General features: G+C 41.8%; 1 protein-coding gene and 1 pseudogene across 2 annotated transcripts; one reads left to right on the top strand and one right to left on the bottom strand.

The window, feature by feature from the left end:
• Positions 1–1,783: 1,783 nt before the first annotated feature.
• XPO4 (exportin 4) lies at positions 1,784–105,998 on the top strand. Of its 2 annotated transcripts, XM_059995599.1 has the most exons (23): positions 1,784–1,872; positions 16,467–16,572; positions 21,724–21,865; positions 26,040–26,178; positions 36,145–36,261; positions 36,969–37,122; positions 53,438–53,550; positions 57,800–57,957; positions 58,187–58,361; positions 79,922–80,098; positions 80,575–80,717; positions 81,221–81,366; positions 82,215–82,392; positions 85,731–85,890; positions 86,410–86,579; positions 87,356–87,530; positions 90,642–90,935; positions 91,852–92,035; positions 95,175–95,293; positions 96,659–96,790; positions 97,301–97,417; positions 97,827–97,919; positions 100,457–105,998. In XM_059995599.1, the coding sequence occupies exons 1-23, from the start codon at positions 1,804–1,806 to the stop codon at positions 100,652–100,654; spliced, it is 3,459 nt and encodes a 1,152-aa protein (XP_059851582.1). In that variant the 5' UTR covers positions 1,784–1,803; the 3' UTR covers positions 100,655–105,998. The 2 variants fall into 2 exon arrangements, 1 of the variants encoding a protein (XP_059851582.1); XR_009516759.1 differs by lacking the exon at positions 100,457–105,998 and having other exon boundaries at positions 96,659–96,865; positions 97,300–97,417.
• On the bottom strand, positions 73,096–74,331 carry LOC132413873 (small ribosomal subunit protein uS19 pseudogene; annotated as a pseudogene).
• Positions 105,999–106,315: the final 317 nt, after the last annotated feature.

Genomic DNA, 106,315 nt, shown 5'->3' with positions numbered 1-106,315 from the left:
TCTACAACTCTGCCCTAAAATTCATGGCTCCATTATGGGAGATGTAACTTCAAAATGCTAATTTGATAGGAAGCATACTCATTCTCACATTTAATACTTTTCCTTCTTCCTCTTTCTTAAAGAGTGTCTAGATGTAAAGTTCTTATGTAATTGCACAAAACAAATGCTTTGGAACACAGGGCCCAATCTGAAGCATCATAAGCCTCAAACATTTAATGTCACAAATACTCATTTGTCTACACTTTTGCAGATATATCATGGAACTGCCGTAATTACTATTTGTAGTGGGTAGAGACATTTTGTAATCTTTTGTAGGTTGCTTTATAAAGATCTTCCTTGACTTAGGATGGGATTATGTCCCAATAAACCCATCGTAAGTTGAAAACATCCTAAGGTGAAAATGCTTTTAATACATCGAACCTACCAAACATCACAGCTTAGCCTCCCCTGCCTTAAACGTGGTTAGAACACTTAATATTAGCCTACAGTTGGGCAAAATCATCTGACACAGAGCCTGTTTTAGAATAAAGTGTTGACTGTCTCATGTAGTTTGTTGAACACCGTACTGAAAGTAAAAACCAGAATGGTCTTAACGGTACCAGTGGTTCACCCTCGTGATTGTGCGGCTGACTGGGCTCTGTGCCCCACGAGGGTATATCGGACAGCGCATCGGGACCGCACATCGCAGCCCCGGAAGAGATCAAAAATCGAAGCACGGCTTCCAATGAATATGTAACGCTTTCACACCATCAAGAAGTCGAAAAATCGTTAAGTCCAGACGTCTGTACTTAGTGAAGTATTTATTGAATGCCTACTACATGTTAACCACCTAGTTTCACACAATTCTTAAAGTAAAAAAGGCCATTCACTGCACTCTGCCCTTTTGTAACGAAATAAAAGGTACTTCGTTTCTCAAGCAATAAAAGCCTTGTTAATTCACTTCCTCAACTTCAAGTTGTAGAGATGCCCAATATAAGAAACCCGTTTTTCAATGGAGCTAATAATGCAATTCTGTTGCAGGGACATAAAAAAGGGAAAACCCCAAAGTATGGCTTATTTACCACTGAAAGAAGAGATAAAGGAAGACGTTAACAGAGGAAACTTAACGAACACTGAAATGAACGTGACTTTCTGTGCAGCCCCAAGAAGCAGAACAGCACCAAGAGCTAGAAACCTACGCGTAAGTAGGTGTCAGCTCAGGACAGAACAAGGTTTCCAGCAGTTGGAGCTGGTGTGGGCGCTGAAACAGTGAGGGGAGGAAGGGTGGGTTCCGAGGTCCCCTAACGGACCTTCCCTCCAGGCTCCACACCGAACATCGCTGCTGCGAGGTCCCCACACGGCACAGCGGGGGCGGCGCGCTCCACCGACTCCGGAAGCTAGGCTGCCCGCCGAGGGGGCTCCGGCCTCGTCCCCGTCCGGTGCCCGCAGCTCGGGGCTGTGTGTGTGGGGGGGGGGGACGCGAGCGGGGAGGACGCGCGCTCCGCGGGGTCGCAGGCACTTCTAGTCCCGCAGGTCGCCCTGCCCCGGATGGAACGCGGCCGCAGAGGACACGTTCGGGCCGGAGGCGCCCCGGGTCGGGCGGCGGGCGGCGGGCGGGCAAGCGGGCAAGCGGGCAGGCGGGGACCGGCCCCGTGCAGGGGAGCACCCCGTCGCGCGCCCGCAGCCCTAACCCCGCGACCCCGCGTCGACGTCGGCGGCGGCGACGGCTCCGGCGGGAGCGCGCGAGCCCGGGACGCCGCGCGATTGGCCGGCCGGGCGCCCGCTCCCAGAATGCAGCGCATGGCGCGTCATTGAAGAGAGACCATGATGGCGGCGGCGCTGGGGCCCCCAGAAGTGATCGCTCAGCTGGAGAACGCGGCCAAAGTTCTGATGGTGAGTGGCCGCGTCCCCGCGCCCCGCGTCTGCTGCCTCCGGCGGCCCTGCTGCGCTCGGCCTTGGCGCCCGCCGGGCTGGCGGCCGGCCGCGGCCTCCCGGGAGCCCGGGGCTGGAGGGGGCGGCTGGCGTGGCGCAGGACTCTCCCTCCGGCTGTGCGCCTGCCTCCGTGCCCCTGGCCGGACTGTCCCTTCCCTGGGTGTCCGGCGCCCCCGCCGCGCAGCGGAGTGGTGAGCCGAAGGAAAAGGGCTTCTTGCGCCCCAGCCCTCCCGCGCGGGGTCGGGGAGAGGCGGGCGCGAGGTCGGGGGCTTGTGCGCGCCGCTGGGGGGTGGGTGCTGGCCGAGGGCTGGCCCGGCCCCGGTGCTGTTAGCAGCGTTCGTTCCCCTCGTGCCTTCGGGTCCGCGAGTGCTTTCTCCGGCCTGCAGCCACGGCTGGGCAACCGCAGTCGGCCGCACGTGGAAGGACCGGCGGGCGGGCGGGCGGGAGGGAGGGGAATCTTAGGGACCAAGGTCATTGGGGCAAAACTTTGTCTAGTACTGAGCTCTGTGCGGGTCGCGCGTTGAGAAGAGTTGGGTCTACGGTCCTCGTTGACTTCTTTCTTCCCCTTACAGTACAGTGAACAGAGCAATTTAGTGAGTAGGTTATTTACCTACTCGAGGAGTTGAAGCCTTCCACGCAGGGAGTAGAAGTAAGGATAAACCATATTTAGTTACTCAGTAAACTGTATTTGCTGGCTCAGTTTTGTTTTTTGTAAATCATGACTTCCGTGCTTGTAGATCTCTTTGGAAGCTAGAGGCTTATTTGATTTCTTGAATTGACACAGCCTTTCTAAGAATTGAATGTAGCCAACTTCGTTACCTTTTTGCACCTTTTTTCCCCTTTTGGTTCGGTGTTTGGGTTATGTGTTCAAGCATCATAGTTTAAAATATTTGAACTAATTCTAGCATAGTTTGTAGTTCCTTTTCTCAAGTTTTGTTTTCACACACAACACCAGGTAGCTCATGAAATTTAGCTCATGAAACTGAGAAGCCTAATTAAAAGCAGGATTTACTTGCTGCATTATGAGCGAAGTTAGGTGCATCGTTTTGTCACAAAAACTGACTTAGAGAACGTTTTCAGACTCTTCCAAGTTAAGTCCAGAAAAAACTAGCTACTATTCCCCCTAAATACAAAGTTCTTAAAATCTCTGACTTACAGCGTTTCCTGAAATATCTGAAAAATTTCTAGGAGCTAGAGGCCCCATTTTCATTAGACTTTGGAAGGAGTATGTGACCCCCAAAACACTGCTTTAGTTCTAAGGTCGATAAGGTAAAAATGTGCCCTTCATCACTGGCCTGAGTATTTTTTTTTTTTTTTTTTGCGGTACGCGGGCCTCACTGTTGTGGCCTCTCCCGTTGCTGAGAACAGGCTCCGGACGCGCGGGCTCAGCGGCCATGGCTCACGGGCCCAGCCGCTCCGCGGCATGTGGGATCTTCCCGGACCGGGGCACGAACCCGCGTCCCCTGCGTCGGCAGGTGGACCCTCAACCACTGCGCCACCAGGGAAGCCCCCTGGCCTGAGTGTTAATTAGCATTTGTGCTTGCTAGGACCTTCTGTCTTCCCTGGCAAAGCTAGTTTTATCACCTATAAGGGAGTAGCTGAGAAGAATCGGAATAAATACTGTTAATTGAGTGCACATTGCCTGCCAGATGCTGTGCTTGATGCTTTACACACTTTGTTAATCCTTGCAGCCGCCTTACAAGGTTGAGAGAGAGCTTAAGGTGGCCCAGGTTATGTAATTACTAAGTGGCTGAATTAGGTCTAGAACTCGCATCTGTCTGGCTCTAATACTCGCTCTCTTTCTACTCTACCTTACCACTTCTCATATGTGTTGTATAGGTATCCATTTACGTACTTTTAAATCTTTCCATAAGAGTATTGAAAAAAATGTTATTAAAAATTGGAAATTCCTGGGAATTCCCTGGCGGTCCATTGGTTAGGACTCCATGCTTCCACTGCAGGGGGCCCGAGTTCCATCCCTGGTCAGGGAACTAGGATCCCACAAGCCTGGAAGCACGGCTGGAAAAAAAAAAAAAAAAGGAAATTCCTTTTTGGAAGTGTCCACTTACTATTTAAAAATGTGGAAGAGTAGCGCTTACTGCATGATTTCTCAGTATGAAAGCTGCATTCCATTTTATTATAATTAACAATAATAGCTCACATTTTATTGGGTGCTTACCGTGTGTGAGGCACTATGCAAGCACTTTGCATATATTACCGTATTTAATCATCAGTGACTCTGGTAGTTATTACTTTCATTTCCATTTTCTGGACTAAGGGACTGAAACGTGTAGATGCTAAGTAATTTACCTGGATTTTCAAGGCAAGTAGCAGAGTGGGGACTCCAGCTCAGCTTTGTCTGTTATCAGCCTGTGGTTCTTGGCCTGTGGGGTAGTGGGACTAGAAAGCAGGTAGATTCATTAATTTGAGGATAGCTAAGATTGTCAAATCTCCTTCAGTTACTTAGCATTAGAAGATTAAAAAAAAAAAACAGGTGATCGTAGCATTTATCGGGTCTGTGGGTCGGATGGATATCCCTCTAAGGAAATTTTTTTTTTCTTTTTTTTTTTTTGGCCACGCCACGCGGCTTGTGAGACCCTAGTTCCCCGGCCAGGGATCAAACCCGTGCCCCCTGCAGTGGAAGCGTGGAATCCTAACCACTGGACCGCCAGGGAAGTCCTTGAGGAAATCTTGTTTGTATAAAACTGCTGTGTATTTTAGCTGTTAATATGTTTTGGGATTCAAAGTAATTAGTGATGTCTTTCACAATTATGTTTGCTTAATTTTTCCATTTGGTAGTCCATATATTTCTTTCATGAAAATCAGCTTGGAGTTTTAGTGTGTAAAACAATCTCAGGAGATCTTTTCATGCAGAGGTCTTAGGGAGTTCACGATGGGTATTAGAAGGAAATTGTAAGTAAGTTTTTGGGTGCAGACATAACATTTTTGGTAATAGGGTTTATAGCTTTTATCAGCCTCTCTCAGGAAATAGAGACCCTGAAAAAAAAATCTAGTTTAAGTGTTTTGCCTTCCATTCTACGGATGGGGAAACTGAGGTTCAAAGATGTAGAAGTGACTTGCCAAAGGTAGGTCACAGAACAAATTTGTGATAAGAGTGATCCAGAACCTAGATCACCAGACTCCCATTTCAGAACTCTTTTAAAATTTACTTACTCAACCATGTTACTTCTCAAAGTCATATTATAATACTATAAATGTTAAATTTTATTGCTTGATGGGAAATTTCAAAATGTGTTTTTGGTTATTGCAGTTGCTTCACTGTGAACACCTATATTCTTTCCTCTTTAGGTTATTGGATAAGCTGCCAATAAAGTAGTATATTAGACCTTCAGAGTAAAAAAGATGTTTATGGGATTTAGAGATGTAGGTCTCAACATAAAGCCTGATTCCCCGCCCCCCACCCCCAAAGTAGTAATAGGGAGTATTTTCTGTACATGTTTGTGAATACTGCTTAGTCTTCTGATTCAAGACAGTGAGGTTACTTGCTGGAAAATAAATTTGAAGGTGAACAAACTAGAATGAGGAAGGGCTTTTGTAAATTAGTAACAGTATGCACGTGACGCCATCTATTCTGAAAACAGTGTGCAAATGGAGCGTTGTTTAAATAGGTCTTGAAATTTTCTGTTCCAAAAAGATTCCAGTTGTTGGCTTCTGCTTAAGATACCTAACCATGCGTTTTTGAGAGGATATTAAATACATACAGAGTAAGTAAAGTGGACCACACTTCTGTGCTGACATTCTCAGCAGTGAGAGTGACTGTAAGAACTTATAGCAGGTTACAGTTACAGACCTGAGAATTTGGTGTTGCTGATACATTTTATGTCATTTACAAATTATGACAGTAATACTGGAACATGTTATTTTAAAGTACATCAACAACGCACAATGTACAGAATAACAAGTGTTCCCTCCTTTCCCCACTCTCAGTCCCCTTTCCTAAGCAATCTGTATTAAGTTTGAATATACTGTGACCTTATTTCCTATGCTTTTACAATATACATTATGTAGTGCTTTCTGTATAAATGATACACTGTAAATATTATCCTTGATTTAAAAAAATCTTATCAGTGCCTTTCTGAATAGTAAGAAATTCAAGCTGTGCAGAAAGGTATATGGGGAAAGTAAAGGCTCCCTAAGCCCCCATCTCCTCTCTTCAGAGGTCACTGTTCCTTGGGTATCCATCTTGAAGATCTCTGAGCATATAAGAGCACACATATGTTCTTTTTTAAAATAATCAATCAATTTATTTATTTTTGGCTGCATTGGGTCCTCATTGCTGTGCGCAGGCTTTTCTCTAGTTGGGGCGAGCAGGGGCTACTCTTCCTTGCGGTGTGAGAGCTTCTCATTGCGGCGGCTTCTCTTGTTGTGGAGCATGGGCTTTAGGCGCGCGGGCTTCAGTAGTTGTGGTACACGGGCTCAGTAGTTGTGGCTTGCGGGCTCTAGAGCGCAGGCTCAGTAGTTGTGGTGCACGGGCTTAGTTGCTCTGTGGCATGTGGGATCTTCCCAGACCAGGACTCGAACAGGTGTCCCCTGCAGTGGCAGGCGGATTCTTAACCACTGCGCCACCAGGGAAGTCCCTAATGTATTTTTTTACATAAATGAGGTGGTGTGATCCATATCTTCCTGCACTTTTCTTTGTTGACTTCATTGTGGATGAATTTTAAAGAAGTTTATTTCCATTTTCTCCTTTATGTGAATAGATATAAAATAAAGGATGTGTTAGGATTTTACAGACACCATAATGGAGAAACCTAGTATTCTTTTGTTATTAATATTGCATTTGTTTGAACCATAAATCCAAAGAGTGATTTATTTATTGTCTTAAATTTCCTTGGTTTTGCTCCCCTGGCTCCCTTGGATAAAGGGTTGTCCATAACAAGTGTGTGCAGGGACAATATAAAATAATGCAGAGCACATATGTTAATTGATACTTTATAGGAAAGTAATTTCATGTATTTGTTTTAAAGCTGGAATGGATTTTAATAAATCTAAATGCAGCTTCGATGAGAGAGATTCATGATTGGTTTTCATGGCTTTTATTTTGGAATTTGGTTAACATTTTAAAAGCATCTGCAAAAATGTGCTGTAGAGCAATCCCTACCATCTTGTTTGATTTACGTATTCTGCAGCATTTCTGCAGTACACGTGTGCTGGGCACGATGCTGTGTATGCTGAGGAGACAGGAGAAACAGGCCTTGTTTTCAAGGAGAACAAAAGTCTAATGGGGAAGAAAGGCAAAACTATTAGCGAGTATTAGGTGATGTTATAATAGGAGTATATGCTGCTGCTCTGTGAGAGTACAGAGGAGGGACGTCTATCTGAGGCTGAGATGGGACCTAGAGAGGGCTTCTCAAAACCTAGGTGATCCTTAAGCGGAGACATGAAGGACAAATTGGAGTTCTCCAGTTGGATAGGGGTGTCCCAGGTAGAGGGATATATTTGTGTGAAGGCCTGAGAGAACCAAGTGCAGTGTGTTTGGGGACTAGTTGAGCATTTATTTTGTGTTTCCTGAGCCCTTTCTATGTATAAGGTATAATGCTTTTTGTATGTGTGTGTGCGCGTGCGATCAATAGTGCACGTCATAAAATTAATAATTTTGCTTATAGAGTTTACTTTTCGTATTGAAAAGATTGATTGTATCGTGTAAGCATTTTATTTATTTCAACCTTGTCTTTTCATCTCTGCTGTGGCGCTAGATATTAGACTGGCACTAACAGTTCTTTTTCTCAAAAAACTAGGTAACGGGAAATTTTTATTTAAAATTCAGTTTAATTAAATTTGTATTTTGCAGTTGAATTTGTGTCAAACTCAGCTACCTGGACTATAACCAGTGATCCAAAAAAGAAAGACATTTGAAATCATCCATAGATAACCTAAAAGGCAGCTGATAAAATTTAACAGCATTTTATGATTAAAAATTCAATAAATTAGGAAATGATAAACATATGATAAAAATAATTATTTGAAACCACCAGTAAATGGAGATAGTCTTACGAGTAAAAGAGGGAGTTCTAATAAAACTATTATTCAACACTTTCTGAAGGGGAGGGCCTAGCTGATACAGTAAGATAAGAAAAAGAAATAAGGGACTTCCCTGGTGGTCCAGTGGCTAAGACTCCGTGCTCCCAATGCAGGGGCCCGGGGTTCGATCCCTCTTCAGGGAACTAGATCCCACATGTTGCAACTAAGAGTTCACACGCCGTAACTAAAGATCCTGCATGCTGCAACTACAAAAAAGAAAAAAAAAGATTCTGCCTACCGCAACTAAAGATCTGCATGCTGCAACGAAGACCCAGTGCAGCCAAATAAGTAAATATCGGAAAGAAAAGTAAAAAGATCATAATTTGCAGGTGATATTCAGGAAGAAGAAATCCAAGGAAATTAACTAAAAGACTATTACTAGAACCAATAGTTGTTTGGTAAGGTGGCCAGATATAAGGCAAATAAACCAATTGTAAGATTTCCTTTATACCAACAATGGTCAGCCTAAAAATGGAAAAAAATCTCATTCTGTTAAGAATAAAAACTGGAGGAATAAACTGTAGGACACTATTTAATAAGAAACATACAACATTTTTGTGACAAAAACTAGACAGCTTATTTGAAGAATGTAAAAGAAGATCTGAATTAAATGAAGGTTGTGTTCCTCAATTCAAAGAGTTAATCTGGTTAAGGTGGCAGTTCCTTCCTCATTAGGCTATATACTGAATGTAATATTAGTAAAAATCCCTCTTCCCTCCTCACCCTTTTTTGAGGTGGGAGAAAATCTTGACTGATTAATTAGAAAATATATATTATCTGGAAGAATATTGCATGACAGTAACAAAAAACGTTAAGAAAAAGAAGAAAGGAGGGTTTGGGGGAGTTTGTACCCGTTATTGAAATGTATTCAGAAGCTACAGTAATTGCAGGGTTGTGGTGCTGGCGTGGAAAAAGAATGGGAAGTTGGAATAGAATAGTGCAGAAACAGACCTGTGATTGAGACGATATTTCAGGCTGTGGATGTATGGAGATGGACAGCGTGTGTGGACGCATAGCAGGCTGCACGTTTGGGAGATGGTCTGGAGGTGTGTTACAGGAGCCTTGAAAGTCTGCATGCCCTCTGACCCAGCTGTTCCACTTCTGCCCCTTCACTCAGCCTCCCGAAATACTTGCATATGGGAAAAGCACTTACTGTAGTGTCTATATACCTTGCTGTAGCAAAGAACTGAAACAGTGTGCATGTCTACTTGGAAGAAATTGTGGTAAATAAAACGTGGTACTCTGTATAGTGGAATATTATGGAACTTTCAAGAAATGTGGGTCTAATATGTGATAGTTTTTTTTGTTTGTTTTTTAATTTTTTGGCTGTGCCGCATGGCATGCGGGGTCTTAGTTCCCTGACCAGGGATCAGACCTGTGCCCCCTGCAGTGGAAGTGTGGAATCTTAACCACTGGACCTCGAGGGAAGTCCCAAATTTAAGTTTTGCTTTTTGGAACTTTCTGGAATTTTTTCCCCAAATATTTTCCATCTGTAGTTGGTTGAATCCTCAGATGTGGAACCTGTGGATTCAGAGGGAAGATGATAATTATTTACAAGTGTAAATTGTAGTACATTTACAGCTCATGATTCTTGCAGAACATTTTTTCTAAAAAGATTGAACTCTTCACATAAATCAGTTTCATGTGAGTTTGAATTTAATTTTAGGTGTAAATTTATGAATATTTTAATGTTCCTGTGACAGTTATTGTTACTTGCAGAGGTTATACAAGAAACCACAAGTAGCTTAATGATTTGTATGTAATTAAAAACGCCCATTTATGTATCCTGTGGTTGTATCTTCAATTGTAGGAAAAAAGTAAAATTGTCTTCCTCATTAATAAATGGTTCATACAGAGCTTTATGTTAAAATAGCATTCTTCTCCATTGAGTGTGACAATCTCTGAATTTAATTTCTATTTCTAAACCTGTAGATGTTTGCTTTGCTGTAGCAGTTTGAAAATCAGAGATTCTTTTTAAAAAATATTTGTTTATTATTTGGTTGCGCTGGGTCTTAGTTGCGGCAGGTGGGCTCCTTAGTTGCATCTTGCCAGCTCCTTAGTTGTGGCATGTGGGATCTAGTTCCCTGACTAGGGGTTGAACCCGGGCCCCCTGAATTGGGAGCACAGAGTCTTAACCACTGCGCCACTAGGGAAGTCTCCAGAGAGAAGAATCAAACTTTTTGAAAAATTCTGATAACTCCCTGAAATGCTTTATTGTGGTGTCCGTGTGTACATTTTTGTTTTGTAGTTTACTGAGAAAGTTTACTGACTTCCTGTCACAGTGCTCAGGCTGGAGAGTTAATGTCTGTGCAGGTGCCTCAGGGATGGGCTCTGGGGAGGGAGATGCAAGCTGGCCTCGCCATGGGTCCGGGTGCTGCTGCCTGCTTGGGCCCAGCTCCCACCCTAGCCACCTTGACCCGGTGCCCCAGGCTGCCTCGAGACACGTGCACGTGTGCCTGGCCACCATCCTGTCCTCACTACTCCCATGCACGCTCCATTGTCCCATTGGGCTTCGCTTACAAAACACAGGTTCAGAGATAAAATGATTAAGAATTTCAGGATGGCGAGCGCAGAGTATTGCATTAAGCATGGGGCCCTGCGGAGAGTTGGGCCCCATGCTACTGCCCCGGTCACACACTGAGGAAGCTGGCCTTGGGCTGCGCAGACTGGGCATCCGTCCACACGTTGGATCTGCTCTCTCCTTCCTGAACCTTACACGCATGGATTCCCTCGGCTTAGAACACCCTTCTCCCTCTTTTGCCTAGTTGACATTTAATTGTTCAGATCTCAGTGTAGGTGTTTGCTTTGACAGGAAAGTCTGACCGCTCTGAACTAGGTTAAATTCTCTTCCCATGGCGCCATTTGCTTTAGTAACATTGATGGCATCCACAGTTTTCTGCTGCTTATTTGATTATATGATTGACTTCTCTGCTGGATTGTAAGCTCCTTGGGAACATGGATTCTGTTTGTTTTTGTTTATCAGTGACTCACTGTTGTGTCTGAAGCATCTAGCACATTGCCTGGCACATAGTGGACATTTGTTCGTAATTTGTGCATGGAAATATGCTGTAAGGGAAGGGTTCCAGAGACAGATTACCCAGGTTTGAACTGAAGTTTTATTACTGCTTTCCCTTTGTGAGGCTTTGGATAAGTTTTTATCTTTCCAGCTTCTTCCTTTTTTTTTTTAAATTTATTTTATTTATTTATTTTTGGCTGTGTTGGGTCTTTGCTGCTGTGCGCGGGTTTTCTCCAGTTGCGGCGAGCGGGGGCTACTCTTCGTTGCAGCGCGCGGGCTTCTCATTGTGGTGGCTTCTCTTGTTGCAGGGCACGGGCTCTAGGAGTGCGGGCTCAGTAGTTGTGGCTTGAGGGCTCTAGAGCGCAGGCTCAGTAGTTGTGGCACACGGGCTTAGTTGCTCCGTGGCATGTGGGATCTTCCCGGAGCAGGGATGGAACCTGTGACCCCTGCATTGGCAGGCGGATTCTCAACCACTGCGCCACCAGGGAAGCCCATATTTCCAGCTTCTGAGGACCCTTCTCCCATCTTTTTTTCTGCATCAGCCACACTAGTTCTTTCTCCATCCTTCCCTCTCCTGTCCTTGGTCCTGTCACAGAACCTTTCATACACTGTTCCCTCTGCCTAAAACGCTCTTCCTCTCTCTCACCTGATCCTTCAGGTCTCCCCATAGTTGCTTTCTCAGGAAAGCCTGCCTTAGCTTCTCAGAAAGGTGAGACTCACCTGTCCTATACTTAGATAACACCTGCCCCATCTGGAATTTTACATTTATTTGTGTGGTTAATTAATGCATGTTGGTCTCCCTAGCTAGATGCTAATATGTGTTAGTTTAGGGACCTTGTTTGCACATAGTAGTTGCTTGGTAATATTTGTTGAATGAAAGAAATGAATAAAGGGGGAAGGGAGATGAGCCTAGAGAAATAGGCAGGGGCTGGGCTATGTAAGGTCTTATTTGCACAATAATTAGCTTGGACTCACCCTGTAGTGTGACATGTCAGTTCTGTGGTTTCACTCTGACAGCAGTGTGAAAATCTCATCTGAGGGAAGCAATTTGTGAGGTGGAAGACCAGTTAGGAGGCTGTTAAGTTGTTCTGCAAAGAGATGATGAGACTCTGAACAAAGCCAGGGTGGAAGGGAATATATTAATATTCTTAAAATTTGTTTTACTGCTAAGGTGACTCTTATGGTAAAAAGAGAGTGAATATATATTTGGCGGGAGCTAGGGAGTACACCAAAACAGCTTGTATAAGCTAAAATTTCTCAATTTTTATCTTAAAAAGTTAATAGAGGGACTTCACTGGTGGTCCAGTGGTTAATAAGACACCACGCTCCCAATGCAGGGGGCCCGGGTTCGATCCATAGTCAGGGAACTAGATCCCGCGTGCCGCAACTATGCAACTAAGACCTGGCACAGCCAAATAAATAAAATATTTCAGAAAAGGTTAATAGAAATTTTATTCTAGTCCATAATATATCCATGTTTTAATATAAAATTATTTGACCCCAATCTTGCTGGTCTATCTATATTTTGTGGATTTGTGGCAGGAATTAGAGAACTAATTAGAAAACAACAGTAGTATGATAGTGACCTAATCAGATAAGATGTTAGAAAAATCACCCTATTGCTAGACTAGGCAGCACACATGGAGCAGTGTTGACATTTAGGAATTGAGCAGCAGTAGAACATAGAGAGTCTGGAGCCAGACTGTTTGCATTCCTCTTGACTCCACCCCGTGACTAGCTGTGTGACATTTGGCAAGTCACTTAACCTCTATGCGTCTGTTTCTTCTTCTCTAAACTAGGAAAATAATTATTTCCAGGGAGTTAATGTGTAGATTAAATGATTTCATTTACATTAAAAGGAAAGTGTTTAGAATAGTGCCTCATACATAATAAGTGCTCTATAAGTGATAGCAGTTATTTTGTACATTAATCTATCACATAACATCGCATCAAATCATATGAATCTAGGTAACCTTATAGTAAGCACTCTGTAAATATTTGTTGAATTAATTAAATTTCTTCAAGAGTAGCGTCTTCTATATCTGCACTCTCCAGTGTGGTGGCCAGTAGCCACATGTAGGTGTTGAGCTCTTGAAACGTGCCTTGTGTAGAGGAGGAACTGAATTTTTTACTTTAATTAATTTACATAGTCAGTGGGGGTAGGGACTGCCATATTGGGCTGCGCGAGTCTGGAGTGTGACTGTATCTCTTTGCGTTCATCTTCTGCTCTGTAAATATTGAGTCCAGGTTTCAAATACTCTTCATGGGTCCTGTCTCTACTCCTGGTTGTTACATTCTCACCCTCAAAATGCAGTACTGATTCTAGACATCAGATGAATCTTTAATACATTTTCGCTTATTATTCTGATTCTTTTTCCTGCTTTAGAATCATCAAAACAATACTTTTGAAAACATTGATGGCATTTAATATTTTATTTATGTACGTATGTATGTCTGTGTTGGGTCTTCGTTGCTGCGCGCGGGCTTTCTCTAGTTGCAGCAAGTGGGGGCTACTCTTTGTTGCGGTGCGCGGGCTTCTCATTGCAGTGCCTTCTCTTGTTGGGGAGCACGGGCTCTAGGCGCGTGGGCTCAGTAGTTGTGGCACGTGGGCTCAGTAGTTGTGGCTCGCGGGCTCTAGAGCGTAGGCTGAGTAGTTGTGGTGCACAGGCTCAGTTGCTCCGTGGCATGTGGGATCTTCCCGGACCAGGGCTCGAACCCATGTTCCCTGCATTGGTAGGCGGATTCTTAACCACTGCGCCACCAGGGAGGTCCCAATGGCATATAATATTGATGAACAGAAGATGACCATATTTTTTGCTTCCTAATTGTGAGTCATTTTTATTTTTAGATTTATAGACACCAGTTAGAATGAGCAAGACAATTACTTTTTTTAATTATCTTTGTATACACACCTGCCTTTAGCATTTATCCTTTAATGAACTGTATCAAGCAAACTTTTTACACAGATATCGTAAGAGAGTAAAAAATACTGTCATATCCTTTTAGCAAAACAAGTTGGTTCCAGTTATTGTCACAGAATATTGGGTAATAAAGTAATTCTAGCGTAATGACTGACTGGATGAGAATAGCATGTTTCCTTTTTGTCCTTGGAAGTATATTGTTCATTCACTGATTCTTGAGCTTGAGAAAATTCACCTGGGGCAGGGTTTCTCAGCTTTGTCACTGTTGGTGTTTTGGGCTGGGTTGTGCATTGTAGGATGTTTAGCAGTGTCCCTGCCCTTTATACGCTAGTTGCCAATAGCACTCCCCAGTGTGGCAACCAGAAATGTCTCCAGACATTGCTAGATGTCCCGTGTGGGACAAAGTTGCCTCAGTTGAGAACCACTGATCTAGAATATCAGTATCTCAAGACTCAAGTTCTGAGGTTACACTTATATGATTAGTTTTATCATCGTTAATGGAGTTTGTCTGTTAAAACTTTCTGCAGTGATAGGAATGTTCTGAATCTGTGTTGTCCAGTGTGGTAGCCACCAGACACGAGTGCTATTAAGCACTTGAAATGTGGCCAGTGCAGCCAAGGAACTGAATTTTTTTTTGTTTAATTTAATTTTAACAAATGTGGCTAGTGGCTGCTGTTTCGGACAGTGCAGGTTTAGTGTGCTGCTGTATGTCTTTTTGCATTCAGCTTCTGACTTATCTCTTAATTGTGAAATGCCTTTCCTTATCAGTTTTTTTCTCTTTGTCATTATGGGTAGAAAATTCTCAATTCCCAACACTCTTCAATGAAACCTTAAAAAAAAAAAGACTACAAAGATGGTGTTCCCAGATTTCATTTATACCTTGTTGAAAGATCATGTTATACTCTGAGCAACGTAGTAAAAAAGTTGAGGATAATGTAATAGTGCTGATTTATTTTTATTTTGTTATTGTATTACTTTTCTAGGTGATTTTATCATTTCTTATTTATCTTTTTAATAAATTATTTATTTTATTTAATTTTGGCTGCATTGGGTCTTCGTTGCTGCTCGCGGGCTTTCTCTAGTTGCAGCGAGCGGGGGCTACTCTTTGTTGTAGTGCGCGGGCTTCTCATTGCGGTGTGGCTTCTCTTGTTGCAGAGCACGGGCTCTAGGCGCGCAGGCTTCAGTGGTTGTGACACATGGGCTTAGTTGCTTCGCGGCATGTGGGATCTTTCCGGACCAGGGATCAAACCTGTGTCCCCTGCATTGGCAGGTGGATTCTTAACCACTGCACCAGCAGGGAAGCCCCCATACTCAGTATTTTTGTAGATTATATTCCATTATAGGTTATTACAAGATAATGGCCGTAATTCCCTGTGCTGTACAGTGAATCCTTGTTATCTATTTAACGTAGTTCTTTAATGGAAATATTTTCATTTTTATCTAGAGAGCTGTAGAGGGTGCTATATCATTAGGAATAGTAGTCTGAACTGGCTTTAGCTAATTATAAGAATTCCTTTAGGCAAGAGAATCAAAGTTAATTTTTCTTGGATTTACTTCTTTTTTTTCTATTTTAACTGAAAGTAGAGTAACTAATGTTGCATAATTGATATAGTTTGTAATGAATATTAATCTAATATACCTGGTTATGTTTTTCATCTTCCAGAGTCTTTGAATACAGTTGAAATGATGATTTCCCCACTTTATATTGGTTACAATAACAAAGGTTTATTTTCCTGCCAACTCCCCTCACCCTCCCCTCCCCTCCCAAATTGAGAAATCTGATATTTTGATCTGTATGCTGTATAAGCAATCTCTTCTCCTTCTCTTCAGATGGGTCTCAGTAAGGTCAAAGATAACCTTTGAAAGTATATTTTAGTAATGTATATTTTAGGTAGCGCTGTTCAGAAGAGTATTATCTTTGGAAGAAAGACTGTTAGAACAAAATGGAATTTAAAAACCTGAGCAGACTTTTAGGAGCTGTTTTTGTTGAGAGAGAAGGCTGGCTTTTCTGGCTGATTAATTGATTATTCAGAAAGGAGTTTGGTAAACTCCAAACTTCGCTGTTCCTAATTTTTCTGGTTTAATAGTGATTTTAGAAAACTAGAGGTAGAATTATCTGATAATATTTCTATCTTAAAGGATTGTTTTTAGAAGTTCAATTTTTAGTAATTTTGGATTCATTTTCACCAGGGCTGAAGAATAGAAATTATTTGAACTTGGTCAGTTTAGATGGAGTGGTATATTTCGGAATAAAAGGCAGTGAGTAGGCTATGTTTTTTTAAAAAATTACAAAAAGATGTTAAATAAATATATCTTTCTTAAATGTAGGCAACTTGAAAGGATTCTGATCCAAACCTTGTCAGGAATTTGTTTCTTTTCCCTGAAACTGTATTTTAAATATTTATCATGAAGTTAAATACTATAGTTACTTAAGAAAAATTAAGCAAGAATTTGTACTCCCGTAGTCCCCTGAAAGTGAAAGTATTTCTCTTGTTGTGGGTAAAAGGATTGCTATTGTTCAAGCTTCCTTATTAAACAAGTGTGCTCTGTGTTTGTGTTTGTTTTTAAATCTCAAGGCACCACCTTCCATGGTTAACACTGAGCAGCGCCAGCATGCTGAGCATATATTCTTATCATTTAGGAAATCAAAATCACCATTTGCAGTTTGCAAGCATATTTTGGGTAAGTGTTTACTTTAAAAATACCTAGTTTTTCTATCTTGAACTTTAGATATTTTAAATTCCTTTAAAAATAAGCAGGTTTGTACAGTTATAATTTTCCATTAATAATCATTCCACTGAAGTGGCTTTAAAGATATTCCATAAAGCCAGAGAGAAAACTCTGATTTTGCTTTGCATTTTTCTTCCTTAAATAAAACATTCAATAAGTTGTTTTATTATTGACCGTAATATCAAGGCTGTTAATGGTGGGAGGAAAATCTAATGTTTTTTCTGTTGTTTTCAAGTATGATATCACTTACAGGAAATGTACTATAACGTATTCCAGTGTTTTAAAATTAAGATTATTTTGGGGGGTTTCTACAGTTTCTTTTAGTTGTTTTTTCATCATTTTTTAAAAACCATGTAGTTTGTACTCAGCTCGCTTAGTGAATATTGGTTAGTTATGTGTAGGATCTTCATCGTATGTCCTAAAATGAAGCATTGATTTTTAAGTCTTGTAAAAAATGTTTTGTGAGTACCTTATGTCTGACATATGTATGGAAGTGATCTCTTTCCTTTAAAAATTATCACAGAAGTCATAACTTATTCAGAGATGGCATTTTCTCTGCCTCTTAGGTATTTTTCAATAATAGTTAAGAGAGATTTCATTGGTTATTGTTATTTTATAATCTGATAATTGTTGGCTGTTTTTCTTAATTGGAGCCACTTTTTTTGTAACCCATATTGAAGGCTTAGAAAAGGAGGCTATTTGAGTTGTCCATGACCACAGAATTGGTTAGTTGAGTGTTAGAAACTAAACTATCTGACCTTTTATCCTTGTGCTTTTAGGAAGACTAATCCGTAGCCACCAGCACTCTGGTTTCTGGATGGAAACAGCCTGCCATTCCAGCTCTGTGTGCAGAGTGCTCTCCAGCTCAGGGCTGGGGCGAGGACTGTGGGGCTCAGTGGGCAGGGCCGGGCACCAGGGTGCCTGCGGCCTGGAAGCAGCTTGAGGAAGTCACTTCACCTCTCAGGCCCTTTTTTCATCTGTGAAATGGGCATAATGATGTCGTTTGCCTTAAATGGACTTGACTGTCTTAAAGTCGTAGTGAGGTGCAGATGTAGTAACATATGAAAGCACTTTGTGAACAGTCATGTAAATGTCATTGCCCTGTTACTTCATTTCAGATGGCCTTTGAAAAATGCTCTGTCCTCTGCACGGAGCTAGCATCGGCGGTAAAGGCGGCCTTGTCTCCTTCAGGAGTTAGGTCTTACATTAGAGAAGCAGTTTAATAACCACCTTTAATTCTAAATGAGGCGGGGATTTTTGTTTTTCGGGTTTTTTTGAGTAGTCTGTTTTTATACTCGGTTGAATTTGCTTCTGGCACTAAGGAAATTTGTTATCTTGTGGAGAATAACTCAGTGTTAAATTAAAAGAAGCAAAACTAAACATCATTAAGAATTTAAGGGAGCCTTACTTCATCCTTACTGCCTTGAAACTGCTGAGCATTAATAGATGTAGAAACCTCAGATGATCTGAGTCTGGCTCTTGTGGCTGTGCCCTCGCTGCATAAACAGGGTCCCAGCGGTGTTTCATCTGACTTCCGACTGACTGTGACTCAGTTGTCCTTCTGTGCTAGCTGGAAATACCCGATCTAAGTGATAAGTATGTTATTAGAGTGTATTTGTTTATACCACTCTTTCCTTTTTAGAGTATGTATATTTTATGAAGAACTATTGCTTTGTTATGATGTGAGCTTGTTTTAGAATACTTTTGTTTTCCTGATAAAAATTTCTAAAGAATAGTATTGCTAGTTCCAGCCGCGCTATTGGAAGCAGTTTGGGTTTTGAGACATTAACTGTTTAAAAGGTTGGGTGCATGTGTAATAAGCATAATCATTAATGTACTGCAGAGCCTTGTGTTACATTAATGTTTACATCTAAACTTCACAGAAAATCTTAACTCCTTACTCAGTTGCCACCAGCCCAGAAAGGTTAATTCCTCTAAGAAGACTTCTCATGCACGTGGCAGTCGATCGCAATCCAGAATTTTCACATTCTTATTTCGGGATTATAAGTCATTTTTATAGAATGTCTGGGTGATAGATTCTAATGAAGGGGAGACTTTCTCTTGGATGCTTCCCTTTTCTGGCCTCTTAAAATTCTTCCTTCCCACTTCTAACTTAAGTTTTATTATGTTTCTCATTTTATCTCATTTCTTTCTCGTCTTATTCTTTTGTTTTCACTGTAGTTTTAATTTCTTTGCTCTTTTCTGTGTGTTTGTGTGCGTGCGTGCGTGTGCATGTTGCATGCTTGTGCGTTTTGTTAGAAGAGCACTTTCAGACCTCTTGGCCTCAGAAGTCTTTGGCACTTAGGAATTTACCAGTTTTATAGGGTCAGGTGTTCCTTCAAAAAACCTGTGAATTCTGCTCTTGTTAAAGAAATACCCCCAGACCTTGAGGGGTCGGTCCAGCACTTCTGGAGCTAACTTAGCAGCTTCCTTTTGCCCTTTTCTCAGGGAGAAAAGGATTTCTTTCGTTTCTTATCTTGGAGGTAGCCGAGACAAAACAGAACGAGCCTGAGACTTATTCCATTACTGTTGGTGTGCTTGTGTGTGTCACTGTGCAGCTTACGTTGCCTCTGCTTTGGACAGGAGCCCCAGGGCCGGAGAGGGGAGCGTAGTTGCCGGAAGCCAGAACGCAGTGCTCTTCCTCTTGGCCCTTACTTTCACTCTCGCTTTAGTCTTCCTGGCTCGAATTCAGATGGCCGACAAGATGTGTGTGAATTTTATTTACGTAATTATTATTAAAGAGTTACTGTGGTAGGAAGTGAAAGCTTCCTGCTAAAGTGGCTTAAACTAAACTGTCGTCTAAACAGTGTCCTAGTCAGTGGGAAATCATCCCTAAGAGTATTAGAATTCTAGATGAACTGTGAGTTCTGCACAAGGACCTTGCAATTTGGAGCATCTTTCCAGCAGGAAGCAAGAATAAGGCTCCTGTGTGTGTCAAGTCCTCATCCTCCACTGGCAGGCTTCCGGAGCTCCGGCGAGCATCTTCTGCACATTTCTGTTGTGTTTAAGTGCAGTCTATGAAGGCCAATGGCAGTTTTTATGAGGAAGTGTAATTTATTAGGTTAGGAAAACTTTTAATTTTGGAATCTGGCTTCTTTTTTTCAGATTCCTCCATTCTTAGAGACAGTTTCTTATAGGAATAGTAATTTAGAGATCTTCATTGATACCAGACAGAGAAATCTAAGGAAAAGAGGTATCTTGAAAACTTCTGAATGTGATTTACTTTCTGTAATTGTACCCCTACTGACCCTTGCAAAAAAGGGGAGGGGGCAGAAAAAAGCTAGGCTGTAAGCACAGGGAGTTAGACAGGAGCGTGTTTCCTTGCTCACGAGAAGCAGGAGTATGTGCTGGGCCTTGTCTAGTTGGCACCTGCGCTTAGGGCAAGGCGCGTGTCACCAGAGGACACCACCCAGCCACGCGGGCTGCAGTTTCCTCTCACAGTCAAGTGCAGGGATCGGATTAGATGATCTTCGGAGTTCTATTTCTAAAATTCTATGAGTCCCTACAATTTTGCTTCCTTGTTAAAATCCATGGTTAAGAATTTCAGGTCCTTAAAATGTTTACGATTTCAGTAGAAAGTACAGATAGGCAAACAACCATCATTTTCTTTCAAGAAGAGGTTTATAATAAGAGATGATTTGAATTACCTTTATGAGGCAGTACCATATTTCTCCTTAGTGAGCAAAATAGATAGAACTGGTTTCTGTTTCCAGTCCTCTTTGAATAAAACACTTTTTGTTTTTCTCCTGGAACTTTAAACACATCTTTTTATAATAGGTTTACATTTTTGGAAGCTGTTGCTTTATTTATTCATTATATTTTAAGGTTTCTAAATTTTTGTGAGTTCTGATTACCATCTCAATTAGAATTCATGTTAAGATGGCATGGACTAATCAAACTTAAAAAAAAATAAAGGTCCAGATTGGTTCCTCTTACTAGTTTTAATATGTTCAAAACTCCCGTGCTGCAGTCTAGTGTGATAGGAATCGATGTAGGCATACCTTTTCTCGCACGTTTTTATAGAAAATTGTGTCAAGATCACTTGTAATATTTTTAAATGATCTGTGCTTGAAATGGAGAGAAAATGATGTGCCTGCCTGTATCTTCATACTCTTCTGAGAAGTTCTTGAAGGTGTTATTCTGTGCCTAGAGGTATTTCTCGGGCTTCCAGGCACTCCTGTCTAGTGATCTTGGCAAATACCCAGGAGTTGAATCAGACTCTGCATGGGTTTCGCATGATGGTTATTTTGTAGAGCTTCAAAAAATTTCTGCTTTTTCTTGACTTCATTTTGACTGTTTCTCCCTTTTGATAATGCTATTTGGAAACTGATTGTAGTGGTATTGCTGAATTAAAGAAAAAATAGAAAATTAATGTAAAATATTTCTTCAGTATGTTAATTTTCTATTTTTTTCCCCTCCTGATTCAGTTCTTAGTTCGGATACTGTAACTTGCTAGTTAAAGCTGGATCTTTCTGAGTGTAGCTTTGGGATTTTACTCAGTTTGATCAGTATTGCAATCAGAAAATGCACAAGAACTTCTCACCTTGTGTAAATGTGATCCCCCCCCCCTTTTTTTTTAACATTTTGAGAAAATGAACATGATTGTGTTTATTTCTGAACTTGCTATTGGAGATGGGCCATCCTGCTGAAAGCTTAATTAATTACTGAACAAACATATTTTGACAGCATGGCTCCTCGCAGATAGTAATGTTCAAAGACTAGTTTATTAGATACTTTTCTGATACAAAGTTCTGTTTTGCACAGGGTGAGAATCTCTTAGGAAATTTTCTGATTGCTTTATATTTTTATTTTATTTTTTTTAAAGCTGTGTTATTTTTTAGTTCTTCATGCTTTGGAAGTAACAGTTGAAGAGAGGTGAGGAAAGTTTGTGAAAATTGTGATCGGTGATTAGCTGCCACCTGCCTGAGGTGTCTTCTGAGAGGAACTAACCTCTTTGTGGTGCTAGAGCAAAGGTCACTGGATAAAAAAGGAACAGGTAACCATCTCATTCCTTGTCTGAAAGTTCTCTTTAAAATTAAGAAATGCAGAATGTTCAGGGGAAGGTGAGCTGCTGTTTGAAGAAAGTGTCTGTTTCCTCCTTAGAAACGAGTAAGGTAGACTACGTCCTCTTTCAAGCTGCCACAGCCGTCATGGAGGCCGTTGTCCGCGAGTGGATCCTCCTGGAGAGAGGGAGCGTCGAGTCACTGCGCACATTCCTCTTAACCTACGTCTTACAGAGGCCTCAGTAAGTGCGCAGGGGAGGCGCCGCCAGACGCTTCCCTGAGCCATCCTTTGGGATGCTTTTTCCTTTACTTTTTAATGATTGACATTTATGGTTAAGCTCTTTGTGGGCTTGTATTTTAAAAACCCACACACGATTGTAGGTTGTTTGGGGACTTAATGAAAGAATACTTTTTAATTTAAGCTTGTGTCACTGGGTTTTTTTTTTTTGAAGAGATTGTGCTTCGATGTTAGGGTTTTTTGTTGTTGTTTAGTTCCGGGATTTTGGTTATAAATAAAAGTTAATCTTTGACTCTGTCGAAAATCCTTTATACTTAACTTGATCTTCTTTTGGTTCTTGGTATGTATTATAAGACGTAAGTGAGTAGCCAGGAGGGTGAGCGGAGATCAGGCACCATTATCAAACCAAACGTTACATGTATATATATGTGTCGATACATAGAAACGTGCATTGAAAAGGTTGTAGAAGAAAAAGTACCAGATTCTTTAATGATTTTTTTTGGATAGGGGATCAGATTTGAGGAATGGGATGAAAGTGAATTTTCTTTTTATATTATACACGTATTGTTTAAAAAATTTACAAGATTGTATGTATTCATTGCTTGTATGATTTAAAAACAAATGAGGAAAACTATTAGCCGTACAACTTTGGGAGAAATTCATTTACTCTGTATCTTTTTTTTTAAAGTCCCCTTAATTCCAAGTTGTCTTCTAAGACGAGGCAGCGTACATTGTATGTATGCAGTTTGTGCCGTTGAATACTTTTTTCATAGATACTTAGTTTCACACTCAGTGAAGAAAATGTTACATAATCAGAAATGCTGGCAATTCGGAATGTTGATTGACGGCAATAAAGATGCATAAAACTTTCGAGCGTGCTGTCATACCTTTGTTCCTGCTGACTTCACTGACAGCCTCTGAGTTCATAATATTTAATAATAATTACTGGCATGACTTTTGCACTCAGTACTAAGTGCTAATAAGTGCTTCACATATCGAAAAATGTATGAGAGGAAAAAACCAAGTGTTACTTAGCCTATTAGCATTACAGGTTTAATGGACAGCGTGTTCCAGGGATGAGCAGGTATACATATCTCTGAGTGAGGGTGTGGCTTATTTTTTCTGATTTTAACAGAATAAGGAAAACTTGCCCCCATTTCAAACCTTTCTCTTCTCCTTCATGCTGGTTTTCTTCCTTTATTTACATTTTAATCCGTTGTTTAATGAACCCTTTTGGGTGGATACCAACTTGCCCTGGAGCTGCTGATTTATCACAGCCCCACCTCCACCCCCCACTGAGCTCGGCCGGTTTCAGCTGTGTTTATGCATGTCATCTCTTGTGTCATCCAGAATCATCTCACTGTAATAATTTTGATTCAGGAGTTATTTTAGAGTTGATTGTAGGGTTCCACATTGAAATAGTTCACTTATATATTGTCTCCCAAACTCTTTCTTTTTTTTGCTGTGCAGCTTGTGGGATCTCAGTTCCCCCACTAGGGACTGAACCTGGGCCATGGTACTGAAAGCCCAGAATCCTAACTACTAGGCCACAGAGAACTCCCCCAAACTCTTATTTTGGAAAAAAGAAAAAAAAAGTTTTCAGCCAAGTTGAAAGAGTAGTACTGGGAATAGTACTGGGAACACTCACGTGCCCTCTCCCTAGTAGAGGCTCAGCCAGCATTCAGTGATACTACATCCCTGAAGACTGCAGCATGTCTCTTCTAAGAGATCATCTCAATACTCCTGATATAATTGCTATATTTATATTATTTAATATAATTCTGACCTCATATTTTGATATTCCCAATGTTCTGGAAAATGCTGTTTATATCCTTTTCCTCCTTTATAGGTTACTTTTTTGATCCAGGGTTTAGCCTCAGATTACATGTTGTATTTAGTTGTTGTGTCTCCTTTTTTTTTTTTTTTTTTTTTTTTTTTTTTTTTTTTTTTGCGGTACGCGGGCCTCTCACTGCTGTGGCCTCTCCCATGGCTCACGGGCCCAGCCGCTCCGCGGCATGTGGGATCTTCCCAGACCGGGGCACGAACCCGTGTCCCCTGCATCGGCAGGCGGACTCTGAACCACTGGGCCACCAGGGAAGCCCTGTGTCTCTTTTAATCTAGAATAATTCTGCCTTTTTTTTGTCTTTCATGACACAGACATTTTAATCTTGTAGAATGTCCGATGAATGGATTAGAGTCAAGTTAAAACTTTTGGTGCTCTGCATGGGTAGAATGCTACAATACTGTAGAATACAGTATTCTATACTGTAGAATACTAAGTACGTAATGTTCTCTACTTCCCATTGCATGCATGGAAGTTTTCCTTTTCTATTTTTCCCTCCTAATTGTGATTAAAATTTGCACAGAGTGAAATGCAGGGTACACTTTTTAATTTTTATTTATTTTATTTTTTGGCCACACTGCATGACATGTGGAATCTAGTTTCCTGACCAGGGATCAAACCCACACCCCCTGCATTGGAAGTGCAGAGTCTTAACCACTGGGCCACCAGGGCACACTTTTTTAAAGGCAGTATGGCATAGTGGTTGAGAAAGGGGCTGTGAGTCCCCCTCTGCCACTTAACTCCATGACCGTGGGCAAATTATTTAACCTCTCTGTGCATTAATTTTCTGATTATTAAATGGAGTGAATAACAGTACTGATAGTACTTTACTAAAAAGATTGTGAGGATTAAGTGTACTAATTTTTGTGAAGTTAGTTTATATAAAGACAGGTCATAGGCACTCAATAAATGTTGGGTATTATTATTTATTTTCCTAGTAATTTATAATTTTTGCCAGTAACAATGTTTAAAGCTAGCTTTATGTACATTTCTAGTAGCAGTCAGTGTGTTTGAAACTATCGTGTCCCCTCAAAAGTACGAATATTCCCTTTGGTCAAGTCACACTCTTGCACACAGTAGGATCTTTGCTTTTATTCACTTAGTGAATGCTTCAAGTCTGTTTTGAAGGAATACTTTTCGTTCTTGACAGAGCGAGACACGTTCGTTCGTTTGTATGAATGTCTGGTGAGTGCATGTTATGCAGCAGGCGGCGTGCTTCTCTGTGGGACTACAGCAGCATGCTCGGCGCGGCGCGCTTCGTGTTGTGTGAAGTGTGAGGGAGCCCTTCTGTGTACTGACCAGCCACGCGCAGAGAGTGGCATTTACAGGCCAGGAACTGAAAGAGGTTTGGTGTAGCTGTGGTCATGAGAGTGCGTGGAGGGGCTGCGATGAGAGGGGAGCAGATCCCTGGCCATGAAGGGCCCTAATTAGAAGTGGGTGGCCATATCGTTTATGTCCAAATGGGGACACCTTTCAGAGTAAAAGAAAGCACTATTCATCATTGTTCTGGACAGCGGGTAAATTGGGAGTACCCCAGGAAGGCTGGGATGGGACCCACTGCTTATAAGCCGTGTTAGGGAATTTGGGTTTTATCCCAAGGGCATGTGGTGGTTGTATCTGTACGGCATTCTAGAGGCTGGATTATAGTTTAGGATTATGTTTTCTGAGCCTTCTTTTTAAGAAACCGTTGTGAAAAGGCAGTTAAATCCGTGTGCCCTTGTGGCCCAATGGCCCTTTGTAGGATGTCTCCATCTGAGGTGGGTGCTTCTGCCACCAGACTGAGGGACAGATATGAACATTAGATATGAACATTTACAAAGGTTTAGAAGAGCGTGTATGTTTCCATAATGTTGTATCTTGGCTAGCTAGCATGTTGCCTTTCCATGTTAAAGGGAATGGATCTAAGATGATACTGCTGGTTGGAGATGGAGATTAGGTCCGAATGTGGCTCTTAACTGGTAGAATGTTCATCTGGCTTAGTGAACTGATAACACCACCCGGAGCTGCTGACACTCACGTAGCGCTTAGTGTGCACGGGGTGCAGTGTTAAGAATATGTAATTCTTGTGACAGCCCTGTTACTGTTATCCCCATTTGACATGTGAGAAAACTGAGGCTCTGAGTGTGAACGGTCTTGCCCAGGGTCACATAGCCAGTAATAACTGGAGTGTGGATTGGAACCCAGGTCTCTGGCTGTGGAGTCAGCGCATAACCAGGAGCACGCTACCTCAGATGTGAGCCGTGCTGTCAGCAGCTGCAGGCACAGTGAGAAATTGGGGAGTATTTTTATATTGGATTTGTGTAAAAGTTTTCACAATGATTTTTATGTTTTACAGCCTCCAAAAGTATGTTCGGGAACAGATTCTATTAGCAGTAGCAGTAATTGTAAAACGAGGATCATTAGATAAATCAATTGACTGCAAAAGCATTTTTCATGAAGTCAGCCAGTTGATAAGTAGTGGCAACCCCACTGTGGTAAGTGTGCTAACTATTCGTAAATACTTAAAAGTTTTATTTTGTATTACGCAAATACCGTTATAGCAACAGTAATGGATATCTACATAAAAGAAAAAAGGCACAGTCTAAGAAATCAAGCAATTTCCATTTGTTCATGTTTTCCTCTAGTCCGTTTTTTACATGTGTACGTACTGTAGATACAGTATACTTTGCTTTTTCATTTCATTGTTTTTATGTTGCCAGTGTTCATAGTCATCATAAGTTCATAAACCTCGTATGGTTTTCGTAATCCTGTTTAATGGTGTCAAATATTACAAGCTAATGTACCATAATATTCTTAACCATTTCCCTTCTGTTGAACATTTCCCCCTATTTTTAATAAACCTTTGACAAGTACTAGTGATAATGGAAATGTGAATAAAATATAAAATGATATCTGACATAAAAATTCTTAAATGTTGCAATACTAATAGGCCAAGGTATGCCATGACTACCAGGTGTGACTGTCAGCTTCCTGAGTTTTCTGGGAAGCCTGGTTGGTTTTTCCCCTCTCCATCTCCTGTCTGCCTGTGAGAACCGGTCAGCTGGGAGGGGGACGGGTTGTGGCCGCCCCGTCAGAGGCCAGAGGAGCTGGAGCTGGTGTTACTGATCAGCTGTGGTTGTTGGCTGGAGCCATTGACTTCTATCAGCTGGGTGAGATGTAACTCGTGTTGAGTTGGGGTTGGCAATACCTAGCTCTTCTTTTTTTTTTTTTTCTTTTTTCATTGAATTACAGTTGATTTACAGTGTTGTGCCAGTCTTGGCTCTTCTGATTCTCAGGTATTAAATCTTTAAATATTTTGGGTAGTCTATTCACTTTCCCAGTTTCTTTAATCATTTGAAAGATATCTGTGAGGCTGTACCCCTTACGATTCTGTATGGTTGGTGTCTTCAGTGGGCCCTCGGCGTGTGGTGTGATTTTAGGTTGTTTGTGGTGTGAGTTAGGGTGCTGTGGTCATTTTAGGAGGACCGCGCGCACCGTCCCTTCCCTTTCACAGTGTCTGGGTCTCTCCTCGCCACACAGACGTGTGCTCACCTTCCCGCTCCTGCTGTCTGCCCTCCACTCTGCTGGGAGTGACCCAGCAGGGTCTCCACCGAAGGAATAAATGAGCAAGTTGTCAGGATTTCCTGTATCTACCCTAGGTATTTTTTGTTTTTCCTTTGGAATTTTCCTTATCAACTTTATTGAGGAGTAATTTACATACATTACTGCGTCCATTGAAAATATACACTTCAGTGAGTTGTGACAGTTCTGTGTACCAGTGAACAGTCACACAATCAAGATACAGAATGTTTCTATCTGTGTTTTCATTATTGATTGTGTAGATATTGTGTTCTATGTCATTTTTGTGGCAGGTTTCTTCCGAGAGTAGTGCTGTCCAGTAGAACCTTCTGTGTTGATGCAGTTTTCAGTATCTTTCCTCTCCAATGTGTGGGACCGCACTAGCCATATGCTGATTTTGAGTGTTTAAAATGTGACTTGTGTGACCAAGGAACTGAATTTTTAATTTTATATAATCTTAATTAAATTTTATTTGAATTCAGATAGCCACATGTCGCTAATGGCAACCATATTGGACCATGTAGTCTAGAGACTTTAATATCTAAAGGTCTAATTTTATGTTCTTAACACTTAATCTTAGTATTCTAAAATTTAATTGTTTATCTAAAACTAACAACTTCGAAGATGTGCATGTTTGAATCATTACTTTTTTTTTTTTTTTTTTTGCGGTACACGGGCCTCTCACTGCTGTGGCCTCTCCTGTTAAGGAGCATAGGCTCCGGACGCGCAGGCTCAGCGGCCATGGCTCACGGGCCCAGCTGCTCCGCGGCATGTGGGATCTTCCCAGACCGTGGCACGAACCCGTGTCCCCTGCATTGGCAGGCGGACTCTCAACCACTGCGCCACCAGGGAAGCCCAATCATTACGTTTTATGAGTTATTTTGGCTTTGTTTTATATAGCGAGGAGCTCTGTTGAAAATAGTCCCCAGATAAGATTCCATTTACAATGTTTTGAGGTGAAAATGATTGGGAAGCTACTTTTTACTAATAATAACCTATATGCTCTCAAAATTCTCTCTATTGGTAGACATAGTCTCCCATTTCTGATGAAGAGCTTTGCTCTCGAGATACTGATGCTTCAGGGCTGCCCACATTCATTGTGTCAGTACATCCGTAGTCTTACATTTCCGTGGATTTCTGTTAGCATTTCCTGCCTAACTAATGGCCGTGTGTGCAGTCCAACGGGGACGTCACTGTTGGTCAAGGGAAAATCAAGTGGTGGTCTGACTAGCCAGAACTCGTAGGGAAAAGGCTTGGAACGGAGGCTGCTACTCGGAAATATTATCCCAGCCCCTACTGCTCTAAATCAAGTTACTCTTCATCATTTTGGCTCTCTTCGTAATGTGTCAGGTGACACATTGTTTCACTTGACAATCTGCAGTGAAGGAGTCCAGCTCATTGGATTGACCAGGATTTAAACTTTAGGAACTTAAGCAGCAACTCTGGGATCTCTGCTTTTATGATTGTAGTTGGGTGATCATGTTGACTGGGGTTTCAGTATTAAGGTAGGATTTCTACAGTCTGTTCTCACCCCCACGAGTAGCTTCTTGGCAGCCGGATGCCGAAGGATCCGGAGCCCTGGCCCCTCAGGAATGAGCACACACTCGGGAATTGTGTTCTCCGCTTCCTCTCCCCTGGGTAATTTGACCCACCATAAAAAGTAGGCCCACTGCAACCTGGCAATTGGTTTTTTTGAGCCACTGAAATAACTGATGTTCTGAGAATGATTGGAACAGATGTAGCTGTCTAGTTAGAGAGGATTTTGCTCTGTTCACAGTACATACACTTTGAGGGGAGTGGATAAATTTAATATCCTCGTGAAATATTCCAAAGCAGGAAGAGTTTTTTAAAGTTGAATTTCTGCTAACAGGGTTGAGAACTTCTGTAGCGGTAAGAAGTCAGTAGCGGGGGGTAGAATTTAATTTCAAGATTGCTGGATGAATTTATTTTGGTGACCACACTGAAAACACAACTCAGAAAGCATTCCTGCGTTTATATGGCAAGTTCAGAATTCCTGCCTGGAGCCATTCCTGCTCATTCAGCAGGTCTAAAAAATGAGGTTAGAGGTTACAGACCAGTAAAACATTTTAATCTATCTTCCTCTCTGTCTTCTTCTCAGACTGTTAAGAATTTGTGGGAGCGCTTCAAGAATTTACTTAAGATTTTCTTAGTCTCAGAGACATGAATAGCAGTGGGAGAGAGGTTTAAAACTTTGATAAGAAAGTAAAATGGTAAAATCAGAATATTGATACAATGTTGGCTAGAAACTTTCTTTATAAAGGTGATTTTAAGAGATATTTGAAAGGAAGAGATAACTGACTCTGGTTTTTTTTTGGATGAAAGAAAGGGTTGACCTCATGAATTATTAAGTTAGGTGACTAACTTTACCCTTGCACATCTTCTAGAATGATGCTTCCAATCAACCCTAATTGACTGGGAACTGTATGTAGTCTGGCTTTCCTGCTTGCTTTCTAAGAGTGTATTTTTTGGTCCAGCATCATGCTAGTCAAGTATGCATGTTTAAATGAGTTTAGGGGCAGGATAACATGATACAACACAGATTTTGATTTTGGATTTACACTTAGGTTCAAATCCTAGCTCTGCCATTTACTACCTACTTAACTTGAAAAATTGTTTAACTTCTCTAGGTGGTGATTTACTAATATGTGGAATAAATGTGGTAATATCCAGGCCCAGAAGAGGAAAGACAATATTAAGTGCATTTAGTAAGCATTCAGTGAATGTTTGTTTTATGTCCCTAGTTAGTGGTTTCACAGCCCTTTGTTTATAGAATCTTAGGACATGAACTGTCATCTCTTTCTATCAAATAATATTTCAAGTGTTGAAAATCAGAAGAAAGTATTTATACTATTATCCATGGACGGAAACTAATTGAGTATTTAAAAAATATATAACCAACGTATTAGCTTTCCTTTAAATGCTCTGAGAAGTATCTTATGGTCTTTGTTCTCTGTAGATATTTATGAGTTAAACGATTTCCTGTGGAGATTGTATTTTGTAGCCCCATTCAGTTTTCTGTGTATCGTGATGTCCTCTCAGAGGGACAGTGCTCGTGCGGCTCTTACGTTCTGTGCTGTCTGCTCCAGTTTGTGCACAGGCTGTCCTCCCTCTGTGGCTGCTTCACCTTGCTTTGCAGTGGTGTTAGACCTCAGAGGGATACATACAGAGGCTTCACTTCCCAAAGAAAGTGGTCAAATTTTTAATTTTAATTAGCATTTAAGCTAAATTTTTAACCTATTGCATGTTTGTTTTAGTTCCTTTGAAAGAAGTAGGCCTATTTAAGTCACTTTTAAAGCTGTTGAACGCATCATTTAAGTCTCCTTTCTTCCTCTTTGCCATGCTAGAGAGAAGAGGGTGAGAAATTCCCCGTGTGCTGCAGTGCTGCCCCGGACGTGATAGCAACTTAATCTCTCTTATCACAAGTCTCATTGATGTTTGCTTAGAGGAGCAGCTGGAAGTCTGCTTTATGTATGGCAACCTTTCATAAAGTTTATTCTTGGTAATAAAGCTCCTGGGGTAAGAGCCAGGCTATTATAAGAGACAGTCCTCTCTCTGAACAAGAGTATTTTATTTTGTCAGCTGGAGTTAGTGTTTGAGTATCTTGTTCTTGTGACAGTAGGCTGGAGAGTAAGGCAAACTGTCTCTGAAGGGTGTTTTTCCACTGTCATGAAATTAGTGTCTTTTACTGGAAATGAGAATTCTGCTGAAAGATTTTTAATGCGAAGACAGCAGTTACTTCAGTTGTTAGCCAGTGAATTAACTTGTGATTTTTTAGTACTTCAGTGAAAGAAAACATATTAGACTCTTTCATAACCTCGAGACCTCATTGAATTTCTTCTACTTGTTTTACATATTTAACTTTTCTCTTTGAAATTCATCAGTAGGGAAAAAAAATAGGGAGCACATCATTTATTCATTTTCTGCCTTCCCTTGTGTTAATGTCGTGTCAGGCACAGAGGCAAACATTGGTTTATTAATCCAGGTGATGTTTAGTGAGTATGCACTCTATTGCTCTAGTGATGCTTTAGTTTAGTATATATTTTTTTTAATGGATAACTTATTTTGTGATTTTAATTTGGTGGATTGCAGATAACAGTCAAGAAGAACTAAGACGCCAAAACAGGTTTTTTCTGTGTTTTTTTTTTTTGCGGTACGCGGGCCTCTCACTGTTGTGGCCTCTCCCTCTGCGGAGCGCAGGCTCAGTGGCCATGGCTCAGGGGCCCAGCCTCTCCGCGGCACGTGGGATCTTCCCGGACCCGGCCACGAACCCGTGTCCCCTGCATTGGCAGGCGGACTCTCAACCACTGCGCCACCAGGGAAGCCCCCGAAATAGGTTATTTTTTATGATAAGGATGAGAATACTGTTGCCGCTTCACCTTATATCTTATCAGAACCTGCTACATTTACATAGTACTTTTTGTTGCGTTATCTGATTTGAAGGTTAGGACAATCGTGTGAATTCTGCAGTGTGCAGGGTAATAGCCCTTTTCATAGATAAGAAAATCGAGGCTCAGGTAGATGAAGTGGTTTGCTCTCAGTTACTTGAAGTGGTAAATCTTGGACTCTCAGAGCGCAGATTTTCTGACTTCTTTTTCTGCACTATTGAAAGAGACTGCAGAGTGTTGTTACTCAGAATTTATTGGGAGATAGTTGTGATAACGATTATTGTTTGGTTTCTGACTTACTGAAAATGAAAGCTGTCACTTTGGGACTGCTTGTTAGTGCTGGTCCAGTGGCCAGCAGCAGCGAGTGACAGGCACAGACAGAGTGATTGGGCAGAGCGGTGGGCAGACGCGCATCGGGGCTTGGGGCTCTGCCCCCAAGTGTCGTAGGCTGGGAGCCCTGCCCTGTGTGTTTCAGCAGAGTCCAGGTGCTCTCCTTGTCACCACGTCATGTAATCATTGCCTTAGAAATGATTCTCTTGGAAAATTTTACATGAAGGAAGTTTCATTAAAAGTGTTTGCTTGCTACATTTGGAAAATTAAGATACTACCTGAATTCTTCATGATCCTGGAGAAGCATTGCCACGTGAGCCGCTTGGAAGTCTAAGATTTGTACTAATGGTACTCTATACTGGCTTCATCCCTGTTAACTTCAGTGTTACAACCCCATATATGCTGCTTACTAGTCAGTCCGTCACCTTTCAGCTGGTTTCATTGAGACTCACCTCTCTGCAGTACCCACCACAGGTTTTGTCTCCGACCCTCTGAAGTATTGGCATCACCATCTCTAGTACAGAAATAAGATCCAGCCCTGCCTGAGGCAGAGGCAGCCCTGGAGGCACTGGTCCGTCGGGGGAGGGAGGGGGGTCAAGAGGTAACACACTCGGGGTGACCCCTGACACCTAGAGTGTGAAGCAGGCAGACGGAACGTCCACAAGGGTAAGGACGACAAGAACTTGTGGGTGCCTTTCCCCCGCTTCCTTCCTCCGTTTCTCTGTCCCGAGAAGGAGCTTCCCTAGCTGTCTCAGTGCCCCTGCTCCGCAAGTCACTTTATGTTAGTGAGATTTAATTGATAAATGGTTGTGGAAACGAATAAACGTATCGGGTAATGCGTCTTAGACACACGGTGTGTGCTTGATTCCTCTGTGAATAGGGAGAAGTGCTTTGCTGATCTGTGCAGAGTGCTTTGCTCTTTTAATGTACAATCAGTGCTTCCTATTCATCATTCTCCAGGAATTTCTTAATTAGCACCTCTGAGCCACAGTAGTATAATCTTTTTTTTTTTTTTTTTTTGGCCACACCATGCGGCATGTGGGATCCTAGTTCCCCCACCAGGGATCGAACCCGGGCCCTGACAGTGAAAGTGCCAAGTCCTAACCATTGGGCCGCCAGGGATTTCCCTATAATTAATGTTTATGATGCTAATCTCAAATCCTTTCAGGGCTTCCAGGTTAAGGAGCAATTAAACTGTTTGGTTGTCTTTTAATGATGAAAATATCTTACTGAATTTTAGTTCTTATAAAGCTGGTAATTTTAGGTGGGTCAAGGCCAGGACATTTGACTTCTGGCATTACCACAAACCATGCTGCATAATTTATTTTTATGTATTTCTTAAGTCTTTGAGTGGTAAATTTGGTAAGGAGACACTTGTTTTGGAAAATTTGTCCTTTTATTTCATAAGTGGAAAGTGGAAAAAGTAGAATACAAAACAGTACATTGGGTTAATAGTAATGGTATTGTAATAAATAATGTATAACTGCATTTCAAAATTGGAAAGCTGTAAACAAATATTACAGTAGTAACCTATGGATGGTTATTTTTGTAGGAAGAAAAAGTTATTTAAAAACAAAATATTCTTATGTTCAACAAGCTAATTCCACAATAAGAATGTGTTTTGTTCATACTTATGCACTAAGAACACACTTTCTTTTATGGGTGAATTTGTACTTCATTGTCGTGAAGTTTGTAGCTGTGGTGGGATGTCTTTATTGCTACATCTCAAAAGCAGTCCCATCCCACCGAGGGCTCCTTGTTTGTCTGCTGAGGCTTTTACTTTTAAAAACTCTTCCTTTTCCTAAGTAGTAACCTCAAAAAGCTTGTCCCTTTTCACTGCTCCTGCCCTTTTCTGCGCTCACTGACCACAAACATATGCTTGTAATCCTAGGAAGTGTTTATTTCACAGAAAAATAAAGCTTTATTGTGAGTACATGTTGGCTTCAATCATTAATTAGAGTTGTGTTACTAAAAATTTAAATATGGTCATAGTCTAAAAATATGTTGTTTTGTGGTGAATATAGTTTGGCACTAAAAAACAATTTGTGGCTAAATTACTTGTGCAAAACTACTATAGATAATTTATTGGTAAGAACGATAAGTTTGTGTTTGATGGTGCTTCTGGGTTCTTTTCAGCTTGCATGTTTTTGTATAAGTTGTGCATGAATTCTGTTTTCAGTAGATTGATTATCTCACCTGAGATTCCAAAATTAGTTTCCTTTTTTTAGTAAGACGCATTTTCTTAAACATTTAGGTATCTGTTCATAGTGTCCTGTTCACTGAAGTCTTATTTAGAAAGGGTAGGAGAAGAGCAAAAAATATGGGGAAAGATTGTTTTCAGGATCATATGGTCTTGTAATCCATCATGGTAGATCCTTGTAAGTTAACTTTTCCTTTTGAATTTCATTAATTTGGATTTAATACTACCCACTTTCCCCACCAAAGCCTAGCTGTATTTAAAAACTGTTCATGGTTGATCCCAACGGTATTTAAATGTATCTGAACTTTTGATTGCTGGCACTTTGGTCATTAATCACCATTTTAAAAGAAAGCCATTTTTTAAAATACAATTTTGTTAACTAAAAAAGTGAACGATTGTACTTGATGTGTTTCTAAGGTCTCTTTCAACTGTAAGATGAAGTATGTGATAAACTGTTTCTCTGTAAGAGGCTCTTCAATGCTTGGTTTCTTCCTCCTTGTGCCTGGGTCCATGCAAAGGCAGTTGAACTTACACACTTTTCTTGAAAATTGGGTAAAAGGGGACATTGTAATGTTAAAACAGATGTATCAATATATATATATTTTTTATCAATATATTTTGAAGTACAATTACAGAGAGAGATGGGGGGAGAGAGAGAGAGAGAGAGAGAGAGAGAGAGAGAGAGAGAGAGTGTTTAAGCTAAAGGAGCTATATAGTCAGAGGACTTACTGTTGAACACAGCCCTGTCTGTATACCCCCGGATTCCCAAGGGTATTTGCACGTATTGTGTGTTGTTAGGGCTTCTTGGTGTGGAAAAGTCTGAGAAACTGCTTGAGTCTCTGGGCTAGTGTGCCATCATAATTGCTAATTATACATCATACTTACCCTAGTTAAGACTGAGGCAAATAGGAATTTAATTCTTTTTTACATTTTCTTAGAGGAAAGTTTTAGACATATACACAAATATACAGATATACTACAAATAGTCTGTTGGTCACCTATGTAACCATCATTCATCTTCAACAAATATCAACTCATGCTAATCTTTAGGAATTTAATTTTATGTATATTTGCTAAGATTTGCCAAGATAAGCATCTGTAAGGTCAAGGTACTGACATCAGAAGCATTTCTGAGCAAAGATGTTGCAGTTGGTGGGCGGGTAGGACCGTGCTCAGCTGTCGTATAAGCTGCATAAATAGTATCATCTTGACTTTAATCTCTCGGTTGTTCAGAGGTAGTGTGCATATTTCTCTGTAACCCTTGGAAACTTGCCAGAATAATTTGTATCAGCCCCATCATGGCACCTTGACTCTGAATAGTCCATGAATAAAAGCAGCGAGTTGAGAGTAGACGCTTGTTGGATACAGCCATTGAGAAGGAAAATCGTCATTTTCAATTTTAAAAACTTGGGAGTACTACGTGGTTAATGTTTTGGAGACCATAAAATCCGTTTCACTTTTCATCTATTTGGAAATACGTTGTACAGACTTCAGAACGTAGAGTCAGACAGACCTGGGTTCAAATCTCAGCTGGCCCGAATTACCTGCCCTTTGAATCTCACTTCTTTCAAATGTAAAATGGGGATAGGGATTGTTGTGTGAATTCAATGAAATGATATGTTAAATACTGATCATCTTAAAATATCATTTACACTCTGTAGTTGAGTACTAGTAGGAGTACTCAGGAGTGTGTCCTGAGTTCAGGTCTCAGATAGGTTTGTGTAACTGGAGTGAGGAGGAATACTAAACAGTCCCAAGGCCACTGGGAAAGGAGAGCTAATCTTTATCTTGTCATATCTGACTTTCTGGCTGGTAGGTATAAGATCTCAAGATACCATGGAAGATCTAAAGATAAAAATGTTTCATTATGTTTGAACAAATATTGTATTGAAACAAAGCATCGGGAAAATAATGCCTCACAATGATTTGTTATCAAATAATTACAGCAAACTCTGGCCTGTTCTATTCTAACTGCACTATTGAGTGAATTCTCAAGTTCAAGTAAAACTAGCAACATTGGACTGAGTATGGAGTTCCACGGCAACTGCAAAAGAGTTTTTCAGGTACCAGTATTTTTGTTCTTGTGTTTTAATTATTAGATCACTCACTTTTCACTCAATTTGTTGCTAATGGAGTGAGGACATTGCTTTTATCTAGTTGAACAATAGCCTATACTTGAAGGTTTGCGTTGTGATTTCACAGGATATAGTAAAGCGATAGGTATGGTGAACATCGTTGACGGTTTAAGATTATTTAATTCTAGTCTTAAAAAGGAAATGCTACTATTAAGACCCTTAGCTTATTAATTTTGTTCTTATTGTGTTTAGATAGAACTAATTCAATTGGTGGGACTCCGCTGGCCTTAAAAATAGGCCTGGCTATATGCCAGAGAGGGCTGTGTATTTCAGTGTTATTGCAGATGGTGTGGGCTCTTTGTTTCGTGTGTATTGTTTGGCTCTGAAGTAAAGTTGTGTGAAGGCACTGGTTTCAATCCGAGGGCTCCCACTGAAGCTGCTGAGCCCTCAGCTCTGTCGGGCTCGTCAAGACCTGCTTCTCTAGGGAGTGGCATTTATGTGACGGTAAATGTATTCAGACCGGCATCACTGTAACGTAAAAGCAGGCCTAAAAATGGAAGATGTCCTTGAAGAAGCGATATTTTCTGTTGGAAGCTTTAAGGTTTTTATTTGTTTGTTTTGTTTTATGGTTCTAAAAGGGAACATATCTTGAATAAGCTTTAGATACAAAAACACGTGTGGTTAATTTACGGCAGGAAGAAGACCTCCGTCAGATCTTCCTGCTGACGGTGGAAGTCCTGCAGGAATTCAGCAGGCGGGAGCACCTCAGCGCCCAGATGTCATCCGTGTTCCAGCGCTACCTGGCCCTCGCCAACCAAGTCCTGAGCTGGAACTTCCTTCCTCCAAACTATATCCTTTCAACAACCGAACGGTTTATGTGTGGTCACTTTCGTAGATTGAATTAATTATGGCTAAAAGTACTTTATCTCTGCAGATTTATGAAACATGTTGTTTGAAAGAAAATAAGAATCTTTTAGAAATGGAATTTTACTTTATTTTATAATACCACAATGCAGTAGAGTACTTAGAAAATTTTCAATTTCATTCATAACTTTGTAGAAGAGGGTTGAATAAATGGAAACATTTGGTGGGTCATTGGGCTGTTGCTAACCAAGGGATAGGAGTATGCCTTAGGAAGGGAAGGGAAAAAGGTGGGAAGTGCATTTTACCAAGAAACGGAATCATTTTCTCCTGTAACATGTAAATTCCATTCAGATTTTGACTGACTTTCCTTAAGGCGGGCTTGGAGTTCTCTATTTGATCTTTGTGGATTACAGTTGCTCAAGTGTAGATAATAAGGTAGTAACATGTTTACCCTTCGGAGAGTGTTCCCAGTATTAAACTTAATACAAATTAAGTTTAAATAGGTTATATTATAGATACAAAGTGTCTACCTTTTTATCATTTACTAAAGTGGAGAAATTTGTGTTAGAAATGGAATTCTAGTTCAGAGTTTATGATTTGCTTTTCTAGAACATTGCTACCTTGATAGATTAAAAGCAGTCATGTGCGGTGGGCTGCCCGTGTGTATCATAGTTGAGTCACACAGATCCAGGCTCAAGGTTCAGCCAGTCGCAGGCAGGTTACTTAACGTCTCTGAGTCTCAGTTTCTCCAAATGTAAAATGAGGATATGGATTGTTGAGTGAATTGAAGGAAACAATACATTTAAAATACACTCAGGAGTTAGCTCCTGTTTATTGAGCTCTTGGTAGCCTCCTTGAAGTCTCCTCCTCAGCTTGCTGTGCTGTGCTGTTTCTTCTTGATCTGGTATACTGCTTATGGTATAGGAAATTACGGGAAGTTTACTTTAACCTGTTCTAGGTATTGTTAATAGGAGGACAGCGGTGGGGGTCTATTTAGGAGAAAAGGGCAGATGATAAGCAAATAGGACATAGATATCCAGCCACTTGAGAGATGAGGATGAGCCGGGAGCCCTGCACTCACCGACACATATCTGAGCTAATTACCTGGGCTGTAAACTATGAGGTTTTTAAGGGGGCACGAGCGGGGTGTAACTCTTTCTTCTGTTTTCAAGCTAATAATTCATGTAATAGAAAATGAGTTGTAAGATGCCATGTAGGGTGCGAGGTCTCTGACGGGAGCCCCGAGTTCTCAGTTCTTTCTCAGAGGCGGTCGTGGTGAGTGGCTGCCTTGCAGGGCAGAGCTCACAGGGAGGCTAGTCATGCCCCCTTCTACCCTAGTCGCTAATCCTCCTTCTGCTAATAGTCAATTTTATATCTTCAGTATATTCCTTTTGGCTGGTAAGAGGCACATATTTTCTTAGGTTTGCTTTTAAAAAATTTTCCCCTTTGTGTTTTGCTATCTAATTTTTGCTCTAGTTTTTGTTAGGGAAAAAAAAGATGTTGAAAAACTTTGAGACAGATTTAAAAAGTAACAGGCCATATGGAGCTATCAAAACATTAATTATATATGGGAAAATCAAGGAAAGTTACACTGCATATATTGTAGCCAATTTTAAAGTCTCTGTTTTAGGGGAAAATTCAGTTGGCTGAAAAGTGACTGTTTTGTAAAGGGAAACAGTGCTCTGGGAGTTTGGAAACAAAGTTTGTCTAAAGATACACACATAAAATATTTTTATAAAGCATGTAGATAAAGCTTTGGAAAACTTGTCATCTAAAAATGATAGGCAGGACTACAGTGTTGCTGAAGGAAAGAATTCATCGTTTAAAGAAAAGTAGATCTTGCTCTTGATGTACAATGTTCTGTTTCATGGCTTACAAGTGAGCTTCTTTGTGCCTATATGTGTTCCTACCGCAGCCATTTGTTGGGTAACAGCTACAGTTAAGCATTCCTTCCTTTAAGTGGATTAGCTTAAGTGTAGGACAAGAATATGGCAATGGAATTAAATGAAGCTGCGTTGTCAGTGCTAACAAAGAAAACTAGTTTCAGGGAACCCAATTCTGCCATAATTTCTAATTTTGGCGATTACTTGCTGATCTGCTGTTCAATAAGCTGGGAAGGAGTTCAATAATTATTTAGTTTTTTAAATTAATTAATTAATTAATTTTTGGCTGCGTTGGGTCTCCGTTGCTGCGCGCGGCTTTCTCTAGTTGCAGCGAGTGGGGGCTACTCTCCATTGTGGTGCACGGGCTTCTCATTGTCGTGGCTTCTCTTATTGCAGAGCACCGACTCTAGGCACGCGGGCTTCAGTAGTTGTGGCATGCGGGCTCAGTAGTTGTAGCTTGCGGGCTCTAGAACGCAGACTCATTAGTTGTGGCGTATGGGCTTAGTTGCTCCATAGTATGTGGGTTCTTGCTGGACCAGGGATCGAACCCTTGTCCCCTGAAGTGCAAGGCGGATTTTTAACCACTGCACCACCAGGGAAGTCCCAATTATTTAGTTTTATACCTTGAAAAAGGTCTAATGATCATATTTAACTTAATTAATATATTGAGTTGATGTCTTTTTAAAATACGATTTGTCTTTTAGGATAGACAGAATAGCAGGTAGACCTTGTAAAAAATACGTTGTGTGCTTTGTATCACATCTATTTGATCATTTAGAATAGTATGTTAAATGAGTCTGTGTTAAATTACCAGTATCAGTTCCTATTCATAATTTTTGTAATCTGCTATCTTTTTTGTATCTTTTTATTTTGAAGTAATTTTAAGCATGCAGGAAATACTACAAGGGTAGTTGAGAGAATTGCCGTATGCCCTTTACCAAGATTCACCCGCTGTTAACATTTTGTCCCATTTCTTACTCTTCCTGTCTCTGTCTCTCATTACACACACACACACACACACACACACACACACACACGTGTACGTGCGTTTGTATGACAGTATGTGTATATTTAAACACATTTCTTCTGAATCATTTGAGAGCACTTGCAGACATTATACCCATATACCTCTGAGTACTTCACTGTTTGTTTTCTTGTGATCAAGAATTTTCAAATTGCACTGCGGTTCTTATAGGAGAATGTCTTACAAAACTCTAGTATGATTTTCAAAACCAAGAATTTAATGTTGACACATTGTTATTATCTAATCTGCAGTCCATATTCAAATATTGTCAGTTGTCTCACTAATACCTTTTGTAACTGTTTTCAGTACTTTGTATTTAGTTGTCCTAAGTCATCTTTGATCTGGAAAGCTCCTCAGCTTTTCTTTGTCTTTCATGAATTTGACATATTTGATGTGTATAGATCAATTACTTTAAAAAAATACCCCTCAGTTTGGGTCTGTTGGATGTTCCCTCCTGATAGTTCTGGGTTATTCATTTTCGTAGGACTACTGAGTAGTGGTTCCTTTATGTCAGGAGGAGTGTGATCCAGTTTGTCCCATTTGCGGGGAGCGGGGCGGTTTCTCTTTGATCTTTTGGTTAAGGTGGTGTGTGCCAGGTTTTTCCATTGTAAAGTTGCTGTTTCTTTTTGTAATTAATAAATGATTTGTGGTGTTATACTTTATATAAATATCCTGTTCCTCCTAAACTTTCAACCATTAGTTCTAGCATCCCTTGGTACTCCTGGCCTGAAACAGCTGGTGCGGTCGTTGCACATTGGTGATTTTTCTGATCCCATCATCTCCTTTTGTGCTTATTTGCAGATTTCTGCCATAAAGAAGAGGTTTCCTTTCGTCATTGATTTATTCATTTATATCAGTATTGACTCAGGGATTCTTCTTCTTCAGAATGGATTGTGGTCTGTTGCTGTCATTGTGTATTTTGCTGCCCACGTTGTGCCGGGTCTGGCCCTTGTCAGCTGCCTTCTGTGTCCTTTTGGTTTGTCCCACTGTTCTAAGTTTTAACTGAAACAACCTGGGTTTAAATTTTTAGGAATGAATGACTTATTTTAGATGTTCTATGAAGAGTTCACTCTAATTATTTAAAAGTTTTCTTTTAAATGTTAAGAAATTTAAACACTGAGCTCCCTTAAACAAAATATCTGCATTGGACCCACTTTGTCTGTGCCTGTGCTCAGGTAGTGTCCGTTGCAGTGATAATTGGTTATTTTGTAGGACAGCTTTATTGAGATGTATTTCACATACCAAACCATCTGCCCATTTAAAGGATACAATTCAGTGGTTCTTTGTGCGATCATAGACTTGTACAGCACGACTGTCGTTAACATTAGAACATTTTCATGACCCCAAAAAAGAAGCCCTTGTATCTGTTAGTGGTCATTCCCTGTTTCCCCCAAATTCACCAGCCCATGTCACTCACTCATCTCCTTTCTGTCTCTATGCTGGACATTTCATGTAAATCGAGTCATATAATATATGGTCTTTTGTGACTGGCTTTCATTTAGCCTGATGTTTTCAGGATTCATTCATATTGTAGCATGCATCAGCACTTCATTCCTTTTTATTGCCACATAATATTCTGTTGTAAGGATAGGCCATATTTTTATTTATTCATTGATTAGTTGATTGACAGTTGGATTGTTTCAACTTTTTGGCTATTATGAATAATGCTGCTATGAACATTCCTGTGTAGTACAAGTTTTTGTGTGGACTTAATATTTTCATTCCTCTTGGGTATACCTAGGAGTGGAATTGCTGGATCATAAGGAAACTCATTGTTTAACCTTTTGAGGAACTGCCAAGCTGTTTTCCAAGGTGGCTGTACCATTTTACAGTCCCAGTAGCATTATATGAGGGTTCCAATTTCTCCACATCCTGGTCAACACTTGTTATCTGTTTTTTGTTTATAACTGTCTTATTTCGTATGGAGTGGTATCTCATTGTGATTTTGATTTGCATTACCCTCGTGGTTAATGTATCAAACATCTTTTTTGTGGTCATGGGCCATTCGTGTATCTTCTTTGAGGAAATGTTTATTCATATCCTTTGTCCATTTTTAAATTGGGTTATTTGTCTCTTTAAAATTGAGTTGTAACAATTTTTTATATCTTCGGATAAAAGTCCCTTAGCAGATAAATGATTTTCAAATATGTCCTCCCTTTCTGTGAGTTGTATTTTTACCTTGTTTTTTTAAACATTCATTCATTCATTCATTCATTTATTCATTTATGGATGGCTGCATTGGGTCTTCGTTGCGATGTGCAGGCTTCTCATTGCAGTGGCTTCTCTTGTTGCGGAGCATGGGCTCCAGGTGCCAGGCTTTAGTAGTTGCGGCACGCCGGCTCAGTAGTTGTGGCTCAGGGGCTCTAGAGCGCAGGCTCAGTAGTTGTGGTGCACGGACTTAGTTGCTCTGCGGCATGTGGGATCTTCCCGGACCAGGGCTCGAACCCGTGTCCCCTTCATTGGCAGGCAGATTCTTAACCACTGCGCCACCAGGGAAGTCCCTGGTTTTACTTTTTTATGGTGAACTTTGAAGCACAGAAAATTTTAATTTTTATGATATTTAATTTATGTCTTTTTTTCTCTTGTTGTCCTGTCTCAGAAACCATTGCCTGATCCAAGGCCATGAAGACTTATGCCAGTGTTCTTTTCTAAGACTGACTTCTTACATATAGGCTCTTATATTGAGGTCTTTGATCCACTTTGAGTTAATTTCTGTATATCATGAGAAATAATGATGCAACTTGATTCTGTTGCATGTGGATATCCAGTTATCCTAGCAGATCACTGACGGTTGATGAGAAGGAGGAAGAGTCTGGTGGAGTAGGAAGCACTGGAGAGAGAGTGGTGGTGGGCGGTGACTGACTGCAACTTCGTTGCCCTAACGTCATTTGTGGGTTATTCGTCTTTTTAAGATTTATGAGTTGTGGGACTTCCCTGGTGGTTTAGTGGTTAAGACTTTGCCTTCCAGTGTAGGGGATGCGGGTTTGACCCCTGGTAGGGGAGCTAAGATCCCACGTGCCTTGCAGCCAAAAAACGAAAACATAAAACAGAAGCAATGTTGTAACAGATTCAATAAAGACTTTAAAAATGGTCCACATAGGGGCTTCTCTGGTGGCACAGTGGTTAAGAATTCACCTGCCAGTGCAGGGGACACGGGTTTGAGCCCTGGTCCGGGAAGATCCCACATGCTGCAAAGCTACTAAGCTTGTGGACCACAACTACTGAGCCTGCGCTCTAGAGCCCGTGAGCCACAACTACTGAGCCCACGCGCCTAGAGCCTGTGCTCTGCAGCAAGAGAAGCCACCGCAACGAGAAGCCTGCGCACGGCAACGAAGAGTAGCCCCCGCTCACCTCAACTAGAGAAAGCCTGTGCACAGCAACGAGGACCCAATGCAGCCAAAAATAAATAAATAAAAGAAAAATTTTTTAAATAAATAAATAAAAATGGTCCACATCAAAAAAAATCTTTAAAAAGAAAAGATTTATGGGTTATAAGAGTTCTTTGTGAACTCTGAATATATAACACAAATTCTTTAGTGGATGTATGATTCTCACATATTTTCTCCCATTCGGTGGTTGTCTTCTTTCTTGATGATGTCCTTTGAAACATAGAAATTTTTAATTTTGTTGATGTCCAATTTATCTATTTTTTCTTTTGTTGCTTTTGATATATTTAAGATGGCTTTGCATAATCCAAGGTCACAAAGATTTTTTAAAATAGACTTTTGTTTTTTAGAGCAGTTTTCGGTTCATAGCACTCTTGAGCAGGAGGTACAGAAAGTTCCCATGTGCCCTCTCCCCGACACATGCATGGTCTTCCGTCATCACCACCCTACCAGAGGGGGGCTTTTTTTAATAATGGAAGAACCTGTATTGACACATCATTGTCCCCAAAGTCCGTAGTTTACATTAGGGGTCACTCTTGGTGTTCTGTAGGTTTGGACAAATGTACAATGACATGTATCCACGTTGCTGTCTCACATAGAGTAGTTTCACTGCCCTGCAAGTCCTTTGTGATCCACCTGTTCACCCCTTCCTCTCCCCGTACGCTAGGGACCCGCTGATCTGTTCACTGTCTCCACAGTTGTGCCTTTTCCAGAACGCCATATGGTTGGGATCATACAGTGTGTAGCCTTTTCAGATGGGCTTTCCCCGAGTCACATGCAATTAAGGTTCCTCCATGCTCCTGCATGGCTGATAGCTGATTTCTTTATATCGCTGATTAATATTCCACTGTCTGGATGACAGTGGACTCAGCCATTCCACCAATGAAGGACAGCTTGGTTGCTTCCAAGTTTTGGCAGTTATGAATAAACATGTGTGTGCAGGTTTTTGTGTGGATATAAAATTTCAGCTCCTTTTGGTAAATTCCAAGGAGTGCAATTGCTGGATTGTTTGGTGGGGGGGTATGTTTAGTAAGAAACTGCTAAACTGTCTTCCGAAGTGGCTGCACCAGTCTGTGTTCCCACCGGCAGTGAGGGAGCGCTCCTGCTGCTCCACACCCTCAGCAGCGTTCGGTGTTCTGGATTTGGACCTTTCTCCTAGAGGTGGGGTGGTATCTCATTGTTTTGCTTTGCATTTCCCTAAAGACCATGTGATGTTGAACATCTTTTCATGTGCTTATTTGACACCTGTATGTCTTCTTTGGTGAGGAGTCTGTTAAGGACCTGGGTCCATTTTTAACCAGATGGTTTGTTTTCTTATTGTTAAATTTTAAGAGTTCTTTTTATATGTTAGATAATAGTCTTTTATCAGAGATGTCTTTTGTACATATTTCCTCCCAGTCTGTGGCTTATTGTCTTATTCTCTTGACAGTGTCTTTCACAGAGCAGAGGTGTTTAATTTTAGTGAAGTCCAGCTTATCAATTCTTTCTTTCATGGATCATGCCTTGTTATTTTGCTAAAAAGTCATTGCCAAACCCAAGGTCATCTAGATTTTCTCCTATGTTATCTTTTAGGAATTTTACGGGTTTTTGTTTTTTTGACCACGCTGTGTGTCATGTAGGATCTTAGTTCCCCGACCGGGGGCCAAACCCGCACCCCCTGCATTGGAAGCATGGAGTTGTAACCATTGGACTACCTTACAGTTACACATTTTACATTTAGGTCTTACAGTTACACATTTTACATTTACAGTTACACATTTTACATTTAGGTCTATGATCCAGTTTGAGTTGATTTTTGTGAAAGGCGTAAGGTCTATCTGTATCTTGATTATTTTTTTTTTTTTGGTATGTGGATGTCCAGTAGTTAAGTACCATTTGTTGAAGACTTTTTTTGGCTCCATTGCAGTTTACTACTTTGTTAAAGATCATTTGACTTCACGTATGTAGGTCTGTTTCTGGTTTCTGTATTCTGTGCCGTTGATCTATTTATTCTTTGTCCAATACCATACTGTCTCGGTTATTGTAGATTTATAGTAAGTTGAGTTGTGTCAGTTCTCTGACTTTGTTCTTGTCCTTAAGGTCACAAAGATTTAGTCCTATATTTTCTTCTAAGAGTTTTATGTGGGTCTGTCATATGGTAGGTCTGTGATCCATTGTACGTTTTGTGGAGATATAAGGTATAACAGGATCCTGTTGTTCCTGCATCATTTGTTGAAAAAGGTATTTTTTTTCCGGTCGAATTGTTTTGGCCCCCTTGTATAAAATCACCTGGCTGTAAATGTGACAGTACTTCAAGATTATTTAGTCTTCTCTCTGTCTCTTTCATATCCATTTGAAGTTTAGGATCAGTTTATCAATTTCTGCAAAAAAGGCAGCTGGGATTTTGATAGGGATTATGTTGAATCTGTAGATCAGTTTGAGGAGAACTGCCATGTTAACAAATGGCAAAATATTAAGTTTTCCAATGCATGAACATGGGATGTCTTTCCATTTTTTTAGATCTTTAGTTTCTTTCAACACTGTTTTATAGTTTTCAGAGTAGAAGTTTGAACTTCTTCTGTTAAATTTATTCTGAGTATTTTATTTTTTAATTCAATTATAAATGGAGTTGATTTTACAGTTATTTTTGTGTTCATAGTGGTGTATAGAAAAACACATTCTTGTATATTGATCTTGTACCATGTAGCTTTGCTGAACTTATTTTTTAGTTCAAATAGTATTTTTCTGGATTTTCTGTGTATATGTCTTCTGCAAACCTTTTTTTTGGGGGGTGGGGGCAGTGCCATGCAGCATACGGGATCTTAGTTCCCCCACCAGGGATGGAACCCGTGCTCCATGCGTTGGGAGCGTGGGGTCTTAACCACTGGACCGCCAGGGAAGTCCTTGCAAACCATTATTTTTCTTAAAGGATTATTACATGTAGGTTTTATACATGTAGAAGATGATTTAGGAAAGCATCCTCCACTCCAGGCCTGGTGCAAAGTCTATAGCTCCTGGGCTTTGGCAGGTGTTAAAATCATCTCCTGGCCCAGTGAGCTAATTGCTCTGGCCATTCTGCCCTGGTCTTACTGTCTTGAAAGATCTGAGATGAAATCCACCTGCTTTTCATTCTGTTTTAGATTATTATTGTGTAAAGAAAGTACCCTAGTCCTAGGATCCTCTGTTATACCACCACCCCATTTACAAATGGGCGCTAGGATTCTGGATGGTCTGGTCTCTACCTTTCTCTCCGAACTCTCTTTGTCCTCTTTCTGTTGGTGCTGCACCCACAGGGCAAGTTTCCTTCTGCCCTGGCACCTTTGCAGGTGAACTTTTCCCTTGCCTCCTAGTTGTGCCTCCGTCATTCACTCCAGACCAGGTCAGGTTTCTTTTGATGTGGCTTTTTTTTTTTTTTTTTAATTTACATTTTTGGCTGCGTTGGGTCTTTGTTGCTGCGTGTGGGCTTTCTGTAGTTGTGGCGAGCAGGGGCTACTCTTGGTTGTGGTGCACGGGCTTCTCATTGCGGTGGCTTCTCTTGTTGTGGAGCACGGGCTGTAGGCGCGTGGGCTCAGTAGTTGTAGCTCGCAGACTCTAGAGCACAGGCTCAGTAGTCGTGGCGCACGGACCCAGTTGCTCCGTGGCATGTGGGATCTTCCCGGACCAGGGCTCGAACCCGTGTCCCCTGCATTGGCAGGCGGATTCTTAACCACTGCACCACCAGGGAAGCCCCTGCTGCGGCTCCTGATATGCATGTTATACACACTTCTCTCCCATTTAGCCCACTTGTCCATTGTAATTTTCCTTTTGTTAGCCTGCTGGAGCAGTACCTGTTTACTGCTTGTCTGGAGGCTCAGGAAAGCACAGGCCGTGTTTTGTCCACTGTGTTGTCCACACTGTGCAGTATCTAGCATGTAGTAACAGATGCCTAACAAATAGATATGTTTTAGTTATTGAGACAAGGTGATTCAGAAGTAGTGTCTCCGTTCTTGGCTGTCTGTTCATGCTGCTCGTATTGTTTAGCCATTAGCTCACCTAGCGTCCGTAAATGCTTCGGGGTTTTGGCAATGCTAATCATAAATGACAATATCGTTTTGTAATAAGAATGCTTGGCAGGTATGTTTGGTATGTTGGCTTCAGTAATAATTCTTTTTTTAGTTTGGTTACACTGCCTTTTATTGGTATTCTATTTTTGTGTATCTGATTTGGTTTTGGTAAAAATTTTTTCAACTCAAGCTCTTGGGGAAAGCTAACTAGATCATAAAATAGTAACGGGACACAGAAGCTTTCACCTAAATTAGGATTTCCAGTAAAGCCAACGTTACTATTTGGAGGCAAGGCTTTGGAAAACATTCAGGTGAGGTCAGTTCTCCTTTATTTCAAAGGACTTTGGTTACTTGGACTAAGTGCTATGTGAGACCGGGCTCAGTGGTTCCGTGCTGTGCCAGAAATAGCAGTTTTTGTTGTTAGAAAAGTTAGTAGTGACGGAGATTAAAAATATAAGAAGAAAAGCTGGGCTTCCCCTGCTTCTGAAATGTTGTTTTACTAATGAGGTGGGGTAAAAAGAAGATGGGAAGATGGGGAAATTAAAGTATTCCTCTTGTAAAATGTCCATTGTTGCTACAAGAGCTTCCTGTATTGTGACGTTCTTATAAGAATAGGCAGTGGAGATTTTCAGACTTTCCATGTTTGCCTGAGGGTAATTTGTAGCTGTTGTGCGCCTCTTTTGCTGTTTTACTGTCGGTCACCACCACAAGATGATCCCCATACAGAAGGTGTTCATAGATGGACTAGACCTCATTTGCATGTGGAAGGCCCGGTGTGTTTCAGAGGTGACCACCCCCCTTCTGTTAAGAGCATGCACTTACAGGTCACACTGTGTGGTTGACACAGAAGACTTTGTGGGTTTATCCAGTGGCAGTCGTGGCCGCTGCGGCTGAGCTCTGTCCTCCTGGCTCCTCAGGTGTGTGTGGTGCTGGCCGGCGTGTCCAGGGCAGGGCAGGTGCTGCGTGTCTGTGCCTCTGGTTTCTCAGGAGCGGGTGAGCTTCCCCAGCAGAGAGCTTTAGAGCTCGGTAGGATGGCCGTGGGAGAAGGGCCAGGAGACGGAGAGTTAATTCTTCAGTGTGTGTGCGAGGTTGAGTTGACTTCCAGCTGTGACTGATTTCCAGGGGACTGAGAGCACAGAGGTCAGAAGACGGGCTGGGTTTTCGGACTTCAGAATTGCAGCCTTGCTCACAGACGGGCTTGTACGGTGTCCAGTGACAGGAGAGTCCTTGTATGGTAGCTCCTGGTTCTCGAAGTGGTGAAAACACGGCAAGGTGAAGTGATGTTGATGCGATGACAGATTTTTAAAAAGACATAGGATTATTAAAGGCTGAAAGCAGCTCTCTATGGCTGTCACGTGGGTTGAATTTTATTTGATCACAAAATGAATGATTCTGATACAAAATATAAATTACCTGAGTTTAGTATTTATTTTAGAAAAATATGTAAAGCCATAGCCCCAGAAAATTCTTGGTTTAAAATCTGATTTGAATTTTGGTAAATAATTGCTATTTAATGGTATCAATCTGGTGTGACTCATATGTCTCCTAAAATCTAACAAGCATATAATAAATGATCAATTAGTAAATAATCACTTCACTGTCAGACTTCTCTTTTATTGGTAATATATTTGGATAAAAATAAAGCAATATAATGTTGATATTATGACATGGCTATTAAAGTAGTTCTGTGAACTGAAACTTCTGCAACTTTTAAGTAGGAACCTGCTGCTTTATTAAAACTGTTAGAGACTATTGCTTTGTATAACAATTTTTTGGGAAAAGTTATTTTTGGATATCAGGAAGAGAGAAACATGATTAACATTTGTATATGATAGTCTAGGCTTGGAGAGAATTATAGGTTATTAAACAAGAACTTGAAAAAAGTAAAGATTTTTGAGAAGGAATAAAGGAAGACGCAAAACTAGGAAAGAAGGAGGAAATACTGCTTGATTTAAATTTTAAGTCATTAAAAAAATATTGTCTTGAGAAGTGATAGAATTTTAGTGATGGTCTTCTCCTTGTTGTTTTTAAAGTATTCTACATTAAGAATTACCTGGGGAGAAGTGGTATTTTGGGGTCACTTATACACAGATACAGAAATAGTTGGTAATACCAAATTAAAAGTTGAATTGAATGTGCAGAAACGGTCCAGATCTGCATGTGAAAGTCTGTTCACACTGTGATAAGCTTCTAACTAGCTTTTTAATTGAAAAGTAGTGCATGCGCCTTCTTAATAACAGTATTTCAGGCAACACAGAAGGGCCCTTATTCCCTCCTCTTTACAGGCAGTGCCTTCAGCAGATTCACAGTCCAGTGTGCTGACTACAACGTGTATTTCTTGTTCGAATAGCACTGTTCTTAAAAATTTGTTCCATTCATTACTGTACTGTTCTTTTTGCTGTTTTTATGTTAAGTTTGTATTAAAATGCTTTTGAAGATAATTACATGTTCTTTTCGTAGAGAGAGAGAGATTATTTATAACTAAGTCATACGGTTGTGTCTCACTGTACACACTGGAGCATGTGTTCATTCTTATTATGAACAACTGGTACCGGGTGGCAGTGCTAGGCTGGCTGGTAAAAGGGAAGGTGGGTTAGTCTGCAGTGCTGTAGGGTAACTCTTCAAAGAACAGTTAGTGTGGCCTCTGTGCCAGGAGCGCTACCAGTGAGCTTTCTTAATAGGCAAATGTCATGCCAGAGGTAAAGATCCTTTCCAGGTTTGGAGTTAAAAATAAAACTCACATGGAACTTTAAAATAATTATTGGAGAAAAGTATTTTATGATTGTGTCAGATATTAAAGTCTCAGATCTCCTTGTGCTGTGGGCAACATGCAAGGAATGACAATTCTAAAACCATGCTGGTCGTCAGCTTTTTAAGAACATTTGGCCATACAGACTGGGCACTGGGAATAGTGTGTTTAAAACAGGCCAAGATCAAGAGAAGCTAACATCAGGATTAAAAAAAATAAATAAAAGATTTGAGGATTATTTTGCACCTGATGTTTAGGTGAGCAATTGCATTTAATTCCATCTCATAGCTGGAAAAAAGGCTTCTCTCAAACTTACATCCTTCTGTTTCCTCTTAATGTAAGTAACTGATATCTACAAGTATTTATGGAGTGTCCACATTTTGTAATTGAATGAAAGATAGCAAAGAGATCTTGGTCTAGGTCTCATTTCCTTTTGTAATATTTATTAATCTTTGACGTTAATCAACTCTCACTTGCTAAAGGACCTGGACAACCCCCTGTTGTTTTGTAACTGGCAGTCTTGGTCAGTTGCAGGGCTCTTCACTCACTTGAAACGAGCTTTTCCACATTTCCAAGACTAGCAAAGTCCATAAACACCACTCTTTGCGTCCGCCCCCAGCGCCCCTCCTCTGTGTTGGGCCTCTGAGGGGCCTCCGCTGCTCCTCACCTGAGGGCTGTGTGCATTTGCTCTGCCCAGGTGGCTGTGCGAACGAGACCCAGGACAGGTGGCCTGACCGTTTCATTACGGTTCAGTGACTCTGTCTCACATCCCACCTAAGGTAAAAGTAAAATCATGACACCGTTAGTGAGCAGATAAAGTATTAAGACATTCTGTTATTTTCCTCATGGAAAGTGTTTAGTGATGATACACATATTTTGTTTGTTAGATTTGGGTGTCTGACACATAAAGTTTCTTACCATTTTAATGTCAGATTGCAACTCCTTAAAAAATGTAACTAGATTGTCATAATTTGTGCATCTTTGTTCAATGTAGAACTCAATATAAGTATTTAATAAATACTTTTCATTACTGAACAATTTATATACCAAAAAATTGCCTTTTAATTGAAAAAATAGGACACTGAAAATTAAGGGAATTAACCTGGAAAAGAAGTGGAATATTTTTTATGAAGTACAAAAACTTTGTCTTACTCTCAGGTGCTTTATTTCATGTGCTTGAGCCTCCTTGTTTTTTGGTTTTGTTTTGTTTTTGCAGTACACGGGCCTCTCACTGTTGTGGCCTCTCCCGTTGCGGAGCACAGGCTCCGGACGCGCAGGCTCAGCAGCCATGGCTCACGGGCCCAGCCGCTCCGCGGCATGTGGGATCCTCCCGAACCGGGGGACGAACCCGTGTCCCCTGCATTGGCAGGCGGATTCTCAACCACTGCGCTACCAGGGAAGCCCGAGCCTCCTTGTTTTATGTCCCAACTCTTACTGTGGAAAATTCCAAAGGTGCACAAAAATAGAATACAGCTTCATCAGCTGTAAGTTTTATTTCCTCTCTGCTCTTCCAGCCCCAGATTATTGTGAAGCACATCCCAGACATCAGATTTCACCCACCACCATTTCAGTTTGCTTCTCTAAAGGATAATCAAGCCCCCGTTTTTAGATAACACATGGAAAGACCTAGTGTTTAGCTGTTGTGTTCTCTTCTGGGTGAGAGCCCAGTACTAACAATCTCACACCAGCTAGGTGCCTCGCGAGAAGATGAAGTCGTTCTAGAAGCTACGGACACACCAGTGGCTCTGGGTCAGGAGGCCCCGCGCTGCTGCTGTTTCAGTCCGGCAGCTCCTTCCTTTTGGCCCCAGTTCTCCCTGCCCTCCACAAGGGGGCAGACAGAGGAAGAGAAAAGTGAGATTTAAACGAACCTGGTTTGAGTTTCACTTTTATTCAGCAATTAAGTGCAATCACAGAACATTTCTGGAGTGATTGTTCAGAAACAAGCAATGGCTTCTTTTCTGAAAGAACTCTTGGTGCCCCTCCTTGCTCTTCAGACACAAAATAATATTAGTTATTTTAAAAGAGGGTTAAACAAAAATCTTTTTAAACAATTTCCATAGCGTTGCCTTTAAATTTTCTCTGTTAATGATTTGGGCTTTAATGAACATGTAGAATTTGAACTTATATCTAATTTTTGCAAACCGTAGTTTGGATAACTTGTTGAAATTTCTCATTGGGTGATGAGAATGGTCTGGCTCAGGGGTCCCCAACCTTTTTGGCACCGGGGACCGGTTTCATGGAAGACGGTTTTTCCACGGGCGGGGCGGGGGGCGTGTTTCAGGCGGTGATGCGAGCGATGGCGGGGTTGCGGGGGTAGCGGCAGAGGAAGCTTCACGTGCTCGCCCACCGCTCACCTTCTGCCGTGTGGCCCGTTTCCTAACAGGCCGCGGGGCTGATGCTGGACCTCGGCTCGGGGGTTGGGGACCCCTGGTCTAGTTGGGCATTTGATGAGCGTGGAAGGGGCGTAACGCTGTCTGTGCCCAGACAGGTTTCTCCTTTCCTGAAACCTCAGTTACCGTGTCTGTGTCCCTGAATGAGTTATGTTCACAAACACCTGCAGGTGTATTTTATGGTTACTCTCTGTGTGGTAAAGACGGTGTTCTGTTTGAAGCAGCTTGACAGTGAACACCTGAACATCATAAGCGTTGCTTTTTAGCCTGGGATAGAGTTTTATGTAAAGTGATAATTGTCTTTGTGTGGAGTTGATGATCTGATGTTTGGAAGTTCTTCTTCGGTAGGATGTGTATTTGCTCCTCCTTTACTCTTTTTGTGTCCCAGTAAGTGTATTTCTTTTGGGAAAATGCTATTTTTCCAAGCAGACTGTATGAAACTCACATTTTGTGTAAGTGGTTTTAGCTGCTGTAAGATATTGGGGGACATGATGGGATCAACATGTAGAAATGGGTTCTTTTCTTGCATGTGTTTTGGCATCTGTTTTGCGTTAGTGTTTCTCCTCCTGTTGCCACCACTCAGATCACCTGTGCTCAGACTTTATGTACCCCTGCAGCATGATATATAATTATGATGAAACTGTTATCTACATTCCTCTAGCATTCTTTTTTTCAGCACTTAATGCCTTTTATTCCTTAGCTTCAGGCGTGAATTATGTAGCATATGTGAAGAGGCTTAAACTGTTTCCATTACATTCTTTCTGGATGGCTCCGTTATATTTAGGATATACTTACATTTTAGACAAAGTCGGAATGTTATTGTGGTTGACCTTGACCCCAGCTAACTGGGAAGACATTATATAGCCATGTTTGAGTCCTCGCAAAATGTGCTCCTGAAGCCCACGGAGTCCTGGCGGGAGGCCCTTCTGGACAGCAGGGTCATGGAGCTTTTCTTTACCGTAAGTCCTGCTCTCCCTCGCCACAGGGAAGCCACAGAAAAGTGCCACGGGAAGAATGCGTGCTTTTGTATCTTTTTTAAGTAAATCAAGACAGATTGCTTTTCTCCTCCAAAGCCTTCTCTCCTGATCAGTATATTTGCTTAAACAAAGATTATATAGAAATGTTTTTGCTGGTTTATTAAAATGTTATATAATTATGAAGGGTTTAACGTCGTAGAGCTCAAGCTTTTTGGTCTCAGGGCCTCTTTACGCTCTTAAAAATCATCGAGGACCCCGAAGGGCTTTTGTTTATGTGGGTTATAGCTATTAGTGTTTACCATGTTAAAAATTCAAACTGAGAACTTTAAAAAATAATTTATTAATTCACTTAAAAATAGCAATACCAAACCACTACATATTAACGTAAATAACATTTCAGTGAACAAATAGCTATGTTTTTTAAAACAAGCAGACAGAAAGTTTAGTGAGAAGAGTGGCATTGTTGACATTTTTGCAGACCTCTCCAATGTCTGGTGTCACAGAAGACAGCCAGGCCCTCTCATCTGCTGCTGCGTTCGCTCAGTTGCAGTGTTCTACAGTCACGTAGAACGTGGGTGTGTGACGGTAGGAATGGAAAAGGCAAACACTGCCTCAGTGGTATCATGAGAGTAGTTTTGACCTTACAGACAACCTGACAGGGTGTCAGGAACCTTTGGGGACCCCTGGGCCGCACTTTGAGAAGTGCTGTTCTAGAGCAGTACACTTGTTGTGTACTGATGAGCAGCCGTGGGTTAAGTTAGAGTTACTGAATACCAGTTTGTTTCAGCTGTAACTTTCAAATACCAGGAAGTTAGGAATGTGCTCCCATGTTTGCCCTAGAGGGCCCCCCAGTGTAATAGTCAAAAGCTGGAGAAAATATGGAAAATACGTGTGTGCGTAGTATGTGTGTGTGTGTTTTGGGTACAGGTTTGCAGATGTAGGGCAAGCATGCAAGTTAGTGAGGTATAACGACTAGGGCAAAAGTCCAAATAAAGACCAATTAAAAAGAAAAAAGAAAGCTATTTTGCTAAATCCCAACCATTAATTATAGTTTACCTTTTCATGTGTTTTAAAGGTACTATTCACGAGCCTTACAAATTTCACCCCTAGGTGTACATAAAAATATTTTTCTATAGAAATGTTTAGACTGAGTATTACCTTGCATTTTCTTCTTTAAATCCGAGAAATGATGGCTAAAAACGTTATCAGTATCAAAGATAATTGTAACTACATTTTAACATTCTGTTGCCTGCCTCTGGCAGAAATTGTTTTGATGTGTATCCAAGTTCAGTTCTCTGTGTTATTCATTTGACTGAAATTGGATCCCGTTCCAGCAGTTTTTGAAAAGGTGAAAAACTTGCTGGCAGTGCTGGAAACAGCTCCCCTGTCTGAACAGCTGTCTGGATGCAGTAGACAGCTGCTCCTGTCAGCTGGGAGCCTCCACATGCAGATAACTTCTGCATCTGAAAGTTAACCCCTTTCACCTTGTGATTTTAACAGTTTTGTGTTTGTGGCCTATTACTTTTTCATGTATGCACTTATGAACAATTTTAATTTTGTTATTTGTTAGAAAAATGTCAGTGACTAATCTTTTCATTCACTTTTTTTTTTAAGTTTATTTTCAGTTATGTGAATTCATTGCCTATTTGAAGCAGTTTTCCACTGCATGTCACTTTTTCTCTAGATCTGAATCGCTGCACTTATGTGTACTGTGTCGTGGCCTCGAGACCCAGCTGTGACCCATCTGGGTTCAGGAGACCTTAGATGGCCTTCTGCCCCCTACAAGTTCACAAGCTTCTCCAGTTTTCTTCTTTCCATTAGGTGTTGGAGAAACCACTCTCCTTAGTTTTTCCTTTTTGACATATTCTTCCTGATCTCATTTATGGTCTCTTCTTACTCTGCTCGTTGGATAAATACTGGTGTTCCTATCTCAGTTCTCAGCTTTGCTGACTGTGTACGTGTTCCTTGGGCTTCTTCTTCCACTCGTAGCTCACCGAGCGACACTTTTGCACCAAGGACTCCTCGTCTGTATTCAGCACAGGCTGCTCCTGTGTCCCAGAGCCTCGTAATCCTTGCGCTGGGCGCTTTAACTTGGATGCCCGAAGTCGTCTCGGATTCAGTGTGTTCCCATAGGACTCAGCGTCTTACTAACGTACTTTTCTTTATTCCTTGTCCGTATTTCTTGTCTTGCTTCTCCAGTCACCTCCCTGGGTCTTCCGCTAGACTTTGCTTTTCTTTATCCCTCTGCTTTTCCCTATTCAGGTGGTGAATTCAGGTTTTAATTTGTGTAACATGGTTCAGATATGGTAGAATTCCTTTGTAATGGAAGAGAGCAAGAATCTACCGTGTTACGTAAGAATCAGCCATTGATTTATCATGTTTTATGTGGTTCATATTTTAGGAAACATAAGTATGCCCAGTAAAGTCAGGCTCTGAGGACAGTTTCTTATTTTTATTTAATTTAATTACATAATCCATGTTGGCTGTTTCTTTTGCTTCCTCATGTCTGGACCAGGATTGAGCAAACATTTGGCTGTGTGGGTGGAGAAGCAGCCCTCTGTGGTCCCAGGTTGCGTTGTCTCTGTCATGTTTAAATGTTGATAAGGTTAAAAAAACAAGGTGACAGAAATGTAGTTACAGTTTTCAGATAAGGAACTTCAGAATAAGCTGTGTTCAGAAGTTCTTGAATAGAATGGATATATGGATTTGTGATTGTACTTTAAATTTACTATATATAAAACTTAGAATGTATTTTGAAAAACCCTTGTGGTGTTCTAGACCAGGGATTGGCTGGGTAGAATATTAGGCTTTGCAGGTCATTAGTTCTCTGAGGCAGCTTCAGCTCTGGCCTCCCAGTACAAGCAGTTACAGCAAAACTTCACTGATGGCTGTTACAACGTGAATTTTGTATAATTTTCACATGTCTTGAAATATTATTCTTTGGTTTTGTTTTTCCCAACCACATAAAAGGGTAAAAACCATTCTTACCTCACAGGCCGCACAAAAGCAGGCAGGAGGCCAGGTCTGGCCTGTGGGCTGTGGTTTGACAACCCCTTTTCTAAACCCCTTTCAGCATGTCAGTAGATAAATTAACTTTGTAACTTAACAGCGAGTTTTTAATATTTTAAATTTCTTAGAACCTTAAGCAGTTCAGGAATTAAAGATCAATGGAATCAGTCAGTGAATTAAGGGTTTATGAGTATTCACTGTGTCCCCGCACTGTACCAGTGAATAGTTGGGAAGCATCCTAACTTCAAGTAATTTATAAATGATTGCAGAGTCAGAGTGAAATAACCTGACACAGATAGAGAATAAATGTTTAAATTGTGTGACACTCAGAAAGCACAGAGATTTGTGTAGGGAAAGAGGGGCTGGAAAATTCAAATCCTTGTGGAAAGTGGAAAGTGGCCACAGTAAATGTGGTGGATTAAGATAAACAATTACCTGTGATTTCTCTGCTAAAAATATTTTCCTGGTCTGTTTTAATTATGTAAGTCTGAGGATATTAATGACACTGTAAAATTAGGGAGCAGTATTTTGGGAGTGTTTCCTTCATCAGAACACTGTATGCCAGGTGTTTCACCTCAGTATTGCAGCATTGAAATAAATTCTACGTGAGGTTTAAAGTGAATTTAAATATAATTTAAGTAAAATTTAAACATTTAAAAAATTTATTAATAGCAATGATATAGGATAAAAAGAGATTCAAATAAATTGTAGGCAATATCAGAGTTGATGAAACACCATGTTAATATATTGTTTGAATGAGTGAATTTCTAGGGATTGGGGGGCATGCTGGTTTTGCGAGTGTGTAACTGTCTGCTTCCAGCGAAGCAGCATCTATATGCTCTTGCCCGAACTTTGCTGACTTTAGCAAGAAGCTGCAGCGGGGCATAGTTAGCATAATACAGATGACTGTCGTTGCTGCTGTTTTTAGAAAAAGCAGTATGTCTGACTGGCCGGCATCTGTTTCTTTGTCATAACACGCCGGAGACAGTTCAGTTTTCAAAATGTAGGTAGCTCTCCACTGACAATTAATTGGTATGTTTAAAATCATGGCCTATAACATAAAATGGACTGAGGGACAATTTTCAAATTTAGTTTAACTCGGGAATTAGTTGTCTAGAAATGCTCAGCTACAGTGAATTTTTCTCTCACCTCGTTTGGCACGATAGACACGTGACCCTTACAAAAGAATTTATGTTTATGGATTAGCGATTCTTTCTAACAGGTACATCGAAAAATCAGAGAAGATTCCGACATGGCACAAGACTCCCTGCAGTGCCTCGCCCAGTTAGCTTCTCTTCACGGACCCATCTTCCCCGACGAAGGGTCCCAAGTGGATTATCTCGCACACTTCATTGAGGGCTTACTGAATACCATCAATGGGTAGGTATCCTGGCCCTTAGGACCAAAAAGGAGCTTCAGTTCTTCCTCATGATTAACAGTGGAGGAAAAAAGAAACTAGCGATTCCCTGCTTTTATATTTTAGAGGAGAGTTACATGTGTCAGTTGAAATGAGTACACAGAGACGTGCCTTTGAAAATGAATGGGTGCATGTTTGGAAACGAGTTACCTCTGCTCCACTTAACGCTGATGCTCATGCCTTGGGTTGTAGAATTGAGATAGAAGATTCTGAAGCTGTGGGGATCTCCAGCATCATCAGCAACCTGATAACTGTGTTCCCTCGCAACGTCTTAACCGCCATTCCAAGCGAGCTCTTCTCGTCCTTTGTGAGCTGCCTGACACACCTCACGTGCTCTTTCGGGCGCAGTGCTGCACTGGAGGAGGTGGTGAGTGGCTCCGACTGAACCGCGCTATCTCGCAGGGGGACCTGCTCTGCCTCTGAGGCGTGTCTCATGGCCGCTAATTGTTTTAAAGGAGTGCGTGTTTGTTTATATGTGCAAATCATTTGGCAGTCTGTGCTTGGGAACATGACTTCTTAAAAATTTGTGGAAAATCACTTTAGTAGACTAAATTTTATTTGTCTCAAGATTTTATTTTATTTTATATTTTTTAAAAATTTTTGGCTGCGTTGGGTCTTAGTTGCTGCATGCGGGCTTTCTCTAGTTGCGGCGAGTGGGGGCTACACTGTGTTGCGGTGTGCGGGCTTCTCATTGCGGTGGCTTCTCTTGTTGAGGAGCACGGGCTCTAGGCGCGCGGGCTCAGTAGTTGTGGCTTGAGGGCTCTTAGAGCGCAGGCTCAGTAGTTGTGGCGCACGGGCTTATTTGCTCTGCAGCATGTGGGATCCTCTTGGAGCAGGGCTCGAACCCGAGACCCCTGCATTGGTAGGCAGATCCTTAACCACTGTGCCACCAGGGAAGTCCCTGGTCTCCAGATTTTAAGTTGAGATAATTTAGTACCTGAAAGTAGGAAATGGAATGAAATGTTTTTATTAAAAACTATGTTGAAAGCCATTTTAATAATAAACTCCTTAAGTTCAAGGGGTGCTAGGAACTTTATGGTATGGTTGTGATTGTGTATAATTTTAAGTGTTTTTTGAGAATTTAGAAATCTTGGGCTTATCTGGAAATTATGTAAATATAATTTAGTTCAAATACTTGTAACCCTGCTTATTTTGATTAATTTTTTTGGTGTTTTTTTATGGTTTTAATAATATATCTTGGTAAATTTTAATTTGCATTAAAATTAAGACCAATTCCTGTAGTAAAGATGTTTTTTGGTACAGATTTTTAAATGCTTATCTTCCACATTTTATATTGAATTTGGAAAACTCGTACTAAACTCCTTGACAACACAGCTGTGTTTGTAACAGTTACTGGGAATAACTACGTTAATCTTGGGAAGTAATTGATGTTTTCCCTACCAAGTAGTTATTAAATTGTTGAAACTAATTGTTTTTTTAATGAAATGTAGATTCTTTTCAAAGATTGTAAGGGTAAAAAGAATACTTGTAGACCTCTGATAGAATTTCATGTTAAGTCCGAGCGGTTGTTTTGCTGGGGGTTTGGCAACATGTGTGGGAGTGATTTGTGCCCCTTCAGAGGTGTCAGAGCACGAAGAACTCGGGAATGACTGTGTTCACAACAGTGGGCGCCCCAGTGGTTTGACGGGAAAGGAACCAGGCCAGGAAGTTATTTATGTGTTGGAAAGTGTCGGTCATGGAGGAATAGAAGTTTACGGGCCTCATATGTGAGGTCTGAATTTCTAGGGAGAAAAATCATGTACTAAGCATGGGAGCAGAGGGAAATTTTAAGTATTTAAGCTGTACTCAAACTCTTTTCAAATGACCACAAATTCTGAATCACTCGGGTTTCACGTAACATCCCCCTTTCCCCCACCCCCTCCCCCTTGGTTAAATGGCACGTTGGTCACATGTTTAGAAACACAGCTGCCTTTTATTATAGTTTGTGGGTTAAGGATGCTTCTAGAGGACTTGCTGGAAGATTTGTAACATTCTTGGCTCGCACATTTGAGGTTTAGAATTTATTTATTTTGCCTAGGGGACTAACAACTTGGAAAACAATTTTTCTGCCAAGGTTTGACCTAGAAGTGTTGGGACACAGGGAGCCTGGATGCGCTTTCAGAGAGTAGATGTTTAATTGTGCTTCACAGGGAGGCATGCACTGTACCTACTGGGCCTCATTCAGGAAAACGGCTATTTCTTTTCCTTTCTTTTAATCGGTCGATTTCTTTTAATCTGTTTATGACATTTAAAAAATGGTGTTAGAAACAGTTGGTTACCCATTGAAACAGGCAGAGGGAATAGATTTGTCTGATGCTTTTGCATGACTCATAGCAGCCAGATTGGCGAGGGTTGGTGAAGTCGAGGGCTAACGGGGGTCCCTGCACGATGAGTTACCAGAAGACTAAGCGAATCCTAAATGTATCTCAGCCGCATGGGGTTTTCATTCTGGCTGTGTGAGGTGGGGGCGGGGCCTGGGGAGTGGGCGGCGGGGCGGCGAGGTGTAGGGACAGACCCAGCCCGGCTGCGGTGGAGCTTCTGGGACGCAGGGCAGGGCACCTCGTGCACAATACATAGTTGTTGACCTAAGATGGCAAAAGGTATAAAGAAATGAGCTTATACGTAAAAATCGAAAAGTTGAGGCATATTAAAAAAACTGCTTTGGGGAGTCATGCGTGGTGAGAAAGATCACGAACTTTTGAGGGAGACGCTGCGGCGTGAGCCAGAAGGAGTCCTCAGCTGCAGGGCCTTGGGCAGGTTGCTTCTCCTTCTGTGAGCACGTTTCCGTGCGGTGTAGTTAGGATGCTGGTCTCTTCTGATGTTTCGTGGGGTGGATTAATGTGAAAGTGCCCCTACGGTGTGCACAATAAAATGTGGAATTATAATGATACAAATGAACCTTTATAATGGGCTTTACTAACAGCCGTATTATGTGTGCTGTCCTATGAGTAAGACCAGATCTTGAGTTTTGTTGTTTCATGCAAATCAGTAATATTATTTGTTTATTTTTTAAAATGTTGTCTTTTGTGATTTGCTCTCAAATTAGATCTTTTTATTTTTTTGCAGTATGCGGGCCTCTCACTGCCGTGGCCTCTCCCGCCGCGGAGCACAGGCTCCGGACGCACAGGCCCAGCGGCCACGGCTCACGGGCCCAGCCGCTCTGCGGCACGTGGGACCCCCCCAAGACCGGGGCACGAACCCGTGTCCCCCTCATCGGCAGGTGGACTCTCAACCACTGTGCCAGCAGGGAAGCCCTGTATCTCTTTTTTAAAACACAAATTTATTTATTTATTTATTTTTGGCTGTGTTGGGTCTTCGTTGCTGTGCATGGGCTTCTCATTGCAGTGGCTTCTCTTGTGGTGGAGCATGGGCTTCAGTAGTTGCAGCACGCAGGCTCAGTAGTTGTGGCACATGGGCTTAGTTGCTCCGTGGCATGTGGGATCTTCCCGGACCAGGGCTCGAACCCGCGTCCCCTGCATTGGCAGGCAGATTCTTAACCACTGTGCCACCAGGAAAGCCCCAAATCAATAATTTTAATATTAGGTTTTTAAAAACAATTTTAATCTTGTGAAATGTTTTGTTTTTCTTTAATATTGAAAGAGTTTCTTTTCCCAGTAGGAAAACAGATTCAGCAAAACACTTTTCTTGTGTTTTTAGTTGTGCTCAGGAAGGAAGGTTTTATTTTTATTTTTAACATGTATTTATTTATTTATTAACATATTTGTTGGAGTATAATTGCTTTACAGTGGTGTGTTAGTTGCTGCTGTATAACACAGTGAATCAGCTATACATATACCTATATCCCCATATCTCCTCCCTCTTGCGTCTCCCTCCCACCCTCCCTATCCCACCCCTCTAGGTGGTCGCAGAGCACCAAGCTGACCTCCCTGTGCTATGTGGCTGCTTCCCACTAGCTATCTGTTTTACATTTGGTAGTGTGTATATGTCCATGCCACTCTCTCACTTCGTCCCAGCTTACCCTTTCCCCTCCCCGTGTCCTCAAGTCCATTCTCTACGTCTGAGTCTTTATTCCTGTCCTGCTCCTAGGTTCATCAGAACCAATTTTTTTTTAAGATTCCATATATATGTGTTAGCATATGGTATTTGTTTTCCTCTTTCTGACTTACTTCACTCTGTATGACAGACTCTAGGTCCATCCACCTCACTACAAATAACTCAATTTCGTTTCTTTTTATGGCTGAGTAATAGTCCATTGCATATATGTGCCACATCTTCTTTATCCATTCATCTGTCGATGGCCACTTAGGTTGCTTCCATGTCCTGCCTATTGTAAATAGTGCTGCAATGAACATCGTGGTACCCAGCAATACACTTTTGTTTTACTGTGGTATTTTTTCAAAACTGTATTTATTTAGGAATACATATAGATTGTCTCTTGTTTTAGGAACTCGTGTCTTAGATGGTGATTATGTTTCTGTAGCAAGAATTTAAAAAAGCAACTTCATGGGAAGAAAAATTCTTGATACTAACATGTATTCTTGAACTATGTTCTTGTTTGGTGGTTGTAGCGTGTGTATGAAGAGAGGCTCTTATTTATGACTGCCCTCAACTTGCAGTGAACTTGAAAGTCTCTGCTCAAAAAGAGCAACTCCAGTCTTCAGCCACTTTATTCTGTTGGCTGTTAAAATTTTTAGGTGTTGGGCTTCCGTGGTGGCGCAGTGGTTGAGAGTCCGCCTGCCGATGCAGGGGACATGGGTTTGTGCCCTGGTCCGGGAAGATCCCACATGCCGCGGAGCGGCTAGATCCGTGAGCCATGGCCGCTGAGCCTGCGTGTCCAGAGCCTGTGCTCCGCAACGGGAGAGGCCACAACAGTGAGAGGCCCACGTACAGCAAAAAAAAAAAAAAAAAAAAAATTTCTTGGTGTTACTTGAGGCTTCCTGAAGCCAAGAATTTTTTCGTTGCACCCGAGAAATCAAATTTTTGTCTATTGCTAGACTGGAGAAGTGAGATGGATTATAAGATGAAATTATTGCCTTAAAAATTAAAATCCTAACAAAATAATTGTTCATATTATTATGTCAACTATTTTATAAAATGTCTATAATACTAGTATATGCATTTGAATTGATTCAGTGAAATTTGAAGAGAATATGGCTTGAACTCTAGACTCTCATTTGTTTCTTGGTTTCTTTTGTCGGTTAAGTTCAGCCCCCAGTAGGTTCATCAGCCAGAAGCCACATAATATGTTAACTGAACAGAGCAACCGTCATGGTCCTTAAACTTTGAAGTGTGTTTGTGTGTTTGTGTGTGTGTGTGTGTGTGTGTGTGTGTACGTGCGCATGAGGGCTGTGGGTTGGATATGTAAGGCAGGTGGGAGGTGATGGTAGTAAACTTTGCAAAGGAAGAACTTCATATTTAATTTTAGTACATTTGTTCCCTAACCTCAAGACCAGCAGGCCGAGGTAGAAGAAGAAAAATCTTGATAAAGTTGTTGGGAAGTCCATTATAGAATGTAATGCAGTAAAATAATTTTGCAGTTCCTTAGGTGAGTGAGTGCATTTAAAGTTCAGCATTCTTAACTCAAAATCTAGGTTCTCCAGCTCGATGGATAATTACTCTGTGGAGAGGAGGTGTGGTGAAAGAAATGCATTGAAGCCAAGTTACAAATGGAGAGGTGGGAAGCAGGAATTTGGGGGTATTTCAGGGATAAGAGGGAATAACTTACTGTCTGGAATGGTGATGTCAGTACAACACAAATGTGTGGTCGACCCTGCACCTTAACTCCCGGGGGAAGGGATGGTTTGAGAAGCTGTGCCAACCTCCCTACCCAGCATTCTGCTGGCCGGGGAGGAATGAATGGATGATAGTCCAGACGGCGACCCAGCTGTCCAGCTGCGCTGTGTGCACTCATTTCCTCTGCTTGTTGATCAAAGAAGAATTAAATGAGATGCATGAGTAGCCTTGCACATTTAAAGTATGCTTCTTTTTAATCCTAACAGTGGCTTTACCTCTGTTCAGGATATTTGAAAGAAAATTGGTTACTATTACAACTTAAATACAGATTCTTATTAAAAGAAATCCTTAAAATAATTTCTATGTTTCATTTAATTCTGGTTGGGTCGTAATTTTGCCATGCAGTGTTTCCTAACTTGGATATGAGTCAGCCCTGATTTTTCAGTCTGCTTCCAGTCCTAGCACAGAACCAATATTTGTTTTACAGAATTCTTGCACTTGAGATAGAATGTAGTGGATTTAGATTAAAGCTTATTTATCGTCATAACTGTGGTTTCATATAGTAACCTTTGTATTGCTTACAAGACTAGCATTAGAAACATAACCAGAGCTAATGGGCCAGGGTTTTGAAAATGGACGCTAGAATGAGGTGGAAGAAGAGATGGCCCTCCTACCTCAGGTAAGGCAGGTGAGTCCCAGCAGTGCCGGCCCCTTGGAGTACTGCTGAGTCAGTTCAGTTCCGTGAATATTTACCCATCACCTACATGTGCCAGGGACTGTGTTTGATAAATATACGTTCTTTAGCATTAAGAATTTGGAAATACATATATGTTTCCAAAAGGAAGAAGTTACGTTAATCTAGGAGTGTAACATTTAAAAACTCTCTGAAAATTACACCTTGGACTCCTGGTGCGTTTGTGGGGAGTCGATTTTTTTTACGTGATCTATTTATAGGATTCTTCTAGCAGCTGCACTGCTTGTCCACTAAGTCAATTTCTCTTGGGGGATTTCAGAAGCCAGGAATACTGTCAGCTGCATAGGTAGTCTGGAGTCAAATTAATTCTGTGCTGTCAGGACTGGCTATGGAAAAAAAATGAGAGAATGAATTAATTTCTTTTGCATTTGACATTCAAAGACTTCTAAATTCTTTTTAAAATGGAGAGCTCATGATCTGTTTGTGACATTTCTGCGATTTTTCTCTGTATTGCCATTGTTGCTTTCTATGATGCTACACTAGGAAGGAATATTTATAGCAGATGAGTAGCAGCATGAACTATTATAATTCAGTCTTTAATCTTTCATGTGCCCTTTCTTATTGTTTTACACCATGCAGTACATGTATTATTTGACCTGTCATTGGACTTGGGGGTTATGGCTATGCCTGTAAATTTTAAACTTACTGTGAAATATTCTGTTCACATAAAGTAAAAGCTTATATATATATATATATATATATATATATATATATATATATAAAAACATTTGTAAAGAAAAATAGAATGAACAACTGTCTGCCAGCCATGCAGATTAAGAAACAGTATATTGATAGGACCTTTTCCCCCTTCATTTACCTGGAGTTTCCCCGTCTGTTGTTATAAGCACAGTTTATGTTGTGCAGACTTATTTCTGCCAGTTGATTTTGTATCATGTTTGCAAATGAGCGCTGCCAGGGAACCCCTGGCCAGTGCTGTTGGCTCCTTTCCCACCCTCTGCGACCTCTGACTGTTCAGTTTGCTTTCGTTCCCAAGTCCTTTGAGAGCAGTAGAGCAGCCCCAGGCTCTAAATAGGGAACACCGAGTTAAACAGGGCTATTCCTCAGAAATGAAACATTCCATGTGAGAGCTAATGGCCCACACCCACCTTATTGCAATTTTTATGTCTATGAATCATAATGCTTTTCTTTTTTGTTAATAAATAAGTAAATTAATTTATTATTATTATTTTTTGGCTGTGCTGGGTCCTCGTTGCTGCGCGCGGGCTTTCTCTAGTTGCGGCGGGGGGGGCTACTCTTTGTTGTGGTGCGCAGGCTTCTCATTGCGGTGGCTTCTCTTGTTGTGGAGCATGGGCTCTAGGCGCACGGGCTTCAATAGTTGTGGCTCGTGGGCTCAGTAGTTGTGGCTTGTGGGCTCTAGAGCGCAGGCTCCGTAGTTGTGGTGCACGGGCTTAGTTGCTCCGCGGCATGTGGGATCTTCCCGGACCAGGGCTCGAACCCGTGTCCCCTGCATTGGCAGGCGGACTCTTAACCACTGCGCCACCAGGGAAGCCCCTATGGATCAGAATGCTTTTCTTAACTGACTCATGTAACTTATGTTTACATATGAAGATAGCACTCAGGGTCAAAGAAAGAGCTTTCCGATTTCATGGAGATGATTCGGAGTTGTCACGTTGGTTATTTGCTCTTTGTAGAAAAAAAGCTATTGGAGTTCTTTGCAGCATAACAGATATTAGAACTACTGTAGCACAGGATTTATCATGTATACTTTTACAGTATCTAACATTAGGGACACATGCATACACTTAATTTTTTTAGAGCAGTTTTAGATTCACAGCAAAATTGAGTGAAAATACAGAGTTCCCATCCCTGCCCCAGTACACCCAGCCCCCCGCCATCAGCATCCCTACCAGAGAGTGCATGTGTTACACCTGATGAACCTGCACCGAGGCCGTCATCATCCTGAGCCCATGGTCTACATCAGAGTTCACTCTTTGTGTTGTACACTCTGTGGGTTTGGACAAATGTGCAGGGATGTGTAGCCACCGTTACAGTCTCATGCAGGCTAGTGTCACTGCCCTGAAAATCCCCTGAGCTCTGCTCTTCACACCCCCACCCAGCCTCTGGCAACCACGGATCCTTTTATTGTCTCCATAGTTTGGCCTTTTCCAAAATGTTGTATAGTTGGAATCGTACAGTAATGTTAGATTTTAATCTGAAGTTCACATCATTGTGAAAAGGCGGAGCAGTTCCACATACTGAAAGGTGTCTTTCCCAAGCTTCATTTGCCAGCATGTCCAGAGACAAAATGAACTGCTGCTTCTATATGTCCAAATACTCACCAGACGCAAAAGCGGATTTCTTTCTGCGGCTGAAGAGCTGCAGGTTCACCTCCAGTACACTTGCAGGTTAATTATGGACGTTGACATGTCAGTGCTGATAGCATGTTTTGATTACCTTCTCCACCCTCCGTTCCCAAATGGGGGAAAGTGGAGTCAAGTCGCCTCCTAAGCTCTGCGCCCCTCTCCAAAGCCCTCCTGGCAGCAGGCCCGAGACACCCCAGGCACGAGCAGAGTGTCTGGCTTGGGCCCTCGTCATCTTGGGGCACGTGCTCCGGCTTGGCGGCTGGGTCTTGGCCAGAGGGGCTGTGGAGCAGGGCCAAGGTATTAGGAAAAACCACTCGGCTGGGTTTCAGTTCTCTGTGATTAGCCTGAAAGATTTAGCTGCCAATTGTCATCAGCCAAATTGCTCACACTTTGCCTGATGAGTTACTTGTATTGGTTTCCAAGTGGAACAGAGGCCCTGTACAAGTTTGCAGTTCTTATTTTAAATCACCATCCAGTGATAGGGGCTCTGATGGTCCGCTGTGATCTTCTGTTTTGTCTAGTATCAGGGCTCTGTGGGAGGAATTATGGAATGCTCTTCCAATAGTAAAAGGCTTATAAGGCTTTCCCATTTTATTTGTACTTTTCTGTATCTGAATGATTACACCATGATGAGCATGCATTGTATATGTGCTAGGGAACAACAGAGGGAGTTCTTAGAAATGCCTACTGCTTCCTTCTGAGCGGTGGGGTCAGAGGATGCTGTTCCTCTTAAGATATGTTCCCAGTCTGTTTATTTTGGCAACATAAACTGTTAAGACTTAACAAATGATTTCTGCAAAGCACATGCTTTAAGTATGCAGAAACGGTCTTACTCATCTCCTGCTCCGGTACTTAGCTGGCATTAGTGATTTCTGCTGCAGGCACACACCAGCTGCTGCAGCGACCAGATGGGCACTTACCTGGCCTTTTGTTTAAATTTTTTTTAACATCTATCTTGGAGTATAATTGCTTTACAGTGGTGTGTTAACTTCTGCTTTATAACAAAGTGAATCAACTATACATATACATACATCCCCATATCTCCTCCCTCTTGTGTCTCCCTCCCACCCTCCCTATCCCACCCCTCTAGGTGGTCGCAGAGCACCAAGCTGATCTCCCTGTGCTATGTGGATGCTTCCCACTAGCTATCTATTTTACATTTGGTAGTGTACATATGTCCATGCCTCTCTCTCACTTCGTCCCAGCTTACCCTTCCCTCTCCCTGTGTTCTCAAGTCCAACCTCTGTGTCTGTGTCTTTATTCCTCTCCTGCCCCTAGCTTCTTCAGAACCATTTTTTTTTAGGATTCCATATATATGTGTTAACATACGGTATTTGTTTTTCTCTTTCTGACTTACCTCACTCTGTATGACAGACTCTGGGTCCATCCACCTCACTACAAATAACTCAATTTCGTTGCTTTTTATGACTGAGTAATATTCCATTGTATATATGTGCCACATCTTCTTTATCCATTCATCTGTCGATGGCCACTTAGGTTGCTTCCATATCGTGTCTGTTGTAAGTACTGCTGCAGTGAATATTGTGATACATGTCTCTTTTTGAATTGTGCTTTTCTCAGGGTATATGCCCAGTAGTGGGATTGCTGGGTCGTATGGTAGTTCTATTTTTAGTTTTTTACGGAACCTCCATACTGTTCTCCATAGTGGCTATATCAATTTACATTCCCACCAACAGTGCAAGAGGGTTCCCTTTCTCCACACCCTCTCCAGCATTTATTGTTTGTAGATTTTTTGATGGTGGCCATTCTGACTGGTGTGAGGTGATACCTCATTGTAGTTTTGATTTGCATTTCTCTAATGATTAGTGATGTTGAGCATCCTTTCATGTGTTTGCTGGGAATATGTATATCTTTTTTGGAGAAACGAGGTCTTCTGCTAAGTTTTGCATTGGGTTGTTTGTTTTTTTGATATTGAGCTTGCATGAGCTGCTTGTATGTTTTGGAGATTAATCCTTTGTCAGTTGCTTCATTTACGAATATTTTATCCCTTCATCTTGTTTATGGTTTCCTTTGCTGTGCAAAAGCTTTTAAGTTTCATTAGGTCCCATTTGTTTATTTTTGTTTTTATTTCCGTTTCTCTAGGAGGTGGGTCAAAAATGATCTTGCTGTGATTTATGTCATAGAGCGTTCTGCCTATGTTTTCCTCTAAGAGTTTTATAGTTTCTGGCCTTACATTTATTTTTTTAAAGTAAATTTACTCATGTATTTATGTATGTATTTATTTATATATATATATTTATTTATTGTCTGAGTTGGGTCTTTGTTGCTGTGTGCGGGCTTTCTCTAGTTGCGGTGAGCAGGGGCTGCTCTTCGTTGCGGTGCATGGGCTTCTCGTTGTGGTGGCTTCTCTTGTTGCGGAGCAGAGGCTCTAGGCGCGCGGGCTTCAGTTGTCGTGGCACGCAGGCTTCAGTAGTTGTGCCATACGGGCTCTAGAGCGCAGGCTCAGTAGTTGTGGTGCACGGGCTTAGTTGCTTCGTTCCCTGTGGGATCTTCCCAGACCAGGGCTCGAACCCGTGTCCCCAGCATTGGCAGGCGGATTCTTAACCACTGCACCACCAGGAAAGCCCTGGCCTTACATTTAGGTCTTCAATCCATTTTGAGTTTATTTTTGTGTACAGTGTTAGGGAGTGTTCTAATTTCATTCTTGTACATGTAGCTGTCCAGTTTTTCCAGCACCACTTATTGAAGAGGCTGTCTTTTCTCCATTGCATATCCTTGCCTCCTTTATCAAAGATAAGGTGACCATATGTGCGTGGGTTTATCTCTGGGCTTTCTATCCTGTTACATTGATCTATATTTCTGTTTTTGTGCCAGTACCATACCATCTTGATTACTGTAGCTTTGTAGTGTAGTCTGAAGTCTAGGAGCCTGATTTGTCCAGCTCCGTTTTTCTTTCTCAAGATTGCTTTGGCTCTTTGGGGTCTTTTGTGTTTCCATGCAAATTGTGAAGTTTTTTGTTCTAGTTCTGTGAAAAATGCCATTGGTAGTTTGATAGGGATTGCATTGAATCTGTAGATTGCTTTGGGTAGTAGAGTCATTTTCACAATGTTGATTCTTCCAATCCAAGAACATGGTATATCTCTCCATCTATTTGTATCATTTTTAATTTCTTTCATCAGTGTCTTATAGTTTTCTGCATACAGGTCTTTTGTTTCCTTAGGTATGTTCATTCCTAGGTATTGTATTCTTTTTGTTGCAGTGGTAAATGGGAGTGTTTCCTTAATTTCTCTTTCAGATTTTTCATCATCAGTGTATAGGAATACAAGAGATTTTTGTGCATTAATTTTGTATCCTGCTACTTTACCAAATTCATTGAGTAGCTCTAGTAGTTTTCTGGTAGCTTCTTTAGGATTCTCTGTGTATAGTATTATGTCATCTGCAAACAGTGACAGTTTTACTTCTTCTTTTACGATTTGGGGTCCTTTTATTTCTTTTTCTTCTCTGAATGCTGTGGCTAAAGCTTCCAAAACTATGTTGAATAATAGTGGTGAGAGTGGGCAACCTTGTCTTGTTCCTGATCTTAGAGGAAGTGGTTTTAGTTTTTTACCATTGAGACTGATGTTGGCTGTGGGTTTGTCATATATGGCCTTTATTATGTTGAGGTAGGTTACCTCTGTGCCTTCTTTCTGGAGAGTTTTTATCAAAAATGGGTGTTGAGTTTTGTCGAAAGCTTTTTCTGCATCTGTTGAGATTATCATATTGTTTTTATTCTTCAATTTGTTAATGTGTTGTATCACATTGATTGATTTGTGTATACTGAAGAATCCTTGCATTCCTGAGATAAACCCCACTTGATCATGGTGTATGATCCTTTTAATGTGCTGTTAGATTCTGTTTGCTGGTATTTTGTTGAGGATTTATGCATCTGTGTTCATCAGTGATATTGGCCTGTAGTTTTCTTTCTTTGTGACATCTTTGTCTGGTTTTGGTATCATGGTGATGGTGGACTCGTAGAATGAGTTTGGGAGTGTTCTTCCCTCTGCTATATTTTGGAAGAGCTTGAGAAGGATAGGTGTTAATAGAATTTGCTTGTGAAGCCATCTGGTCCTGGGCTTTTGTTTGAATTTCAGTGCTTGTGATTGTTCTGTTTATATTTTCTATTTCTTCCTGGTTCAGTCTCAGAAGGTTGTGCTTTTCTAAGAATTGTCCATTTCTTCCAGGTTGTCCATTTTATTGGCATATAGTTGCTTGTAGTAATCTCTCATGTTCCTTTGTATTTCTTCAGTGTCAGTTGTTACTTCACCTTTTTCATTTCTAATTCTGTTGATTTGAGGCTTCTCCCTTTTTTTCTTGATGAGTCTGGCTAATGGTTTATCAATTTTGTTTATCTTCTCAAAGAACCAGCTTTTAGTTTTATTGATCTTTGCTGTTGTTTCCTTCATTTCTTTTTCATTTATTTCTGATCTGATCATTATGATTTCTTTCCTTCTGCTAACTTTGGGGGTTTTTTGTTCTTCTTTCTGTATTCTTGTTTCTTGAGGTAGGATTGTATTGCTATAAACTTCCCTCTTAGAACTGCTTTTACTTCATCCCATAGGTTTTCGGTCGTCGTGTTTTCATTGTCATTTGTTTCTTGGTATTTTTTGATTTCCTCTTTGATTTTTTTCAGTAATCTCTTGGTTATTTAGTAGCGTACTGTTTAGCTTCCACGTTTGTATTTTTTACAGTTTTTTTTCTGTAATCCATATCTAGTCTCATAGTGTTGTGGTCGGAAAAGATACTTGATATGCTTTCAACTTTCTTAAATTTACCAAGGCTTGATTTGTGACCCAAGATATGACCTATCCTAGAGAATGTTCCATGAACACTTGAGAAGAAAGTGTATTCTGTTGTTTTTGGATGGAATGTCCTAGAAATATCAGTTAAGTCCATCTTGCTTAATGTGTCATTTAAAGCTTGTGTTTCCTTATTTATTTTCATTTTGGATGATCTGTCCATTGGTGAAAGTGGCGTGTTAAAGCCCCCTACTATTATTGTGTTACTGTCGATTTCCCTTTTTATGGCTGTTAGCATTTGCCTTATGTATTGAGGTGCTCCTGTGTTGGATGCTGAAATATTTACAATTATTATATCTTCTTCCTGGATTGATCCCTTGATCATTATGTAGTGTCCTTCTTTGTCTCTTGTATTAGTCTTTATTTTAAAGTCTGTTTTGTCCGATATGAGAATTGCTACTTGAGCTTTCTTTTGATTTCCATTTGCATGGAATATCTTTTTCCATCCCCTCACTTTCAGTCTGTATCTGTCCCTAGGTCTGAAGTGGGTGTCTTGTAGACAGCATATATACGGGTCTTGTTTTTGTGTCCATTCAGCCAGTCTGTGTCTTTTGGTTGGAGCATTTAATCCATTTACATTTAAGGTAATTATCAATATGTATGTGCCTATTACCATTTTCTTAATTGTTTTGGGTTTGTTTTTGTAGGTCTTTTCCTTCTCCTGTGTTTCCTGTCTAGAGAAGTTCCTTTATTTGTTGTAAAGCTGGTTTGGTGGTACTGAATTCTCGTAACTTTTGCTTGTCTGTAAATGTTTCAATTTCTCTGTCGAATCTGAATGAGATCCTTGCCGGGTAGAGTAATCTTGGTTGTAGGTTTTTCCCTTTCATCACTTTAAATATGTCCTGCCACTCCCTTCTGGCTTGCAGAGTTTCTGCTGAAATATCAACTGTTAACCTTATGGGGATTCCCTTGTATGTTATTTGTTACTTTTCCCTTGCTGCTTTTAATATGTTTTCTTTGTATTTTATTTTTGATACTTGGATTAGTTTGTGTCTTGGTGTGTTTCTCCTTGGATTTATCCTTTATGAGACTCTCTGTGCTTCCTGGACTTGATTGACTGTTTCCTTTCTCATGTTAGGGAAGTTTTCAACTATAATCTCTTCAGAAATTTTCTCAGACCCTTTCTCTTTCTCTTCTTCTTCTGGGACCCCTGTAATTCGACTGTTCGTACGTTTAATGTTGTCCCAGAGGTCTCTGAGACTGTCCTCAATTCTTTTCATTCTTTTTTCTTTATTCTACTCTGCAGTAGTTGTTTCCACTATTTTATCTTCCAGGTCACTTATCCGGTCTTCTGCCTCAGTTATTCTGCTATTCATTTCTTTTAGAGAATTTTTAATTAATTTATTGTGTTGTTCATCATTGTTTATTTGCTCTTTAGTTCTTCTAGGTCCTTGTTAAACCTTTCTTGTATTTTCTCCGTTCCACTTCCAAGATTTTGGATCATCTTTGCTGTCATTACTCTGAATTCTTTTTCAGGTCGACTGCCTATTTCCTCTTCATTTGTTTGGTCTGGTGGGTTTTACCTTTCTCCTTTATCTGCTGCATATTTCTCTGTCTTCTCATTTTGCTTAACTAACTGTGTTTGGGGTCTCCTTTTCACAGGCTGCAGGTTCGTAGTTCCCGTTGTTTTTGGTGTCTGCCCCCAGTGGATGAGGTTGGTTCAGTGGGTTGTGTAGGCTTCCTGGGGGAGGGGACTGGTGCCTGTGTTCTGGTGGGTGTGGCTGCATCTTGTCTTTCTGGTGGGCAGGGCTGCGTCCAGTGGTGTGTTTTGGGGTGTCTGTGAACTTATTATGATTTTAGGCAGCCTCTCTCTTAATGGGTGGGGTTGCGTTCCTGTCTTGCTAGTTGATTGGCATGGGGTGCCCAGCACTGGAGCTTGCTGGCCGTTGGGTGGAGCTGGGTCTTAGCGTTGAGACAGAGATCTCTGGGAGAGCTCTTGCCGATTGATATTATGTGGGACCGCGAGGTCCCTGGTGGACCAATGTCCTGAACTCAGCTCTCCCACCTCAGACGCTCAGGCCTGACATCAGGCCGGAGCACCAAGACCCTGTCAGCCACACAGCAACCCGTGCAGATGTCGTATTGCCAACCTGGTTCCAACTGACACTGTGAGGAAGGAAGGAACGCCGAACCGCCCTCACCAGCAGAGCGGGAGAGGCGAGTGCCTCCCCCATCCCCCGTCATGCCCACTGTTCCCACACTCTACTGTCCGACGCCTCTACCTGGCCTTTTTAAAAATTAATTAATTAATTAATTTATTTAGACAAGTCTCTACCTTTATTGGCCAGCAGGCTACTTAAGGGGGATGAAGCGGGAGGAGTGGGTGGCCCCAGTGCCGGGCCGGCCGTGCTTCACAGGCTTGTAGGTGATGGAGAACTTGCCTAGGTAGTGGCCGATCATCTCAGGCTTGATTTCCACCTGGTTGAAAGTCTTGCCATCGTAGACACCCACCATGCTGCCCACCAGCTCGGGCAGGATGATCATGTCGCGCAGGTGCGTCTTCACCACCTCGGGCTTCTCCATGGGCGGCGCCTCCTTCTTGGCCTTGCGCAGCCGCTTCAGCAGCGAGTGCTGCTTCCTCCGGAGGCCGCGGTTCAGCTGCTGCCGCTGCCGCGAGCTGTACAGCTGCATCAGCTGCTCATAGGACATGTCCAGCAGCTGGTCAAGGTCCACGCCGCGGCAGGTGAACTTGCGGAAGGTCCGCTTCTTCTTCTGCTCCACTTCCGCCATCTGGTCGGCTCTTCAGAAAGGCTACCTGGCCATTTTATATGCCTTTTCTTCTGTCCTCAGAACCAGCATCAATGACTTTATTATATCATATATGATGAAGAGAAAAAATAAAACAGATAATAAAGTGACAGTGGGAGAGCCCACAGCCCAACTCGAGAACTTTCCTGGTCCTGAGGTTGCTGTAACTGGAGTGCTCATCCACTCCTGTTGCTAGCTGCCCGCCCCCCTGCAGGAGAGGTGGCCGCTGTTCTAAATTTTAACATTCCCTGTCTTAACTTCTCTGATCATTTATATGGTAAGCTGTGTCGTTGTGTGAATATTGTACCACACCTTGTTTTCCCATTCTGCCGTAAAGGAAATTTTGGGTTTCCCTTTTCTGCCGTTACGGTGTTAAAGTAAACGTTCTTCCACGTGTTTCCTAGCAACTTTCGTGAGACTTTCCTAAGGTCTAAACCTCAGAATGGAAGTTTTGGATCATAGGCTATGTAACGTTCGGTTTTCAAAGATAGTTTCCCGGAACTTCCCTGGTGGTCCAGTGATAAGACTCTGTGCTCCCAGTGCAGGGGGCCCGGGTTCGATCCCTGGTCAGGGAACTAGATCCCGCATGCTGCAACTAAGAGTCCGCATGCCACAACTAAAGGTCCCACGTGCTGCAACTAAGATCAGGTGCAGTCAAATAAATAAAATAAATTAATAATAATAATAATAAAAAGATAGTTTCCCATCGTTTGCTCAAGTGACTGGACTCCATGCTCACGGTGGTGTCTGCATTCCCGTTGACCCACATCTTCACCAGCACAGCTTCTGCCAGACTCACAGTATGAAATATGATCTTAATTTGCTTTCCCAGGTACTAATAACATTGAGCATCTTTTCATACATATCAATACATAATTCCCATGATTATTATTATGAAATGCTTGTTTACTCTGTTGCTTGTTTTCCTATCAGATTGTCTTTTCCTTACTGATTTAAAGAAATTCTTTATATAGTCTGCACACTCATTTCTTATTGGTTTATTTGTATTGCAGATCTCCTAGTTTTGTGGCTCCTCTTTTCACTTTATGGTATCTTTTTTTTTTTTTAATTTGGAATACTTTTAGATTTACAGAAAAGTTGCAAAGCTAGTACGGTATTCCCATATACCTAGTTTCCCTAATATTACCATCTTGTATAGCCATGGTACATTTATTAAAACTAAGAGATTAACATTGGTGCATTTTTAAAAAATTTTTAAAATTTTTATTTAAAAAAAATTTATCTGTTTATTTTTGGCTGGGTTGGGTCTTCATTGCTGTGTGTGGGCTTTCTCTAGTTGTGGCAAGCGGGGGCTACTCTGTGTTGCGGTGCACAGGCTTCTCATTGCGGTGACTTCTCTTGTGGAGCACGGGTTCTAGGTGCATGGGCTTCAGTAGTTGTGGCACACATGCTCAGTAGTTGTGGCTCGCGGGCTTTAAAACGCAGGCTCAGTAGTTGTGGCACACAGGGTTAGTTGCTCCATGGCATGTGGGATCTTCCTGGACCAGGGCTCTAACCTGTGTCTCCTGCATTGGCAGGCGGATGTACAGTCTTGATATTCAGGCTGTAATATCTGTATATACAAGTTTGACTTTTTAGAAGGGGCTGAAGATACAGTTCCTTAGGAGGATATCATGCAAAAAGAGGAAGCACACCTGCTTCTCAGAGGAATGTTTCCTAATAATAAGTAAAAAGAAAAAGAAAAAATCTCTTGCAAAGCTTCATATAGTGAACGATACGGAATCCTCAATCCCATGACAACAGATGATGCTGGAACAGGTTTTATTCGGCTCTTTCTTACAACATTGTTTAACCCTCAGTATACCACCAGGGTCTAGTTTTTGAGTTTCGTTTTTGAACAGTTCTAACTATTTTAAATGTCAGTTTTTCATAACTTTTATTCTTTCTTAGAGACTTTAGAACAAAAAGAACATTTATTACCATGTAATTATCTTAGTATAAATCTAAAACACATTATGGATTTTTAGTGATCTGATTTCTCCCATATCTTGAAGCATTTTGCTATTTCATGATCTTGGGAAGTATTTCACCATTACTCATCAACTCCCATCCATAATAAAAAAGAGACTAAAAGAATAAGAAAATGGAAGAATGAGAGAGTCACCTACAAGGATGGTATAGTAGTGAAATGAATCACCACAAATAGAATAAATGGCTACTCTTCATTATTTTTCAGTTTTCTAATTGCATTTTCCAAAATATAGCACAGTCTTTCAAGAAGTCTTGAAATAACCATCTTTTACGTTTTGTTGTTAATTGTTGTTTTTAACATTTCATTGGATGCTATTTGAAATTCAGAATTTTTCATTTTTCTGCCCATAGTAACAAAGAAAAGGAAATTGTCAGAATAAGATGTTTCAGTGATAAAACAAATCAGAAGGTGAATGTAAAGAGACAGTTGCACTCTGAGCCGTAATAACGTTGGTAAAATTGATAGTATAAGTGAAATCTGGGACTGAGTTTTAGGTGATCAGTTTTCTCAAGCTCAATAATTTATGAGCAAACAGTATATTTCCAAGGACAAAACGAAAATATGGCATTCCCATCCAGTCAGTTATTCCATGGAAAACCTTCACCCAATATTCTGTGAGTTTAGAGTTTACTAAAGGATACTGACAGTATTTCTGTATCTTTTTTGATGTTCATGCAACAGCATTTACTTAATATGGTTTGTAATTGTATTGATGGTGAAAGCAGTATTTACAAAAGGGGTTGGAAGGAAATAAATGATGTAATGAAAAATATTGGTTGAATTGATCATTTTTATTGGTATTTATAAACCTAAATGAATATGTTATACTGCATTTATGGAACCAGGAATATGGCTGTCCTTCAACAAAATTATGAGCTGTCAAGGTTTTAAAAAGTGTAAAGCATTTTGATGGTACATGAGCGAGCAGAGCCAGCATTAGTAGTAAGTTAGAACCTCCTAGAGTTAGATTTTGCAAGTACAGTTGGTCCTCATCATTTGTGGATTCCATATTTACAAATTCACTTCCTTGCTAAAAATCCTTTGCAACCCCAAAATCAGCACTTGTGGAACTTTTCATGATTGTTCATGGACATGTGTGTGCAAAGAGTGACAAAACGTATGATCCGCCGGCTTGCTTGTTCCCAGCAGGGGTCAAGCCGGGCGGTCGCGCTCTGCCTTGTTGTTTTCACCCTCACACCATAAACAGGTGTCCTTCTCACCGTCTCCAGTGCTTCATTTTTCGCATTTTTGTGTGAAACGGCATTTTCCAAAATTCTGTCACAAAATATTGAAGTTCTTGCAGTGCAATGACTGATAGGATGATTTTGCTGTTTCCGACGGCCTCCGGGTGCTGTGCCCAAGTGCAGGGAGGGTGGGGTGAGCCTTAGGGAGAAAATGTGGGTGTTAGATGAGCTTTGCTGGACAGGCTGCTGGCCATGAATCAGCAGTGCATGTGAAATAAGGTGTCTGTACACAGAAGCACACATAAACAAGGTGGTCACTGACCTCTCCACCTGCGCATGGTGAAAGCTGCAGTGACCAGAGTATTAGCTAATTCAGTGTTTGCGGGGACTTTGTAGGACACAAACACCACAGGTAATAGTAGGAGTCCAGTATTCACAACGTGAACATGTCCTAGTTAGTTACATTCAAAGAATGTTGCCTGTTTTCAGTATAAACACTTTCAAGGCCAGAAAAATAGGAATAAAATTTGGGTTTGCTATTTTAAAATTCTTAATAAAATTATCTAGTGAAGTTTTTTTCACTTTCCCTTTAGTCTTATGTAAAGTTTTCACAAAATTACTTTAAAAAAATAGATTTATTTATTTATTTATGTTTGGCTGTGTTCGGTCTTCGTTGCAGTGTGCGGGCTTCTCATTGTGATGGCTTCTCTTGTTGCGGAGCACGGCTCTAGGCGCACGGGCTTCAGTAGTTGCAGCATGCAGGCTCAGTAGTTGTGGTGCGTAGGCTCAGTAGTTGTGGTGCACGGGCTTAGCTGCTCTGCAGCATGTGGGATCTTCCCAGACCAGGGATTAAACCTGTGTCCCCTGCATTGGCAGGCGGATTCTCAACCACTGTGCCACCAGGGAAGTCCCCACAAAATTACTTTTAAATATTTTTTAAAAATTTAAAGGTTCATTTGATCCAGAATATGACAATTTTTCTTTGTATTCCGTGGGTTAATAAAAGCGAAAGACATAAAACACCATTCACTGGAAGCAGTTCCTTAGGTGCTTGTGTGTTCTAATCTGGAGGTGGTATCCTGATGGTCCAGCTTACGCTGGAATACTAGAAATAGATCGCCCATTACTTTCTTTTTTGAGTCATTGACAAATTGCTGAAATAACAGTTTGGGGTGGCGTTCTCTGATGGAGGTTCTAGAGTTGGTGTATTTGTAGGTTGAGGCCTGTTTTGGAAACCAGGAGAGCAAGTTGTAGACCAGACCTGTAGACCTTTCGTGTTCCTGGTTCGCTACATATTAACAGAACATCTGAAACTGTGCCAAACAGAACCTTTTCAGGTGGAATACATAGCTCGAAGGCTCTGCTCCTTTATTTCTAACAAATTACTTACGAGAGATGCCGTTATTAAAAACTGACCCCGGAGTGTATGCTTATCTCTTGTGGCCTGTAGTGTATTTTCTGCAAGTGCTTTGCTTGCTTCTCACTTTTTTCCATTGGGTTGAGCTTGAAAGTCAATGAATGGTATGTTATTTATGTTTTTGCACCAAACATAGTGCTTGACACCTAAGTGTTCCGAGTTTCACTGAATAGTGATCTAGTGAATTTGTGGATGAAGAAATCGATGCAAAGATTGAATTATGTACCACATTACTAACTAATGGCAGAATTCGGACGTGGATTCTTGCCGGCATGTGAGAAGATGAGCAGAGCTGTCTGGCGTCCTCCGTGTGAGCTCTTCCTCCTCAAGTGGCAGAATCCTTTACTCTGAAGCTGTGTTAGGACCCAGCCTGTACATGGTGGTCGCATCCAGGCCTGGCTCCTTCCAGTCCATCTGCTCGCCGTCCATGGGGCTTCCCCGTGGGTCCTCACACGTGCTGCGCTGTTCCCGAGGGCCCTCCTGCCTCTGCGCCCTCCTCCGGCTTCTTTGAGGCCCATCCTTGCCTTCCTGGTTTCTAATAAAATGTCAAGGAGCATCTGTGAAGCTCTCCCCATGTGTTCTTAAATATGCTAATTAGGCCAGTCTGTTCTCATCATTCTTCAGTTTTTCTAAAATCATTTAATCTTACTTTAATCTAACAGTTCTCATCTTGACTACAGAAAAACATTAACATTATTTTTGTTTGAAAAACACATCTGCAAAGCGCTGAATGGCTAGTCTTTTACAGAAATAAACATTAATTCCTATTTGCCTAAGAATTTAGATTAAGTTAGAAAGATTTTAGAAAGTTTAATAAAAAGCCTACACATATTTACTGCAATGTTTGAATTGATCATTTAATTTTAAGACGAGCTCAGTTAGCTTGATCATTGATTAATAATTGGGAACCTTTGTTAAAGGAAAACCTGTAACCCTGTCTGTCTGGCTGTGGGATGCTTGCTGTGATGTCCGTCTTACTCTTTGGCCATCTGTCTTGTGAATGTCCTTTGCTCTCAGCTGGATAAAGACGACATGGTGTACATGGAAGCATACGACAGGCTGCTGGAGTCCTGGCTGACGCTGGTCCAAGACGACAAGCATTTCCACAAAGGCTTTTTCACCCAACATGCAGTTCAAGTGTTCAATTCCTATATTCAGTGCCACCTAGCAGCTCCCGATGGCACAAGGAATTTGGTAAGTTTTAAGCCAGATTGTAATTAAGAATCTATTTCATCGTATAATAAATACTAGAAACATAGGTGAGCTCCTTCAGAGGACTTGCTGAGAGCATCAGATGGAGAGCAAAAGTCTAAACAGGTTCGTGTTTTGTGGGATGTGGCTTGTAGTTACCTTCATCTCCTTAGTTTTCAGTAACCCACCTGTGCCCTGTTAGTTGTCAGGTGATATCCAAAGGACTGTGGATCTTAAAGGTGTCAGATCTTTTCAGTGACAGAAGTTGAAGTCTCTGGTGTGGGAGGTGGGTGGGAGGTGTGCACTGGCTGTGTTTACGTGCGACAGTGGGGGGGGCCATACCCCCACTCTTGCTCTTCGAGTTTCCCCCTTGTTGGTACCTGCCTGGGCGGCCGGCATGGCTCTGCTCGGCCTTCCTCTTCGCGTGTGGTGTTGCGGTTACGTGACAGCTCCGTCTTTATTTCTTTCATCGATAACAGACTGCCAACGGAGTGGCCTCTCGTGAGGAAGAAGAGATAAGTGAACTGCAGGAGGATGATCGAGACCAGTTTTCAGATCAACTAGCCAGTGTAGGAATGCTAGGACGCATTGCTGCAGAGCACTGTATACCTCTCCTGACAAGGTACACACAGTCCAAAGACACCCCATGGACAAATACTGTCTATTCACAATCCCCCGGCGAGCACTTAAAGTGTTTAAAGACTTTAAACACCCCCTCCCCGTACCCCAGCACACGGAACAAATGGACAGAAACACACTCACGATTGCGTTCCTTGGCTTGTACATTTGGAGCCCAGGCACCACAGCATAGATGGCAGAGAGATTATGGAAAACATGGTATGAGAAGTGATGGGACCCGTATCAGTAACATCTTGGAATAACCGGTTTTCAAATGCCTGTTGTAATAAACCTTGATTGTTTGTAAAGCGATGTTTTAATTCTATGTCATAAACAATAAATCACAATTCTTATAGCGCCATGAGAACATTGTGTACATAATAAATATTTTTGTATATGTGTTTTGTGCTAACATCTTAATTTCTGCTGTCTAATAAGTGGCAATAAGTCGTTCTGGGTCTGTGCTTACTGAGCTTCACGAAGCCGTTGATATTTTCCTTCTTGTAGTTTATTAGAGGAAAGAGTAACGCGGCTCCACGGGCAGTTGCAGCGGCGGCAACAGCAGCTCCTCGCTTCACCTGCTTCAGGCTCTGCCGACAGCAAGGTGCTGGATGATCTGTACGAAGATATCCACTGGCTTATTTTAGTTACAGGTCGGTTGGTTGTTTCTTTGTAAAATGTCATTGCCAGCAGAGTAGTCTCAGCCCCAAGAGAAGCTTCCTGAGTTAATAATGGTAGTTCATACGTAGGGTTGGCTTGAGATCTGGATACAGCTGTGGTATGTCACAGAGCCACGGCTGCTTCTCTCGACAGTACTGGCTGGCACGTGTTCAGTGCCTGTTCTGTACCACATGTTTTATGTGGAATTCATTGTAGCCCCTGCATTAGTACTATTATTAGGTATTATGGTTGTCCTTGTTGCTGTTATTATTACTGTCATTGTTAATTATCACCCCGTCTTATACGCAAAGAATCTGAGACTTGGAGACCAGCCCTGGTCACACTGGTGTTAATGTTTGGAGCCAGAGTTCAAATCTCAGCAGTCTTACTTTTCTTTAGGGTCTTCTTCTGTAACCATGTTGTCAGTGTTTCTGTATTTTAAATAATCAGGGAAAAAAAACACACAACTTTAATGTTTGGAAAGGCATTCCCAAATACTGACTTTTGATAAAGATAATAGTAGAATTCCTATTAACTTTACAGAATATAGTACTGAAAATTATTAAAAGATCACAGAATAACAAGCCTACATGTCAGTATGAATTATAAAATTGGTGAATAAAACTTTTGTCCTTTGTCCTTTCCTGTGTTTTTTGAGGGTTAATTATCTTAGAAACAGAAAGTTTCTCATCAAACTTGAATTAACATATTAACATGTATAATTTACTTTTACATCAATTTATATGGTGTATATAAATCAGATAAAACTGAAAACATTTATAGTACAATTTGTTAAATGTAGATTGTTAAGTGTTCATTTTTAATTTTTTTTAAACTGAAGGCTACCTCTTAGCTGATGATACTCAGGGAGAGACTCCGCTAATACCTCCAGAAATAATGGAATATTCCATTAAGCATTCATCTGAAGTTGACATTAATACAACACTTCAAATTTTGGGATCTCCAGGAGAAAAGGCTTCTTCCATCCCAGGGTACAACAGAACAGATTCTGTGATTAGGTAATATGACCTCTATAGCTGTGCTCTTGTAATTGATTCTGTTTTATAAGTTCTGAGTTGACGGGTAGATGACTCGAGGGACAGGCGGGTTGTAAAGCTGACACACGAAAGAAGATAAAACTCGGAGAAGCCTTGAAACAAACAAGGATGGCAAGTACTCAGCACATTTAAGCGGTACCACTCTGGTGGGAATTGGCAGCTGTGTCCAGTACCGAGGAGGACAAGTGTAAGGTTATTCTGGATGCATGAGGCCTTGAAGGGACATTTGGTCTAATTCCTGCAGACACAGCCCTTGACCATCAGAAAGCAGTGCTAATGCGGGTTCAGGCACCTGAATGAAAGCACCAAGAGTGGGAAATTCTTAGAAACCAGGTGAACGTGAACACGTATTTATTGTTCAGGAAGCTGGAATGACTTTCCGGTGGCTTTCCTGGCCTCTCATAAAGTAGAAATATTTGTCCTGAGTGTGTGTGAACCTTGAGAGCCCTGTTATAAGATGGCAGTGTGCCTCAGATGAAAGAATTCACTGTGATCTTCCTGAGAGGAGTGGTAAAACTTCCATTAATTCTTGATGGTGAAGTTAAGGAGGGATGAACCTGAACTAAATATCCTCCTAAAAGTGGATTTGAAAACAGCAATTTAAGTTTCAGCATCTTAAACTTTAAATTAGGTTGCAGACAGAGAGAATAATGACATAATATTGGTTTTTGTCTGTTGCAAAAATCATGAACTCAAACAAGGTGCTGTCCCCTCATTCTTTTTATTTTAATGCAAAATAACATAGATACCATTTAAACCTGTGCAACAGAAAATATGTTTTTTTTTAATTAAACTGTTAAGTGGATATCAAGGAAATGTTTGGGAATTTATTTCCTTTATTGTTGCATTCTCTGATTTGAAATAAAATGTCAATGTCAATGCTCTATTGGAAAAGTTTTATTTCTTCCTTTTGGGATTGCTTTCAGCATTAGGTGGAGTAATTGCTTTGGTTTGGTTCATGGTGAATGTTAACTGCGGAGTCAGTTCATTTCAGGGTGCTGTCCTGTTGTGTTCTGTGTCACTGTTCTTGCCTGGGCAGTACCCTCAGGAATGCTTTCCTTGTATTTTCAGTGCTTTTTCAATTTTTGCCAGTCTTGGGTATCAGTGAGGGAGCAAAACATTTTGGTGTCTGAGAGCAAAGCCTGTGAAGGGTTGAGGTGGGGACCGGAACAACAGGAGTCACCGTTGTTCTTCAGTCCAAAGAGCGAGTGTGACATTGAACGGCAGGAGGGAGACAGACCTTGTTTACTAAGAAAGTGGTTTGCATTTCTTGAAGAAATCATCATTTGACAAGTAACTATCGAGTGCTTACTCCGTACCAGGCACTGTTCTAGAGCAGACAGATTGCTCCCCCTTTCAAGCTCCTCGTGTGGGAGAGGGAAGAAGTAAGGGAATGGCGCGGTTGTTAGCAGACTGTCAGTGCCGTGGGAAGGAGGCCGGCTGCCCGAGGGCCAGGTGTGCAGACCTCAGGGTGTTACAGACCTGTCGGTGTTACAGGGTGCCGTCAGCGTGAGCTTTATTACTTCACGTACTTGAGGGACCCCACTGTTCTAAAGACGCCTCCCATTAATTTATGTGAACGCGTTTTCTCAGTGCTCATATCTATTGAAATGAAAAACAGGAATCAAATTACACATGGACTAATTTGGAAAAATCAAACCCTGCCACATTAATCTTATTAAGATACATCCGTTTTATTTATTTATTTTAATATTTTTAAATTGCAGTATAGCTGGCCTACAATATTGTGTAAGTTACTGGTGTAGAATATAGTCATTCACAGTTTTTTAAGTTTATGCTCCATTTATAGTTAGTATAAAATATTGGCTGTATTCCCTGTGTTGTACGTAAAGTTTCATTTTTAATAAATGTGTTTAATAATTTATTTAAATTTGTGTGATATTTTGCTCAATTGTGTACTACTAAGTTTTGTAACGATAACTCAATCCAGAAGACATTTTTAACACAGTCTTATCACTGGAAAGTTTTAAAAATTATATTTTAATATCTATACATACTTGTTTCAGAGAAGTATATGGTGTGATCGATAAAGCGAGTATAAGAAGTTTATTATATTAGGATAATAGTCTGTGGGGAAATGAAATAGGAATAAAAATTTAAGGCGAAAAAGAAAGTGTAAAGCTTCCAACTGTGAAAGAAAAACTTGTTTCTCTTTCACATGGATGGTGATGGGTATCAGAATTCTAGGGTAGTTAAATCCCAGTGCATACATTTACATGGTTGCTGTGATTGCTTAGTGCACGTTCTGAGAGCCTGCAGATTACATCATTTAAGCTCTTTATTCTTATGGGGAAAATTTGATACTTCAACTTAAAATGCATTGTGAGATCGTTGGCTTAGTTTTGCTCACATACACTCTAAAATCATTTTTAAAACTGTGAGCACTGTTGGCATAGCGAGTGTATGTAGTGAAACAAGAAGACCGTAAACCCACCTGTGTAAAGAAGACGGTCAGAGAAGGGGGATGTCACCAGCTGCGAAGGAGGTAGCAGTGGGACAGGGGCTGAAACTGCCGTGAGGTTTCACAGCAGGGAGATGGCTTCACTCACCCTGAGAGCAGCAATGAAAGCAGCGTTCCTGCCTTAGCGCTGATATTCCTAGAATGGTGTCATGATGGGCTCTTTCGCCTAAGTCCTTTGCTTCTTTGCCTTTTAGCTAAAGTCAGGTTAAATACAGATCCCTTGTGCCCCCCTTCCAAACCCAGAACAAAGCCTTTTTTTTTTTTTTTTTACTGGTCTGCATATCGTGCTGTGTTAACGCTGCTCAGCGTATGAATTCGGTAGTGTAGAAAGGACAATACATGCACTTATGTAGGTAATTCTAGCAACATTTTTATTTAAAAATAACGTTAAAAGTCAAGTTTGTTAGGAAATAAATAGGACTGTCAGATTTAGAGACAAGACTGAGTATTCAGAACGTTCTGGATGAGTCGCTGGCCCGTCCCCACACCATAAAACGACCAGTGTCCGTGGGTTTTAAGTAGCTTTTAACTGTGTGCATTTCTCTGTTTTGAACCTGAAAAATCTCTTTAGACAGTAGTGCTGAGACTCGCACGTGTAATCACAGCCCAACAGAGGCCATGACTAGTCCAGCCACGACTCTCTTCCTTTTCTCCTGCTTCCTGAAAGGTCAGCAGTAAAATGGGGCATCTGTCTCCAACCCTCTTGAAGAAAACTTCAGAGAGTTGAGAAACAGAAAAGGGCTTTTTAGGAAAAAAATATGGTTAGACAGCCAATAAACTGATAAAGGAATAAATGACTTCCTTTTTGTACCTACAGGCTGTTGTCTGCTGTTCTCAGAGTTTCAGAAGTTGAGTCTCGGGCAATAAGGGCAGATCTCACGCACCTGCTAAGCCCTCAGATGGGCAAAGATATTGTTTGGTTTCTAAAACGCTGGGCAAAGACTTATCTCCTGGTGGATGAGAAACTGTACGATCAGGTCAGAATGTAAAACCGTTTGATTTCGTTTGGATTTATGAGCATGGGAATTATAGAAATGAGAACATTTTTCTTGGTGATTTTCTCATCAGAATGTGAGCAAGAGCTGAGCATCTTCCACACTGGAGAAAACTGTGTGGACAGCGTGCCGTTTTGTTAACTTTTCCTAGAGCATATCATGTGACTTCTGCTTATTTTAACCTATATTAAGTTCAGAGTACTGTTTGGGAATGGATTAATTTATGTTCTTTGTATTTGGTGTGAATGTGTGACTGTGTATGTAATATGAGAATAATTAAAGCTAATAGGAAAACCACACTGGGAAACATCAGTGGATTGATGATGTTCCTTTTTGGATTTTGGAAATGAATACATTTAGAAAATTGGTGTGAAGTAAGCAATACTTCTGATTTAGTGCTAATTTCAGTTTGATTTCTCTACGGGTTTTTTCGTTTTTGTTTTCTTTCCTTTTTCCGGCAGATCTTTCTTTCTGACCTTAAAAAATTTGTTTTCTCTGAAGATAAGCGTGCCATTCAGCACAGCGTTTGGAGCAGACACAGAGGGCTCTCAGTGGATTGTCGGCTACCTCTTGCAGAAGGTCCTCAGCAACCTCTCGGTGTGCAGCAGTGAGCAGGACCTCGCAAATGACACAGTGCAGCTGCTCGTCACTTTGGTGGAGAGAAGGGAGAGGTGAGCTGACATGTGCGACTTCAGTGGAGTCTTTTCAAGTGGTGAACGGTTACACGGTCCTAAGGTTTAGGTAGACCCAGCGTTTTTGGAGCGATGTGTTTTAAAAAATATATCATAGTCTTGTTACAAGTGCAAACAGGGCTTTTCCATGTTACGACTGAAGATTGCATAGATGTTCAAGGATTTGTCATCAGAGAATCTTTATGAGTAACATTTTTTAATTCAGTAATTTACAGTTTTAATATAGAATAGTCTTATTTGAATTTTCAGCTATCGCATTAGTATTATCCCATTTTAAAGATGAGAAAAACTGATAATTTGACAATTAATAATTTAATTTTGCGAAGTAAAATTTTTAGTGCTTTCTACAACAAATTCTGGAGATGTTTTCAGTTTTCTTACTATATAGGAAAATGATTGTTATTATTACTGTCATTGGCTACTATTTATTGAATTCTTGTAATTTATTAGGTACTGTTGCAAACACTTCATATGAAGTATCTGATTTAATCATTTCATCAGTCTCAGCCATGAAATTTAGGGCTGTTATTACTGTTGTTATCTTTATCTTATAGATCAGGAAACTGATAATTAAGAGAGATTAAATAAACTTTACGTTGACAAATGGCTAGTTGGGTCTGAATACAAGACTCCAAAGTCTATACCAAGTTGTCTGTGCTGGACTTGAAACAGAAGTTGAAGCTCGTAGCCCTGCACTTTGTTTACTTAGTGCACATGCAGTGTAAGCAAGTAATGCGTCTTGTCTCTCCCTGCAGGGCAAACCTGGTGATCCAGTGTGAAAGCTGGTGGAACCTAGCCAAGCAGTTTGCGAGCCGAAGCCCACCTCTGAACTTCTTGTCCAGCCCCGTGCAGAGGACGCTGATGAAGGCGCTTGTCCTGGGGGGCTTCGCTCACATGGACGCAGAGACCAAGCAGCAGTACTGGACAGAGGTAACCATTCCCCTGCCTTTGACGGCTTTTCCACGTCGCCCTGCCGGCGTTTCATCTATGTGTTGCTGCAGACAGTCTGTGGAAACATAGCTTTTCTGGTGTTTTCCCTCCTAACGAGTGGGTTGGCGCTTAGAGTTTGTCCGACCTGCTGACCTGCTTGCGTGAGGACGTTGAACGCTGTCGAGTGCCCGGCACTTTAGACACCTTTTCCCCAACGCGAATGACAGCCTGAGCTGGTGTGTTGCTTCTCCATGAAGAACCCGTGACATGTTCCTTTGTCTTGGACAAGGACATACAAATTAACCACTGCGTTGGCTTGCCAGGGCTGCTTTGACAAAATACCACAAACTTAGTGGATTAAACAACGGAAATTTACTGTCTCACGGTTCTGGAGGCCAGAAATCCAAGATCAAGGTGTGGGCAGGGCTGGTTCCTTCTGAGGCTGTGACGGAGGGCCTGGGGTTCCCGGCCTTTCCCGGAGCTCCTGGTGCTTTGCTGGCAGTTTGCGGCGTTCCTGGGCTTGTGGGTGCATCACCCTGATTCCCCTGCATCTCCGTGTGCCCATGTCTGTTCCAAATTTCCCCTTCTTATAGGAACACCAGTCATACTGGGTTAGGGGCCCGCCCAAAGGACCTCATCTTAATAACTAATTACATCTGAAACAGCCCTATTTCCAAATAAGGTCATGTTCTGAGGTACCAGGGGTTCGGACTTCAACACATGAATTTTGGCGGGATGTAATTCAAGCCATAGCCACCACCCTGGACACGTCGTCTTATATAATAAGGTTTAAATTGGGAACCAAGAGTTACCAGTGCATGTAGGTTGCCAGCCTGTAATCCCTGTGACTGGATGCCCTTAGTGTTGAGAAAGGGCACAGTAACAGAAATAGGCAGTAGTCTGCGACTTCAGAGCCAGAATGGAAATCAGCCTGACCATGTGTTTCCAGTTTAAATCATTTATTTTCATACGTGCAGCTTTAAATAGAATTAAGAGATCCTCTTCATGAATGTGCCTGTTTACTCTTATACCCAGGGGAGTTGGAAGGGGAAAAACAGGCTGGAGCTTTGTGTTGGTCTTCACCCAGTAGGACAGAGGCTGGACATTGCAGCCCACAGACCAAATCTGGCCTGCTGTTTTTATAAATAAAGTTTAAAAAAAATATTTATTTAGGGCTTCCCTGGTGGCGCAGTGGTTGAGAGTCCACCTGCCGATGCAGGGAACATGGGTTCGTGTCCCGGTCCGGGAGGATCCCACATGCCGCGGAGCGGCTGGGCCCGTGAGCCATGGCCGCTGAGGCTGCGCGTCCGGAGCCTGTGCTCCGCAATGCGAGAGGCCACAACAGTGAGAGACCCGCGTACCGCAAAAAAAAAAAAAAATTATTTATATATTTGGCTGCGACGGGTGTTCGTTGCAGCATGCAAACTTCTAGTTGTGGCACGTGGGATCTAGTTTCCTGACCAGGGATCGAACCCAGGCCCCCTGCATTGGGAACGTGGAGTCTTAAGCCACTGGACCACCAGGGAAGTCCCTATAAATAGTTTTATTGAAACACAGTCATGCTTAACCGATTACATCTTTTCCATGGCTACTTCTGCACTACAGTGAAATCATAATTGAATAGTTGGGCCAGAGATAGTACGTCCTGTAAAGTGTAAAAGATTTACCCTATGGCCCTTTATGAAATATCTTCTCTTTTTTTTTGCTAATGGGAAAGGATGAAGATAGTGGCAGAATCCTGTGAATGGCGTCAAGGAAGTCTTTTTTTTCTTCTTTTGAACTTAAATTACCTAAGGAAGTATGATGATAGCATGCACTTATATTTTTTCCATAAGTAATAATTTCTTTTTTTCAGTTTTACTGAGATGTAATTGACATACATCATGGTATAACTTTAAGGTGTACAGCATAATGGTTTGACTTACATATATTGTGACACGGACAGCATCTGTCATCTCACAGATACCAAAAAAAGTGAAAGAAAAAAAAATAATTAAGGAGCATTTTTTTCCTTGAGATGAGAACTCTCTGATCTCCTCTCTTCACTTTCCTACATCTCATATAGTCATCATGATGTACGTTACATCCCCAGGGCTTTTTTTTTTTTTTTTTTTGCAGTACGCAGGCCTCTCACTGTTGTGGCCTCTCCCGTTGTGGAGCACAGGCTCCGGACGCGCAGGCTCAGCGGCCATGGCTCACGGGCCCAGCCGCTCCGCGGCATGTGGGATCTTCCCGGACCGGGGCACGAACCCGCGTCCCCTGCATCGGCAGGCAGACTCTCAAGCACTGCACCACCAGGGAAGCCCCCCAGGACTTATTAATCCTGTAACTGAAAGTTTTTATCTTTGTCTTCCTCCCTCCTCGATTCCACGTATAAGTGAGATCATACAGTATTTGTCTTTCTCTGTCTGACTTATTTTACTTAGCATAATGCCCTCAAGATCCATCCATGCTTTCATGAGTGGCACGATTTCCTTGCTTTTTATGGCTGAGTAATATTCCATTGTATATATGTACCACGTCTCCTTTATCCATTCATCTGTCGATGGACACTTGGGTTGCTTCCGTGTCCTGGCTATTATAAATAGTGCTGCTATGAACATAGGGGTGCGTGTATCTTTTCGAATTAGTGTTTTCACTTTTTCAGATAAATATGCGAGGTGAAATTGCTGGATCCTATGGTAATTCTATTTTTAATTTTTTGAGGAACATCCATACTGTTTCCAAAATGGCCGTACCAATTTGAGTTCCCACCAACAGTGTACGAGGGTTCACTTTCCTCCACACCCTCGCCAGCACTTGTTATTTCTTGTCTTTTTGATGGCCATTCTGATAGATGTGAGGTGATATCTCGTTGTGGTTTTCATTTCCGTTTTCCTGTTGACTGGTGATATGAGCACCTTTGCACGTGCTGTGTTATTTATTTGTTTGCCAGAAGTTAGGATCCCCTTCAAAGTGGGGCTTGTAACATGTGGTTCGGGTATTTTTTTGTTTTTTGTGCTTTTTTGCCTCCAACAATTAGAAATGTTTTGGAAAGTAAATATTTACCCAAGTTGAAGAAACTAAGCATGTAAATCAGACTTTTAAAAAATTCACGCTTTATTTTTGTAGGTTCTTCAGCCTCTTCAGCAGCGATTCTTAAGAGTGATAAACCAGGAGAACTTTCCGCAGATGTGCCAGCAGGAGGAGGTGAAGCAGGAGATCACTGCCACGCTGGAGGCCCTGTGTGGCATTGCTGAGGCTACCCAGGTTGACAATGTAGCCATCCTTTTCAACTTTTTAATGGACTTCCTTACCAATTGCATTGGATTGATGGAAGTTTACAAAAATACCCCCGAGACTGTCAATCTCATCATAGAAGTTTTTGTTGAAGTTGCACATAAGCAGATATGCTATCTTGGAGAGGTGAGCACGGTCTACTTTGATCCCTTCCAGATCAAAACTCCTGATAGCTATAACAAAATGATAGATACTTTGCTTCAGATTAAATGAACGTTATTTGAAATAATATTTCTATACCTCCAAAAGATTTTTCAAAAGAACTCAGAGTTCAGAGGAAGGCATATTGAATGAATGTAAATTCTTGCCCTAAAAATGTTAATAATGAGGCATTTCTTTGGGCTAATATGTTACTCTGTCAAACTCATTCACATGAGGAATATTTGATAAAACAAATGGATTATGGTAGAAAATGTTAATAAATTGCTCTGTGGTAGAACCCTAGGACTTAGCATTTTAAGTGGCAGTTTGCATCTTTGTTTTGTAAGTCAGATGAATGTTCAGATACACTAAGTTCTTTTATATTCAGTCAGCAAGGATGTTCGTGATTTGTGTGTTTGTTGTTGTTGTAGATCAAAGGAGCCGGCTTAAAAGTGAGGTTACATTTGGTCAGTGTTACAAAAGTCGTCACAGGTGCACTGTTCAGAGCTCAGGCCAGTGCCCTTTATTCTAATGCTTGGTGCTCTGTGCTTCTGCACCTTAAACCATTCTACAGCTTAAAGTAATCCACGTCGTACAAGAAGTTAAAGAGCAGGAGTAAAGCGGTTCTGTTGCCAAAATTGTATTGTCTTTCTAGTAGGCACAATCTAATGCACACAAAAAGAGTGTCAAATTTTATTGTTAGAAAACTAATGTTTTAAATATAACCGTAATCTTCATGCTTTCTCATTTTTATCAGTGCTGTAATGTAGTTTACGACAAGCGTTAGAGCTGCTGTTGGGATTCAGAGTAAATTTATTGGATTACATCTTGGACTTCTGTAGTGTTTATGTTCCCCAGCCAGGCTCCCCCAGCAGCCTGACCTCTGCCTGCTTTTTCCCAGTCCAAAGCCATGAACCTGTACGAGGCGTGCCTCACCCTGCTGCGCGTGTACTCCAGGAACAACGTGGGGCGGCAGCGGGCCGACGCTCCCGCGGAGGAGGAGGAGCAGTACCAGGACCTGCTGCTCATCATGGAGCTCCTCACCAACCTCCTGTCCAAGGAGTTCATAGACTTCAGCGACACAGGTAGGCGCGCCCGCGCTCGGCCTCTAGGCCTGCGCTTGCTTCTGTCCAAGCGAAGCAGTGCTTGCGGTATGTGACGTCTCACGAGGAGGCCCCATTTACAGAACAGGCGGAAGCCAGCCGGTCCCCGCGGCCACGGGCAGGGCGGGACCAACAGCCCTGTGTGCCTGGCCTTCCTCTGGTAGAGATGAAAGTGCTGGTGTCTTCCCTGTCCCAGGCTCCTAGCCAGTGCCGGGCACTGTCCCTGTCATGGCAGCATGAGTCTGGTGCCACTGGTGCACGCGTTTTAGAGGCCAGGAAATAGGCCCAGGAGTTTACACCACTTGCCTGCAGGTGTGCAGCTCGCGCACCCCAGCGTCTGACTTCAGAGGCCAGTGTCAGAGCTCGCTTTACTGACGAGTTCCCCCTCCGTGTCCTCTGAGGAAGCCCCAGCCCTGTGCCCACTGCAGCCTGGGAGCCACTGGACTTGGGGGCTGACAGGCGACACTCCAAAGCCCTAACCTGGGGCTCCCCAGCAGCATGACCTTGCGGAGTCTGTTGCCTTCCGGGGCCTCCCTTGCTGTCACAGGGGCTGTGACGATCGGTGCCTGCCAAACTGTTCACGATGTGCCGGCAGGTACCTCCGGTGCCTGCCGTTGCCGTTCTCGTCACCGCTGTTGTCACAGGCAGGCGTGTCCGGGTGCCCGGAGCCCCGCGTGTCCGCAGCTCTCCTTCAGCACCTCTTGCCCACCGCCTGCCTTGCCTCAGGACACAGGGGCCTCCAGCTCCACGGGGAAGATGTGCTGTCCACGTCTCCTCCCCGGGCTGAGCTGCCCGCAGGCAGCCGGTGGTGCTGCCCCTCCCTCCTCCGACCCCTTCTCGCCCCCTGCGCTCAGCACACCTGACACTGGACGTGTTCTTCTCTGTTCCCTCCACCGGTTCACTCAGCAGAGGTTTCTGGCAGAGCTGCCCTGTGCCAGGTACCGTCAGCTTCAGCCCAGGAGCTTCACTGCCCTGGGCGGCTGACAGGGCACCAGGTGAAGGGCGTCCGCTGCCGCTGTTTCCAGGCCCAGCCACTCGTGCGCGTGTCGGTCCCAGACTTTCTGGTTCCTTCAGTCCGGGGTTGCTTCACCTTTTCTAGATCAGATGTGCCTCTGAGGCCTCAAGTTGTTCTGAGCCTTTGCCTTGAAGGGTGTATGTTACATGACCCGCTGAGGTTCACATGCCGTGTTAGTTGATTTGTAGACTTCCCAGGGGTGTAAGGACCAGGATAAGAGCCCTGTACCCTGATGAACTGACTCTCAGTTAAGAACTGATACTGAGAGGGATGGGAGAGCTTTGTATGAAGGGCATCTGGAGGGGACAGAAGCCCTCTCAGGCTCCCCTGGGAGTGAGCTGTGGAGTAAACAGTATGGGTAAGTGTGGACGGGCAGGTTTTCAAAAGAAAAAAGCAGAAGGATTGAAATCGTAATACAATGTTAGAAAAGAAATTGAGGCCAAAATGCTCAGGATTGAAAGTACAAAATAAGGGTAAAAAGAATAGAATAAGGTGGATAGGGTTGAGGTCTAGAAAAAAGAAAATGAAGACAATTAAAATAGGAAATGATCAAGCAACAGATAAAATAGATGGTAAAAAGGGAGAGAATATTTTTAAGTAATTATTAAAAATAAAATACAGATAATAGGTGAGATAAGAGAAAATATTTTAAATATTATGAAATAAAATTAACATACCAGGTGAGCTATAAAAGCATAACTGAAAATGAGCCTCTGCGTGACACTCTCGAGCCCCTGGCAGAGCCCCTGGCTGCAGAGCTGAGTCCCACAACCCAGGCCAGGAGCCGTCTCTCGAGCAGACCCAGCGGCGGTGGCCAGCCTGCCATGGCCCCGGCCCAGCAGGCCCAGGCTTCCTACTGGATGGATCCAGGCTCGCCATGCCCGGCTTTGGAAAATGGGATTCTTGCAGCTGGAACTGAGGCTCTTGGAGAAAAGTACAGAATTAGGCTGAAAACGTGGTTTTTAAGTAGAAGTGCTTTTTTACCACATTTTGTCCTTTTTTTCCCCCTTGTTCTGAAAGTAAATACGCTCATAATAGAAAACACTTGAAGTACAGGGACAGAAAAATCACCCATGCTTTGACATAATCCAGAGTAATTGCATTTTGTTAATTTCCCTTTTGGTTATTTTGTATAATTTTTTTGTGATTATGCTCCAAATATAATTTTATATTCTGCCTTTTTCATTAATGTATTATTAGCCTCTTCCTTGTCATTAAAATTTTTCATGACTTTTTGGTGGCTGCGTGGTAATCCACATTTTGGAACCTAACCCTGTTTTTGTAATACAGGACATCTGGAGTATTTACAACTTTGCTGTTACAGTGATAAACTAATTACTTCTGTGGATGAATCACTGTCTAAATTTATGTTTATATCCTTACTATATACAGCGCTCAAAAGTCTCTTATTATATTGCTTTTGAGGGTAACTATCACACTGTATCCTCACCACCATTTACATGTTATCATTCAGAAGTCACTTGTAATCTAATGAATCAGAAGTAGTACCTTCAAAAACTTTGTATTGCTTGCTTAATGATTGGATCGAACTTGTTTTTTTTCATTGGGCTTATGGTTTTGTTAGGTGTTTGTCTGTGGATTTTGGTCCTTTATCTGTTAAGGTTTTAAGATTCTGAGTAATTTATGTGCCTCCTTTATGGATTAAGGGTAATAATCCTTTGTCATATTAGTAGCTTTTTAAAAAAAACTTTCTTTTTTTTATGCAATATTTAATTCCTATATCTCCCCCCATTCCTTTCCAGCTTAGAAAAATCCCACACACCTAGGAGAAAAGTGAATAGTACTGTGGAAATTATTTAACTCACAGTATGACCAGTGTGTCAGTGGGGTCAATTTTACTTTTCAAAAAACATTGATTAAGCGTTAGTTTTACTTTCATCGTCGTAGAATGATAATGTAAACACAGTATCTGCGTCCAGTATTCAGACCCTAAACAGGACAACACGAAAGGCTGTATTATCCTCTTGTAGATTTATTTTGTCTTGGGGGCTTGACTTCGCTTTCACTTTCATGCAGGAGAACATACCCACCTTCGTAGGTTTATTGATGTTACGGCTGTAAGACTGCGTTGTTCTCACTTTATAGATGAAGTGTTTAGGGGTCAGGAGCCTGGGCCAGCAGCAAACAGATCTGTGTCGGCAGCCGATGTTGTGTTATATGGAGTGAACCTGATTCTGCCCTTGATGTCACAGGACCTCTTGAAGGTAAGTGAAGAAAGGAATGTGAAGTTAAAACCGCATATGCTTGAACTCGAAGGTTCAAGATATTTCAGGCACGAATACACGTCCGATTTAATTAAGGGGGCCAGTACCTACTCATCTGTTAAGTGTGTGTGGAAATAAAGTGTTTGTGTGGCTGTCCTGTGTCCTTCACACCCATGCCTTCCCTGGAGCCCTGCACTCACTGATCCCTCAGTGTCAGGGAAAGGCTGGTTCTTCTAGAACCCAAGTGCCGATGTTCGCGGTTTTGATTCCCTCGTCATTTGTCGTTCAGCAAATACAGGAAGTTTCATGTGTAGTGTATTTCTCTGGTGCTTTCCCAACATCATTCTCAGGCTGAGGGTTTGGGCAACAGAGGGCATTTCCCAGCCGCTCCGTGGAGAAATGGAATGGTAAGAAACCAGGGCTCACACAGCTGGTCAAGTTCCATACGTTCTGACTGTACTGGGCCTTGGTTTCTCTCACTGGTTGATGTCAAGGGTGTGGTGGTGATGAGGCTGCCCTTTCTCCCACTCTGAGTACCATCGAGGGAGGGTGTCTTCTGCGTTGTCAGGAGGTGGGAGGTTGGAGAGGAAGAGTGAGGTGGACAAAATAGAGGGGCAGAGGGAGGGGCCTGGGGAGGAAGCAGGGCTGGGAGGGGCCTGTGCAGTTGAGGGTCAGAGTGAGAGCTGTTAGGTTCCCAGCGCGCGGCTGTGACTGTAGGCTTGTCCCTCCTGGAGAAGTGTCTCTGCGGAAAGCAGCCAGCAGGATGGGAAGTTTAGGAAGCTCTGTGTATTGATTTGCTTTTCGGGTTCTTTTGTTTTTTGGTGTTTATTCATCAAATAAACCATTAGACATTTAGATGTGTATTTTCTTAAATGAGGTTAGCTGTAGATTACCTGCTTTTTACCTCAGTTCTCCAGGACTGTGCAACCAGTAAATAGATGCTGGAAGTGTGCAAGGCTGAATACTCCGTTCTAATCCTGATTTTAACAGTTTGTATTACGTTCTTGTATTTTTCCACATGCTTGAATGCAAATGCTTTTATTCACAGGCCATTTAGTAATTTGAGATTTGGCTGCTTTGTTCACTTTTCCAAGGTAAACATAGAATACCTGGAATTGGCTATGGCTTTGGTAACTATCCAGAAGATGACTGTTTCTGCTACGTGTTACTTTCATATTAGTTACTAAAGTGTTCCCGTTTTTGTAACTCACTTTTACATTTAATTAGGTCTTTGTGTTTTCTGTATCCTGTATATGTTTTAAACAAATCATTATACTTAGAAGCTTGATGGTTATTACTTTATTCCATTAATGAAAACAAGTTAGATATCATTAAACATCTAAATATTTAATATTTCTTTTTCAGTTTCCAACCCTTTGTAATCAATACTACAAATTAATCACATTTATCTGTGAGATTTTTCCTGAAAAAATACCACAGCTTCCTGAAGATCTTTTTAAAAGTCTGATGTACTCGTTGGAACTAGGAATGACGTCATATCCTTTGAGTGAACATCGTGATCACTTGTCACTAGGGAAAAAGAGGTTGCTAGAAGAAAAGTTTTCAAAATTTGTATTTTTTCTTTTGTGGTTCAGTCTTATTTCTTTAAAAAGCAGTCATGCCTATAGCTGCCCTACTTCTGTGTTTCTTTCATTAACCTGCCCCCTCGTCCTCCTTTCACAGACCCAGAGGCATTCGGCCCCGGGCCCCAAAGTCACTGTCTCATGGAGCCCAGGTAGTAGTGCCACATCCTGTTGCCGCGTCTCTGATCTTTGCCACTTGGTTGTGTGCATCACAGTCAGAACACACACAAAGCTCCAGTCCTGGGCCCCAGACACATACGGATAATCTTGGAAACACTGGGACTCTCCTGTCCTCACCTAGCTCAGTAAAGACTCACCGACGTACTCACCTTCTAGAAACAGCCATCCATTGGATAATAGCTTTAATTGTTTATCTTCTGTAAGTCAAGTATCTCTAGTTTGTTCTTTGACCTTCGTGATCAGAATGAGTTCGGAGGTTTGCCAGCTGTGCCTGGAAGCTTTGACCCCGTTAGCTGAACAGTGTGCAAAAGCACAGGAGACAGACTCGCCACTTTTCCTGGCAACACGGCACTTCCTCAAGGTGAGATGTTTGGGTGCAGTCATGGCCCGGGGAGGGCGGGGGGGGGTCTTCCCTCCAGGGGGCAGCACCTTCATCCACGAGGAGATCATGCCTTTCTGTTCACTGCAGTTTTTGGAGATCAGCTTTCTTGGATACGTTATCCTCCACGGTTATTTTGTGTTCCTGAAATTTTATGTGGTGAATATAACATGGAATTTGATAATTTGATTATTTCATACACCACAGCAAGCAATAACATCTTCATGTTATCCTTGGATTTTTTAAAAACCATTTTCTTTACTTTTCAGATTTGTTTAATAAAGAAGAATAACCTCTTTGTCCTTCTTTTTCCCTTTCGCAATGGGGAGCGGCTGGAGGGTTATATGGTCATCATGTGTCTTTATTGAGAGGTGTTACTGTGTACTTTCAGCTGGTGTTTGATATGCTGGTTTTGCAAAAGCACAACACAGAAATGACCACCGCGGCTGGCGAGGCGTTCTACACGCTGGTGTGCTTGCATCAGGTACTGGACGCGCCTCCCCGGGCCCCTCGCTCTGTGTAGTGAGGGGATTTTCAGACAGATGGGCTGTTTGTCCCTCAGTCCTCAGAGGGTCTGTGCCTCGGTGCTTCCGCACCATTCAGTGAGGCTGTATTTCTTTTCTTTTTATTTATTTTTGGCTGTGTTGGGTCTTCATTGCTGCGCGCGGGCTTCCTCTAGTTGCGGCGAGCGGGGGGCTACTCTTCGTTGCGGTGCGTGGGCTTCTCACTGCGGTGGCTTCTCTTGTTGCAGAGCACGGGCTCTAGGCGCACAAGCTTCAGTAGTTGTGGCTTGCATGCTCTAGATCGCAGGCTCAGTAGTTGTGACGCACGGGCTTAGTTGCTCTGCGGCATGTGGGATCTTCCCAGACCAGGACTCGAACCCGTGTCCCCTGCATTGGCAGGCGGATTCTTAACCACTGCACCACCAGGGAAGTCCAAGGCTGTATTTCTTCACACTCTCAATAGCTCTAACTTTTAATTTTGTGTTTATCTGACAAGCTGTTAATAGCAACTACTTTCCCTTCTCCACTGTTATGAACTGTCCTTTATGTCGATCGCTGCCCTAAAGCTTGTCCTTACACAGCTGTGCTGGGAACCAGGACTCAGGACAAAGTAACGGAGACACAGTCTCTGTCCTTGAGGAACTCACAGCTTTGCAAGGAATCGAGATGGATAAACCTGGGGACCCCGACGAGTCTGCCTTCAGAAAGCATGGAAAGCCGCAGTGTGTTATTTTGTAGCGCAGTCTGGAAAACTGGTTGGTTGCAGCCTGGAAAGCCTCTGCAGCACTCCGTGACGGGGGCTATAGCAGAAGGAGAGTTAGGCTGGCTTGCCTGTCCCTCCCTGTCCCTGTGGAGGGTGCCCATCAGGTGTGCGAGAAGAGCTGTGTCGGGTCCTCAGCTGCCTCGGTTTCCAGTCTGTACCCCCACCCCTCCTCCCCACGCACAGGCACACAACCCAGCATGACCAAGTCATCGGCCAGAGCAGCTTTTTTTTTTTTTTTTCCTTCAGTATAGAGGCTGTAGCATTTGCTGTGACTGGTACGCAGGGTTTGATTTTATTTCCCTTCTTTTAAAAAGGGAGGATTTTGAGGAGTCTTGCATGATACTTAAAGACCCCCTTCCTGCAGCACCTGCGCCCCAGGTGGGGCGGCTCTGGGCTCATCTCTTGCCTCTGCCCTGGATACTGCGTTCTGCGGATGGTGCCCTTCTTGGGGGTGGACCTCCTTGCTCTGCATACATAAGCCGTTGCGTTCTGATGTCTTTTTTTTTTTTTTGCGGTACGCGGGCCTCTCACTGTTGTGGCCTTTCCCGTTGCGGAGCACAGGCTCCGGACGCGCAGGCTCAGCGGCCATGGCTCACGGGCCCAGCCGCTCCGCGGCACGTGGGATCTTCCCGGACCGGGGCACAAACCCGTGTCCCCTGCATCGGCAGGCGGACTCTCAACCACTGCGCCACCAGGAAAGCCCCTCTGATGTCCTTTTAAAAACCTGGGTGCACGTTGTAGACAAGGGATCAGGGACTGGGGCTGGGCTGGCCCTGGAGGCACTGCCATTTCTCAGGCAGGGGGCGCGGTGGGTGGGGGGGACTTGAGTTTATACTTATCCTCGTGCGCAGGCCTGCCTCTGGGAAGGGCAGCTAGCGTGGCCCCCTGGACTCGTGCGGTGGGGGCGTGCCTTACTACTCTTTTCCAAATGGAGTTAACATCTGGTTTCCCCATTTGCATCTATCATGACATCCCAAGAAGCTAATGAGGAAGAGTGACAGACCTGCTTTTCTTATGAGAGCTTAGCTTTGAGAGCTGCCCCGGTTCCGTTCCCCTTAACCCCACACCCTCTCCTCTGTGTAAGGCTTTACATGCAGGGCAGTAAACCCAGGAAAACTCCAGCCATGCCCTACTGTTCTGTGTCGCTGAGCCCCTTCCTCGGGGAGCCCCTCTGCACAGCGCTCCCTTCCGCCCCTCGCCACCTCCCACGCAGCCCCCATCTGCACGTGTGCGCATCTGCCGTGTCGTGGCTGCCGCCGTGTGGGCAAGACGTCTGTGTAAACCTCCAGGAAATTTGAGAGTCAGCTTGCAGACTTAGGGCCTGAGAATCTACCGTAAATCTGTCGTACTAAGAATCTATCGTAAAATGCAAAAAAAAAAAAGTGCTTTGAAAACACAGAAGGAAGAGGCAGCGTGACAAGGTAGGTGATCGTATGGGTTCTGGCGCCGCGTGGCCGGTTCTTGCTCAGAGGCCTGTGCTCTTGGGTAGGTTGTGTGATCTCACTGTGTGGAAGAACTTTGGTGTGTAAAACAGGGATATAAACGATATCTTCCTCACACGGTTGTTATAAAACAGTGAGTTACTAATGGAAAAGCTTGGAACGGTACCTAGATGACAGTAAACTTTTAGTAAATGTTAAATATTCGAAAGAGCTGCCAGGCCCTGCCTTTGGGACCCCCGTAGCCCACTACTTTGTGTTTCGTGTGGTGTTGGAGGAAGGTGCGTGTTCTTATGTGTACTTATCTCTTCAACAGGCGGAATATTCTGAACTGGTTGAAACATTACTGTCAAGTCAGCAAGACCCAGTTATTTACCAGAGATTAGCAGACGCCTTCAACAAGCTCACTGCAAGCAGCACGCCCCCTGTGCTGGACCGGAAGCAGAAGATGGCCTTCCTGAAGAGTTTAGAAGAGTTTATGGCAAATGTTGGTGGTCTCCTTTGTGTAAAATAAACAACAGAGCTTTATGCTTAATCAGATCCTTCCTGCAAAGTGCACTGAATTGCTAACAGTTGACTTGAGTCTTGTCCTTTTTGTCAGTTCGTTGGCCGTTTGGATTTTGGGAGCCTGGCAGGGCACTGTGTGGTGCAGGGAAGCATTACCCTCAGTCCGTCGTAGGTCTTGTAGCTTTTGAATGGTGATTTCAGATTCTCAAAATGAAATTCCACATATGTGCAAAGAGATATGGGCACCATGAAATACGTATTCAGTGCCTTTTCCCTCTTTATCAAAGCATTAGGTGGCTACCCAAAGTTTAGCGTTTTCACTATCAGATATCAGCTGGATATCTGCTCATCTGTGTCACTGAGGAGCTGGTTGAAAAGACGGATTCCTGGGCCCACCTGTAGACAGACCCTCAGAGTCAGCATTTGTTTGTCGGACCTTGGATTCTTGGTTTTGATAAGCGCCTCTCCTCTGCCACCCCTGCAGTTTTCAGTCAGTGCAGAAGGCCGGAAAGCGTCTAGAGGGGTGTGCTTGCCCAGCCCTCCCTTTGAGGAGGGGGAGGGACTGGGCAGGGGGAAGGGCACCGCCAGGTGTTTGGCTTCCTGTTACCACGCTCTCCCTGTCTGTCTTGTGTCACAGCAGCCTGGTAATTGCAGGTTTTGTGAACCTACTCTGATGCCTGAACTTGAGGAGGAAAATACCTGTATATTTTTGTTCCATAAGAAGAACTTTAGGAACTGTAGCCATTTCATTGCCTTAATTTTAAGAAGGAATTACACAAAGCAGATTTGTTTAGTAAGAAATCCAGTCTTGCTGCTTCAGAGTCGGGTTAGGGTGTTAGCTGCTGTGAACGTGGGGCCCTCTTGATTGTGTGTATTTATGTGGTTTTATGGGTGAAGTGAAAGGCTCATTCAGATGTAGTGTAACTTTCTGAGTATGTTTCTGTCCAGCCACGTAGCCCATGGCTAATAATTTGCTCTGAATGGCTTGCTTAAGCAATAACTATTTTAAAGGGTGTGAATTACTGATTCATATAGACTCTCACACATTGGGACATTAGGGCAGTAATTATTCTAGAGTGGGTGTTATACTCATTTCACAGGAGCCGTGTAAATTTAAGAGATTAAAAAACTCACTTTAGATCCTGTAGTTTGATTTTTCTAATCAGGATTTTTGTACTGCTGCCATGCTCCCCTTAACTCTGTGTGCCAGCTTAAATTATGGAAACGAAAGCTAACTTATAAACACCGGGCACGTGACACTGCCCACTTCAGTGTCAGAATCACACAGCACAGTAACAGGCGCGTTCTGAAACTGCGCCTCCGACGGGCGGGCTTTCTCGTCCCGTCCTTAACATCGTGTGCTCGGCTGACCTCCGAATGTGGTGGTAACAGCTGGACTGCACAGAGTGGATGCGCCTCCCCATGCACGGCTGCACAGCGGTGAGGGCAGCTCCGTGCTCTGGGCAGTTGCAGTTAAGCAGACGGAGCATCTGAATTCCACCCAGCCTGGGCAGGCGCCGCTGGACGCAGATGAAAGCAAAGCCTAGAGCCACGGCTTTCTGAGAACATAACCGAGGTGGAGCAAAAAGTCTTAAAAGACATCTAGGGCAAAACTAGTATCACTCTTTCTGAAGCGTACGTATTATTGTGTTCTTAAACATACTTTGGACAGTGCATTTACTTTTAGATTTCTTCTTCTTTCCCTTAAAGAACTTGAAGTCAGAGGCAGCGGTAGTCACTTTGTTTGCATTGTTTCTGGTGTTTCATGTTTCCCAGCTCCCTAGCGCCCAGCAGTTGTGAGCTAAATATGTCCCTGTTCCTTTGCCTAAGGGCACCAAGACACGCAGCCGACTGGATTGGTCCACTGACTGTGACAAAACTGTAATCAAGTTGTTATTGAAAATAAAGATGAGTAGCAAAGGAATGCCATGGTAAACAAAAAGGGCATCTGTATCTAATATCTTTTATCTAGACAGATGTATTTGCTGTTTGCCCAGATTTTATTACAGTCCTGCATTTTCATTAGACCGCTTTTAATTGAAACAAGAGTTTCTTCAGATTGGACCAAATAATACATAAGATATCATCAGAATGTTGGTTAGTGGCAAACTGGAAGGAAACGCCACCACCGTTTTTAGGTAGTGGGAAAGGCCACTTAATTGCAACAGCCAGGCTCTTTTCAGTTGTTCGCAGTTTGTTTTCCTGATTGGGTATTTGTTTAGTTTGGGGCTTTTATTTTGCCAAGTTTTGTCTTCAGCTATGTTTGTTGGCTTTTCAGTTTTGGGGCGTTTTGTTTTAATGCTTTTGGCCCAGTGGGTGTCAAGAATACTGGCTTAATTCTAGTAAATTGATTTTTACTGCTAAAACTGTTGTCAAAGGAGTTTTAAAAACAAAAACATTATTTGTGCCCCTTTTTATATATGTTAAAGGGACACTGTTGAGTATTTGATTTTTTATAATGCTGTGTTGTATAAACTTTCTCTTATTCATACACAGTATCCTATCACCTCCGTTTTCAGTTCGGTCTTTGCTTGCTTTTATTTTCCTTGGCCCTGTATTTCTGAAGGCACAGTCTCTGCAGACTTTGTACCTTCACAGTTTGTATTTGTGTGGCAGCACCTGTAACTAATTCTTGTAGCTCTGTTTGAAGGATTGGTTTGCATTTGTGGCCCTGGGTGGGTGGCTGCCTGGGGGGTAGGCCACCTGAGACAGTATCTGACAGTGTCCCTGCTGTCTCTTCATCTGCTGGGAGACAGTGGCATGTAACCACCACTGCAGTGAGTTTTCAACAGTGTGACCTTTTATGTAAAAAAGCTTTGGAATTTTTTTCAAACTGGTTTTAAGAATTTAGTCTTACTTCGTTGTAAACCGTGTTTCTAATTATATTACATCACTGTTCAGAGGAGATGGTTAGTACTGTTTTTTCACAGTTTGCATTTCAAAACCAAACACCTCTGTGATGCTTACCCCAGTCAGCATTATTTAACTTCCCTTACTGTCTTTGAACTTTCTCTTCTACCAAAAAATGTCAAGTCTTCGTATTTTTCCTATCACCATATTTCCCATTTCTGTTAATACTTGTATGAACCCCTCAAGTATTGAAGGGAACAAGTTGTCAGTTTCACGGATTTCAAGTTTGAGTATCTTAATTTACCGTGTCAGTTGGACCCTTAAAATACTATTTTTGTCTGTTACAATTTTACTTCTTTCTGTTTGCCACCTCTGTCATTAGAGGTGTTGTCATTAGACCTTAGTAAGTTCGCTGTCTCTGACAGATGATTATCATTGTTAGCTCCTGAATAAAATATTAACTGTTTCGAAACCTCAGTACTTCTTAGGGGTTTTTCAAAACCAGAGAATAAGGCACTGATTTGGATATGAGTTCTTAACATTATAATTTTCTGTAAATTCCTCTATAAAACAACATAGCTGATTTGAGGATGTAATAATGTTTTAAATTATTTTAAAATGTAGGTGGATATTCTCTGACTTGGTAACTATATTCTGAAAACACTGCATCTAAGAATTCTTGAAAAATTGATTTTCTAAAATTTTAAAATGTCCAGCTTTAGGTATATTGCTGAGCTCAAATTAATTTGCAGTGAGTGCCATGGTTCACGTTGAACTTTAAACGATTTAATTTAGATGTAAGAAATGTGAAGTATTCCTGATGGATTATAATGGGAACCCATGACATATTTAGCCAAAGACTGTATTTGGTTCAGGTAAAGACAAAAGCTTAATAATGGGCATCCATTCTGTTCTAAAGAGGATGGATGAGGGGATGTGTTTCTGGCCCCTAGCTCTGTACACGTAAGCCTTTGTAAAGGCGGAAACGTGGTGGCGGGGAGGCCCGTGTGTTAGCCCCCCGAGGCTCACACTGCAAACTATCTTTGTCCCCCTCGTCCTCTGTGGTTTGCTCTTCGCCTGGTCCCAGACTTCCCAGCAGTGGAGAGATTTTGTTTTTGGCTTTTCTTCTAAGTCTGTTTTCTTAGGCCTCTCAGCTCTTAGGAGCTGTCAGAATGTACTAACAGCTAATTTTCCTAGCCTGACATTCAGCACTGCATCTGCACTATGTACCTAACGGGGATGTGACCTCAAGTGTGTCCTGAGCCCGGGCTACCTGGTGTGGTGTCTTTTACCACATACAATTATTGACAGATTGCAAAGGTTGGTATTGTGATTTGGTTCTCTGTACAAAGGAAAAGGCTCCATGCAGTGAGTTTCTGGTTTAATGGTCACAAAATGTTAGCACTGCTACCATTCAGCACGTGTAAAATTTTTTAAATTTATAAATATTAAAATTTTAAACTTATACTGACTTTTCAGTTTTTTTAAGAGACCCAGGGATGAGTATACTGTTTAAATATTTACCTCTATTAACATTATTAATAAAGGTATAAAGTTGCATTTAATTTTTCAAAAGATGCTACAATACGATTTTAGGAAATAAGGCCATGTACTGAGCCAGTTACAAGCTGAATATAAAATTTTATTTGTATTTTTTAATCCATAAATGGGAGTTAAAATATGTCTTTTCACTAAATATTTTTATGACATTTTTGTTTTGACCATGTGTGATTTGTTCATGGGTGTCTAGCTAGACTGTTGCATGAAACTTATTGAATGGTGCTATAGTTCATTTACCAGCCTAGGGTGACTGACACTGGGGACATTACACAATCAGAATAATTTTAAATAAAAAACATGAGGACATATCTGCACAGGTAAAATAGGGATTTGCATTACCTTCTGGGAGAACACCCAACCCTAATAGAATCTCCAGAATTCAGAAAGAAAATCGAAGTTTCGTTTATACTCTGTAATATTGAGCATATTTATTTTTATCTCAGCTCACAATCTTAGAAACAATTTCAGAGTTACTAGTTAAATCATTGGATTCAGGGCATATTTGTAGTAAATGTAGTTTGGGTCATTCTTTTTGGCCTTTCAGGGAAAGTGGAAAAGTACCATTCTTCTGTGTGTCAGACAGACTTTCCTTTTTACCTAATTCTAAATCTTGTAAACATATGCAGTGAAAAGTTATTTTTTTTAAGGAAGAAAATGCGTTTTGAAAATATATTTATTTTAAACTTTATATTGCTTGGAATGTTCATTGATTTGTAATGGTATCTCTTAGGTTATATTGAGATCTGATTCCACTCCAAGGATGGATAAAGAACCATTAGGCTGTTTAGGAACTAAGTAGAGCTCATTCATTTTCAAGGGGGAAGCCTTAGGCCCAGGCTGATCACCTTTCATTGGAGGGAGCTGTGGATGATTTTAGAGGCCCCAGATATAAAAATCTGGTATTGTTTCTTAAAAGACATCTTTAAAATATTGGTGCTCTCTAAAAATACAGTCTGTTTATATTGAGTGGTTTATGAATGATGACTTTGGTGCATTAATTAGATTGTGAAACATTTTTGTTTGTTTCTTAAACATAGGATCGTGCACTCTTTGTAATCTCGAATGGCAGATCTTTTAAAACTAACTGGAAGCAAAGGGCATATTCGGTGATACTAAGGAGGAAATCTTTTGCTTGGAGTCTCCATGCAGTCCCAATGGTAGCATACTCTGTCGGTCCTAGCACGTAAGTCAACATCCTGCTGAGCTCTTGCCGTGTAAATACTTGATCCAGCAAGAGAGTGAACTGTGGTTAAGTCAT

Source organism: Delphinus delphis, chromosome 18, assembly GCF_949987515.2.
Source record: "Delphinus delphis chromosome 18, mDelDel1.2, whole genome shotgun sequence".
NCBI classification, from domain to species: Eukaryota; Metazoa; Chordata; class Mammalia; order Artiodactyla; family Delphinidae; genus Delphinus; species Delphinus delphis.
Note: the sequence above shows the minus strand (reverse complement) of the source record. Positions and strands in the feature narration are given on the sequence as shown.

Bases quoted from the DNA above. Each gene is read 5' to 3' on its own strand.
- XPO4 (XM_059995599.1), top strand. From the start codon at position 1,804: ATGATGGCGGCGGCGCTGGGGCCCCCAGAAGTGATCGCTCAGCTGGAG. The intron at 16,573-21,723 runs GTAAGTGTTTAC...TTTCCTCCTTAG, and splicing joins AGTTTGCAAGCATATTTTGG to AAACGAGTAAGGTAGACTAC. The intron at 87,531-90,641 runs GTAACCATTCCC...TTATTTTTGTAG, and splicing joins AGCAGCAGTACTGGACAGAG to GTTCTTCAGCCTCTTCAGCA.